At 44.5% G+C, this 123,302-nt stretch overlaps 1 protein-coding gene across 1 annotated transcript; it reads right to left on the bottom strand.

The window, feature by feature from the left end:
• Positions 1-1,894: 1,894 nt before the first annotated feature.
• Positions 1,895-61,297, bottom strand: vsx2 (visual system homeobox 2). The gene is made up of 5 exons (XM_059990747.1): positions 60,880-61,297; positions 29,551-29,635; positions 26,370-26,493; positions 8,601-8,781; positions 1,895-2,271 (listed from the first exon to the last, which is right to left on the bottom strand). Exons 1-5 carry the CDS (start codon positions 61,295-61,297, stop codon positions 1,895-1,897), a joined length of 1,185 nt encoding a protein of 394 aa, XP_059846730.1.
• Between the last annotated feature and the right edge of the window lie 62,005 nt (positions 61,298-123,302).

Raw genomic sequence — 123,302 nt, 5'->3', positions numbered from 1 at the left:
CAATGCAAAAAAGCATGCAGACATGGTCAAGAGGTTGTTGTTGTTCAGACCAAATATCAGAATGGGGTAGAAATGTGATCTAAGTAACTTTGACTGTGGAATAATGATTGCTGCCAGCAGTTAACTAATGAGAAAGGTTAGAGGATAATGGCCAGACTGGTTCAAGCTGACAGGAGGTGACAGTAACTCAAATAAGCCACGTTACAACAGTGCTGTGAAGAGTATTTCTGAACCCACAACACTTCGAACCTTTGAGCGGATGGGCCACAGAAGCAGAAGACCATGAACATACAGAAACACACTCAGCAGTCTCTTCATTTGGGTCCTCCTGCAAGTGTGTTTTAGAGACCAGCATCTAATTGTGGGATCTGGATAATTTATCAACAACGAATGCAGTGCGTCAGCCTCACAAGGAAGAGGAACCAGAGTGTTATAACAACCTGCAGAATTACTCCTTTCATCAGCTTGGGGGGGGGAGAAATGCCGCACCATGAATATTTCGTAGTTCATACCACAACCAGCTGTTGGGTTCCTTTCTCAAAACCTTTCCTTAAATAAAAAAAAAATTACAGGCTTCCAAATTCATTGCCATGCTGTCAAATGTTGCCTGTGCTGAGTCAGGCCATTCCATCAGATACTGTTACCTAGGCAACGGCATCTCTGGGTCACATCTAGGATAACTGCCCTAACACAAGTCCCTGCAGAACCCAAGCAGGCCGGAAGACACCCTGCCTAATGATAGCCACCTCACAGAATGCCTGGCCACTCTTGGAGCTGAACACTGATCCGTTAACAGGAACATTAAAAAGAGAAGTGAGCATAGAACGTAGAAGAGAACGGCACAGGAACGGGCTCGGTGAACTAACGATCCCTAATTACACTAATTTCTTCTGCCTGCACATGTCAGAAACCCTTCATCCTCTGCACCTTCATGTGCTTACCTCAGAGCCTCATAAACATCTCCACCACCCCCCCCCCCCCGCAGCACATTCCAAGCCCCCACCCCTCCCTGCATTACAGATTCGCCCTGCACATCTGCTTTGAGATTCTTCTCTGCATTGGCCATATTTCCCAAAGAACAAGTTTAAGGGAAAATTTGCGGGTGTGGAGGACTACGCCGATGATCCAGCATGGACTCCAAGGGGTGAAATAGCCTCTGCCTGAGTCATTAGGATACATGGAAGAAAGGGTAGAGTGGTGGTTAGCGAAACAGACATTATAGCGCCAGTGACCCAGGTGCAATTCCGCCATGGTCTGTAAGGAATTGGTACATTCTCTGTGCGACTGTGTGTGTTTCCTCCATGTGGTCAGTTTCCTCCCACATTTCAGAGACGTACGGGTTAGCAGGTTAATTGGTCACTTGGATGTAATTGGCTCATTGGGCCAGAAGGGCCTGTTATCTCTAAATAAAACTTAAGCCTACACAAGGACACTGAGTGGGATAAGCTGATTTGGCCTTTTGTGTTTATATTTTTATCGCAAGGTGACCTCTGTAAGATTGTTTGACAAAAAAAAAGTCATTGAGGACATGAGATCTGACTAGGAATCTGTAACTAAGCCAAAAATTTTGAAAAGCAGAATGATATTTTAAAACATATGAAAGTAAATGGAAGATTAAACCTACCAAACTCCACTGGGGTTTCAGGCTGGTGCTACTCCAAATGAGTAATTATAGATTACAGTTAGATACCAAGTCGATAGACGAACAACAAATTGTTCAAGAAAAAAAAACACATCTGCCAGTAATAACCTCAGTAAAAATAAAATGGAGGGAGACCTGCATGTTAAACCAAAATCCATCCTGTGTAGATTTTGCCACCTTTAAACAGTCCTGGGGTCACTGCATCATAAAGGACTGCGGAGATATAAAGAGCTAATAGTTTGTGCATAAAGTTTAGAATTGTTCAGTTGACATCTCGTCCTGAGTTGCTTTTGACTGCTCACTCTTCATCTCTTCAGGCCTCTCCTCATGGGCCATCTTGCCTTGTCCGTCACCGGACACCGTCCCCAATACTTTAGCACTGTGCTCCTGCGCTTTCGCCCTAAGGGCAGCTATGCTGCTCTCCCTCAGTTCCTCCTTAGAAATGGCCCCCTTGGAATCCTTGCCCTTGTCTTCACGCTGCTCGTCCTCTCGGCTGGGCTGACTGCTGTGTTCGGCCTCCACCTTCCTCACCACTTCAGATGCCTCGAGGGACTTTTTGTGCATTCCTAGAAAGAATTGTTGGTACTCGGTTTTAGAAAATCGTCTGGTCATTGGTAAGCCATCTTGAACTGAAAACGGTAAGCAAAGAAAGATGCCAAAGATTAAACTGCAGCAGGAATGTGGGAGCTAGGCTTCATTCAACATCGAGATGACAGGTCAAAGGTCAGCTCATTAACACAAATCTTTAGCTTGACATTAAAGCCATCCATAAACAGGGTCACCCCCAAACCTGGGAACAGAGGACACACAGATTCTGCTCTGATGCGTTGGCTTAAGGCAGCACAGTATCACAGTGAGTGGGGCCACTGCCTCAAGAGGCCTAGGTTCGATCCTGGCCTTGGGCTCTGACTGTGTGGAGTTTTCACAATGTTCTCCCTGTGACCCTCGGGGTTTCCTCCATTTGCTCCAATTCCCACCTACCTTGCAAAGACATGCTGGCTCATAGGCTAATTGGCTGTTGACCACTTATTTTATTTAGAGATACAGGGCGGAACCCAACAAGCCGAACTGCCCTGCTACCCACCTATTCAACACGAATCCAAGGACAATTTTACAGGAACCAATTAACCTACTAACAGGTACATCTTTGGACTGCGGGAGGAAAACCATGTGGTCACAGGGAGAACAAACAAACTCCTTACAGACTGTGCCAGAACTGAACTCTGAACTCTGAACTCCAACGTCCCGAGCTGTAACAACGTCACACTAACCACTGCATATTAACTGCCCCTGGTACGTTGGTGTGTGGTAAAATTGAAGGGAATGTGAATGAAAAGGCTACAGGGGAAGTTAGAGGGGCAAAGGGATGGCTCTACTAAATAAAATATAGTACACAGTGAATACGTCATTTCCGGGGACTGTTCCAATATGGCCTCAAATCACCAGCTGTATTAACCTCTTTTCTTTAATGGGCTTTATTCTGAACACTGACTGCCCACGACATTCAGTATATTTTAAATGCAGGTGACAGGGAGAAAGAGGAGAAACGGATTTGAGAGGGAATAATAAATCAAGTGGCAGAGCAGACTTGATAGGCAAATGGCCTAATTTGGTTCCCGTGTCCTACAGTCTTACACTCTTATCCACAGAGCACAGGAGCTGATTTCTGTCTGTAAACTGACGAACTCCTTCTGGAAAGGTCAAGTGGAAATGATGATTTGTGTTAGAGATATAAAAGGGCAAAAATTTTGAGCAACACACACACACACACACACACACACACACACACACACAAATGCTGACAGAATTCAACAAGTCAGGCGGCATGTATAGAGGGGAATAAACAGTCAACATTTCAGGCTGATACCCTTCATTGGGAACCATTGTACTTACCAGCTAAAACTCAATCTATCCTGACTGTGAACAGAATTATATGTAAAAACTGCTGCTACATCTCAATGGTAATAGGTTAAAAATACTTACTCTATCAAAGAATGAGGGACAGAAATTAGTTTCAAAAATTTGCAGATGCACACCTGATTTTTTTCTTGTGAACGCTCTCCATCTGACACACTGTGCCTGTGATGCTGATGCAAGCAAGTTTCTCATTGCACCTGTGCATACATGTATTTCTGCATATGACAATTAACACCACTTTGATAACAGTAAAAATCTGTCCCTAAAAAACAGGTTGTTGAAAGAAAGAATTGTTAATGGAAAGAACTGTCCGTGCACAGTTCCATCACGACCTCTTTTATTCATGTTCTTGCCATCTTTCTTGTGCACTTGACAACGAACTCAACTTTGACTTTGTCCTTCACCTGCAGATGTGGACAACTTTTTTTCACCCATCCTTTGAACATTTCACACCCAAACAAATTGTTATGGGTTTTAGGTTATATAAAAGTCAAGCTGGCTATTGACAGAAGATTCTTTCTCTGAAAGACTTCTGTGAACCAGGCTATTGCTTACACCACAACCCAGCTGTTTCATGTCACCTTTATTTTATTTCAGTTTTTTGTAACATTTCATCTTTAATTAAATTTAAATTCTCTATCTGCTGGTGTGGAATATGAACTTTAGTATTCTGACAATTACCTAGAGAACACACAAAATGCTGGAGGTACTCAGTAGGTCAGGCAGCATCTATGGAGAGGAATAAACAGTTGATATTTTGGGCTGAAACCCTTCATCAGGATTGGAAAGGAAGGGGGAAGGAAGAAGGTGGGGAGAGGAGAAGGTGTACAAGTTAGAAGGTGATAAGTGAAGCCAGGTGAGGGGGGAGTTCGATGGGTAGGGGCGAGGGAGGTGATAAGTGGAAAAGGTAAAGGGCTAAAGAAGTAAGTCACTGGGAATATGGGTTTGGACCATGGGAGAAAGAGGAGGAGGGACACCAGAATGAGATGGCAGGCAGGTGAGGAGAAGAAAAAGGGAAAAAAAGAGAAGGGGGTGGGAAGAAATTAGTGGTTCTAATGGCTCCAATTAATCCGAACACCTGAGTTCCCAGTCCAGAAGTTAACCACTGTGCTACCAGTGAAGGAAACAAAAATACCAATGTGTAGCCATTAGGGAAAGCAACCTTCATTAACTCCTAGAGTGAGCTGGACTTTACCATGAATTCTCTTGTAATAACTTCAGGCAGCACCCTGTGCTCCAACCTGTAAATAACATTAAATGCCCATCCTGAAAGTTAGAAGCTCTTATGATTCAAATCTCTAATAACTTCAACTTTGATAAAGTCAGATGGGTTTCTACAAGAGAGATCGTAGGTGATTATTTGGTATGAGTACAGATCCAGCCCAGACATTCTCTCTTCTCTCTCCTATTGGCCAGAAGATACAAAAGCCTGAAACCTAGTACCCCCAGGCTCCCACTGTTATCACAGTCTTGAACAGACCTCCTGCAAAATAAAATGGACCCAAAATCTATCTCATTACGAGCTTGCATTTTATCGTTTACCTGCACTGTATGTTTTTTAGGGAGAATTTACTCTTTATTCTGCATTGTTATTGTTTTACCTTACTCCACTTCAATGCACTGATCTGTATGAAAGGTGTGTAAGACAAGCTCTTCATTGTGTCTTAGTGCATGTGACAATAATAAACCACTCCCAATAATAATGGAATATGGGCTGTTTTGGGTCGTGTGCAACTCCAGAAGATTTATCTTTGGTAATGAGAAACAACAGTTAAAAAAACAGTGCACGGCAACCTATAGAATGGTGGAGTTGTTTGCAGGGAAGTGTTCTTGCTGTGGAAAACCAGAGTTGGCTCTGCATTTCTTTTCCACCCAAATCTGACAAATAAGGCCATAAGACCATAAAATATAGCAGGAGAATTAAGCCATTCGGCCCATTAAATCTGCTCCATCATTCTATCATGGATGATTTATTATCCCACTCAACCCTATTCTCCTGCCTTCCCCTCATAATCTCGAATGCCCTTAATAATCAAGAACCTATCAACCTGCACTTTAAATATACCCAATGACTTGGCCACCACAGTGTCTGTGGCAATAAATTCCTCAGTCACCATCCTCTGGCTAAAGAAATTCCTCCTCATCTCTGTTCTAATGAGACGTCCTTCTATTATGAGGCTGAGACATCTGGTCCTCCCCCACTATAGGATACACCCTCATGTCCACTCTATTTAGACTTTTCAATATTTGATAGATTTCAATGAGATTCCCCTCTCATTATTCTAAACTCCAGTGAGTACAGGCCCAGAGCAATCGAATGCTCCTCATACATTAACCCCTTCATTCCTGAGATCAATCTTGTGAACCCCCTCTGGACCCTCTCCAATGTCAACACAGCTTTTCTTAGATAAAGTATCTAAAACTGCCAGGTCAGTGTCAGCATAGCAAAACTCCCACAACTTTGCTCCTTCACCCACCAACATAATGTAAATGAGCAGAAAACCCTAACACTAACCCTAACCCAACCGAAGTCAGAATCACTTCAGTTTTTGAAGCACCTTGAGGCCAGTAGGGGAGAACTTACATTAGTTAGCACTGAACCACAGCTGTTCCAATGCAGCAGACTCTGTCCTCCTGGAATCAGGGCCCCAAACGGTCCTTCCCGGTAAGACAACACTTCACCAGGGAATCTGTTAGGGTCGCCTACTGTATCTGGTGCTCCCAATGCAGTCTTCTCTCCATTTGTGAGACCTGGCATATATTGGATTGCTTTGTTGAACATCTCTGTTCATCCTCAAAAAGTGGAATTTCGATTACTATCCCAATTCCCGTTCCGACATGTCGGTCCATGGCTTCCAATTCTGCCACAATGAGGCCACTCTCAGTATGAGGAGCAACACCTTATATTCAATCTAGGTAGCCTCCAACCTTATGGTATAAACATCAATTTCCTCTTCCGGTAATTTTCCCTCCTCCCCCTCCTTTTTCTATTCCTCATTTTGGCCTCTTACCTCTTCTCCTCACCTGCCTATCACCTCTTCCTTCCCTTTCTCCCATGATCCACTCTCCTCTCCTATCAGATTCCTTCTTTCTAGCCCTATGCCTTCTCCACCTATCACCTCCCAGCTTCTTATTTCATACCCCTCACCCACACATCTGCCTTTACCTATTATCTTCTAGCTTAAACTCATTCCCATCCCCCCACCACCTTATTTTGGCATCTTGACCCGTCCATTCCAGTCCTGATGAAGGGTCTCAGTCCGAAACATTGAGATGTTTTGTGAGTGTTGCTCTGGGTTTACGTTGGCTCAATGACTTTTTGATTTGGACCACACTTCTGCTGGGACAGGCAATATGCCATCCCTACCCTGTCTGGCTCCAGCCACAAAGATTAATTTTACCTGATATCTACAAAAAACATCCAACTCTGTCTGTCTTTCTGAAAGTCTTGATTGAGAAAATAAGCACAATTATTTCCTCCATCACCAAAGGACAAGGAGGGAAGAGCCGAGGGAGACACAGTGAGTTGCCTTAGTACAAAATTTACTGCCAGAAAGATTGAAGCAAGTAATAACGTTCAAAGGGAAATTGAATAGATATTTGAAAAAGTCTATGATTAAGAGCAAGGAAGAGTGACTAAATGGATAACAAGCAATCTACTGAAGAAACTCACACAAAATTCTGGAGGACCTCAGTAGATCAGGCAGCATCTATGGAGGGAAATGAACAGTTGACGTTTCAGGCTGAGACCCTTCATCAGGACTGGAAAGAAAGAGGGAAAAAGCCAATATAAAAGGACGAGAAGAGGAAGAGGGCAGGTGATAGACGAATCCAGGTGAGGAGAAGGCAGGAGAAAGGTTGAGGAGAGGGGGCAAAAAAGGAATGAGGTGACAAGCTGGATGGGTTTAGAGGAAGGTCTGTGAATCTACTGGAGAATCTCAGCAGATTGAGCACCATCCATGGGGGGGTAAGGAACTGTCGGTTTCACTTTGCCCTTCACAGAAGCTACTCAACCCATTGAGTACCTCCAACAAAACCTGTCACTTGATTCCAGCATCCACAGTCTCTTCTGTCCCTATCTGACTAAATTGGAAGCTGTTAGACAAAGCTGGAAGGGACATAATGGGCCAAATGGCCTCTCCCTGTATTGCACTCTTACCAGGCCTAAACAAGTCCCTCAGTCAGCAAGGACCCCTCATTACCCCCACACCTTTGTATTCCACTAGTATTTCCATAGCAACAGCACTGTTGTTGGCCACATCTCAGATGGCAACAAGGAGGCATACAGGAGTGAGAGAGATCGTTTGGTTGAGTGGCATTGTAACAACAAGCTTGCACTCAACGTCCACAAGACCAATTAATTGATTGTAGACTTCAGAAAGGTGAAGTCCTCATTGAGAGATCAGCAATGGAAAATCTGAGCAGATTCACATTCCTGGGCATCAACACCTTGTGCCCAACGCTTTGCTGCAATCATGAAGAAGGCATGCCAATGGCTCTTCATTTGGTATGTCACCAAAGACTCTAGCAAATTTCTACAGATGTACAGTGGAGAGCATTCTAACAGGTTGCATCACCACCTGGTACGGAAGGGCCACTGAACTGGGTCAAAAGAGGCTGTACAGGGTTGCAGACCCAACCAACTCTATCACAGGCACAGGCCTCCCTGCCTTTTGAGAACATCTTCAAAGAGCGGTGAATCAGGAGGGTAATATCCATCACTAAGGACCCTCATCACATGGGACATGCCCTCTTCTCATTACTACCATTAGGGAGGAGGTACAGGAGTCTGAAGACCCACAGTCAATGCTTTACGAGTAACTTCTTCCCATCTGTCATCAGATTTATGAATACTACCTCACTTTTGCTCTCTTTTGCATTATTCTTTGTTTGTTTTATTGGAACTTATAGTAATCTTTTACCTTGTACCGTAGTGCTGCTACAAAGAAACAACCGTCATGACATATACCAGTGATAGTAAACCTGATTCTGATTCTGACAGCAACACCCCTCCCGTGACCCAGAAAAGGTTTACAATTACCAAGAAGCCAGGGAGCGCAGGATTCCATGATCCCGTCCTTGGCGGATTTCAGGATGGATTCCGGCAGTGGGATGGAATGCCGCACCATTGCTCCGTACAGCCCGTACTCGGCCATGACGCTGCTGCGGCCCCAGCATTTCTCACGCTTCCTCCACTTGGCCCTGCGATTCTGGAACCACACCTGTTGGGGCGGGGAGCAGGGGTACGGGGAACAAGGGTTAATGCATTGACAACTTCAGCATTATTGGGAGAAAGAACATGAGAACATACAGGAGTAGGGCACACTGACAAGCCCCCCAACCCCACCACTATCGCAGATCCAGCTCATTCCTGGCCCCTGTTGTCCTTGAACTTAACACTTGGCATTGGGTCCATTCCTATTCATTTGAAAAGGTAAGTGAAGTGAAGGTCAAGTTCATAGTACCTTTTTATTTCACAAGTATGTTTTAATTAATTTTATGTATTTCAGCTAAAATAATTTCTTCTTTATTATTTTACTTCATTAAATATCTACAGTGGTTTCCAGATGTCTCCAATTATTCAACACCTACACTTAATGGCTGCTTGATCAGCTACACCTGTGCATCTGCTCATTAATGCAAAGATCCAATCAGCCAATCATGTGGCAGCAACTCAATGCGCAAAAGCATGCAGACATGGTCAAGAGGTTCAGTTGTTGTACAGACCAAACATCAGAATGGGGAAGAAATGCCATCTAAGTCATTTTGACTGCGGAATGATTGTTGGTGTCAGATGGGGTGATTTGAGTATCTCAGAACTTCTGATCTCTTGGTATTTTCACGCACAACAGTTTCTAGAGTTTACAAAGATTGGTGTGAGAAATGAAAGTAAAATGTCCAGAGAGCAGTGGTTCTGTGGGTGAAAACACCTTGTTAATGAGAGAGGTCAGAGGAGAATGGCCAGACTAGTTCAAGCTGACAGGAAGGCGACAGTAACTCAAGTTACCACATGTTACAACAATAGTGTGCAGAATAGCATCTCTGAACACACAACACATCAAACCTTGAACTGGATGGGCAGAAGATAGTGAACATACACTCAACGACCACTTTATTAGGTACAGGAGGTTCCTGCAGGGTAGTCTGAGGTAGGGCTTCAGTTGTACCACCTGATGCCTTGTTGCACCACTCTGCTTCACAAGAAGATCCTGATAATGAGCCTGACGGACTAAGGATTTTCACAAAACGTTATAGCAATCCATTCTGGAAACAACCACAAGCCAACACAAAATTACTGAAAGCATTGAGCAACCACAATCTGCCCTCTTTTCAATACTACCATTGGAGAGGAGGGACAGAAGCCTGAAGAACTTCACTAAATATTTTAGGAACAGCTTCTTCCCCTCCACCATTAGATTTCTGAACGGTCTATAAACCCATGAGCACTCTCTCACTGTTTATTTATTGTAACATAGTATTTTTTATGCCTTGCACCATACCTCTGCCACAAAACATGTCAGTGATAATAAAACCTTATTCTGATTTGGTAAAACAAGATTTCATTACATTACATGGCACAGTAGCTGCGTTAAAGGGAACAAAGCCTTTGGCACAAATGCCATTAACAATCTTACACGGTTTTGAAGCATTGTCACTGTTTTAAGGTATAAATATAGCAGTCAGCTTGCTCTTACCAAGCTCCCACACACCTCTATATGGTAACTTTTTTCAATCATGGGATATTGATGTCCCTGCCTTGTGTAGCGTTCATCACCTATCTTTCATTGCCCTTTAGAAAGCGGTGGTGAGGTGCCTTCCTCAACCACCACCCTCCTAATAGTGGAGCTGGCAAAGGGCAGAAGGATGTGAGGTAGTAGATGGATGACTACTGATTCGGTTGGTGTGTCGTTGGATGTTATGAAGCTGCACTTATTCAACAAGCAGAGAGATTTCCTTTGGACTCCTGACACATCAATGATGGAAACCACACTCTGACCAGCTCATAATGCAGTTGCTTTTGTTAAGTTCATGTTATTGAAACTGATGATAAGACTATCAAAACCTAGTGGTTGGACTCATTCTTGTTTGGAGATGGTACTTGCCCTGCAATTGTAGGACATGAATACATGTTGCCACTTTCCAGCCCAAGCCTGAACGTTACCCAGGCCTCGGTTATTTGCAGGGGTGGACTGTCTGGTCTGAGGAGTTACAAACGGAACGGAATGCTGTACAGCCTCCAGTGAGCATCCTACTCCTGACCAGTGAGTGAAGGGAAGGTCCCCAATGAAACAGCCGAACACGTCTGGGTCTCAGACTGCCTGAGGAACTGCATCCTGGGGCTGAGGTATCTGGCATCCTGTAGCTTCACGACATTCAGAAGTCATAGAGAGAGGTATATGCTGGCAATCAGGCACCTACTCCTGCCTCAAACCTGGGTCTTTAATAGATCAGCAGATGTTCAGTGCCCTGAGAAACTCCTGCAATGGAGATGATGGGCTTCCAACAATCCCGCCATCATTTCTTGAAGATACTTTTTCCAATTAGTGCAGCTGGGACAGCAGTTAAGGCAGTAGTATACGTCTCCTGCAGGATGCAAGGATCAGGAAAACTTCCAGAATCCCTGATAACTTCACTTGTGGGAAGTTCGCCCAGCTTCAGCTCCTGGCTGATCTCAGTTACCCCTTCCCCACCACCACCACCTCTGTGTGAAATACATCCATATTGGTCACACTGTACAATATGATAAAGTTTTCATTTGAATTATGCTTTCTTAAGCAATTTACACCCCAGAGATAGAGACAGGCCCTTCAGCCTACAATGTTGTGCTAACCACTTAACCTATCCTAAGATCAATCTAATCCTTCCCTTTCACATAGCCCTCTATCTTTTCTTTCATCTATCAGTCTTTCTAAGAGTTTCTTAAATGCCCCTAATATATCTGCCTCTACCACCACTTCTGGTGGGGTACCTCATGCACCCACCATTCTCTGCATACAAACTTGCCTCTGACACCCCTGCCCCCACTATACCTTCCTCCAATCACCTTAAAGTTATGCTCTCTCATATTAGCCATTTCTGCCCTGGAAAATGGCTGCGTGCTCTATCAATGCCTCTCTTCATCTTATACACCTCTCAACCCCCTGCACTCCAAAGAGCATGGTTATTCAGCTTGCGGGTGATACTAAAATATACGGTATCATAGATAGTGAAGACATATATCAAACATTGCAAGGAGATCTTGATCAGCTGGGTACGTGGGCCAAGGAATGGCGAATGGAGTTGAATTCAGGGAAGTGAGAGGTGTTGCAGTTTCAGACTTTTACCATAAACAGCTGAGTCTTGGGAAGAGTTGTAGAACAGGGGGACCCAGGAGAACAAGTACACAGTTCACTGAAAGGAGTGCCATAGGTGGACAAGATGATGATGAAGCAACTATAACACTGGGTATAGAAGTTGCAGTTGCACAAGATGTTCACGAGCTTACCCCTAGCTCATTGTATACAGATTTGGTCACCCTGTTATCGGAAAGATATATTTAAGTTGGACTAAAAGCAAAGAAGATTTACAAGAATGTTGCCAGGTTTCAGGGGCCTGAGGCAAAGGGCAAGGTCGGGTAGGCTTTACTACTTGGAGCATAGGACACGGAGTGTGACTTTATCAAGGTGTATGTGGCATGAGCTGGAGGAAGTGGTAGGGGCAGGGCAAATAAGATTTAAAAGTCACTGGGACAGGTACATGGATAGGAAAGGGGCAAGGCAATAAAACCTGGGCAAATGGGACTAAGCTTCAATGGGCACCTGCATCGATATGAATGAGTGGACCGAAAAAGGATTAGTTCCGATCTCTGTGGTCCCGAGTCCCTGTTCTCACTTGGTAACACTAACACAGCCTGGGATCCCATCAGAATTCAAAATGAAAGGAAATATAGTAATTAAGATTTTAAACAGAAGAAATTAATTTTCAGAGGACACATTCCCAGGGGTAGATTTAATAGCCTGGTGAGTTCATTCCTCTGGTCAGACGCTGTGAAGATTCAGGGCGGCCGGTTCAAATGCTTCCGCAGATGCGCCGGACAAGGCGGCGCTGTCCTGTTCAGCTGGAGCTGATGAGGAGTGGGCGGGGGAGAGAAGGTGGGGGGTAGGGAAAGGATGGGGATAAAAAATTGTCAAAACCATTCAAGGGCCCTTTGTAATTCATGATGGCTCGTCTCCCCATCAAAGACAGCCGCTGATGAAAAATCGCTTCTGCTGCAAAAGAGGAAGGCGAGAGGCGACCCAGGGGGCAGCCAGAGTCTGATTGAAAAATAAGTTAATTTCTGCATCAATCGATTGGACAGCTTAGCGACAGCCGCTCAAATATCACGGGAAATTAAACTAGCCTGACTCGGGGGAGAGAATGCATTGACCCGTCCTAATTACAGCCGTGTAGTTATCATTTTCATCCTAACTGATCCCACCTCGCACGCTCCCCGGGAGAGCTGCATCTTCTGATTTAACTAATTAAAATGGGAAAATTGGGTGTTAATTTTGTGGTGGAAATTTTCAGAATTACCCTGTAATGGAAATGAAATTAAATTGCTGGCAGATTGATGGCACAGGTCAAGACATAATCTTCTTCTCCTGATTGCCTGATTAAGGCTGTTATCATTTTAGAAATCACCTCGTGTCCGCGATTCCTTGATAAGTTGGTTGTGTGGAGTGCTTGGTATAATTTATCGTCGTTGCTTGCTCGCTCTCTTCTTCCAGATCTTCCCACGGGGAGGGGGTAATCAGGCGGCAGTGAGAAGGGACGGACGGTCTTGCCCCCCCGTTTTGAGGGTTGTGTGTGTGTGTGTGTGTGTGGGGGGGTGTCGGTAGTAGATCCGGGAAGTAAAACCTACCTGCGCTTTCAACAGAACAAGCGGTGGGGGGTGGCCGCGCATTACCAATGTTATTCTTTTACTTCAGATACATTATCGGCTTGGTCGATGCCGCCAAGATGAAGGGTGGATTGACTTTCAGGTGGGGAGGGGGGAATGTCCACGTCAGGATCTAAATGATAGCAAAGGAAAAGCGGGTAGGATTTGATGTTCATGAGTAACCTAAACCTTTGAAAGAATTATAGTCCCATTCTACAAGGCAAGGTTTCCTTCTGTCTCTGTTGTTCCAGGTAGTCCTTCCCCATCTATGAGAGTTAACAAGCCAGTGGCTCATCTGATTCTTCTCTCCATAATACAGGGACAGGGATATCTACAGCAACGCCCTGTTCAGAAAATCCTTACCTATCTCTCTCTCTTTTTGCTCTACTTGCTTAATTTAAATTTTTATATATATTGTATTTTCTTGTTGTAATTTGTTTATTATTATGTATTACACTGTTCTGCAGTAAAATTATATATTTCACAACATATGTCAGTGATATTAAACTGACTCTAATTCTGGTCCTCCAAAAGCAAAAAGGTCCCCTTATGGCCATGGTGATAGTTCTCCAAGATCAAGGGGCACTAGCCCTCCAATAGAAATAGGTGCTGGTCCTCCAAATGACAATGACAGTATGCTGGTTGCGTGATAGCAGTGTGGTTTCCTTCCAATGACAGTGCACTGGTCCCCCAGTGGTAATATTTTGGTCCTGCGGTGACAGTGTTTTAGACTTCTGGTGGAATGTTCTGGTGCTCAAACAGAGTACACTGGTATTCCACTGGCAGAGGAATGTCCTCCAGACTCGTGTGCAGAGTACCAATGGCCTTTTGCTGGTCTTCTGGTGGCAATGCATTAGTCCCATCCTAGGGTAGTCTGGGGGTCAATACCGAAGATGGAAGCCCACAGGTCGATTGAAAGTCAAAGCCCAATGGCCGGAGACTGGAGGCCCAGATGCCTGTCTGTGGGTTGGAGGACAATGCCTGTGTGTGGGTGGGCAGGAGTGAAGAAGGAGCTTGTTTTTGCTGTTGTTGCTTGTTGCGTTGTGTTCTGTGTTGTTCTACTTGAGGGCTGTCTCCAGTACAGCCCAAGATTGTGTTGGTTAATGCAAGTGATGTATCTCACCGAATGTTCTGAATGAGATAGATAAACTGAGTCTGAATGCTAACGTTGCATTTGCCTTCCTTACTGTGGACTCAACCTGCAAGTTAACCCTCAGGGAATCTTGCATGAGGACTCCCAAGTCCCTTCGCACCTCCGAAATCTGAACTCATGCCCTGCTTAGAAAAAAGTCTATGCCAGATGTGGTGGGTGTGCTGTGTAGATCGTGGAATGTGTGGAAACACCTGTTGTCTGCTTCCTCTTTAGGTCATGTTGGTTGCTAATGCAAATGACACATTTCACTGTATTTTTTGATGTACGTATGATGAATAATTAATCCAAATCTGTGGAATCCATTACCTCTCTCATTCACCACATCACAACAGAGTGGAGGCTGTTTGAGTTGCTTGAATCTCGGTCAATAACACTTCACAAGAAAACTGACAATCAATCTAAAAGACCTTGGGAATGGGAAGAAGATATATTGGTATTGTGTGGGTTTAGAGCAAACATATTTGGAGATAATTTCTTATCATGCTGGAGCAATCTGTGAGTTCTTGAGATCCCGATGATCATGTCAGGATTGGGAAAATTCCGTAATGGATGGGAGAAGTGTCTATTTTTATAGGCAACGCTACAAAGGAGAGATGTTGTGAACTTGAGAGGCCAGGTCATCCCGGTCACCCTAGGTTAACTTTCACCCCAGTAGCTTCCTATGGAATGGGCACAAGTAATGGTCTGTGAACATGGAGGTGACTTGATAAAGAATACAGAATAGAAACATAGAAAACCTACAGCACAATACAGGCCCTTCAGCCCACAAAGTTGTGCCAAACATGTCCCTACGTTAGAAATTACTAGGCTTACCCATAGCCCTCTATTTTTCTAAGCTCCATGTACTTATCCAAAAATCTCTTAAAAGACCCTATCATATCGACCTCTACCACCGTTGCCGGCAGCCCATTCCATGCATCCACCACTCTCTGTGTAAAAAAAAAACTTACCCCTGACATCTAATGATTAGAAGCATAGATCGAGCGACACACAGAGAATTTTTCCCAGGGTGGAAATGACTAATGAGGGGACATCATTTTAAGGTGATTGGAGGAGAGGATAGGAAGGATGTCAGAGATACATACAGTAAGTTTTACATAGAGTGGTGAGTTTGGGAACACACTGTCAGGGGATACATTACGGATATTTAAAAGAAAGGCAGATGACTGAATGAAAACTGGATATGTGGGAGTGAAGGGTTAGATCGGGTTAGATCGATCTTAGAGTAGGTTAAAAGGTCAGCATAACATCGTGAGCCAAAGGCTTTGTACAGTTCTGTAATGTTCTATGTTGTATATCCTGTGTAGGCAGTAAAAGATGATAATGTTTGGAATGAAATGTTGTCATCTGTGACTTGGCCAGCTGCTAACTCTGGACCACTCTACTAATTTCCTTCATCATGTCCCACACCAAAATTAGTGGCCCAGATTATGGAATGTCTCCTTAAACAAGGTCCACTTCAACAGAGATCCCCTTCTTACAAGGCTCTAACATGGCATGGTTCTTCCTTTTCCTCGCTCAGTGGACCACGTTCCAATTTAAGAGATTGAGATTATCACATCCTTACATTAAATATGACAACTGATCACAGGAAATGCTTCACAAAGCATCAAGATCCAAAATAAATCACCAAATAAATAAACTGCAATCTTTGCAAAGGCCGCTGGATGAGCTCTCGGTAGATGAGATTATTGCTTTATTACTTTGCAAGGACATTGATGAAGAAGAAATACTTGCATTTCTGTAGTGCCTTTTACATCACTTTCACAACGTCCTAAAGCATGTTACAGGCAAGTAATCACTTTTGCAATCTACTCACAATTTTCACACAGCCAATTCCCATTAACACAATGATAGATCGTCTGATTTCAGTATGGCTAGATGAGGGTTAAAGACACTGACCGGACAATATTGTGGTACGACCTACAATGCCCATCTGTGAGAGGAGACAGAAGCAGGCTGTCAAACCAGTGATTTGACTCCAACGATGACTCTGCAGTCGAGCTGAGGCTAATACGACGTAGCACATACAATATAGTATGTACAGAGCACAGTTCAGGCCCTTCGGCCCACAATGTTGTGCCAACCTTTTAAACTCTAAGTTCAATCTAATGTTTCTCTTCTGCATAGCTCTCCATTTTTCTTTCATTCTTCTGCCTATCTAAGAGTCTCTTAAATGTCTGTGATGTACCTGACTCTTTCACCACCCATCAGTGTATTGCATGCACTAATCACTGTGTAAAAAACTGACATCCCCCCCATACTTTCCTCCAATCATCTCAAAGCAGGGTTCCCAACCCTTTTTATTCCGTGAACCAGTACCATTAAGGAAGGGGTTTGTGGACCCCAGGCTGGGAACTTATACCTGATAGGTATGCCCTCGCTGCTTAGCCATGGCTGCCCCGGGAATAGGGCACTGGCTGTACATGTCATCTATGCCTCTTTATCATCTTATACAGCTCTATCAAAATACCCTCCCCCTCCTTTATTCGAAAGAGAAAAGCCCGAGCCCACTCAGCCTTTCCTCATAAGACATGCTCGCTAATCCAGGCAGCATCCTGGTGAATCTCCTCTGCACCCTCTCTAATCCAGGCAGCATCCTGGTGAATCTCCTCTGCACCCTCTCTAACCCAGGCAGCATCCTGGTGAATCTCCTCTGCACCCTCTCTAACCCAGGCAGCATCCTGGTGAATCTCCTCTGCACCCTCTCTAACCCAGGCAGCATCCTGGTGAATCTCCTCTGCACCCTCTCTAACCCAGGCAGCATCCTGGTGAATCTCCTCTGCACCCTCTCGAAAGCTTCCACATCCTTCCTATAATGAGGCTACCAGAACTGATCACAATACTCCAAGTGTGGTCTGACCAGGGTATTATGGGGCTGTAGTGTTAGCTTGTGGCTCTAGAACTCAGTCCCAACACTAATGAAGACCTACGCACCACACACCCTCGTAACCAACCTATCAACCTGGACAGCGACCTTAGATCTATAGATGTGGACCATAATGGTGGAAGCAAATTGCTTTGTCAATCAACTGTCTATCTGAAATTGGCTGTAAGTATAAAATTCCTTGGGGAAAGGAAAGAAGACACTGTTGCTCCTCTGGTGGTGTAGTCCTCCTTCAGTACTGCAAAGGGTCAGCAAACCAGATTTTTATGCTCAGATCTCCAGAACGGCTCCCTTAAACCTGTAACCTCCTGCCTCAGAGGTAACAACATTACAACAGGCAATTCCACTCAGTCACACCTCCCTAAATCAGGCTGCTTTCGCCTCATCTAAGGGAACTGTGAGGCTGAGAGAACAGAGAGGGGTGAGGGGAATGGTGAGGGCAGGGATCTGGCCTGGTAATTCAAATTTGTTGTTCATTTCCCCTGTTCCGAAGAAGCAGTGCTCCAGACCTCTGCGTACATGTCCTTCAATACCAGGCGGTATAGCAAAGGCTGGAGAAGGAAAAGCAGAACACAGAGTCTCACTGATCTTTGTTTTTCACAGTATCACAAACAAAATGCTGGAGGAAATCAGCAGGTCAGGGAACATCAATGAAGGGGAATAAATAGTCGACATTTTGGGTTGAGGTTCTTCATCAGGACTGGACATTAATCACAACGTGTTTTTCATTTTTTTATAATCATCCACACGAATGCAGTGAAGAGCAGAGTAGAAGGAAAGTGTTGGTGCAGATCAGAATCAGTGCCCTGATCAACAGTCAATTAGTGGGTAATAAAGTTGATGGTAATCTGACCCTCCTAATGGTTCAGTAAGTTTGAGTAAAGAAACCACTTGCTGTATTATTGATAAACACAGGCAGTAATATTCAACCACACACAAACATGCACAGATAGACAGATACACACATACAGTAAAGTCAGGGACAATTCCTTAGCTTGGCCAAGAGTAGTGGAGAAATATCAATGACTTCTGCACTGCAGGCATAGACAGTGGGAAGTGGGTGACTGTGGAGGCCAAGCCATGGGGTGCACTTAAGGCAGAGGTTGATAGATTCTTGATTAGTCAGGGTATGAAGGGTTACAGGGATACGGGGAAGATGCAGAAGATTGGGGCTGAGAGGGAAATGGATCAGCCATAACGAAATGGTGGAAAAGACTCAATGGGCCAAAATGACCTTATTGTACTCCTATATCTTATGGTACAATGGTCAGAGGAAACAGATCAATTTCTGAGATCGGACCCCAGGGCCTTGCTGAAGGAGCACCCTCCTTGAACGTGGGGAAAGGGGAACAGAAAATGCTCCCGAGTTTGAACAGATTGACAATACCCTATTATGTGCCAGTTTTTAAAGAAGGACACACCAGATTAGGGTAAGACAGCAGTAGAAATATAATCATAGTTTGTGGTATTTTGCTCTAATTGATTATCTAAGCAAAGTTGAATCCAGTCCAAGAGTTGAATTCATTCAGTGTACCTTGGGCCGCCCTTGATTGGCCAAGTTCTGAGGGTGATACAGTAAGACAATGCCTGTAAGATTGGGTTCAATTCCCACTGCTGTCTGTACGGAGTTTGTGTGTTCTCCCTGTGACTGCATGAGTTACCTCTGGGTGCTCAGGCTTCCTCCCACATTCCAAAGACGTATGAGTTAAGGGAAACTAAAGTTACTAAAACAACTTTTAGTAAGTTGTAGGCAACTTTTAGTAAGTTGTAGTTGTAGGTAGCTGCCGGAAATGTGGTGACACTTGTGGCTGCCACCAGCACATCTCAGATGCTGTAGACGCTGTGTGTATTGATGTACATGTGACAAATAAAGATTATCTTCTCCCTCTGGCTCTCCAAGCAGGTCAATGTGATTCCACCCTGTTCCCCAAATATTTAAATTCCACTTTACCACCCACACTGGTGCATTCCATTCCCTATGGACTTTCGGTTCTTTGAAGCTCTGCAGCCACTTTCATAACTCACACCGTGTCATGTCTACTGTTACCTCAAACCCACTCTGACTCCTGGTTAAGCAACAGCCCGGCATTATAATCCTCATCTTCATTTTCAAACCCTTTCACAGTCTTGCCCGCCTGTCTCACAGAGACCTGAAACACTGGTGTCGGGAGCATTCCCAGGTTGCATTAACTGCTGGGCCGGCAGAAAGATCTCAGGGTCACGGAGTTGTACTGCAGAGAAACAGGCCATTCGGCCCACAATAGCTGTGCTGCCCTTCCACTCCATGTACACCAAACCCACGTGCCCCCACATTATAACTATATCCTTACATGCCTTGCTTATTAAAGTGTCCAAATGCCTCTTAAACTTTGTAATTGTAACTGATTCCTACTGGCTCCTCTGGCAGTGTGTTTTAAAGGTGCAGAGTAAGTTATTGTTGTATTTCACAAGACCATAAGACATAGGAGCAGATTTAGGCCATTTGGCCCATTGAGGCTGTGCCACTATTCCATCATGGCTGACTTATTATCCCTCTCAGCTCCATTCTCCTGCCTTCTCTCTGTAATCTTTGACACTCTGGCTGATCAAGAAACAATCAACCTCTGTTTTAAATGTACCCAATGACTTGGCCTCCACTACTATCTGTGGCAATGAATTCCACAAGTTCACCACCCTCTGGCTAAAGAAATTCCTCCTCATCTCTGTTCTAAAGGGATGTCCCTCTGTTCTGATGTTGTGCCCTCTGGTGTTAGACTCCCCAACCACAGGAAACATCCCCTCCACATCAAATCTATCTAGGCTTTTCAATGTTTGATTCGCAGAGGACAATCTCAGATCCCTCCCTCATTCCTCTGAACTTCAGTGAGTGCATGCCCAGTGCAATCAAACACTGATTAACCCTTCTGTTCCTGGAATCATTCTCGTGAACTTCCTCTGGATCGGTTTTTAAAAGTATCAGTAATCTGCTTGCCTGAACTGAAAGGACAAAGTTTCAAAGTTCGTGTAACCTTAAAGGGAGAGTGTCCAAAGCTCTGACAACTAAAAAATTACCGTTACATGACAGAGCTGCAGCAACCAATCAACGCACAGCAGGAGCCCACAGACAGCATGTGGGTGGAAGCCAGATACTCCACCATTATTTGTGAAGTCGGATGAGGAATAACTATTAATCATACAGTACTCTTGCCTTCCACCACAAGATGTTACATCCACCTGAGATGGCTGTTGGGACTTCAAACCGACAGCCCACCTGATGATCTCCCCTTATTTGAGCCAGAGTTGTACAGAACATAGGCAAGGCTTTCAGTCCAACCAGAATGTCTATCCAAACCAGTGCCACTTGCCTGCATTTGGCCCGGAACCATTCACCGGTATTCCCTTGATGGCCATGATTGCATGTTGTGACAAGAACCATCTCAGATCTTTTATGAAATCTCTTTAAGGTTTTTGCCCTGCCATCCAAGCAGATAGTTTTTCCTCATATGTATCAGCATTTTAGACACGTAATCTTCCTCCTTGCTCCCTTCTTCCCCTGCCTCCCTCTTCCCAAACCCCCATTACCTTTAACGTCTAGGTATTCAGAAATTTTTTATTTTCTCTCAGGTTGCGTGAGACTAGAACTAGAGTGTTAGGCTTAGGGTGAAAGGTGAATATTTGAGGAGAATCTGAGAGGAATCTTCTTCACTCTGAGAGTGGTGTGAATGTGAAACAGGCTACCAGTGAAAGTGATGGATGCAGGTTCAATTGTAACATTAAAGAGAAATTTGGGTAAGTAGATGGATGAGAAAGTTGGAAGAATATGGTCCGGATACAGGTGGCAGGGACTTGGCAAAAAGCCAAGGCTGCATGGACTAGGTGGGCCAAGTGGCCTGTTTCTGTGCCCTAATGCTCTATGACTTGATGGCTCTAACGCTCTAAATTTTGTTCTTAACTGGATTCAATTCATCTGACCATTTTATAGTCAGCACTTCTGCCTCATCCCCACTCAGTCTTTAGGTTTAGATCAGATTTAGATTTATTTATTACAGGTACATGGAAACATACAGTAAAATATGTCATTTGTGTTAACCAACAACACACCCAAGGATGTGCTGGGGGCAGCCCACAAGTGTCACCACACATTCCGGTGCCAGCATAGTGTGCCCACAATGCTCAGAGAAAAAAAGCACAGAACACAACAAAAGAGAACATACCACAGAAACAACAGTGAAACGAGCCCTGCTTCTCTTTAACAGAGACTCACAGACCTCTAACCCCAGGACAGGCCCTCTTCCAGATCACCCTGGAATTTCCATCAAAGGAGGAAGTCTCCAGGATCGTTTCCATCCTTCGTTACTGTCTGAGACCTCCCAAATATTCAGTGCAGTACTACAAGAATTAAACTGGCCACTTAAACTTTCCATCAGACATGTCTTTCCATACAATCTCCCTGTAAATTCCTGTTTGGTGGAGACTCTGCACCCCCCCATCCTTTGTAACCAGTTTTCATTGAAGTATTGTTGAGAGTGTTCTGATCAGCTGCATCACCATCTGGTATGGGAATTCGCAAACACGAGGAAATCTGCAGATGCTAGTGCTGACGAAGGGTCTCGGCCCGAAACGTTGACTGTACTTCTCCCTATTGACGCTGCCTGGCCTGCTGCGTTCCACCAGCATTTTGTGTGTGTTGCTGGTATGGGAATTGCAAGGTATCTGACCACAAGTCCACACAAACAATTGCGGGCACAGCTGAGAGGATCATTAGTGTGTCTCTCCCACCCAGTGGAGATAATTATCAGGAGTACAACGTATGGAGAGCATTGTCAATGATCCCTCTCATCCGGCCAACTCTTTCACCCTCTACCACAGGCAGGAGGTACCATTGCATTAGGACAAGAACTGTCAGGGATGGAAACAATTTGCTCCGGGACTGTGAGGCTACTGAACTCTCTTCCACCACCCAGGTCTCATCATGTATGAAGCACCAGTAGCGTTATACTGTTTACTTTTTAGCGTGGGTCATAAAACCACTTTATTATTTGCTAATTTATTTGTGGTAATAATACTTTTTGCTTCTGGTAAGATGGCGGCGTGTTCAGACACAGCAGCTTCCCAGGGGCCAACCAAAGGTATTTTTCTCCTTGTTAAATATCTTTTTTACGATCACCAAGACAATGCTGGACTCCAAGAACTGGGTGCTGCAGGTCTACCCCATCAGTGAGCTGCTTAGTGGTGGAAGTGCTGGACTGGGTGAAGACAACGTTGCTGCCTGCTACAGGAAGGCATCGAAGGCTAGTGCGCGAAGGCAGTGTGCAGTGTGACTGCGGATGATTGTTGCTGACATTTCCCTTGTGATTACAAGACTCTGTTGAACATTGATAATGTAAGATGCTGCAGGTGTGCTTCCCTTGTTTGGTGGTGTGACTGACGGCGAGGGAGCTGCATTGCCTTGGTTGTGGTGAGGACTAGGCCTCAAGTCACGGCTTGCCTGCTGCTCTAAACCAGGAAAGGAGACACTGAGGCAGTGTCGTGTGGTGTCTATGCTTGGATTGGGACTGGCCTCCCCTGTCAGTGCTGCCCTCCAGTGTTTGATTGGTGAAATGACACACTGGATTGTGTGCATCTGCACACTGCCAGGAACTGAACTATCAATTTGCAGGGCATGTCGTTCAGGGACTTGGGATATATATGTGGTTATTTTGCATGACCATGTTTCCTTGCTCACAATTTTGAATGTGCTGTGTATGCTTTGCATCTTGTCCCCAGAGAAACACTGTTTCATTCAGCTGCAATCATGTATAGTTGAATGATAATTAAACTTGATTTTGATTTGATTTGATGTGTGTAAGTTATATGTACTGTGTTGTGCATCTTGGTTCGGAGGAACATTGGTTTGTTTGGCAGTATACGTGTGTACACTTGAATGAGAATAAGCTGTACTTGAGATTGAACTTATCGTGTACTCCAACAGTTGGCTTATAGCCTGGGAACAAAATCCTCTTGGTTCTATTCAGTGAAGACTCAATATCCCTTTTCTGTTTGCACACGGGTTTCCCCAAATCACAATTGCAGCATTCTTCAAAATTATTTTGTTGACTATAGAGTTTCTAGTACAGTCTGTGACTAGGTTCCTTAAGTAGTCATAGCCAGGGGAGGTACTAAGGATAAGCTCCCACCTCAAACAGCCTCTGACGACCATGTCCAGCTCCTGGCCTTCACGTGTGGCTTAGGAAATAAACCTGGTGGAATCGTTTCAACTGACAGGAGAAGGGGCAAAGGTGGGTTACCGGCACCTTAAAACTAGTCGCAGATGGGGCCTGTCAGCTGTGGTTGGCAGCTCATCTAGGAGAATGAAAACTCTGATCTGAAACCTCTGCTGCCTTGTGGCTACACCCACTCATGGGGAAGGTTTTGGGAGTAGAGCCTGAGGGAAAATTCCAGAGCTGGAGTCCCTATGACAGTCCTACGTTGAGTTCAATGTTCAGTATTGACTGGAAACTCCTGTGACACTGCTGGTACCAAACTGTATCGGTCTCTGCCATTCCTTTGGGTTCATCAGATGTGTGGAGAAGGGGAGCTTCTAGACAGTGAGGACACAATATCCATGGTCAACTCTGACTGACAAAGGCTTCACAATCTGACAGCGTGAAAGACATAACAATTTTTTTCATATATACAGTATCTATTTTATTCAACTGAACAGGAAGGATGCAGAGGCTTTAGAGAAGGTTCAGAAGCTGTTTAGCAAGATCCTGTATGGATTAGAGGGTGTGAGTATAAGGATCGTTTGGACAAAATGGTGTTGTTTTCTCTGAAGGACCGGAGGCTGGGGGGAGATCTGACTGAAATATAGAAAATTATGACAGGTGTAGATATGGTAGACAGTCAGAATATCTTTTCCCCAAGGGTAGAAATATTGAACATCATAGGGCATGATTTAAAGTGAGAGGGGGTAAGTTTAAAGGATGTGTGTAAGTCAGGTTTTTTTCTACACACAGAGGCACTGCAGAGTCGAGGCGGTGGGGCCTGGGCTTGGGTCCAAGAGTGAGGAAAGACCTGAAGTGCGATCAATTCAAGCACCGGCCGAATTGAAAAGGTCATGTGTGGGCCTGAGAGTGTTTTGATTGAAAAGGCCAGGGTGTCGTGGCTGGAGGCAAGGAATGGGCTGGAGTTCAGCTTGCTGATCCATGAGGTTTACTCGTCTCTGCACTGAACTGAGGCTGTGGCCTGCAACTAACGGGCTCCTGAATCAGCTGCGGTGATGACTGGCTTGGTGGCTTTGGACTCACATTCATTATCTTCAGATCTGAATGCTATTTGCTTACTTCTATTGTTACCATGATTTGTTTTTTTTTCCCCTGTACATTGGGTGCTTGATGGTCTTTTTTAAAGTGGGTTCTATTGGGTTTCTTTGTGTTTTGGCTGCCTGTAAGGAGCTGAATCGCAAGTTGTATTAAGTTGTGTTAATGGAAACAGCTGCATTAGTGGCATTCAAAAGGCTCTTAGACAAGCACATGAATGGAGTGATATGGATTATGTGCAGGCAGAGGGAGATTAATTTAATTTGGCATTGTGGTCAACCCAGAGTTGATGGGCTGAATGGCCTGTTCCTGTGCTGTACTTTTCTATGAACATATCATCCAACTCCTGCCCTGGAATCCACGTGTAAATATGTACACATGTGTGCTAATTTACCTCAATGCCTTCCTCTCTCTATCCTCCTGTCGGCAATTACCTCTGCCATGTACAGCATGCAGCTGATCAAGGTCTGTTCTGCTTCCATCCACATTTCTCTAAAGCACGGGTTCCCAACCAGGGTTCCATGGACCCCTCGATCAACGGTAAAGCTCAAAGGCACAAATAAGGTTGGGAAACTCTGCTCTAAACTTAGCTTGTAATAACGTAATTCCTTCAACATTCTGCTCACTTGTAATCTGAATCAGAATCAGAATCGGGTTTAATGTTACTGGCAGACAGTATGTCATGAAATTTGCTATTTTGCAGCAGCAGACAATACGTTTGTAGTTGGACCCAGGATAATGAAATGGACATACTCTTATCCGAATAGATTATGGTCTTGCCCTTTGAACATTTGACAGAGAAGGCCTGATACTGTATTGAAATCAGGCAGATAGTACATTTCCCCCCAGGTACAACCAAGAGAGAGCAAAATGTCTATTAGTTCCTACTGAAACTTCACAATCGGAAAAAGTGAATGGTGCCATTCCCACATGGACGTACTGAAAGGAAACCTTGTAAATGACATGAAATGTTTCAGAAAATCATCTTGGGGGCAAGTGTTACTACAAGTTATTGCACTCTGGAGACTTTATCTGAAAATTAAATTCCCACCATTAATTATTTAGTTATTGTTCTGTGTGTGATTTATATTCATTCCCCCATTAGTATCTCTCTGTCTCTTTCATTGGGTTTGTCTCTGTGTCTCTCTTTATATCTATTTTGCTTAGTCTCTCCTCAGATATCAGACTAACTGCACAAACACAGGCCTTTTGGCCCATCCAGTGCATGCTTTTCTCCCTAGTCCCATCTGCCCACACCCACACCATGACTTAACAAAACCCTCACATCCATGAACCTCTCCAACTTTTCTTAAAGGTTGCAGTCAAACCCACATCTACCACTTCCGTTAGCAGCTCATTCCACACTCACTCCACCCTCTGATGTCTTCCACTTCCATCAGTATCAGTCCCTCTCTATTTAGATTACGCCTCCTCCATCTCTCCTTCCTGTCTCCCCTCCCCATCTGTATCCTATCCCTCCCACAGTATCTCTCAGACACCTGTGCCCCTCAGTCTGTCTCTCTGTCTCACTCGCTCTCGTTTTGTCCCTCACAGTGTCACCGCCATTCCGCTCTGTCCCTCTCTGGATTTACCTGAATCCTGTCCTCCGGAAGTTCTGTTTTCATGGCCAGCATTTCCCGTGCGTACACATCTGGATAGTGAGCTTCGTTAAACGCTTTCTCCAGCTCCTCCAGCTGGTAGGAGGTGAAAATAGTCCTAGAAAGAAAAGGAAACGAGCAGTCGATTAGGCGGATACAACCAACATTGAACTCTTAAAGCAACACACACAAACTGCTGAAGGAACTCAGCACCTATGCTACAGCAATGAATATACAGCCAAGTCTCTTCATCAGAACTGGAAAGAAGACAGAATTAGAAGGTGGGGGAGGGGAAGAAGTAAAAGCTGGAAGGTGATAGGTGAAGCCAAGTGGCTGGAGAAGTGGGGAATGAAGTGAGAGGCTGGAGGGCGACAAGTGGAAAAACTAAAGGCTGATGAAGAAGGACTCCAATCGGAAAGGAGAGGAGAGTCGATCATGGGAGAAAGGAAAGGAGGGGCATCAGGGGGAGGTGTTATGCAGGTGAGGAGAAGGAAAGAAGGGGACCAAAGTGAAGAATTGAAGAAGATAGAAGAGGAAACATTGGAAGTTAGAGAAATTGATGTTCATGCCTTTGGAGCCTAACCAGATGGAATATGACATGCTTCTCCTCCAACCTGGCCTCATTGGAGCAGGTGGTGCTGAGATATGGTATCTGCAATGCACATGTTAACCTGGTTCATTTAACATGCAACCTTACTGCCCAAAGTGCTTCCATTTACCACACCAGAGTGGCTTGTGTTACCGCCACAAGGCAGAGGGCAACTCTGCCCCATGTAAACACCCACCCATACACCAAAATATAATGACATACCGTATGGGGTGGCCAATCAAATGCCCCTTGGACGGGCAAGTACAAGTGAGGAGTGCATCAGAACTACAATAGCCGGAGAATATCGATTGGAATCAGAATTAGAAATGAAATCAATTTCTTATGTTGCACATGTTACGTTAACCTGTACATCTACAGAACATTTTGTACCGTTAATATTATTTGATGTGCTGTATGCAGTACTGTACTTTGCACTTTGAAGAACATTGTTTCATTTAGCTGTATACATGTGTATGATTGAATGCCAATAAACTTGAACTTATTATTGTCACATAACCTGAGATATCATAGAAAGCTCTTGTTTTAAATGCCATCCAGAAATCTCACGTCAAACATCAATATATTGACATAGTAAAAAGAAACCAGAGTGTAGAGTTCCAGTTACAGGAAAAGTACAGTAGACTATATTTAGACAAATAAAGTGCAGGGCCTATACCAGGTAGACTCGGAGGTCAAGAGTTCAAACATTCAACAAGAGGTCCATTCAAGTGTCTGATAGGAGTGCTAACAGAAGCTGTCCCTGAGACCAGCGATTCATGCTCTCTGGCTTTTGTGAATTCTGCCCAATGGGAGAGAGGGGAAGAGCGAATGACCAGACTGGGAGGGATCTCTGACCATGCTGACTGCTTTCCCAAGGCAGTGGGAAGTGTAGACAGAGTCATTGCCGGGAAAACCAGCCAAATTAAGTTAGAATTCAACAGGGACAGGGAATACAGTGTAAAGCTTCCAATGGTATTCCTCAGTGTGGATGAGGAACAGCACTGGAAGACAGCATAGATGAAGAATACAGCTAGAATACAATTGGAATACAGTAGAGTCAAGGAATACAGGACTGAAAAGGGATACAAAGTGGACTGGGAATACAGCAGGAACAGGGAATGCAGGACAGACAGGAATACAGGATAGACAGGATACAGGATAAACAGGGATACAGGATGGACAGGGATACAGGGCAGGCAGGAATACAGGACAGACAGAGATACAGGATTGACAGGGATACAGGATTGACAGAGATACAGGATTGACAGGGATACAGGATAGACAGGGATACAGGATGAACAGGGATACAGGGTGGGCAGGAATACAGGATTGACAGGGATACAGGGTGGGCAGGGATACAGGATTGACAGGGATACAGGGCGGGCAGGAATACAGGATTGACAGGGATACAGGATTGACAGGGATACAGGGCGGGCAGGAATACAGGATTGACAGGGATACAGGGCGGGCAGGAATACAGAATAGACTGAGATACAGCAGGAATGGTTAATATTGGATGGAAAGGAATATAGGATGGACAAGAATTCAGGACAGACAATGAATACAGGACAGACAGGGATGCTGGTGGGACAGGTAAAACAGCAGAAATAGGGAATACAATCAGACAAGTATACGGAAATGACAAGGATACAGGATGGCCATGGTGGATGGACAGAAGTACAGGATTTATAAGGAATACAGGGTGGACAGGTTATACAGGATGGCCAGGAATAAAGGATGGACTGGGACGAAGATTGGAAGATTAAACACAGGGCGGGTAGCGAATACAACACGATCTAGGACATTCTTGCTATCGAGGGAGTGCAGCATAGGTTCACAAGGTTAATTCCCAGAATGGCGGGACTGTCATATGTTGAAAGATTGGAGCGACTGGGCTTGTATACACTGGAATTTAGAAGGATGAGAGGGGATCTGATTGAAACATATAAGATTATTAAGGGATTGGACACGCTAGAGGCAGGAAGCATGTTCCCACTGATGGGTGAGTCCAGAACTAGAGGCCACAGTTTAAGAATAAGGGGTAGGCCATTTAGAACAGATGCAGAAAAACTTTTTCACCCAGAGAGTGGCGGATATGTGGAATGCTCTGCCCCAGAAGGCAATGGTGGCCAAGTCTCTGGATGCATTCAAGAGAGAGTTAGATAGAGCTCTGATAGATAGCGGGGTCAAGGGATATGGGGAGAGGGCAGGAACGGGGTACTGATTGTGTATGATCATCCATGATCACAGAGAATGGCGGTGCTGGCTAGAAGGGGCGAATGGCCTACTCCTGCACCTACTGTCTATTGTCTATTGACCGTGCCAACCATAATTCCCACCTAAGCTAGTGTATATCCCTGTATTCGGCCCATATCCCTCTGGATCTTTCCTCTCCATTAAGTAGAAGACATTGTGAATATAGGGCGGATAGGGTATGTGAGTCGGACAAGCACATGAAATACAGCAGCGAGATGTGCCCCTGGCTACAATACAGAGGGGCGACCAGACGCAAAGATGTTGCAACGAGAGGACAGGTATCGATCATCAGATACAAGCCCAAGGACGCCTACGAACACACGCTCTTACCTGTGTCGCCTTTTCTTACGCTTCTTCGTCTGGCTCAGGCTGGATTTGGAAATTTTCCGGTCACTCGATGAAATGTCTTCAGAATCTGAGTTAAAACACAAGTGTTCCGACATTTATTCCCAAAAGCTAATGCTCACCGACTAGCAAGACAGGACTTGCACTGGGGGCGTATTGGAGAGGACTGGACACGAGGACGGCAAGGCACCTGACCGCAAGTCCTTCCAAAGGTCAACAGAGAGGGTCGTCGGGATCTCCCTTCTACCCCCACCATCGATATTTATCCGGAGCGTCGCGTACGCAGGGCCGTTAGCATTGTCAATGATCCCTCCCATCCATCCAACAATCTCCGTGACCCCCCCCCCATACAAACACACACAATTACCAACAGACTGAAGATAACATAGTAATGGGACAAGGACTGTTCGGATGAGAAACACCGTCTCCCCCCCGGGCCGTGGGATTACTGAACTACCCGCCACCACCCAGGTCTCATCACGCATGAAGCGCCGGTATCGTCATACTGTTTTTTTTAACTTGTGTCGTAGATGCACCTTATTATTTGTTAATGTATTTGTGGTCATATTACTTTATGTGTTACGTGTGTGAGTTATATGTGCCGTACTGCGCCTTTTCTCTTTACGGACAGATCAGCCATGATCATATTGAAGGGCGGGACAGGCTCGATGGGCCGGATGGCCTCCTCCTGCTCCTATTTCTTATGTTCTTATGTTACCATCAGGGAGGAGGTACAGAAGCCTGAAGGCACAACTCAGCGATTCAAGAACAGCTTCTTCCCCTCCGCCATCTGATTCCTAAATGGACATTGAACCCTTAGGCACTACCTCACCTTTTAAAATATACAGTATTTCTGTATTTTACACGATTTTTAATCTATTCAATTATGTATACTGTGATTGATTGATTGATTGATTGATTGATTTATCATTATTACTTTCCTCTTCTATAGTATGTATCGCATTGAACTGCTGTTAACAAGTTAACAAATTTCACGTCACATTGCCGGTGACAATAAACCTGATTCTGATTCTGATTGTGCAGCTTGCTCCGGAGGAAAGTTGTTTCATTTGCCGGTATACCTATGTGTTCTTGAATATGAATAAACTTCAGTTTGACAGTGGGGACATTGTAATAATCCCCAGGTGTGCAACCAATAGTTTTTCCACGGGTTGAACAGGTTCCTCGAATCACAACTTTTCACCGAGAAAGGATTTTCGGGCAGCGCCAGAATTTTTCGTTCCGTTTTCTCGAACACCCACAGGCGCTGAGCTTTAGACGGGAATCCGCCCCGCGCCGTTTCACGGACCTCCCGCCAGTCAGTAAGCGGGAAACGAGCTCCAGTACGAGAACGAAATCAGTTTCACGCTGCGAAAAGCAAGCTGCTGGGGGAACTGGGCGAGGCATAGCTGCACCTGCGAGGGCAGAGGGATCGTCGATACTTCGGGTCGAGCCCCCGCATGAATGCTCAGCTCGAACTGGAACGCCGACAACCCCCTCCCTCCACAGATGCTGCTCGATCCGCCCAGTTCCTCGTTTCGCTGTCGCCCCTGACACATGGGGGTCCACCCAGCGCTCGTACGAAACTGGTAAATGGCATCGCGTTTATGTTAATCTTGCTGTTCTCCGTATTGATCTAGATTTCGTTGCCTTGATATTAGGACCTTGAGACCAGAAAACATAGGTGCAGAGTCCAGCCCATCGAGTCTTTTCCGCCGCTCAATCACGGTTGATTTATTACCCCCCAACACCATTCTCCAGCCTAGAATACGTACACAACGCTGGAAGAACGCAGCAGGTCAGGCAGCATCCGGGAGAAAAGAGTAGCCAACGTTTCAGGCTGAGACCCTTCATTAGGAGCATCTGCAGTTGTATTTTTGTGTTTTGATTCTCCAGCCTTCTCCCCGTCAACTTTAATCAACCTATTAACCCCCGCTTTAAGTATGCGCAATGTATTTGCTGTGAATCTCTCCAGCCCTAACCTGTAAATATCTTGCTCAATTTCTTCCAGATAGATATCCACGCAATGAAAGCGGCAAGTTCGATTTTCTTTGTTTTAAACAACGAGCATTGGCTTAATTTCCCCAACAATTTTTTTATATAAATCTGGGAGCCATTGCTCGCCGTCCCGCGTTTTTATATTATGGAAATGATTTTAGAGAACGCACAAGATGTTTCTGCTAACGCTAACCAGAGCAGTTTATAGTTCCCTCTGCGCTTCTAGTTAACGAGGTCATTTTAGATTGCAATGGAGTAATACTGGCAATGAAAACTACCGGAACAGCGAGATTGAAGGCTTATGTTCTTTTTATATTAAAAAAAATAACGTAAAAAGATTACAAAGATTTTTGCTTTCGTCCTCTTTAAGCTGGCAGTCAGTTGCGTTAAATACTACAATGGAAATTTTCATTACTGGAGATCAACGACAAATCCAAATTTCGCGGCACATTTGCTGAGAAGTTTATTTCTATTGTTCTGTGGAACAAAACGGTCTCTGCAATGTTTAGTCGCTGAAATGGTAATTTCGCATTTGAAAGTAGGATCCATTTGCACTCCTTCCTCAAATAAATGTAAACTCTGTATGATATATTCAGGGAGCTTGTCAATATTTGCACTAGGTCCCTGGAAGTGAGAAAGTACTAGCAGAAATTCTTAAAATGTATATTCACACTGGTCCCGGGGTGTGTAAAGACTGGGAGAAGCCCCCCCCCCCCAATAATTGTGAATATTTGCTCTGGGCCCTGAGTGTGGAAACACTGCAAGAAGTCTCCAAAATGTGGGCTAGTATTTGCACTGAGTCCCTGACTGTGTGTCAGCAATAGCAGGCAAACTCCTAGAGCGTGTGCCAGTCTAATTCAGTTGTATTTTTATTCACAGAAATATGCAGTATGTACATACTTGCAAAAGTTCTGTGGGAATGCATCACACCCTTTAAGAGACATCATTTGGGGGCAGTTTTTAAATTTTATTAAAGGTAACCTGTTTGCTTCAAAGTTCAAAGTAAATTTGTTATCAAAGTACATACATGTCACCATATACTGTACAACGCGGAGATTCATTTTCTTGTGGGCATTCACAATAAATACAAAGAAACAGAATAGAATCAATGAAAAAGCAAACACAATAAGAAACAGCAATAAGACAACAGATTGAGCAACTACAAAAAATAATTCAAATTAACAATAATTATTGCAGTATTAATTAATGGGTTCCTTAAGGTTGTTATAGCCAGGGGAGGTAAGCTTCCACTACCTGTTAAATGCTCCCAGTGGTGTGTGTCTTAAATAGCCTCTGACAACCAAGTTCAGCTCTTGGCCTTCACATGTGGCTTAGCTACCAAACCCGATGGGACTATTTCTACTGACAGGAGAAGGGCCAAAGGCAGGTGACTGGCACCTTAAAACCAGTCGCTTCTGGCAGATGGGGCTCCTCAGCCGTGGTTGGCTGCTCATCTTGGAGAAGGAAAACTGATCTCAAACCTCCGCTGTCTTGCAGCTATACCCACTCATGGGGAAGGCTTCAGGAGTAAACTCTAAGGAAAAATCCAGAGTTGGAGTCCCTAAGACAGTCCAACGAGTTCAATGTTGACTGATTGACCCTTTCTGAACCCCTTTTCAGTAAATTTTTGCTCATGCATAGAGGAGCGGAGTTAATGACAAATTATAATTTTAACTGATGAAATATGGCAGCCCAATCTTTTTTTTTAGTTTAGCTTTTTTTTTAGTTTAGAGGTTTTTCATTTTTCTCTCTTTATAAAATATATTTTTCATGGTTAGTTACTAAGAGATTGAGAGGCTAAACTCCATTTGTTATTTGGAATCTGTGTTTGTACGTGCTAACTGTTATTAATGTAATCCCAATCTCTATGTATCATTATCATTATTGCTATGTTTATTAATTTGAAACTTAATGAAAAGATTGAAAAAGAAAGACGATGTTGAGTGGCAACTCCCGCGACATCACCGATGCCAGACTGTCTCGGTCTCTGTCCTTCCTTTGAGTTCATCAGATGCGTGGAGAGCGGGAGCCTGCGACAGGCTGCTCTCCGTATCGGACTCAGACAGAATGTCCATGGTCGACCCCGACCAATGGGGGCCTCTCAAATTATACATTTAAAATGCAATAGAGCACCCAATTGGTATCATACTGAAATATAATGCTCCTATCTCTAACTTGCACAACAGTGGCACAGGTGTACCACATGAGTTTTAGTTAAACCTCATTCACAGCAAAGGTTTTAACATTTGAACAAGTATTATGTTATCAATAATACAAGGATCCACAACGATGTTGATGACGTTGACTCGGGCCTGGGAGGCCAGCATCAGGCATTTTCACGTCTCACAAGGCGCAGGAACGAGAGACTGTGTGGCGCGCCACTCCTCACACTGACAAAACACACTGGGCCATTCCGCCCAACATGTCCATTCTAATCATCTATATTAATCCCATTTACCCGCATTTTGTGTCACAACCAGAGGTGGTTTTATTTTAAAGATTGTCTTTCAGTTAGTACGTGGATTGTATTTTCTCAGTGTGTCATCTCATGAACATTTTGATGCAGCTATTAAGAAGGCAAGACAGCAGCTATATTTCATTAGGAGTTTGAGGAAACTGGGCTTATCAACTAAAACACTTTTACAAATGTACCATACAGAACATCCTGACTGGCTGCATCACAGTCTAGTCTGCACAAGATTGAAGTAAGATGCAGAAACATATAAAATTAGTCAGCTCCATCATGGGTATGAGCCTCTGTCGTATCGAAGACACCTTCGAGAAGTGGTGCCTTAGAAGGACGGCATCCATTATTAAGGACCTCCACCACATGCTCTCTTCTAATAGTTACCATCAGGAAGGAAGTACAGAAGCCTGAAGGGACATACTCAGTGATTCAGGAACAGCATCTTCCCCTCTGCTACACAATTCCTAAATAGACATTGAACCCATGAATACTGCCTCACTATTTTTTTATTTCTGTTTTTTTTGCATAACTTATTTTAACTTAACTATTTAATAGACATATATATACTTGCTGTAATTCAGTTTTCCCCTCTATATTTATTTGTCATGTATTTCATTGTACTGCTGCCATAGAGTTAACAAATTTCATAACATACACCTGTCATAGTAAAACTGATTCTGATTCTGATCTGGATATGCAGTGTTCCTTGAATTGTTTATATTTTATGTCAATTGTTTGTCTTTGGACAAGCTCTGGGTTTTCACATCATGCTGCAGGAGTCTCATTTGGTATCGTGGAGATTGTTATGCTCTCTCGGTATTTACTACTTTTAATCAATTTGGGATAATTTAATTAGAACAGCATTTTCAATGTCTTGTAATGTAGTTGAGTTGTTGGTTTTGGGGATTGGTTTCGTCTGATTGGTCCTGATTTCCTACTGCTCCAGGGCATTTTTCAGGTGGACATGCCAACTCCTCTTTGTTGGGTTGTTGTGGCTCCTGGTCTGGTGAAACTCAGACCAAGTTCTTCTGTGTATCCTGAGTCTGTATTTATACATCCTCCAACCCCTATCAAAATTTAACAGCAGACCTACCTTCATAACCATATCATATTTGTCCAGAGATTCTGACATATCCACATATCCAAACATAAAATGTGACAATACATTGGTAAATCTACCGAAATAGCAGGTTCAACAAGATAGTCCAGAGAGCAAATTTTAGAATGCCTACCAATCTGACTTGGGTGGTGGGGAGAAGATATGTCTCTACCAAAGGAGGTGTGAGGTGCTCATTCCCTCTGCTGGTTTTCAGGTCACCCTCGGGCAAAGTGTACCATCTGCTTAGCCCCTCCCCCCCAATCAGGGTCACATAAAGCCATGAGAGCAGGTGGTGGAGATCACAAGTTCTGGTTATGTGTCCATTGATGTCAGGCAGACAATCTCTGAAGAGTATTGATAACGGTTGGAGTTACCCATCTTGTAATGACACTGCCCAAATGAAGGCAGTGGCAAACGACTTCTGTAGAATTTGCCATGAACAATCATGTTCATAAACCATGATCACCCACATCATATAACATGGCACATAATGATGATGATGACCAATCTGACTGAACAGAACACATAAATTATCTACAAGAAACACTAGAGATTCTTCAGATTCTGGAAGTCCACACACAAAATGCTTGGGGAACACAGATCAGGCAGCATCTATGCAGGGGAATAAAGACTCGATATTTTGGGCTGACACCTTTCATCAGGTCTGGAAGGGAAGGGGAGAAGTCAGATTAAAAGGTGGGAGGGAGAAGAAAGAGAGCAAGCTGTAAGGTGATAGGTAAATCTAGGTGAGGGGGTGGAGGAGCAGGCAATGAACTGAGGAGGTGGGAGGTCATAGTTGAAAAAAGTACAGGCCTGAAGTAGAGGGGATCTAATAGGAATAGAGAGTGGAGCATGGGAGAAACGAAGAAGGAAGGGCACCAGAAGGAGGTGATAGGAAGGGGAGGAGAAGAGAAGGGGTAAGAGAGGAGGCAGAATGGGGAATGGAAGAAGAGGGAAGGGGGGAGGGGCATTACAAGAAGTTAGAGAAATCAGTGTCTATGCTGTCAGATTGGAGACTACACACATGAAGTATGAAGGTTGGCCTCATGGTGACAGTAGGGGAGGCCATGGTCTGACACGTCAGAATGGGAATGGGGATTGGAAGTTAAATGGTTGGGCACCAGGAAATCCTGCTTGTTATCCACCAGAAGTCCATACATAAAACATGCAAATTCTTTCAAATACTAATAAAGTTAGTCTCCTTCTATGATCTTGCCCAGGAAATAGTTGCAGGGCTCTCAGTCAAGACTATAGAAGGATACTAACTTTATTAGTATTTAAAATAATTTTTCTTAATGGTCAGCTTTTGTGCTGTCTCAGTCTAGATTCCATGATCTTACCACCAAATGTATCAGAAAACAATTTTAACCTATGCATCCATTTTCAATAAGAATCAGACGGAATTGGGCAGCACAATGTTACAACATTTAGTTTTACTGCTTCACAGAGACACTCGAGACCGCTGTTCGATCCTGAACTCAAGAGTTGTCCATGTAGAGTTTGAACCGTCTCCCGCCAACTTCTGGGTTTCTGCAGAACATTGTTACTTTCTGCCTCATGCTAGGCACGCGTTGGTAGCTTGCCTGGCTGGTGTGAATTGCCCCTGGTGTAGGATAGTGACAGCCCCAGTAAGCCAATGACAAAAGAACCTGAGGTAATTGATGGGCATGTGTCGTAGGGCAACGGAGAACGAAGAAGAGCGAAAGAGGTTGATGAGGTTGCTCAACTGAGAGCTGGCAAGCACCTGATGGACCAAATGGCCTCCTTTTGTCAGAATAGTAAATCAAAGAAGTCCAGAATCTTTTTTTCAAATTTGCAAAACAACCAGCATCACCCAAGCATCCAAAATGTGCAAGCAAACTTCTCACGGCCTCCACATAGATTAACATCGATGCTACACCATCAAATCCCATTCATGTACCGTGAAACTCACACAAGTAGATTAAACATGATCAAAGCCACTAAATGTGTCGTCAATACCTTAAACCCAGCCGTGACAGAAAATAATGCAAGAAAATGCACCACATTTTGTGGAATAATTTCAATTACTACCCCATTGGAACTCATCAAGAACATATTCAGTAAATGATGCAACCACAGGAATTTTCATTTATATTGCAACCATTAATGTAGCGAAGATGTCCAGCAATCTACAGCAATAATTTCTAACAAAGTAACTTCACACCTAGGAATGTGATGAGATGTTGAAGCGGGTGACCAAAGTCTCAGTTTTAAGTGGCATTTTAAAAAAGGAAGAAGGATTGAGAAGTGGGGATGATTAGGAAGTGAATTTATTCAAGAGGCCCCCCCAGTTAAAGACAACACCGTCAAAAGATGCCTCATTTTACACTTGTGAAGCCAAGTTGAATAAATACATCCCAGGCTTTCATAAAGGGGAAATACAGATGCTTAGAATCAGAGTCAGCTTTACAATCATTGTTGTATGTCTTGAAACTGGTTTTGTTGTCGCAGTACTGTGCAAGACATAAAACTGACTACAAACTTCAACAAGAAATATATATGTTTGATAAGGAATATATACATTTAATAAGAAATATGTATGTCTTTCCACTGCCTTTACAGGGAATGGGGTTCCTCTTCCTCCACCATTGATGCTGCCCTCACCTGCATCTCTTCCATTTCCCGGACATCCACGCTTCCTCCATCTCCCCACCACCTTAACCTGGATAGAATTCCTCCTGTCCTGACCTCCCACCCCATGAGCCTCTGCATCCAACACATCATTATCCACAACTACCGGCATCTTCAGTGGGATTCTACCACTAAACACATCTTTACCTCCACACCCCCCTCCACCTCTGCTTTATGTAGGGATCACTCCATACATGATTCACTTGTCCATTCGTCTCTCGCCACTAATCTCCCTGCTTGCCACATAGCCCTACAAACAGACAAAGAGCTGCACCTGTTCATTCACCCCCTCCTTCACCTCTATTACGGGTCCCAAACAGTCCTTCCAGGCAAGGTATCACTTGACCTGTGAATCTGTTGTGATCTGCTACTGTATCGGGTGTTCCTGATAAGACCTCCTCTACATTGGTGACACTCAGTGTAAATTGGGGAACCGCTTTGTCAAGCATATCTGCTCTATCCACCAAAAGTGGAATTCCCTAGTAGCCAACCAGTTGAATTCCTATCGCCATTGGCATTCCAACATGTCAGTCCATGGCCTCCTTTTTTGCCACAATGAGGCCACGCTCAAGATAGAGGAGCAACACATCATGTTCCATCTAGATAGCCTCCAACTTCATGGCATGAACATCAATTTTTCCTTCTGGTAATTTATTTCCCTCACCCTTCACTCTTCTATCTTACTCTGGCATCTTACTTTTTCTCTTCACCTGCCTATCACCTTCCCCTGGTTCCCCTCCTTCTTTGTTTTCTCCCATAGTCCACTCTCTTCTCCTATCAGATTCCTTCTTCTCCAGAAATTTACCTATCCCACCCACCCAACACCTATCATCTTCTAGCTGGTCCTCCTTCCCCTACCCCCACATTTTTTTAATTCTGGCGCCTTCCCCCTTTCTTTCCAGTCCTGAAGAAGAGACTTAGTCCAAAACGATAACTGTCTATTCATTTCATTAGATGGTGCCTGACCTGCTGAGTTCCTCCAGCATTTTGTGTGTGCTGCTCTATATGTGCAATATGTATGTTACATTGTTCATTCATTATGTGCCGTGTCAAATGATGTAATGATCATGGTCTTTTTATGACCATGACTGGCAATTCTTTCTACAGAAGGGGTTTGCCATTGCCTTCTTCTGGGCAGGTGTGCATGTGTGTGTGAGAAAATAATAGTGCAAAAAGAGCAAAATAGTGAGGTAGTATTCATGGGTTGGTCCATTGTCCTTTCAGAAATCTGATGCGAAGGGGAAAAAGCTGTTCCTAAAATGTTGAATGTGTGAATGTGGGTCTTCAGTCTCCTGTACCACCTCCCTGTTAGTAGCAATGAGAAGAGGGCATGTCCTACCTGGTGGGGATCATTAATGATGGATGCCACCTTTTCTGATCCTGTGCAGGGGTCCCTCTGTACCAGATAATGATGCAACCAGTTAAGCAGTGATGTTTTGTACGATTTATAGGTACTTCCCAGATGTTATTATTTCACATTACCCATCCTAGACCAACTTTGAAATTAAAAACAAAATAAATGTTAAAAGTAGTGTTTGAAGAATCACCATTTCGGTCACTTAGAAACAGAGAAATCAGTAAAGTTACCGTGTGGTGGTGAGACTGTGAAATAGCCAGGTAACATTTCACAGGATGTAGGCACCAACACTGGGAGGTTCAGAACTACTTCCTGCCCAGAAAGGATGACCAGGGCTCTAATGGTGGGAGAAATGGAGCAACAATGAAGCCCATCATGGTGGCAGTGAAGAAGTAATAGCACGAGGGAATAAAGATCTAAACTACACCATGGACAGTCCCAAGCCCAGTTGTGAACGAGGGGAGCTAGGCATGACCTCATCCCTGGGAGAGGAAGGATCTTCGAAGATGGACTACACTTGGGGACAACTTGAAAGACTGGCCTAGGAAAGAAGCCTCTGTCGGTGGCCTATGCCCCATAGGCTTAAAAAGAAGCATAAAAAACAAGGCTTCATCAAAGGTTGGAGTGCAGGGAGTCTGTAACAGGCACAAAATGGATGCAATCAGTATTGTAAGGTGTCATAATAAAATGCCTGTAAAAATAAACCCAACAATATACAAAACATCTGCAACTAAAACAGTAGAAGTATGCTGGTACGGTTTATGGTCAGGGTGGTTATACATATATTTGTGATGGTTATACATAAGAACAGTAGATGAACCTGCTGGAAGTTTCATGGTTTAACCCAAATAGTTAGTTTGTTGGTTAAGGGAATCAAGGGTCTGGGGTGAAAGGTAAAAACTGGGACCAAGGGCAGGCCGTTATATGTTCATTCAAATAAATATGATTTTGGAAAGTGTTTTACAAGATTATCCAATTGTCCTCCACCCATTAAGGCGCACTTCATGGTAGCATGTTGATTTAAGAGTTCTGCGGATCTGAACATTAGCCTTGTTGATTAGAGCTGAATTAGTTTTATAAAGCCTAATCTCATTTACAAATGTCTAGTTGATTGATCTTTTCACCTAAGAGACACTCAGGCTCCAGAACTGAGCTGCATGTGTGGAGAATCCAGGTCCCATTTATCTTTCCGAGCTGAACCTGATTAGCCACTGCTGACATTTCAGTTTTTAAATTCTTACTTTTTAAGAACATACAACAGAGAACAGTACAGCACAATACAGGCCCTTCAGCCCACAATGTTATGCCAACCCTTTAAGCTACTCCAAGATCTATCTAACCCTTCCATCTCTGACCCCTCCATCTTTCTCCACCTATTTGGCAAATTCTCCTATTTCCAACTCCTGTGCAATCAGACTCAGATTTGTGTATTGTCATGTACACCATTCCCTGCTCACTTGAGGCTCACAGAGTAAACAGTATACTTGGTAATAATATATCGTTTGTTCCTTATGTTCCATGTTGTATGACATGGGTGATTATGGTCTTTCCATGACCATGGTTGTTTTTGGCAAATTTTTCTACCAAAGTGGTTTGCCATTGCCTTCTTCTGGGCAGTGTCTTTACAAGACGGGTGACACTAGCCGTTATCAATACTCTTCAGGGATTGACCGCCTGTCATCAGTGGTCACCAGGCAGACGTGATAAGCACCAGCTGCTCATATGACCATCCACCACCTGCTCCCATCGCTTCACGTGACCCTGATCGGGGGCTAAGCAGCTGCTGCACCTTGCCCACGGGTGACCTGCAGGCGAGCAGAGGGAAGGAGCACCTTACACCTCCTTTGGTAGAGACGTAGCTCCACCCCACCACCTATGCTATTATATACAAGAATAAATACATACCCATCAGGCTGCTGTTTATTGATTACAGCTCAGCTTTCAGCACCATCAGCCCCTCAGCTTCTAAACCTGGGCCTCTGTACCTCCCTCTGCAACTAGACCCTGGCTTCCTCACTGGGAGGCCACAGTCAGGGCAGATTGGAGATGACGTACCCTCCCTCCCAAAAGGGAATCTGCAAGGTGCAATATAAATGCGATTTGCTTTTCCTTTTCTTCCTGTCTATGTTTATTTAAGTCAATGTAACTTGAAAAACCGGGAATGTTGCCATGGTGGTGTAGTGGTTAGCGCAACGCTAATACAGCCCAGGGTATTCCGGATTTGGAGTTTCATTCCAACTTCACCTGCGAGCAGTTTGTACGTTCTCCCCGTAGGTTTCCTCCGGGTGATCTGGCTTCCTCCCACAGTCCAAAGATATGCAGGTAAGTAGGTTAACTGGTCATTGTAAATTATTCTGTGATTAGGCTGGGGTTAAATAGGTGGGTTGATGGAGATATGTCTCTACCAAAGGAGGTGTAAGGCGCACCTTCCCTCTGCTAGCCTGCAGGTTATTCCTGCTTACAACCTGCTTAGCCCCCCCCCCCACCCCACAAATCAGGGTCAGGTGAAGCCGTGGGAGCAGGGGGTGGATGGTCATATGAGCAGCCGGTGCAGATCACAAGTCCTGGTTATGCCATGAATAGACATGGTCGTGGAAAGACCATGGTCATCCATGTCATATGACACAGCACATAATGAACGAATAAAATAAGTGGGTTGCCTGCACCACACAGTATCCTTAAATAAATAAACAAACAAACAGATAGATAGATAGATAGATAAATAAAGCTGGTCAACACCATTTGCATTAGGGAACTTCAAAACAGGAAAATAACCAATTGTTTAGATGCTCCATAACTAACGTAATAGCTGTACAGGTACCCTGCAATGAGGTAAGGGTCACAGTCCAAAACAGGATTTAGCAAATAGTTATTAGACCCATATTACATGAATTGTTTGATTAGATTCTTGATTAACTTACTCCCGAGTACCGGCACTTAGTGACCACTTTACCAAGTACCTCCTGTACCTAATGCAATGGATACTGAGTATGTGCTCTTGGTCTTCTGCTGCTGTAGCCCATCCACTTCAAGGTTGGATGTGTGGTGTGTTCAGAGATGCTCTTTTGCACACCACTGTTGTAACGTGTGGTTACTTGAGTCACTGTCACCTTCGTATCAGCTTGAACCAGTCTGACCATTCTCATCTGACCTCCCTCATTCACAAGGCGTTTTCACCCACACAGCTGCCGCTCAGTGGATTTCTTTTGTTTTTCACACCACTCTCTGTAAACTCCAGAGACTGTTGTAAATCCCAGGAGGTCGGCAGTTTCTGAGATACTCCCACCACCTTGTCTGGCACCAATAATCATTCCACAGTCAAAATCACTTAAATCACATTTCCTCCCGATTCTGATGTTTGGTCCGAACAACAACTAAACCACTTGACCAGGTCTGCATGCTTTTATACATTGAGTTGCTGCTACATGATTGGCTGATTAGATATTTGCATTAATGAGCAGGTGTATACATTTACCTAATAAAGTTGACACTAAGTGTATTATTCCAATAAAGTCCCTGCACCTCTAAATTTTTATTTTATTTAGAGATAGAGCACAGTACAGGCCCTACCAGCCAACAAGCCACACCACCCAGCAACCCATCCGTTTGACCCTAGCCTAATCACAGAACAATTCACAACGACCAATTAATCTGCTATAGCAAATGGTCCCAAGTTCAAATCTGGCCGGCTCCTTGCCCACTTTCCATTTGTGCTGGGTTGAGCATTGGACTGTGGTCCGGAATCCAGATCACCCGGAAGAAACCTACAAATTCATGGGATGTACAAACTCTGCCGGCATTCAGACATCATCAGCATTGAACTCTGAGCTATAATGGCATCACGCTGACTGCTACACTACTGTATTCCTGTGTGATAATTCCCTATGGTATTTAGATTCCGTGCAAAGATCTGAACCCCTCAATTAGATTCCCAACAGCAGTGCCATGAACAGCACAGAAGCTCTGGAGTGAAAGGGAAGGAAAGGAATTTTCATCTGATTGATATTTGTGCAGTGATTTCATTATATTCCAGGACATCCTCTCTCTGGGGATACTACTTCTCCTCAAAGGTTATTGCTAAAGTCATCACCAGCTTCAAAACACTAATTCAGTAACACCTCAGAAATTGGTTAAATGATCACTTAATATATCTGGCAGGAAAAGCTAAGAAGCGCTCCTCAAGTAGCTCCTTTTAAAACATTTGACTGAGAAAGAAAAACTGTTTGCACTGACTAATGCATATCCTTGCCACAGAACCACAAGCAAACAATTTGTATCCTACTCAATAATTCTGGTCCCTCCTCCACATTCCTCCCCATCCAGTTGTCTGTCTGTATGTTTCCCGCCGTGATTAATGACTCCATTATATTTAGTGCTCCAGTTTAAAATGTGCGTCTTCTGCAGTGAGCATTCAGTTATAACTCAAGCTGGGGTAGAGGGTGAAGAATGGGCTGTGCACAAATGCTTAAGCATCTTGCATGGACGATGATTTACAAAACTCACTGCACTGCCAGTGAATTTCTATTGACCAAAATGAGCTGAAGCCAAGGACTGCTCTACACTCTGTCGAAAGCCACAGAGGAGAAGTATGAAACAGTAACCCCTAACGTGGCACGGACTGTTCAATCTACTGGTACTTTTCAGTACCAAGGTGCTTTTGCAAAGCCCCCTAATGCTGATTTAGAGAACCAGGCTTTGAGTGTTCACTAATGGTGCAGCTAGTATCCGAACTCACCACCTCCTTACGGGCATGTCAGAGGGGAGCAAACACTTTCTGGGATGTCACTTCCACCATCCCTGTTTCTTTCTGTGTCTTCTTCAATGTTTATAGACAAGCTCAGATCCAACCAAGTTCTTCTTCTCAAGTCCATCAAGTCAGAGATCTTTTCACTGACAGACACAATGTGAAGTGGACGAGTCAGTCCTCGCGATGCCCTAAACCATACCTGCCCAGTCCTTGAACAGTGGGCAGACCCGAGGCTCTGCTTCTGTGTTTGTGCCTGTCTGTGTGCTGCGGATGCACATAATTGTGTGTGTCTGCATGTGTGTAACTGTGTGTGTGTGTCTATGTGTCTGCATGTGTGTAACTGTGTGTGTGTGTCTATGTGTCTGCATGTGTGTAACTGTGTGTGTGTCTATGTAACTCTGTGTGTTTGTGTGTGTGTATAACTGTGTTGTGTGTGTGTGTGTGTCTGCATGTGTGTAACTGTGTGTGTGTCTATGTAACTCTGTGTGTGTGTGTATTTGTGTGTGTATAACTATGTTGTGTGTGTGTGTGTGTCTGCATGTGTGTAACTGTGTATGTGTCTATGTAACTCTGTGTGTGTTTGTGTCTGCATGTGTGTAACTGTGTGTGTGTCTATGTAACTCTCTGTGTGTGTGTGTGCATGTGTGTAACTGTGTGTGTGTCTATGTAACTCTGTGTGTTTGTGTGTGTGTATAACTGTGTTGTGTGTGTGTGTGTGTGTGTGTCTGCATGTGTGCAACTGTGTGTGTGTCTATGTAACTCTGTATGTGTGTGTATTTGTGTGTGTATAACTGTGTTGTGTGTGTGTGTGTAACTGTGTGTGTGTCTATGTAACTGTGCGTGTGTGTGTGTGTGTGTGTGTGTGTGTATTTGTGTGTGTATAACTGTGTGTTGCATGTGTGAGTGTGTGTGTGTGTGTAACTCTGTGTGTCTGTACATCTGTGCAGATCTGTTTATGTGTCTGTACCTGTACCTGTACGCATTTAGAGCCAGTACTGGTATGTTGTGTTGAATGCCTTCCCTTTATAAAATGGTTCTTGAACAGTAGCTTGCCATTACTGCATCATTTTCCATATCGCTGTTACCATCATTTTCTAAAATTATTTAATTTTAAATTCTCAGTAAATTTGCTTTTAGATTTAGAATGGAAAGTTTTTTAAAGGCAGGAATAAAACCCAACCTGTAATCTTCTGGTCACACAAGTAGAGAGAACTATTTTGAAACAACACAATTTCAATACTCTTATCTATTGATGATCTCGGGAGAAAGTGACCCTCGGCAGTAACAACTTGAGTTTATATCGCATCTTGTGATAAAACATTTCAAGGTGCTGCACAGGAGAGCTATCAGTGTAAATTTATTATCCAGCCATATACAATACAGGTGACCTAAAGCCTGGTCCAAGCAGGAGACTTTAGGAAATAGGAAACAGAATACAACAGAAGGTACAGGCCCCTTGGCCCACAATGCTGTGCTAACCATGTAACCTTCTCCAAGATTAATCTGAACTAAGCCATGGAGGATCCTCAGCCCGGTTACAAAAAGTTTGAGGTTTGGGCATGGGGCTAGCAGACCCATCCCATTAAAACCAAAGTTATAGAAATGCCAACAGAAGTTCTAAATATCTCATCCCTAAGAGGGGATGAATGTGTGAGGTTATCTGTGGAAAGCAGAAGCCGTGGTCCAGGACAGAGGGCTCGGGCAAGCTTCTGTCTGTAGCCTACGCACCAGTAGGGGTGATGTGCTTACAAAGATCAATCAGACCCACCCCTCCCACAATAGCTCTCCATTTCCCTTTCTTTAATGTTCCTATCTAAGAGTCTGCTAAACATCTCTAATGTATTTGCCTCTACCACCACCCTGGCAGCACCTATCACTTTCCGATAAAAAAAACTACCTCTGACTTTCTTCCAATCATCTTAAAATTATGCTGTCTCATATTAACCATTTCCATCCTGGGAAAAGCTGTGGTTGTCTACTCTATCTGTGGCTCTTATCAGCTTATATTTTTAAAGGTGGCTAAGAAGCGACTTAGAGAAAGAGTTAGTTCCAAAGTTCAGAGTGAAAGCAGCTGAAGATAGGACAGTCAATAGTGTGCTGATTAAAATCAGGGACACTCACAAAACTAGCAATGGATTATGTTCAAAATCAGTTTAGTTTACTGTCATCACACACAAAACGCTGGGGTAACTCTGCAGGTCAGGCAGCACCTGTGGAAATGAGAAAAACAGTCGACACCTTGGGCCGAGACCCTTGATCAGAACTGGAAAGGAAAGGGTAAGAAGCTGGGAGGTGTCAGGTAGAAAAGGTAAAGGACTGAAGAAAAATGAATCCGATCGGATAGGAGAGTGGACCGTGGGAGAAAGGGAAAGAGGAGCGGTGCCAGTGGAATGTGATGGCTAGGTGAGGAGTAGAGGGGAGCCAGAGTAAGGAGAATTAGATGGGGGGGAAGGAACAATTACCGGAAGTTGGAGAGATCAATATTCATGCCATTGGGTTGGAGGCTACCTAGACAGAAACTGAGGTGCTACTCCTCCAACCTGAGTTGTTACCTCATTGTGGCAGCAGTACTGTCTTATGCACCAGGATACAATGAAATTCCTTGCTGGCATGAGACTCGCAGAGTAAATAGTGCACATGGCTGTAATAAATACAACAATAATACAGCAAAAGTAATGCAATTGTGCAAATTATAGTAGAATTAAATTAATTTTATTTCTTACATTCTTCATATACGAGGAATAAAAATCTTCATGTTACGTCTCCATCTGAATGTGCAATGTGCAATCATAGTAATTTATAATAATTTATAATAAATAGAATAGTCAATGTAACATAGAAATACACTCAAATCAGCATGAGTTAATCATTCTGATGGCCTGGTGGAAGAAGCTGTCCTGGAGCCTGTTGGACCTGGCTCTTATGCTGCGGTACGGTTTCCCGGATGGTAACAGCTGGAATAGATTGTGATTGGGGTGACTCAGGTCCCCAATGATCCTTCGGGCCCTTTTTTCACACCTGTCTTTGCAAATGCCCTGAATCATGGGAAGTTCACAACTACAGATGTGCTGGGCTGTCTGTACAACTCTCTGCAGAGCCCTGCAATTAACAGAGGTACAGTTCCCACACCAGGCAGTGATGCAGCCACTCAGGATGCTCTCAATTGTGCCCCTGTAGAAAGTCGTTAGGACATGGGGGCCCATACCAAACTTCCTCAACCATCTGAGGTGAAAGAGGCACTGTTGTACCTTTTACACCACACAACCAGAGTGTATAGACCTAGTTTATGGTATAGTATAATTATAGTATAATATAGTGCAAATTATGGTAAAATAGTGCAAAGTACAGTGGTACAAACAGAGATAGTGCAAAAAGTTACAAGAATGGAAGAGGCATAATTAAGGGTCCAAGAACATGGTAGCACCACCTGGATGGAGATATGAAAGAGGAGATTGGTTCAGAAGTCTTTTCTTTCTCCCCTCTCAGAGATTCAATTTTAAATTTAATGTTGGGAAAAAATATATAGAATTAGCATTTTAAGTCAAAGTTTGTCAACTATAATGGTTCACTTGTGCATAACTTAAATATCATTTATTTTTACTAATTCATTTGTAGGATGTGAGCCTCACTTCCAAAACCAGCATTTATTGTCCAAGTCTATGTTGCCCTGAAATGAGCAGGGACAGTCAGTGATAGTCTGGTCTGGAGAGACATCTAGCTGAGCTAGATACTAGAGGAACTCTGCAGGTCAGGCAGCATCTGTGGAGGAAAATGCAGAGCTGACATGATGAGCTGCGATCCTTTATCTAGTAGATTTCCATCTGATGAAGATTAGTACACCAGAATGTCTTTCCCACAATCCAATGGTTTCATGCTCAGAATTATTGTTTTATTTGAAAAAGAATTCCAGATACTGTATATTTACTGTAATTACATGAATTTAAATTTTCCGGAGACTGTGGGTTGGTCTCTCATATCCAGATTTATTCATCATATGTACATCAAAACACACAGGGAAATACATTAACAACCAACATAACCAAGGATGTGCTGGGGGCAGCCCGCAAGGGTCACTACGCATTCCAGTGTGGCAGACACATTGACTTTGAGTCAATGGTCCAAAGTTTTGGTGGCCATCCCAGTACTTTGACCATGAAACCAGTTCAATTGCAACTAAAATGTAAAATCGCAGTGTCATTTTCTCCTGATGTCCCCACATCGAAATTAGATTAGTGGGTGAAAGATATCTATTTTCAACAATAAGCATTATTCTGACTACATCCATCACTAGTAATAGAACCATTACCAGTGCACTAGGAACCATTGAACTACTAGTAATGACTTTATTTCAATAAGATATATCTTCTAATTTAATATTTTGCCCTTCCAAAGCTGAGTAACTTTGTGGATGGTACACAGGGATGAAAATGGGGAGGACCTCGGACCTGAAGCACTAATTCTGCCCCTCTCCCCACAGGTGCAGCCTGGCCTGTTGAGCATTCCCAGCAATTTCTGATTTCCAGCATCTGCTGCTTTTTTAAAATTTTCACTGAACTGTTTAGAATGTAATAAAGCATCAGCTCACAGGCTCTTGATTGATATGGTCATCAAAGGTTACAGAGACAGTGGGGTTGAGAAGGAAAATGTATCAGCCATGATCAAATGGCAGAGCAGAGTCAAAAGGCTGAATGGCCTATTTCTGCTTCTATGTCTTAAAGCTTAATATTCAGAACCTTACACTTTATGGTTTTCTTTATTATAAAATGTGAATGTGACTAGCAAAGGCATCAGTTTTGGCCATTTCTAATTGCTCTTGGGATCTGTTCAGTCCTCCTGATGGAAATCCAGTCCCAAAGTTATTGGAATAAGTTCCAAGATTGAGACCAACCTGGATGAAGGAACAGTGGTATCCAAGACAGGATGTTGTGGAAGGACTGAAGCTGGTGGGCTTATTGAATATGAAAGCCTGTTCCTAAAACTGTTTCAGAAATTGACTTCTCCATGGAGGACAGGTAAAAAGCCCAGCCACACATTGCTGAGTATTTCCTCTGTCCAATGTTAGAACTGCAGACTGTCAGCAAGCAAATCTTTGGGGCAAGGAGTGAATTTGTTGCACTTGAATTATGGGATCAAGAAGTCAGGGTCTCTAACCGAGCTTGCTATGTTGTTGCCAGAGTGTGTAGTGACACTTGCTGGCTGCCTCCAACACATCACTTAGGTTGAATTGGTTGTTAATACAAACGTCTCATTTCAGTGTCGGTTTTGTTGTACGTGTGATAAATAAATCCAATTCTGAATCTGGTTCTGAATCTGACTGGTCTTTAATCCCACTGATACAATCACAGCAATCAATGCCACTCAATTGGTCCTCACCTCCCTCAGTATGAAGTGAGATAAGTCCCAAACTGCTAAATATTTGCAAAGAAGACACCAGAAGTTCTCGAAAGCCTGATCATATATGACTAAAAATCACATTCTAATTTGTAAATGGCCATTTCCAAAAACTCCCTCCTGGAAATCACTGTAAGGCTATTAAAACAAATACTTCAGGCCATCTTAAAAGTTTCTTCCCCGAAGTGGATAATAGAAAAGTCGTAGAGTCATTGAACACTGCAGAACAGAAAAAGGCCCTTCAACCCATCTAGTCTGTTCTGAACTATTAATCTGCAGAGACCCATTGACCTGTACCCAGACCATAGCCCTCCACACCTTCCCCATCCACGTACCTATCCAAAATACTCTTACATGTTTAAATTCAACCTGCATCCACCACTTCCACTGGCTGCTATCTGATCAATCATTCTAGTTACCCACCCCCATCTGTCCAATGCCTCAGTCACAGAATTCCACTGTAATCATTTTAAACCGCTTTTTAAAATGCTGTCTACATTGTAAATACATGTTGTATTTACGAATTTATGCATATTTTGTTCCATATCCATCCTTGAACTCTGGCTTTATTTTTAAGTAATTTTCTATTCTTTTTTAACACTTAACTTAAAAAATTATTCTTAAAGATACAGCATGGAACACTCCCTTCCGTCTCAATGAGCAGCACCACCCAGCAACACACCTATTTAACTCTAGCCTAATCACGGGACAATTTACAATGACCAGTTAACCTACTAACCAGTACATCTTTGGATTGTGGGAGGAAACCAGAGCACCCGGAGGAAATCACGCATTCACTTATACAAATTTTTTACAGACGGTGCCTGAATTGAACACTGAACTCTGATGCCCCGAGCTGTAGCTGTGTCATGTTAATCACTATGCTACCATGGTGCCCTTTGTTTTAATTTAACAATTTTAAGTGTTGAGCACTAACATTTTGCTGTATATGGCACCAACACACCACAGCAAATTCCTAATATATGTAAATATATACGGCCAATAAAGTTGATCCGTAATCCTTGATCCAAATAATTTACAATTCCCAGTCCCAAAATGTCCTAACTGCAGTATCTGACAGTCCCAAATGAAATCTAAATTAATCCCAATGATTCATACTCTCGCCAAAATTTGCATGATCCCATTCCAAATGTCCAAAATATTGTGCGTCCTAAATTTACTTTTACTACTCAAAATGCCACAAGTGATTTTCCCTACACTCCAATAAACTTTCCGAAGGACTCCGATGTTTGTCCAAATGCACTCTGTTCCAAAATGCCTCAAATACTGTATCCCAAAATGTTATTCTCTGAAGGGTTTTTAAAGAATAAATCCATCGTTCCACTTAATTCATCAGGACAGATGGAGCTGTTTAGAGAGCTCATCAGAGAAGATTAACTCCGGATGGAGTAAGCATTAAGGGTAAGGCGATTTATGTTTATCGTGGGGCGAAGGAGCCAAGAATGGGTCTTGATGGAATTATTAAGTGGAGAAATCGGATTGCACCGAGAGGTAGAAAAAAACACAACACACACATTATACGCGACCACGGACCAGTCAGACTTCAGCAGATCGCATTTAATGGGATGGAGAGCCTGTTTCTGTTTCAAACACCTTGATCCAATTACCAAGAAATCAAACCACGCCCGCGACACTTTCTCTGGAAGCTCACTCCCAGTTCAAGGGGGTGTGGCCAGAAATGTTCCATTGAATGTTTTGTTCTGGCGTTTTCCTGACGGACGGTAGTGCTGGGGGGGGGGGGGGGGGGCGGTCGGGACAGTACAGATTCAGGACTTCTCGCCGAGTTTCGTCCGTCCGTGAGGAGTTCCCCATAAGCAAGCCGCCCTCACCTTGACAGTCTGTGAGCAGAGTCACTGGTACCCTCGAGCGACCCAGAAGGCTGGCGTTCCCGCCACTTCTTCCTTGTACTTGTAATCCCAGCGCCGGTATTTCACTTGACACCTCGCCTAACCCTGTCCTGCCCTGGCAAACATCTGCCGGTTGGATGACTGAAATATGCCAAGATATATCCCAGGGATCGTCTCCAGGTAACTTCGAGGGTATAACTGAGACTTTAGATAAAGCTCATTGGGATATCACCTTGATCTGGGCAAATCCTAGTTTCCACCTGTCTTTGGAAAGAACATGGAGGATCGCAGAGACTGTTGAAGATGCTTTACGGTCAAGTTGTCTGTTTGGATTTAAACTGGGTTGTGCATAGAAGACAGAGGGTAGTGGTTAAAGAGATTTTTTGGAGCTGGAGGTCTGTAATTTGTGGAGTTTCAGAGTGATCTGTGCTGGGTCCTCTCTGTTTGTGATGTATATAAATGACCAGGATGAAAATGTAGATGGGTGGGATTTGTGGTTGATATCAAGATTGGTGGATAGTGTAGAAGACTGGCAAAGAATTCAGTGTGATATAGATCAGTTGCAGATGCGGGCTGGGAAATGGCAGATGGAGTTTAACCCAGATAAATGTGAGGTGTTGTACCTTGGTAGGGCAAATGCAAGGAGACAGTTCACGGTTAAGGGCAAGATCCTTAACAGTGTTGCTGAGCAGATAGATCTTGGGATCATAGCTCCTTGAAAGTGGCAACATGGGTCGATAAGGTGGTTGAGAAGGCTGATGGAATGCTTGATTTTATGAGTGGAGACATTGAGTTCAGAAGCCAAGAGGCCATGTTGCAACTTTATAAAACACTGGTTAGGCCACATCTGGAGTATTGCATAGTAGTCGGCCCACTACAGGAAGGCTGTTGAGGCTTTGCAGAGAGTGTAGAAGAGGGTTACCAGGATTTTGCCTGGTTTAGAGGTCATGTGCTATCAGGAGAGCTGAATAAGTGGGTTATTTTCTCTGGAGGGCTGGAGGTTGAGGGCAGACCTGATAGATTTACAAGATTATGAAGGGCATAGAAAGAACGGACAGAGAGTATCTGTTTCCCGGGTTGAGATGTCTATTACCAGATGGCATGCATTGAAGGTGAAAAGGGTAGGTTCAAGGGGGATGTGAAGGGTAATTTTTTTACTCAGAATAGTGGATGCCTGGAATGCGCTGCCTGATATGTTGGTAGTGGCAAATAAATTAGAGGTTTTGAAGAGACGTTTGGATAGACGTGAGGTAGATGGAGGGATAGGGACATGGTGTAGGTAGGAGGAATTAGTGCTTGGGTGTTTCTGATTTGCTTTTTAGCTGGTTCAGCACAACACAGTGGGCCGAATGGCCTGTCCTGTGCTGTACTGTTCTATATTCTAAGTTGTACATTTCCGCATTGGTTAAGCTGGAGCTACCAATCAGGTTTAGACGTCAGGTTTAAATTCATGATCTGCGCACACGAATGTAACCGAGGTTGTTACAGTGATGTGAAAAAAGATATCGTATTAGACTCCAACTGTCCCTAAACGCTCAGTCCTTTTTTGTTAATCCCACCGCTCCCTGGTGGGTCACTTATTCGTTTACACGGGCCACTGCACAGGATCGGAAAAAGCTGCAGAGGTCTGCAAACTCAGCCAGCTCCACCATGGCCGCTGGCCTTTCTATCTGGCTAACTATTTAACGCCATCTTGTTTTACCTCAGCACCAAGTCAAGGCGCTAACCTCAACTATCGGCAGATTTATCCTCCCTTCTTGAACATGTTTAGAGCACGCACGCATACACGCACGCACAAAAATTATGGCGAGAAAATTCCAAGGATACAAATCGCTGTGCGTGGAGTCACTTCCTCTCTCGGTTCTGTCCTGAACGGCCGACATCTAATCTTGAGACGGCCAGGGGTGATCACCTATTTCTTCCCATCTAGAACATAGGTCAATGGTGTGTTTGACTCATTACCTTGGGAATCGATCTGGGGTGATATCCCCACGTTCCTCGACGCCAGGCATGTCCCCCAATACACCGGTGCGATATCGTATTAGACTCCAACTGTCCCTAAACGCTCAGTCCTTTTTTGTTAATCCCACCGCTCCCTGGTGGGTCACTTATTCCTTTACACGGGCCACTGCACAGGATCGGGAAAAGCTGCAGAGGTCTGCTAACTCAGCCAGCTCCACCATGGCCGCTGGCCTCCCGAGCAGCGACGACGTCCCCAACCGGCGCTGCCTCGAAAAGGCGAGATCCTCATCACACAAGGCCGGGCCTTCTCTTTGCTGCCATCAAGGGAAACGTCGCCGCAGTCAATGTTTTAGCAACGGATTCGTTCCCCCTGCCATCAAATTTCAGAAAGGACAATGAACTAACCCATGAACACCATCTCACTCTTGTTGTTCTCCTTTTGCACTACTTATTTAATTTAATATATACAGTTTTGCAACGCACAGTATTTTTATTAATGCACTGTACTGCTGCCGCGAAACAACAAATTTCACAACATGATATTAAACTAGATTCTGATTCTGCTTGTTTCTGTATTGCTCTTATTTAAGTCAAAGACGCGTTGATTTTTATTAAGCTGTAAGGCACGTTACGGGAGTCTGTGTATCTTTGACCTTGCTGTTGAACGAGTTACACACGTCCATTCTCCTCATTCACACTGTCAACTTTATTCATGCCCAGTTTTACTAATCCTTTCCAGCCTAATCATGATAGAGGGTGCTGTTTCTCAGCTCAAGTGCAGCAACCGTTGGGGGATTTTTTAAGCAAACGTTAATTAAGTGTTCTTTTTAAGCCAATCACCTCTAATGGGGCATAGGCCGCCGGCAGCAGCTCGGCAGAATCTTCCGTTTTGGGCCATTCATACAAGTTGTCCACGGGTGTAGCCATTTTCAAGGTCGCGTGGCCAGATGTTCTCCGGCCGGCGGCTCTTCCGCTTTCCCTGGGGATTCCACGTTAGTGCTGTCCTGGTAATGTTTACTCAGCGTGTTCCAATGATAGTGTTGCTAGCCCCATGCCCAGCTCTCCTCCTTTCGCAGCAGAATCTCTTGTGTTTATGGTTGCATATGTGCCTGATTCCCGAAAGTGGCAAGGTATGTTGAGGGAATGGTCAGTAAAGCACGTGTGAGCCTAGTGGAAAAGTAGGGAGGTGGTGTTGACTGGCTGCATGGCGGCCTAGTTTGAAAACAGCAGTGCCGTTGAACGGAAAATAATACAAAAGGAAATAGATTTGGCCCGGTACATCACAGGGAGATCCCTCCCAACCATTGAGCACATCAACATGAAACGCTGTCGAAGGAAAGCAGCATCCACCGTCAGAGATCCTCACCACCCAGGCCATGCTCTTTTCACAAGAGCCCTCTGGACTCGCACCACCAGGTTCCAGAACAGTTACCATCAACCATCAGGCTCTTGAGCAAAGGGAATAATAATACTCACCTGCGCATCCATTGAGATAGTCCCACCACCAGTAATCTTATTTTAAGGACTCTTTATCTTGTTGGTTCATATTCTCGTTATTTATTGCAACTCACTCATGTTCGTGTTTGCGGGGCTGGTTGTCGCCTTCACTTTATGTGATCTCTCATCGATCCTGTTATAGTTACTATTCCATTGCTGAGTATGCCCACAGGAAAATGAATCTCGGGGTTTAAGTAGTGACATATGTGTACTTACATAATAAGATTTACTTTGAACTTTAAACATTGAATAGGGCACACTGGACAAACAATTCTGGTTACCTCTCTTCGAAAAGGGGTGAGTACATCCTTTAGAAGCCGCCGGGAAGACCTACTAGAACAGCTTCAGAGACGAATGTTTTCAGCAGTGAGATGGGACTGCAGAACCCGAGGCCATTCTCCTCGGAGCAAAAATTAGAGAGGAGATGACTGGGAGACATAAGAGACTGTAGATGCTAGAGTCTAGACTAACGGAACAACCTGTCGGATTAACTCCGTTTGGGTCGGGTAGCATCTGTGGGGGGGGGGGCGTGGGGAGGTGCGGGGAACTGTTAACGTTTCGGGCCGTCATGATCGGTGTACGGGAGTAGAGAGAGAGAGAGAGAGAGAGAGAGGGAAACTGGCATTCGGGTACCCAGGGGTGCAACGTTGAAGTCTTACAGAAACTGGGAGTTTGTTTCGCTTTGATGGCACGCTGCGTGGAAACGGAATCAAGCAGGGCTTGCAAGTGGCCGTTGGAAACGTCCTCAAGAAGATAATTGGCGAGGTGGTGGGGAGGCTGGGACAGAAGGGCTTGCTCCGTTCGGACCCGCTGTACACCAGGTTGGCAGCCTGGCCTGTGTGTGCCATTATGATCCTAATACCTTAATTCCCATTACTACATATAAATTTTGTACTTCCCTACTAATCCTTTGGTATCTCTGCTGACGTTTATCGCTTTAATACCGGTTACCGGGAGTAACGGATTTTGTGTGTGACCCTTTCATCGCCAGCTGTATCCCTTCTGTTTTTCCGCTGACGCGTTCGTTCCGGAAAAATTCTCCGATGCTTTTAATTAACGCCGATATGATTCTGCGTCCTTTGACGCCTTGAAGCCTGAAAACGCTGCCGATACGCACTTATTGCAGAGCAGCCAGTACTTTTGACCTTCACAGGTTATTGGGACAGGAGGGGAATAAACAGTCTACGTTTCTTTAGGACTATCCTTCATCCGCGCTACCGCTCCATTAACCTCCAATGCTGGATCTCGAAACGTCGACTCTTTATTCCTCTCCATAGCTGCTGCCTGGCTTGCTGAGTTTCTCTAGCATTTCGTGTGTGTTGCTCTGGATTTCCAGCATCCACAGTGTCTCCTGTGTTTATTACTTTCGACCTTCCTTCCAGCGCAAATCCTGAACTCCAGCGTTAAATAAGCCTGTATGTTGCTTCGTTCGGGACCTGCGCCCTCAGCTCCACCTTGAAGTGTAGTGGTCGATCTCGACCCCCCCCCCCGTGCCATTTCACTTTACATCCAGAGGCTGACCCATTCCTCCACCCCCATCCCAACGGCGCCAATACTTGAATACAAAGGCGAAATTCCGGAAACCAAAAGGAACGGAAACGAAATAAGTCAAGGCTTTCGTTTCATTTTTCACTGCTTGTGGTTATAAGCAAGGAAATAGAACAATATGAGACCATAAGGTATAGAATTATCCCATTTGGCCCATCGAGTCTGCTCCGCCATTTCAACATGGATGATCCATTTATCCTCTCAGCCCCCCGTATCCGTACATGCCCTGACCGATCAAGAGTAATACAGGAACAGGCCCTTGGGCCCACAGTGTTGTGTCGAACCAACTGAATTGGCAATCAAATGGCCATCTAAACTAATCTCTTCTGCCTACATCGTTAACAAACAAAGTGTTTGCTGAGTTTCTCCAGCTTTTTGCTCTGTATCCCGGCATCTGCAGTGTGGTGTGTCTATAAGACCATAGGACATAGGTGCAGCATTAGGCTATTCAATCCATCGAGTCTGCTCCGCCATTTCATCATGCTAATTTACTATCCCTCCCAACCCCATTCCGCTGCCTTCTCCCCGTAACTTTGACGCCCTTACTAATCAAGTACCTGTCACACTTCGCTTTAAATATATCAATGATTCTCCTTTTAGGATACAAATTAATCCAATAAACCCAGAATTATCCGCTGCTAAAAGCACTCAGCAAGCTGTATGAGAAGGTGCTACATCAATCTCTGTGCAGTATGACAGTGAACATGCGGGATACACTATATTTTAATCCCAGTACCCAAAAGCGCCTTTAGCGTCCACCATTTTCTACACTTCTACACACCTGGTATTTATAAAATTCAAATTCATGCAGCATCTTATATGAGTCCAAATTGACCCAGCGTGTTACCGCGACGATAACGCGTGTGCGTACTGTCTAAAACAGAAACAAGATAGCACGGAAACAATCAACGGGCCAAGTAGCATCTGTGGAAAGAGAGAAAGGGGATTACTCTAAATAAAAGTAAAAATACGCGGATACTGGGAATCTGAAATAAAAACACAAAACGCTGGAAACACTCAGCTGGTCAGACAGCATCTGCGGGGAGCAAAGAACAATAGGCCTCCTCTATTCTTTGAATCACTTCCCGCTCAAAATTCCTCTCATCAACAAGCCCGGACCATGCTCATGTATTTTTGTTTCTTATCTATTGAGGCATAGTGGGCAAAATCCTCGCATCCAGCTTCATGTCTCTCAATACCCCACTCAATCTAACTCTGCACTCGCTCCCAGCCAATACAGCTCTTCGCAGTCCGTCCTCTCGGATCGTCTCTATGTCCGGAATGTACTCGCTAGCAATCATCAGAGCCGATTAATACCCCGAGCCACAATGTACATTTTCAACAATCTCTTACAATACACCTCCTCCGCTGCACACACCGTGTTTGTTTTCAATTCAATTCCTGATTAGGTCTAACGCACAATTGCGCGGAGTCTCTGGGTATTTTGCAGCATTAATCTAGGTCTTCAGCTGCCACCGCGATACAATTTCTGAACGGCAACCAAATGGCACTCAATAGGCGCACATATATCTGTTCGAACAAAGGACATACAGCACAGTACAGGCCTTTCTGCCCGCCATGTTAAGCCGACCTTTAAGCCAATCTAATGCTACTGGAATTTGACCATGTTCTACAGAGACGCGCGTTCACTCTGTCAATACCCGTTCCTTCTGCCGGGGGTCCAGAGTGAGCCAAACTGCCATTCCGCATCTCTGCCCATTGGTAACGGCCTGGAATCCGCGGGGGCTCTGTGCCCTCGAGGAGGTACCCAGCACACGGCCACACTTGGCTTTCGCTGCTGCATGGTCAAAGAGCGATCCAACAGAAACCGTTTAAACCATGTGCTTTCATCAAGATGAACCCAAATTGTCGTCCAGTTATCTCTTCCTGTGAGATGCCCTGTGCAATCTTACGCAGTTCAATTTTAAATATAAAACATACATTATTGTATATGTAAATTACATATATTTACACAAAAATAATCTATTCCAGAAACAGTGCTGTCCATATAATTATCAATTTGTACGCTACGTGGAGTTATCCCATAAAATCTGAACGTCGCGCAGTCACTTGCAATTTTGCAATCAGTGCTATATAATCAACAGATGCAACCACTAGACGAAATGAGAGGGGGCTGTTTGTTTTTTGTTCGTATTCCCATTGCCCTGGCTTAAACTTGCCTAATTTTCCATTAATTTATTTTATTATTCTACCTTTGCCACACAGGGGTGACTAGTCCCTCAGAAATGTCAATAGCACTTAAACCCCGTACATGGCATATTCTCCGCAGGCCTCCTGTCATTGTTAAACGCAATGCCTGTGGTCCCATGGAATATTTTCTTCATGCCATTCTACACGTAGTCTCCGAACTTTATGTCTCTTTCCAACGCGCTTTTATACAGTGCGTGACCTATAGAATTTTACACGTAAGCTATATTAAGTATCATGTATTTATGAAGCAGCACACCCAAAATGCTGGAGGAATTCAACAGGTCAGATAGCATCTATGGAAATGAATAAATATTCGACGTTTGTTTTCTTCAAAACAATGTTTGTGGTGTGTGTGTATGTATATATATATTTACACACAATGCTCGTCCTAACATTACAAAGTTTATGAAATAAAATAAAAAATACGAAAATGCTGCAAGTACCATCTGCCTATATTTAATGATACATGCAGTTGTACAACTCGCTAAGCTGTACATAGCTACTCACTCACTTTGGCTGTTCAGTAGAGCCACGGATATCATTCATTTGATAGAACTCTCTGCGTTTGTATTATATACGTTAACAGTATCCAGAATCACACACAGCACGTTAAACCCAGTATCAAGCATAATCCTGTATCACATTAGGTAACCACATACAAGCTCACGTCCATGACTCGACGCATTATTTTGAAAATATATGCAATACTTTGATGTTCATTGTTGATCCATTACAATTACATAAACATGCTTTTACAAACATAATGTACAGCCCAATCCTACACAATCTGTATTCTGTATGATGTTATACACCCACAAATTCCCTATAACCTTGCCCAATCAGTAAACCTATATAAGCAACATTCTTCACGTATCTAACACGCTGTACCTCTATAATCTCGTTGATATGTGTGTGTCCACGTGAACGTTATAACAGCCAGTGAATATTATAATTTATGTTCACTGAATGGTTCAGTTTCGAGAATCACAATGAGACCATAACGTCCCAAAGTGCAATCACCAATTACCGGCACTGACTGTTCATAACTATTCACTGGCAAATTTTGAGGAATTTATAGCTACATGAAAGAGGCAGAATTCAGAAGTAGATTCTGAACTATCAGCTTCAGAAAGTGGCCTCAGTAGCAGAACCCGCGAACCTCTCATCCCCTCACAGAAGAACGTCAACAACTAGATTTAACAGGCTCCCATGTAGTCCATATTAATATAAACAAATTGTTATTCTACAAATTGCGCAATATTGTGCGTAAGGCCGAATTCTGTTATCACCAATAATTATTTTCGCAGACCTAACCTTTATAAGTTGTGGAATGATTACTTTATGTTTACAATTTATAAAAGTACTTCAGTATTCCAACAGCAACCGTCTGTTACTCGCCAAGGTTTATGAGGCAGAATCGTGGTTCTACTTGATGTACCAATTCTCTTGAATAAATTGATTATCCTTTTAACATTGTTTTGCCTCGAAATCAAAACGAAACGTAAATATATATTGATTTTCCTGTGTATTCTGATAAAAATCAGACACTGGTGGACGCGGGACGATATTGTGTTATTATGCTTATATTTAAAAGGAAGCAGAATACTTGAGCGTGTCAGTCGGATTTTACAATGCTCTCTACATACCGGAACGAGCCAAGTCAGTAGGACCCGAGTCGCGCTACAGCAGAACAATGCAACATGTCGACGTTACAGGAGGAAGACAGCAAGATTAGACTCAAGGGTAATGCGCTAGTTTGGAATTCCAACGCATTAAACATTATTTAAATGAAAATAATAGCCCAGTTTCCCTCGGATCATAAAGCGATATCGGCAAACTCTAATACAGCTGCAGTTATAACGAAGCCTCTCTCGCCGTTTGAAACAGAATTGTAAATTTGTTCATTGGCTGTATTCGAAATTACAAAATGCTCGTTACAAGAACTCTAACGATATTCTCGTTTATCCAAAACAAATTTTCAAGATATCACAATCATCGCCATTCCTTGTGCAATGACTCCGGCTCGCCTCTCAGCTCATGTCATGTAACTAAGACAATATCTCCAGTTAAGTAGTTACACAAGACAAAATGCCAACGAATACTTGTTTGTGTCTCCGATTCCAGACTCAGTCCAGTGTGTACATCTTGCGATTTTAATACCCGGCACAATCACCTCAACGTGATGTCTTTATACTAAATCTGCTAAAAATCGAATTACTCTACAAAGTGACTCTTCAAAAGAAAATATCGTTGTTGCCTATTATAAAACTAAATCTAAGTAACATTTCGACGTTTTCAGTATGTAATTAAATTGAAACATAGAGAAGCATAAATTGCTTAGAATCTCTGTGTTTGATGCATTTAAAGGCAAATATTTATTTAAAATAACAAGTGATTAAACGGCATTGCATTGAAATTCTTCCTCTGATCTGTGTTAGTTGTAGTGAGTTGGACAGTGTCAGGTTGTCTTGGATGTGCGTGTGTGTATCATGCTGTAAAAAGCGGGTACTTTCTCACCTGAACTGAGATCCTGACTGGTGTCCAGGTGGATCGCTCCTCGGTGCAGGGGTTGCAGGTGACTGGGGAGAGCTGCGTGGACCCCCGGGTGCTCCGACAACACATCCAGGAAGGTCGATTGCCCGTAAAAAGCCGGGAGTCCCGCCGCCCCGACCAGTCCCATACCTGCGGGCGTCAGGACGGTCCTGGCCGACACGAGCTGAGCAGTGGCCGGCAGAGAATCAGCGATCACCCCCGTCGACGCAGGCGGGTCTTTATTCAGTCCAAGAATCTCCTGAATTCCAAAACCCGTGCATCTCGACGAATTCCCCGAAGAAGGAATAGTTTTCGACCGCTCATTATTTAACAGGCTTTGAGAAATCGCCGTACTTTTGGACTTGCTAAAATTGTCTGAAACCAGTTCCTTTTTGCCGGTCATTTTAAAAAGTGTTCTGGGTTGGATTTAATTATTTCCTCCCTCTCTCTCTCTCTCTCTCTCTCTCTCTCTCTCTCTCTCTCTCTCTCTCTCTCTCTCTCTCTCTCTCTCTCTCTCTCTCTCTCTCTCGTTTCCCCCTCCCCTCTCCCCTGGTCCCAAGTGCACTCTCCAATGTGGTCTGCTCTGATCCCTTTAGAAATTCCCTATTTATTTAACGGCGCGAGCCTACTGGGGCCGACAGTCCCGACGACCAATCAGCAGCACGGAAACAATTAGGAAATCAGGGAATCTCTCCCTATCTCCTTCCTGGAGAGAGACCCGCTCTCATTTAATCCGTCACACATCGGAAATATTTCCAACCATTCTCCCTGTTCGCATCGTTAACCTCTTTATATAAATTTATGTTTCAGTTTAGACAGTTTGCAACAAGTTCCCATCTCCTCCCTACGCCCAGGGTGCGAGGATGCTGAACTTCTGCCCGACAAGGTGCCGGGTCGCCCTAGTGAATATTTCAACCACTTGTTTGTATTTTGGTTGACTAAGAGGGTCGGGACTGCAAACAAACATCTCAGATTGGGCTGGATGTTGCGACGGTGGGGTCAGTGGAATACGTTGAACTCACAAAATCATTTCATCGATTTGGTGAATTCGGGAGCGGAAGCACCTCGTCGCTGACGATCTGTATTGCACTCAGAGCGGGGGAATTGCGTTTACATCTATCACTGCTGGTTACCGACAAATCATTGACACAGTTTATCAACAACTTGACAATAAATCTAACGCAACTTTCCTGGAAAGTCGTTACAGATGCATCTGCAGAATCTCTTGTGTGTACCGTTTTCCTCTCTGCCGCTCTTTCCTAGTTATTTGTTTACATATTTGTAATACCCCCTTCCCCCACCACCGCCTCTATTCATTTCTGTCACCGTTCCGCTTCCAACCTCTCTCTTCGCCAGGAATTTATCCACGCCGCTTCTCCTCCTCCCCCATCGGTCCGTATTATAGAACCCTCCGAAAATAATTCTTAATTTGCACCCCCCCTCCAAAAAGCCACATATTCACAGTAAGGGGAAAATTCAACGAGGGATGGAGGCAATCCTTCAGCTGAATTGGAAACGATTTTGTGAAGTTTGGTTAATGGGTGAGAGGCGCAATGGGAACGGGTCGGTGTTAATGTTCTCCAACCGCATTCGGGGACCAGGAGACAACGAGCGTGTCTTTACAGACAGACACAATCCTGCTGGAACACCTCTCTTCCTTCTGCCTCCGGAGATTTTCCATCGAATCTCGTTTATTCGTTTTATCACTCTCAGGGCCCATATGTGCAAAGTATAATATACACGCTTTAGCCCGAATTTTGCAGCTGGGAGACCGATTTGCTAAATGCTTCGCGATTTGCCTCTTCCGATTTGTTTTTGTTTTAAATAGAGCCGGGGTGTTTCTGAGCTTCCGTCTTGTTAATCCGTCCAAATTGATCACCAGTCCCCTCATATTTATTTGTCTGACTGGGTTGCAAAGATGTATCTTCACGATGCTCTCTGCCGCATCTGTTTAACTGGCATTTCCCCGCGTAAATCGGTCGCAACAATTACATGCGCCCGGGAGTTATTACGGATTGGTGGTGTTTGGTGATTCGAGTAAAAAGCGGCGCGATTGGATTTGATTTTTAAGCATATTTTTTTAACAATCTCAAAGAATTATTCGTTAAGCAATGTAGTGTGGAGCATGCTCGGTGTATGAGCTGAAGCTCATCGGATTTATTGGCATGTTTGGCGATATTAGCGAATCCGTGCGGAATGATTATTCTCATGAGCACTGTAAACTGGGAAAACACAGAGGAGCAAACCAAATAACAATTCTCAACGCGGTTAATCTTACATATCTGCATTCGTACGTATCATAATCAGTACTATTATTACTGACTATACTGAGGTTAATACAGTAGTATCATTAATAAATCTACACTAAATAATGATATGAACATATTTAGATAACAGTTATTGTGAATTAGTTTATCAATTCCTGGCAATTTATCAACTAAAATGCAACAAAATACATATGATTTTATAAATACATTTGGTGTTCTCCGTTTTGTGTCAAAAACTGCGGTTGATATAATGATGACATTCACTTATATTTTAACAAATAAATACATATTGAAATTTATTTAATGTATCTGAAAGTGATTGAATTCGAAGTGAGAAAGAACCCAACATGGCCTGGCTTCCCCCGAGTTGTTCCGTTACACGACCGTCTAATTTGTGACTCTTTCAACGCGCAAGTATACAATCAGAAATCTATAGGAATTATAACATTCGTACTTTCACTGGATCATGTTTTTTTCTTGTGTGTGCCTGCAGAGAATCGTTCCCTCCCCGCCCTTCTGTCTCTAGTAATCAAAGAACTTTAATCCTGACATCAGTTCCACGGGGGAATCATTCTATATCCGATAAACTTTTCATTCTAAATGTTTTGAGCAAATCAGCTTACGCTGTAGTAATTTGCTGCAGTTTAGAGAAGGGGGAGAGGGCTTTCTGGTGGATTTGAATATCAAATTATCTGCCTGATATTACATTTGCTTCGTTGGCTGCAGTATACGAACTGCATTCACTCTGAAGGATTGTCTCAGAAAGAACAAATAATCACGGGCTAAAGCCTGTATTAAGCGAGTAATTTCCTATTTGAATGAATTAAACGGGGTCCTAATCGACACCGGGAAGAGAGCGATGGTTCGCGTAGGCATCAGCGGCAGGGAAGGAAATACTGCTTCGTTATTTTTGAAGGGATCTGTCAATTTATACACAATAATGCGACTGTGAAAACAAATCAGAGGAAGACAGAGAGAAGATTGGGAAAGGTTAGCAAAAAATGGCGGGAAATTGGTGGAAGGAAGGTGGAAACGGAAGGAGACAGGGAAGCAGATGATAAAACGAATAGAAATAGGGAAAAAAACGAAATAGATAAATAAAAATGAATCATTGAGTTTAAAGAAATGAATGAGACGGAGAGAGATGAGAGACAAAATATCTGTACACACATGGGGTGGGTGTGTTGGTGGGGTGGGGGATGATTCTCCTCTTTATGCGATTAGGCGGATTGAGTGAGATTAAATCCACCATGGTCCCCAGTTTTTTCTAACAGTAATTCTTACTAATCAGCAATTATTACATTATCTCCCATTTTCCTCTCCTACCGTCGGCGGTGGTCAGTTGGTGGCAGGGCGCCTCTTGGATGGATTTTATTAAAAGGACCGTTAGTTAATTCCGCGGTGAGGGAAGAATGTTGGAGATGCAAATCGGGGGAAAGGGCGGTAAACAAGAGTCGTACAGAAAAGGATATCAAAATGCGGAGGAAGTCATCAATGGGCAGATGAACAAACAGGAAATAAGAGCAGGGCGAGAGAGGGAAAGTATGTAATCAGGCAATTATTTTCAACGAGGAAGGAATTAAAAAGGTACCAAACATAAATATCAACGATACTTTAACAGAAAACAGACGTAAATAAAATAATAAGCATATGTAAATGTAAAAAATACAGAGAAAGACCGCAAAAATAAAATAGAATGAGCTGTTAATGCACGAAAGAATGAGGAAAATGATGGGAAATGGGAACAGGAGAAGAGATTGAAGGAATAGGTATATTTTAAATTGATAACTTCTTGATTAATCGGGACGTTAAAGGTTTCTGGGATACAGCAGGAAAATGGGATTGAGAGGGAAAATAAATGAGCTATGATGGATGGCGGTGCAGAATCGATGGGCCGAATGGCTTAATTCTGCCCCTGTGTCTTATGGTCTTGTGGAGTAGGGGTGACAAGCTTTTCAGAATCCGAATCGAATCAGACTTAATATCGCAGACCCACGTCGTGAAATTCGTTGCTTTGCAGTAGCAGGACAGTGCAATGTATGAAAAACTATAGATTAAAATCCTATATATGTATATAATTAAATTAAATAAAAAGTGCAAAAAGAGAGCAGGAATATTGAGGTAACGTTCATAGGCTGGGGTTGGTCTCGGTAGATGTGACAATAATAAACCAGTTCTAATTGCAGTAAAGCCGGTTGGGGAGCGAGGAGTTGGTGTGGGGGCGCCGCTTGAGGTATAAACAGCAACGACACCGCAAACAGGTGGGCGGCCGGGCGCCACATGCGGCGGTCAGTAAATGAATAGAGAACCTCATGACACGGTGGCGGGGGAGGAGCTCGTTCAGTGTAGCGGATGTCTACACTGCGGTTATCCAAACAACGCCATCGGCAACCTCTTCCACCTGCTATAGAACACCCATGTACGTACAGGCTCAGAAACGTATATATATATATATGAGAACATCTATAGACGTATATGCATACACGTTAAAATATATGTATAAATACCCGCAGGCACATTTGCTCGTACAAATTTATGCCGAGCACAAATTTCATGCTAGAAATTTCATTTCACACGAGTACGTATGACAATGCACTAATCTGAATTTAAATTACGCATGATATCTGGGCACACATATGTTTATACATATAGACGCAGATGCACTGTTACACAAATACGTATAAATACACAAAACACAGACACACACACAGACACACACACACACACACACACACACACACACAAGATACAGACAGACAGAAGCGCACTCTCTCTCTCTCACACACACACACACACGGTGCAGCAAGGGATGAAAGGGAAATATGATAAAAGAAACACCAGTGAAATTCCAATGAAGAGACTGCGCCGACCGTTTACTCGGAGACTCAACGGACTGCAGGGATTCTGGAATTTACGTATAATTTCCAAGGTGCGAGGGTCAGTAGACCAACGCCCCCCCCCCCACCACGAAGCACCAACCCCCCCCCCCTCACGAAGTGAGTTATTGGTGGTAATCACAGGGTTAACGGCAGAGGGCTTGTAGATAAATCCCAGCCTAATCTGATCTGTAAGTTTATGGCTGATTTTAAACACTCCGCCCACATATTAAAATTCTTCGCTGCTGATTTACATGCATAAAGAGGATGCCGTAATAACATGGTAGATTATGCTGAGATTTAGACCGCGCTTTGCACGGGGTTCTGTCCTATTCCGGGGCAGATCCAATGATTAGAGATTGAAAAGCAAACAGCTGTTGCTCGATTTTTAAAAAACTTTTATATTTTATGAGTTTCATTAACATATAATTCTGCTGCATCCGTCCGTTCTTAAATCGGGTTTCTATTTTTGTTTCGGGAAAGTTGTGCGGTGTAAATCATTGACCGATGAGGCTGGACTTGAATTTCTGATTTAAGCAATTGGGTCTGAGTTTGGGGTCTCCATTTGAGCAAAGACTGGGCCCATCCAAGTGGCTGCGGGTCCCACCCGCCCACAAAGAAAAGGTTCAAAGTTCAAAGTAAATTTATTATCAAAGTGGAACGCAGCATGACTTTCAGTTAGTCCTGACGAAGGATCTCGGCCCGAAACGTCGACAGTGCTTCTCACTATAGATGCTGCCTGGCCTGCTGTGTTCCACCAGCATTTTGTGTGTGTTGTTTGAATTTCCAGCATCTGCAGATTTCCTCGTGTTTGCTTTGTTATCAAAGTATCTGTCACCATATACTGCCACGATTGAAACAGAAAATGCTAGATACACTCAGCAGGTCAGGCAGCATCTGTGGAGAATGAAACTGTAAGCATTTCCATATCATAAGAGAAAACCACTTGGTTATAAATTGCAGAGGGGGTGAGTGGAGGGAGGAAGTTGGACGGGACAGGGAGAGTATCTCTGTTACGTGAGATACGTGGTTGTTATGAGCGATGAGATGTTGTCTGGTTAATGGCGGCAGTCAGAGAAGGAGAATCTTAACGGACATAAAAGGCTGTGAATGCGGCATGCAAGACTGTGCTGGTGGAAATCGAAAAATATCATCTGACAGTTTCACTCCTTGCTAAATACAAGCAGGGAACTCGTAGAGGAGTGGTGGCTCCTGAAATGAAGAACAATCTAGTTGGGTTTCTGTTGCAACCATCCCGACATTAAAATGTCCTCCTGCACCGTTTGAACTGTGTTAGCAGGGGAAACATAGGAGCCAATGTCGTTCTGTACCGTTTGAACTGTTTTAGCAGGGGAAACACGGGAGCCAACGTCATTCTGTACCGTTTGAACTGTTTCAGCAGGAGAAACACAGGAGCGAATGTCGTTGTGTACCGTTTGAACTGTGTTAGCATGGGAAACACAGGAGCCAACGTCGTTCTGTACCGTTTGAACTGTTTTAGCATGGGAAACACAGGAGCCAATGTCGTGCTGTACCGTTTGAACTGTTTTAGCATGGGAAACACAGGAGCCAATGTCCTGCACCGTTTGAACTGTGTTAGCCTGGGAAACACAGTACCAATGTCGTTCTATACCGTTTGAACTGTTTTAGCATGGGAAACACAGGGGCCAATGTCATTCTGTACCGTTTGAACTGTGTTAGCAGGGGAAACACGGGAGCCAACGTCGTTCTGTACCGTTTGAACTGTGTTAGCATGGGAAACATAGGAGCCAATGTCGTTCTATACCGTTTGAACTGTTTTAGCATGGGATACACAGGAGCCAATGTCGTTCTGTACCGTTTGAACTGTGATAGCATGGGAAACACGGGAGCCAATGGACTGCACCGTTTGAACTGTGTTAGCATGGGAAACACAGGAGCCAAGGTCGTTCTGTACCGTTTGAACTGTGTTAGCCGGGGAAACACGGGAGCCAATGTCGGTCTGTACCGTTTCAACTGTTTTAGCATGGGAAACACAGGAGCAAATGTCGTTCTGTACCGTTTGAACTCTCATAGCATGGGAAACAGGGGAGCCAAAGTCGTTCTGCACCGTTTGAACTGTTTTAGCAGGGGACACACAGGAGCCAGTGTCGTTCTGTACCGTTTGAACTGTTTTAGCAGGGGAAACAGGGGAGCCAATGTCCTTCTGTACCATTTCAACTGTTTTAGCATGAGAAACACGGGAGCCAATGTCGTTCTGTACCGTTTGAACTGTTTTAGCAGGGGAAACACGGGAGCCAATGTCCTGCACCGTTTGAACTGTGTTAGCAGGGGAAACACAGGAGCCAACGTCGTTCTTCACCGTTTGAACTGTTTTAGCATGGGAAACACAGGAGCCAATGTCGTGCTGTACCGTTTCAACTGTTTTAGTATGGGAAACACAGGAGACAATGTCCTGCACCGTTTGAACTGTGATAGCATGGGAAACACGGGATCCAATGTCCTGCACCGTTTGAACTCTGTTACCATGGGAAACACAGGAGCAAATGTTGTTCTATACCGGTTGAACTGTTTTAGCATGGGAAACACAGGAGCAAATGTCGTTCTGTACCGTTTGAACTGTTTTAGCATGGAAACACGGGAGCCAATGTCGTTCTGTAGCGTTGGAACTGTTTTAGAAGGGGAAACGGGGAGCCAATGTCGTTCTGTACCGTTTGAACTGCTTTAGCATGGGAAACACAGGAGCCAATATCGTGCTGTACCGTTTGAACTGTTGTAGCATGGGAAACACAGGAGCCAATGTCCTGCACCGTTTGAACTGTGTTAGCATGGAAAACACAGGAGCCAATGTCGTTCTGTACCGTTTGAACTGTGTTAGCATGGGAAACACAGGAGCCAATGTCGTTCTGTACTGTTTGAACTGTGTTAGCATGGGAAACACGGGAGCCAATGTCGTTCTCTATCGTTTGAACTGTCTTAGCATGGGTAACACGGGAGCCAATGTCCTGCACCATTTGAACTGTTTTAGTATGGGAAACAGGGGAGCCAATGTCGTTCTGCACCGTTTGAACTGTTGTAGCATGGGAAACACAGGAGCCAATATCATGCACCGTTTGAGCTGTGTTAGCATGGGAAACACAGGAGCCAATGTCGTTCTCTATCGTTTGAACTATCTTAGCATGGGTAATACTGGTGCCAATCTCCTGCAACATTTGAACTGTTTTAGTATGTGAAACAGGGTAGCCAATGTCGTTCTGCACCGTTTGAACTGTTTTAGCATGGGAATCACAGAAGCCAACGTCGTTCTGTACTGTTTGAACTGTTTTAGCAGGGGAAACACTGGAGCCAACGTCATTCTGTACCGTTTGAACTGTTTTAGCATGGGAAAAACAGGAGCCAATGACGGTCTGTACCGTTTGAACTGTTTTACCTTGGGAAAACTGGAGCCAACGTCGTTCTGTACGGTTTGAACTGTGTTAGCAGCGGAAACACGGGAGCCAACGTCGTTCTGTATCGTTTGAACTGTCTTAGCATGGGTAATACTGGAGCCAATCTCCTGCACCATTTGAACTGTTTTAGTATGTGAAACAGGGGAGCCAAAGTCGTTCTGCACCGTTTGAACTGTTTTAGCATGGGAATCACAGAAGCCAACGTCGTTCTGTACCGTTTGAACTGTTTTAGCATGGGAAACACTGGAGCCAACGTCGTTCTGACCTGTTTGAACTGTTTTAGCTTGGGAAACACGGGAGCCAATGTCGTTCTGTACCGTTTGAACTGTGTTAGCATGGGAAACACGGGAGCCAATGTCGTTCTGTACCGTTTGAACTGTGTTAGCATGGGTAACACAGGAGCCAACATCGTTCTGTACCATTTGAAATTTGTTAGCAGGGGAAACATGGGAACCAATGTCGTTCTGTACCGTTTGAACTGTTTTAGCAGGGGAAACACGGGTGCCAATGTCCTGCACCGTTTGAACTGTGTTAGCATGGGAAACATAGGAGCCAATGTCGTTCTATACCGTTTGAACTGTTTTAGCATGGGATACACAGGAGCCAATGTCGTTCTGTACCGTTTGAACTGTGATAGCATGGGAAACACGGGAGCCAATGGACTGCACCGTTTGAACTGTGTTAGCATGGGAAACACAGGAGCCAAGGTCGTTCTGTACCGTTTGAACTGTGTTAGCCGGGGAAACACGGGAGCCAATGTCGGTCTGTACCGTTTCAACTGTTTTAGCATGGGAAACACAGGAGCAAATGTCGTTCTGTACCGTTTGAACTCTCATAGCATGGGAAACAGGGGAGCCAAAGTCGTTCTGCACCGTTTGAACTCTCATAGCATGGGAAACAGGGGAGCCAATGTCGTTCTGCACCGTTTGAACTGTTTTAGCAGGGGACACACAGGAGCCAGTGTCGTTCTGTACCGTTTGAACTGTTTTAGCAGGGGAAACAGGGGAGCCAATGTCCTTCTGTACCATTTCAACTGTTTTAGCATGAGAAACACGGGAGCCAATGTCGTTCTGTACCGTTTGAACTGTTTTAGCAGGGGAAACACGGGAGCCAATGTCCTGCACCGTTTGAACTGTGTTAGCAGGGGAAACACAGGAGCCAACGTCGTTCTTCACCGTTTGAACTGTTTTAGCATGGGAAACACAGGAGCCAATGTCGTGCTGTACCGTTTCAACTGTTTTAGTATGGGAAACACAGGAGACAATGTCCTGCACCGTTTGAACTGTGATAGCATGGGAAACACGGGATCCAATGTCCTGCACCGTTTGAACTCTGTTACCATGGGAAACACAGGAGCAAATGTTGTTCTATACCGGTTGAACTGTTTTAGCATGGGAAACACAGGAGCAAATGTCGTTCTGTACCGTTTGAACTGTTTTAGCATGGAAACACGGGAGCCAATGTCGTTCTGTAGCGTTGGAACTGTTTTAGAAGGGGAAACGGGGGGGGGTGGAGTTTCAAGATGGCGACGTAAACATCTGCCTTTTAGGCGCTCTTCACTTTTCTAACTATAATCACCCTTTAATCTAATCTTTTCGAATTTAATCAAATGAGTTGATATTTTCGATTGACTTTTTTTTCTTTTAAAACTATATTTGATCTAACTTTGTTTCTTCTTCCCATAAGTCTTTGCTCTTGAAACGTCATCTTGTATTTGAATATGGGATTTTTTTTTAAAGGTATACTACACTTTTAAATTTTGACGTTTATACCTTTTTTTTATTAATGATTGTTGTATTATATTAGTTTTTTTTTTATTATTCTGATTGATATATATATTTTTTTTTTGCAACTCTATATTTTAATTTGGGTGATATATAGTTTTCTTCTAATCTTTTTTTTATAGAGCTGCCATCTTGAAATGGGGGTAATATTAGTATTAGATTATGCGCCTGCCGCTTGGCTTTCTTTCGAAGGGTGGGGGGAGGGGGTAGGGATCTTTTTTCACGCTTTTGCTTTTTATTTTTTTGCTTTTAGTTTATGGGCCGACTTTAAATTACTAATATTGTTGAGGTGTCATGTTCTCCGGCTGCTCCTGAATCAATTTTCCTCCTTCCTGAATTGTGGGTTATGTGTCTTTTTAACCTTTTATGATACACACAATTAATATTGGTATGATGGATAGATCTGTTAACTTTATCTCCTGGAATACTAATGGTTTAAATCATCCGATTAAACGCAAAAAAATATTTAAAGTATTCCATAGACTGAATGCTAATATTATCTTTGCACAGGAGACCCATATCAGGAGGGAGGATAATCAACGTTTTTTTAGGTTCTGGAAGGGTCAACAATTTCATTCGAATTGTACCGCCAAAATTAGGGGTGTGTCTATTTTTATAGATCCCTCAATATCGTTTACACATCATGAAATTATCTCTGACCCACAGGGTAGATTTTTGTTGATAACTGGTTTACTTTTCCATCGGAAAGTTGTTCTAGTTAATATTTATGCTCCAAACTTTGATTGCCCTGAATTTTTTAGACGTTTATTTACCTCTCTTCCTAATCTAAATGAATATATGTTGATAATGGGTGGAGATTTTAATTGTTGTTTGAATCCTTCGATGGATAGATCTAAACCTATTCGCACTCTTCCGAATAGATCAGCCCTACTTATTAATTCTTTTTTGGTTGACTCGGGAATTACAGAAATATGGCGGTTTTTGAACCCTAAAGATAAAGAATTTTCTTTTTTTTCACATGTATATCATAGCTACTCTAGAATTGACTATTTTCTTATTGATCATCGGTTATTAACGGATGTTATTGATTGTAAATATGATTCTATTACTATTTCGGATCATGCACCTTTGAAGTTATCTATTAAGATTTCGGACTATTCCAATAACACCAGATCTTGGAGACTTAACGCTACTTTGCTTCAAGACCCAGAATTTATTACTTATATAAAACAGCAAATTGACTTGTTCTTTTCTACAAACTGTACTGAAGAAATCGACAGAGGAATACTTTGGGACTCTTTTAAGGCTTTTATTCGTGGTCAAATTATCTCATATTCTGTTGGTAAAAGAAAACAAAGATATTTAGATATTGCTTTATTGGTGGATAAAATTAAGGAAATTGATAAGATTTATTCCGTGACTCCTACCAAAGAACTTTATAAGAAGAGAGTTGAGCTTCAAATGGAACATAGTTTACTATTATCTTCTTCAATTGAAAATCAATTAATTAGGACCAGGGCTCAATTTTATATTCATAGTGACCGTACTGGTAAACTGTTAGCTAATCAATTAAAGGCTATCTCGACTAAGCGACAAATTATTAAAATTCGCAAATTAGACGGTAATTTAACTACTGATCATAAAGAAATTAATAATACCTTTCAAGATTTTTATAAATCTTTATATCATTCAGAATTTGATGGTGACCAGTCCATGATAGATAATTTTTTTAACAATTTGAATATTCCTAAACTGACTGATGAAGATCATAGTCTGTTAGATGCTCCTATTTCTATAGTGGAAATAGGAGAGGCTATTTCATCAATGAACTCAGGGAAGGCTCCTGGTCCTGATGGTTATATAGTAGAATTTTTTAAAACTTTTTCTTCTTTGCTTTCTCCTTGGTTATGTGAAATTTTTAATGATGCGTTTGCTAAGAAGAGATTACCTCAATCTTTTTATGAAGCTAATATTTCTCTAATTCTTAAAAAAGATAAAGATCCTACTTTATGTACATCTTATCGCCCTATATCATTATTAAATGTAGATTCTAAGATTCTTACAAAAATTTTAGCTATTAGATTAGAAAAAGTACTGTCTCAGATTATTTCAGAAGATCAAACTGGTTTTATGAGGAATCGGTATTCCTTTTTTAATGTAAGAAAATTGATTAATATAATTCATACTTCACCACCCACAATCCCAGAATGTGTTATTTCATTAGATGCTGAAAAAGCTTTTGATAGAGTTGAATGGATATATTTATTTAATACATTGAGAAATTTTAATTTTAGTCCTAATTTTATATCATGGATTAAATTAATATATCATAAACCTGTTGCTTCTGTTTTTACGAATAACCACAGATCCTCTTTTTTTCAATTATCTCGTGGTACGAGACAGGGTTGTCCCTTAAGTCCTTTATTATTCAATATTGCATTAGAACCTTTAGCTATTGCTATTCGTGAATCTCCTAATATTTTTGGTATTACCCGTAATGAGAAGTTATATAAATTATCTCTTTATGCTGATGATTTGCTGTTATATATTTCTGACCCTGATAGGTCTATTCCTGCTGTTTTATCCTTGTTGGTTCAATTTGGTACTTTTTCTGGTTATAAACTAAATTTAGATAAGAGTGAATTATTTCCTTTAAATGCACAAACTTTATTGACTGATAGGACACCATTTAAAGTTGTTACTGATAACTTCACTTATCTAGGTATAAAAATTACCAAGAAATATAAAGATTTATTTAGAATGAATTTTTTACCTATGCTTCATCAAATTCATCAACTTACTACAAGATGGTCTCCCTTGTTTTTATCATTAATTGGTCGGATTAATGCTGTCAAAATGATGATTTTACCGAAATTTTTATATTTATTTCAAGCCCTACCAGTTTTTATTCCTAAGTCTTTTTTTGATAGCATTGATTCAAAAATTTCTTCATTTGTGTGGCAAAATAAAAACCCTAGGTTAAGTAAAAAGCAATTACAAAAATCAAAAAAAGATGGTGGTTTAGCTTTACCTAATTTTAGATTTTATTATTGGGCAAATAATATTCGTAATTTATTGTATTGGAAATTAGATTTGGATTCACCACTGTGCCCACAGTGGGTAAATTTGGAATGTAATGAGGTAAAGGGATATTCTCTATTCTCTGTTCTTGGTTCTTGTCTTCCTGCGGATTTAGTTAAATTTAATAAACAAATATTTAATCCTGTTATTAAACATACATTACGAATTTGGTTTCAATTTCGTAAGTTCTTTATTTTGAAAAACTTTGTTCTTGATAGCCCTATCTTATTTAATTTCTTTTTCAAACCTTCCTGGACAGATCAAGCTTTTAACATATGGAAAAGGAAAGGTATAAAATGTTTTCGTGATCTCTTTTTTGAAGATACTTTGATGTCATTTGATCAACTTTCTAATAAATTTGAATTACCTAAATCTAATTTTTTCAGATATTTACAAATTAGAAATTTTTTACATAAAGTTTTACCATCTTTTCCTAATTCAACTTTGATGGACACTACAGATTTGATCTTTACCTTAAATCCTTGTCAGAAGGGATTAGTAGCTTTTATTTATAATATGATTATGAAGATACAACCAGAAATATCAGTTAGAATTAAACAAGAATGGGAAAAAGAACTTCAATATAACATATCAACAGATAAATGGGAAAAAATTTTGCAAATGGTTAATTCTTCTTCTATATGTGCTAAACATGCTTTAATACAATTTAAAATTGTACATAGAGCTCATATGTCTAAAGATAAACTTGCTCGATTCTATTCTCATATTAACCCTCTATGTGACAGATGTCATTTAGCAGTGGCCTCATTGACCCATATGTTTTGGTCATGTCCCACTTTACATAATTATTGGAAGGATATATTTACTACTATTTCCTCAATTTGGAATATAGATTTACAACCTCATTTTATTACTGCAATATTTGGTATACCAAATGAAGATGGCAATCAGTTTTCCCCCTCAATCAGACGAATGATTGCTTTTGTAACATTAATGGCCAGAAGGTCTATACTACAAAATTGGAAAGAAGTAAATCCTCCTACTACATTTCAGTGGCTTTCTCAAACTATTTCTTATCTGAGTTTGGAAAAAATTAGAAGCACTATTTTTGACTCATCAATTAAATTTGAAGAAACTTGGAGACCGTTTATTCGACATTTTCATATGAATTAATTTGGCCTTCTCCGGACCTTTCTGCTTATTCATGTTCAGGTATGGAGTTCCGGAGTTCTTTGACACTATCTTATACTTGTAAACTGTTATTATTGCCTATGTTAGTTTAGTTTAGTGTTTTATTTTTTTTTTTAATATATATTTTTTCTCACATATTTTTTAATATTTTTTTTTTCTTTTTTAATGGTTATTTGTTTTTTTTCATATAATCATGTGGACTTGATTAAGGTATTTTCTTTTGTTGATGTTTAGTAGGATATTATTATCTTATCAATGTGATTTCAAGTCTATTGTATTTATAATTTACTTATTACTATGTTATTTTTTTTTGTGTATATGTAAAAATCAATAAAAAGATTGAAAAAGAAAGAAAGAAGGGGAAACGGGGAGCCAATGTCGTTCTGTACCGTTTGAACTGCTTTAGCATGGGAAACACAGGAGCCAATATCGTGCTGTACCGTTTGAACTGTTGTAGCATGGGAAACACAGGAGCCAATGTCCTGCACCGTTTGAACTGTGTTAGCATGGAAAACACAGGAGCCAATGTCGTTCTGTACCGTTTGAACTGTGTTAGCATGGGAAACACAGGAGCCAATGTCGTTCTGTACTGTTTGAACTGTGTTAGCATGGGAAACACGGGAGCCAATGTCGTTCTCTATCGTTTGAACTGTCTTAGCATGGGTAACACGGGAGCCAATGTCCTGCACCATTTGAACTGTTTTAGTATGGGAAACAGGGGAGCCAATGTCGTTCTGCACCGTTTGAACTGTTGTAGCATGGGAAACACAGGAGCCAATATCATGCACCGTTTGAGCTGTGTTAGCATGGGAAACACAGGAGCCAATGTCGTTCTCTATCGTTTGAACTATCTTAGCATGGGTAATACTGGTGCCAATCTCCTGCACCATTTGAACTGTTTTAGTATGTGAAACAGGGTAGCCAATGTCGTTCTGCACCGTTTGAACTGTTTTAGCATGGGAATCACAGAAGCCAACGTCGTTCTGTACTGTTTGAACTGTTTTAGCAGGGGAAACACTGGAGCCAACGTCATTCTGTACCGTTTGAACTGTTTTAGCATGGGAAAAACAGGAGCCAATGACGGTCTGTACCGTTTGAACTGTTTTACCTTGGGAAAACTGGAGCCAACGTCGTTCTGTACGGTTTGAACTGTGTTAGCAGCGGAAACACGGGAGCCAACGTCGTTCTGTGCCGTTTGAACTGTTTTAGCATGGGAAACACAGGAGCAAATGTCGTTCTGTACCGTTTGAACTGTTTTAGCATGGGAAACACTGGAGCCAACGTCGTTCTGTATCGTTTGAACTGTCTTAGCATGGGTAATACTGGAGCCAATCTCCTGCACCATTTGAACTGTTTTAGTATGTGAAACAGGGGAGCCAAAGTCGTTCTGCACCGTTTGAACTGTTTTAGCATGGGAATCACAGAAGCCAACGTCGTTCTGTACCGTTTGAACTGTTTTAGCATGGGAAACACTGGAGCCAACGTCGTTCTGACCTGTTTGAACTGTTTTAGCTTGGGAAACACGGGAGCCAATGTCGTTCTGTACCGTTTGAACTGTGTTAGCATGGGAAACACGGGAGCCAACATCGTTCTGTACCATTTGAAATTTGTTAGCAGGGGAAACATGGGAACCAATGTCGTTCTGTACCGTTTGAACTGTTTTAGCAGGGGAAACACGGGTGCCAATGTCCTGCACCGTTTGAACTGTGTTAGCATGGGAAACACAGGAGCCAAGGTCGTTCTGTACCGTTTGAACTGTGTTAGCCGGGGAAACACGGGAGCCAATGTCGGTCTGTACCGTTTCAACTGTTTTAGCATGGGAAACACAGGAGCAAATGTCGTTCTGTACCGTTTGAACTGTGTTAGCATGGGAAACACGGGAGCCAACATCGTTCTGTACCATTTGAAATTTGTTAGCAGGGGAAACATGGGAACCAATGTCGTTCTGTACCGTTTGAACTGTTTTAGCAGGGGAAACACGGGTGCCAATGTCCTGCACCGTTTGAACTGTGTTAGCATGGGAAACATAGGAGCCAATGTCGTTCTATACCGTTTGAACTGTTTTAGCATGGGATACACAGGAGCCAATGTCGTTCTGTACCGTTTGAACTGTGATAGCATGGGAAACACGGGAGCCAATGGACTGCACCGTTTGAACTGTGTTAGCATGGGAAACACAGGAGCCAAGGTCGTTCTGTACCGTTTGAACTGTGTTAGCCGGGGAAACACGGGAGCCAATGTCGGTCTGTACCGTTTCAACCGTTTTAGCATGGGAAACACAGGAGCAAATGTCGTTCTGTACCGTTTGAACTCTCATAGCATGGGAAACAGGGGAGCCAAAGTCGTTCTGCACCGTTTGAACTCTCATAGCATGGGAAACAGGGGAGCCAATGTCGTTCTGCACCGTTTGAACTGTTTTAGCAGGGGACACACAGGAGCCAGTGTCGTTCTGTACCGTTTGAACTGTTTTAGCAGGGGAAACAGGGGAGCCAATGTCCTTCTGTACCATTTCAACTGTTTTAGCATGAGAAACACGGGAGCCAATGTCGTTCTGTACCGTTTGAACTGTTTTAGCAGGGGAAACACGGGAGCCAATGTCCTGCACCGTTTGAACTGTGTTAGCAGGGGAAACACAGGAGCCAACGTCGTTCTTCACCGTTTGAACTGTTTTAGCATGGGAAACACAGGAGCCAATGTCGTGCTGTACCGTTTCAACTGTTTTAGTATGGGAAACACAGGAGACAATGTCCTGCACCGTTTGAACTGTGATAGCATGGGAAACACGGGATCCAATGTCCTGCACCGTTTGAACTCTGTTACCATGGGAAACACAGGAGCAAATGTTGTTCTATACCGGTTGAACTGTTTTAGCATGGGAAACACAGGAGCAAATGTCGTTCTGTACCGTTTGAACTGTTTTAGCATGGAAACACGGGAGCCAATGTCGTTCTGTAGCGTTGGAACTGTTTTAGAAGGGGAAACGGGGAGCCAATGTCGTTCTGTACCGTTTGAACTGCTTTAGCATGGGAAACACAGGAGCCAATATCGTGCTGTACCGTTTGAACTGTTGTAGCATGGGAAACACAGGAGCCAATGTCCTGCACCGTTTGAACTGTGTTAGCATGGAAAACACAGGAGCCAATGTCGTTCTGTACCGTTTGAACTGTGTTAGCATGGGAAACACAGGAGCCAATGTCGTTCTGTACTGTTTGAACTGTGTTAGCATGGGAAACACGGGAGCCAATGTCGTTCTCTATCGTTTGAACTGTCTTAGCATGGGTAACACGGGAGCCAATGTCCTGCACCATTTGAACTGTTTTAGTATGGGAAACAGGGGAGCCAATGTCGTTCTGCACCGTTTGAACTGTTGTAGCATGGGAAACACAGGAGCCAATATCATGCACCGTTTGAGCTGTGTTAGCATGGGAAACACAGGAACCAATGTCGTTCTCTATCGTTTGAACTATCTTAGCATGGGTAATACTGGTGCCAATCTCCTGCACCATTTGAACTGTTTTAGTATGTGAAACAGGGTAGCCAATGTCGTTCTGCACCGTTTGAACTGTTTTAGCATGGGAATCACAGAAGCCAACGTCGTTCTGTACTGTTTGAACTGTTTTAGCAGGGGAAACACTGGAGCCAACGTCATTCTGTACCGTTTGAACTGTTTTAGCATGGGAAAAACAGGAGCCAATGACGGTCTGTACCGTTTGAACTGTTTTACCTTGGGAAAACTGGAGCCAACGTCGTTCTGTACGGTTTGAACTGTGTTAGCAGCGGAAACACGGGAGCCAACGTCGTTCTGTGCCGTTTGAACTGTTTTAGCATGGGAAACACAGGAGCAAATGTCGTTCTGTACCGTTTGAACTGTTTTAGCATGGGAAACACTGGAGCCAACGTCGTTCTGTATCGTTTGAACTGTCTTAGCATGGGTAATACTGGAGCCAATCTCCTGCACCATTTGAACTGTTTTAGTATGTGAAACAGGGGAGCCAAAGTCGTTCTGCACCGTTTGAACTGTTTTAGCATGGGAATCACAGAAGCCAACGTCGTTCTGTACCGTTTGAACTGTTTTAGCATGGGAAACACTGGAGCCAACGTCGTTCTGACCTGTTTGAACTGTTTTAGCTTGGGAAACACGGGAGCCAATGTCGTTCTGTACCGTTTGAACTGTGTTAGCATGGGAAACACGGGAGCCAATGTCGTTCTGTACCGTTTGAACTGTGTTAGCATGGGTAACACAGGAGCCAACATCGTTCTGTACCATTTGAAATTTGTTAGCAGGGGAAACATGGGAACCAATGTCGTTCTGTACCGTTTGAACTGTTTTAGCAGGGGAAACACGGGTGCCAATGTCCTGCACCGTTTGAACTGTGTTAGCAGGGGAAACACAGGAGCCAACGTCGTTCTTCACCGTTTGAACTGTGTTAGCATGGGAAACACAGGAGCAAATGTCGTCCTGTACCGTTTGAACTGTTTTAGCATGGAAACACGGGAGCCAATGTCGTTCTGTAGCGTTGGAACTGTTTTAGAAGGGGAAACGGGGAGCCAATGTCGTTCTGTACCGTTTGAACTGCTTTAGCATGGGAAACACAGGAGCCAATATCGTGCTGTACCGTTTGAACTGTTGTAGCATGGGAAACACAGGAGCCAATGTCCTGCACCGTTTGAACTGTGTTAGCATGGAAAACACAGGAGCCAATGTCGTTCTGTACCGTTTGAACTGTGTTAGCATGGGAAACACAGGAGCCAATGTCGTTCTGTACTGTTTGAACTGTGTTAGCATGGGAAACACGGGAGCCAATGTCGTTCTCTATCGTTTGAACTGTCTTAGCATGGGTAACACGGGAGCCAATGTCCTGCACCATTTGAACTGTTTTAGTATGGGAAACAGGGGAGCCAATGTCGTTCTGCACCGTTTGAACTGTTGTAGCATGGGAAACACAGGAGCCAATATCCTGCACCGTTTGAGCTGTGTTAGCATGGGAAACACAGGAGCCAATGTCGTTCTCTATCGTTTGAACTATCTGAGCATGGGTAATACTGGAGCCAATCTCCTGCACCATTTGAACTGTTTTAGTATGTGAAACAGGGTAGCCAATGCCGTTCTGCACCGTTTGAACTGTTTTAGCATGGGAATCACAGAAGCCAACGTCGTTCTGTACCGTTTGAACTGTTTTAGCAGGGGAAACACTGGAGCCAACGTCATTCTGTACCGTTTGAACTGTTTTAGCATGGGAAAAACAGGAGCCAATGACGTTCTGTACCGTTTGAACTGTTTTACCTTGGGAAAACTGGAGCCAACGTCGTTCTGTACGGTTTGAACTGTGTTAGCAGCGGAAACACGGGAGCCAACGTCGTTCTGTGCCGTTTGAACTGTTTTAGCATGGGAAACACAGGAGCAAATGTCGTTCTGTACCGTTTGAACTGTTTTAGCATGGGAAACACTGGAGCCAACGTCGTTCTGTATCGTTTGAACTGTCTTAGCATGGGTAATACTGGAGCCAATCTCCTGCACCATTTGAACTGTTTTAGTATGTGAAACAGGGGAGCCAAAGTCGTTCTGCACCGTTTGAACTGTTTTAGCATGGGAAACACTGGAGCCAACGTCGTTCTGACCTGTTTGAACTGTTTTAGCTTGGGAAACACGGGAGCCAATGTCGTTCTGTACCGTTTGAACTGTGTTAGTATGGGAAACACGGGAGCCAATGTCGTTCTGTACCGTTTGAACTGTGTTAGCATGGGTAACACAGGAGCCAACATCGTTCTGTACCATTTGAAATTTGTTAGCAGGGGAAACATGGGAACCAATGTCGTTCTGTACCGTTTGAACTGTTTTAGCAGGGGAAACACGGGAGCCAATGTCCTGCACCGTTTGAACTGTGTTAGCAGGGGAAACACAGGAGCCAACGTCGTTCTTCACCGTTTGAACTGTTTTAGCATGGGAAACACAGGAGCCAATGTCGTGCTGTACCGTTTCAACAGTTTTAGTTTGGGAAACACAGGAGACAATGTCCTGCCCCGTTTGAACTGTGATAGCATGGGAAACACGGGATCCAATGTCCTGCACCGTTTGAACTCTGTTACCATGGGAAACACAGGAGCAAATGTTGTTCTATACCGGTTGAACTGTTTTAGCATGGGAAACACAGGAGCAAATGTCGTTCTGTACCGTTTGAACTGTTTTAGCATGGAAACACGGGAGCCAATGTCGTTCTGTAGCGTTGGAACTGTTTTAGAAGGGGAAACGGGGAGCCAATGTCGTTCTGTACCGTTTGAACTGCTTTAGCATGGGAAACACAGGAGCGAATATCGTGCTGTACCGTTTGAACTGTTGTAGCATGGGAAACACAGGAGCCAATGTCCTGCACCGTTTGAACTGTGTTAGCAGGGGAAACACAGGAGCCAACGTCGTTCTTCACCGTTTGAACTGTTTTAGCATGGGAAACACAGGAGCCAATGTCGTGCTGTACCGTTTGAACTGTGTTAGCATGGGTAACACAGGAGCCAACATCGTTCTGTACCATTTGAAATTTGTTAGCAGGGGAAACATGGGAACCAATGTCGTTCTGTACCGTTTGAACTGTTTTAGCAGGGGAAACAGGGGAGCCAATGTCGTTCTGTACCGTTTGAACTGTTTTCGTATGGGAAACACAGGAGCCAATGTCGTTCTCTATCGTTTGAACTATCTTAGCATGGGTAATACTGGAGCCAATCTCCTGCACCATTTGAACTGTTTTAGTATGTGAAACAGGGTAGCCAATGTCGTTCTGCACCGTTTGAACTGTTTTAGCATGGGAATCACAGAAGCCAACGTCGTTCTGTACCGTTTGAACTGTTTTAGCAGGGGAAACACTGGAGCCAACGTCATTCTGTACCGTTTGAACTGTTTTAGCATGGGAAAAACAGGAGCCAATGACGTTCTGTACAGTTTGAACTGTTTTACCTTGGGAAAACTGGAGCCAACGTCGTTCTGTACGGTTTGAACTGTGTTAGCAGCGGAAACACGGGAGCCAACGTCGTTCTGTGCCGTTTGAACTGTTTTAGCATGGGAAACACAGGAGCAAATGTCGTTCTGTACCGTTTGAACTGTTTTAGCATGGGAAACACTGGAGCCAACGTCGTTCTGCACCGTTTGAACTGTTTTAGCATGGGAATCACAGAAGCCAACGTCGTTCTGTACCGTTTGAACTGTTTTAGCATGGGAAACACTGGAGCCTACGTCGTTCTGACCTGTTTGAACTGTTTTAGCTTGGGAAACACGGGAGCCAATGTCGTTCTGTACCGTTTGCACTGTGTTAGCATGGGTAACACAGGAGCCAACATCGTTCTGTACCATTTGAAATTTGTTAGCAGGGGAAACATGGGAACCAATGTCGTTCTGTACCGTTTGAACTGTTTTAGCAGGGGAAACAGGGGAGCCAATGTCGTTCTGTACCGTTTGAACTGTTTTCGTATGGGAAACACAGGAGCCAATGTCCTGCCCCGTTTGAACTGTGATAGCATGGGAAACACGGGATCCAATGTCCTGCACCGTTTGAACTCTGTTACCATGGGAAACACAGGAGCAAATGTTGTTCTATACCGGTTGAACTGTTTTAGCATGGGAAACACAGGAGCAAATGTCGTTCTGTACCGTTTGAACTGTTTTAGCATGGAAACACGCGAGCCAATGTCGTTCTGTAGCGTTGGAACTGTTTTAGAAGGGGAAACGGGGAGCCAATGTCGTTCTGTACCGTTTGAACTGCTTTAGCATGGGAAACACAGGAGCGAATATCGTGCTGTACCGTTTGAACTGTTGTAGCATGGGAAACACAGGAGCCAATGTCCTGCACCGTTTGAACTGTGTTAGCAGGGGAAACACAGGAGCCAACGTCGTTCTTCACCGTTTGAACTGTTTTAGCATGGGAAACACAGGAGCCAATGTCGTGCTGTACCGTTTGAACTGTGTTAGCATGGGTAACACAGGAGCCAACATCGTTCTGTACCATTTGAAATTTGTTAGCAGGGGAAACATGGGAACCAATGTCGTTCTGTACCGTTTGAACTGTTTTAGCAGGGGAAACAGGGGAGCCAATGTCGTTCTGTACCGTTTGAACTGTTTTCGTATGGGAAACACAGGAGCCAATGTCGTTCTCTATCGTTTGAACTATCTTAGCATGGGTAATACTGGAGCCAATCTCCTGCACCATTTGAACTGTTTTAGTATGTGAAACAGGGTAGCCAATGTCGTTCTGCACCGTTTGAACTGTTTTAGCATGGGAATCACAGAAGCCAACGTCGTTCTGTACCGTTTGAACTGTTTTAGCAGGGGAAACACTGGAGCCAACGTCATTCTGTACCGTTTGAACTGTTTTAGCATGGGAAAAACAGGAGCCAATGACGTTCTGTACCGTTTGAACTGTTTTACCTTGGGAAAACTGGAGCCAACGTCGTTCTGTACGGTTTGAACTGTGTTAGCAGCGGAAACACGGGAGCCAACGTCGTTCTGTGCCGTTTGAACTGTTTTAGCATGGGAAACACAGGAGCAAATGTCGTTCTGTACCGTTTGAACTGTTTTAGCATGGGAAACACTGGAGCCAACGTCGTTCTGCACCGTTTGAACTGTTTTAGCATGGGAATCACAGAAGCCAACGTCGTTCTGTACCGTTTGAACTGTTTTAGCATGGGAAACACTGGAGCCTACGTCGTTCTGACCTGTTTGAACTGTTTTAGCTTGGGAAACACGGGAGCCAATGTCGTTCTGTACCGTTTGAACTGTGTTAGCATGGGTAACACAGGAGCCAACATCGTTCTGTACCATTTGAAATTTGTTAGCAGGGGAAACATGGGAACCAATGTCGTTCTGTACCGTTTGAACTGTTTTAGCAGGGGAAACAGGGGAGCCAATGTCCTTCTGTACCATTTCAACTGTTTTAGCATGAGAAACACGGGAGCCAATGTCGTTCTGCACCGTTTGAACTGTTGTAGCATGGGAAACACAGGAGCCAATATCCTGCACCGTTTGAGCTGTGTTAGCATGGGAAACACAGGAGCCAATGTCGTTCTCTATCGTTTGAACTATCTTAGCATGGGTAATACTGGAGCCAATCTCCTGCACCATTTGAACTGTTTTAGTATGTGAAACAGGGTAGCCAATGTCGTTCTGCACCGTTTGAACTGTTTTAGCATGGGAATCACAGAAGCCAACGTCGTTCTGTACCGTTTGAACTGTTTTAGCAGGGGAAACACTGGAGCCAACGTCATTCTGTACCGTTTGAACTGTTTTAGCATGGGAAAAACAGGAGCCAATGACGTTCTGTACCGTTTGAACTGTTTTACCTTGGGAAAACTGGAGCCAACGTCGTTCTGTACGGTTTGAACTGTGTTAGCAGCGGAAACACGGGAGCCAACGTCGTTCTGTGCCGTTTGAACTGTTTTAGCATGGGAAACACAGGAGCAAATGTCGTTCTGTACCGTTTGAACTGTTTTAGCATGGGAAACACTGGAGCCAACGTCGTTCTGTATCGTTTGAACTGTCTTAGCATGGGTAATACTGGAGCCAATCTCCTGCACCATTTGAACTGTTTTAGTATGTGAAACAGGGGAGCCAAAGTCGTTCTGCACCGTTTGAACTGTTTTAGCATGGGAATCACAGAAGCCAACGTCGTTCTGTACCGTTTGAACTGTTTTAGCAGGGGAAACAGAGGAGCCAATGTCCTTCTGTACCATTTCAACTGTTTTAGCATGAGAAACACGGGAGCCAATGTCGTTCTGTACCGTTTGAACTGTTTTAGCAGGGGAAACACGGGAGCCAATGTCCTGCACCGTTTGAACTGTGTTAGCAGGGGAAACACAGGAGCCAACGTCGTTCTTCACCGTTTGAACTGTTTTAGCATGGGAAACACAGGAGCCAATGTCGTGCTGTACCGTTTGAACTGTGTTAGCATGGGTAACACAGGAGCCAACATCGTTCTGTACCATTTGAAATTTGTTAGCGGGGAAAACATGGGAACCAATGTCGTTCTGTACCGTTTGAACTGTTTTAGCAGGGGAAACAGGGGAGCCAATGTCGTTCTGTACCGTTTGAACTGTTTTCGTATGGGAAACACAGGAGCTAATGTCGTGCTGTACCGTTTGAATTGTTGTAGCATGGGAAACACAGGAGCCAATGTTCTGCACCGTTTGAACTGTGTTAGCATGGGAAACACAGGAGCCAATGTCGTTCTGTACTGTTTGAACTGTGTTAGCATGGGAAACACGGGAGCCAATATCCTGCACCGTTTGAACTGTGTTAGCATGGGAAACACAGGAGCCAATGTCGTTCTCTATCGTTTGAACTGTCTTAGCATGGGTAATACTGGAGCCAATCTCCTGCACCATTTGAACTGTTTTAGTATGTGAAACAGGGGAGCCAAAGTCGTTCTGCACCGTTTGAACTGTTTTAGCATGGGAATCACAGAAGCCAACGTCGTTCTGTACCGTTTGAACTGTTTTAGCATGGGAAACCCAGGTGCAATTGTCGTTCTGTACTGTTTGAACTGTTTTAGCATGGGAAACACTGGAGCCAACGTCATTCTGTACCGTTTGAACTGTTTTAGCATGGGAAAAACAGGAGCCAATGTCGTTCTGTACCGTTTGAACTGTTTTACCTTGGGAAACACTGGAGCCAACGTCGTTCTGTACGGTTTGAACTGTTTTAGCATGGGAAACACAGGAGCAAATGTCGTTCTGTACCGTTTGAACTGTTTTAGCATGGGAAACACTGGAGCCAACGTCGTTCTGTACTGTTTGAACTGTTTTAGCATGGGAAACACGGAAGCCAATGTCGTTCTGTAGCGTTGGAACTGTTTTAGAAGGTGAAACGGCGGAGCCAATGTCGTTCTGTACCGTTTGAACTGTGTTAGCATGGGAAACACAGGAGCCAATTTCGTTCTGTACTGCTTGAACTGTGTTAGCATGGGAAACACGGGAGCCAATATCCTGCACCGTTTGAACTATGTTAACATGGGAAACACAGGAGCCAATGTCGTTCTCTATCGTTTGAACGGTGTGAGCAGCGGAAACACGGGAGCCAACGTCGTTCTGTACCGTTTGAACTGTGTGAGCAGCGGAAACACGGGAGCCAACGTCGTTCTGTGCCGTTTGAACTGTTTTAGCAGGGGAAACACAGGAGCCAACGTCGTTCTGTACCGCTTCAACTGTTTTAGCATGGGAAAGACAGGAGCCAATGTCGTTCTGTACCGTTTGAACTGTGTTAGCAGGGGAAACAAAGGAGCAAAATCGGTCTGTACCGTTTGAACTGTTTTAGCATGGGAAACACAGGAGCCAATGTCGTACTGTACCGTTTGAATTGTTGTAGCATGGGAAACACAGGAGCCAATGTTCTGCACCGTTTCAACTGTGTTAGCATGGGAAACACAGGAGCCAAGGTTGTTCTGTACCGTTTGAAATGTGTTAGCATGGGAAACACAGGAACCAATGTCGTTCTGTACCGTTTGAACTGTTTTCGTATGGGAACAACAGGAGCCAATGTCGTTCTGTACTGTTTGAACTGTGTTAGCATGGGAAACACGGGAGCCAATGTCCTGCACCGTTTGTACTGTTTTAGTACGGGAAACAGGGGAGCCAATGTCGTTCTGCACCGTTTGAACTGTTATAGCATTGTAAACACGGGACCAATATCCTGCACCGTTTGAACTGTGTTAGCAGGGGAAACACGGAAGTAACCGTCGTTCTGTACCGTTTGAACTGTTTTAGCAGGGGAAACAGAGGGGCCAATGTCGTTCTGTACCGTTTGAATAGTTTTCGTATGGGAGACACAGGAGCCTATGTCGTTCTGTACTGTTTGAACTGTGTTAGCATTGGGAAACACGTGAGCCAATATCCTGCACCGTTTGAACTGTGTTAGCATGGGAAACACAGGAGCCAATGTCGTTCTGCACCGTTTGAACTGTTTTAGCATGGGAAACACAGGTGCCAATGTCGTTCTGTACTGTTTGAACTGTGTTAGCATGGGAAACACGGGAGCCAATATCCTGCACCGTTTGAACTGTGTTAGCATGGGAAACACAGGAGCCAATGTCGTTCTGCACCGTTTGAACTGTTTTAGCATGGGAAACACAGGTGCCAATGTCGTTCTGCACCGTTTGAACTGTTATAGCATTGTAAACACGGGACCAATATCCTGCACCGTTTGAACTGTGTTAGCAGGGGAAACACGGAAGTAACCGTCGTTCTGTACCGTTTGAACTGTTTTAGCAGTGGAAACGCAGGGGCCAATGTCGTTCTGTACCATTTGAACTGTCTTAGCAGGGGAAACAAAGGAGCAAAATCGTTCTGTACCGTTTGAACTGCGTTAGCAGGGGAAACACGGGAGCCAATGTCGTTCTGTACCATTTGAACTGTTTTAGCAGGGGAATCAGGGGAGCCAATGTCGTTCTGTACCGTTTGAACTGTTTTAGCATGGGAAACACAGCTGCCAATGTCGTTCTGTACTGTTTGAACTGTGTTAGCATGGGAAACACGGGAGCCAATATCCTGCACCGTTTGAACTGTGTTAGCATGGGAAACACAGGAGCCAATGTCGTTCTCTATCGTTTGAACTGTCTTAGCATGGGTAACACGGGAGCCAATGTCCTGCACCATTTGAACTGTTTTAGCATGGGAAACACAGGAGCAAATGTCGTTCTGTACTGTTTGAAATGTGTTAGCATGGGAAACATGGGACCCAATGTCCTACACCGTTTGAACTGTGTTAGCATGGGAATCACAGGAGCCAACGTCGTTCTGTACCGTTTGAACTGTTTTAGCTTGGGAAACACTGGAGCCAACGTCGTTCTCTACCGTTTGAACTGTTTTAGCATGAGAAACACTGGAGCCAATGTCGTTCTGTACCGTTTGAACAGTTTCAGCATGAGAAACACTGGAGCCAATGTCGTTCTGTACCGTTTGAACAGTTTCAGCATGAGAAACACGGGAGCCAATCTCGTTCTGTACCGTTTGAACTGTTTTAGCAAGGTAAACCCGTGAGCCAATGTCCTGCACCATTTGAACTGTTTTAGCTTGGGAAACACTGGAGCCAAAGTCGGTCTGCACCTTTTGAACTGTGTTAGTAGTGTAAACAAGGCAGCCAACGTCATTCTGTACCGTTTGAACTGTTTTAGCATGGGAAAAACAGGAGCCAATGTCGTTCTGTACCGTTTGAACTGTTTTACCTTGGGAAACACTGGAGCCAACGTCGTTCTGTACGGTTTGAACTGTTTTAGCATGGGAAACACGGAAGCCAATGTCGTTCTGTAGCGTTGGAACTGTTTTAGAAGGTGAAACGGCGGAGCCAATGTCGTTCTGTACCGTTTGAACTGTGTTAGCATGGGAAACACAGGAGCCAATTTCGTTCTGTACTGCTTGAACTGTGTTAGCATGGGAAACACGGGAGCCAATATCCTGCACCGTTTGAACTATGTTAACATGGGAAACACAGGAGCCAATGTCGTTCTCTATCGTTTGAACGGTGTGAGCAGCGGAAACACGGGAGCCAACGTCGTTCTGTACCGTTTGAACTGTGTGAGCAGCGGAAACACGGGAGCCAACGTCGTTCTGTGCCGTTTGAACTGTTTTAGCAGGGGAAACACAGGAGCCAACGTCGTTCTGTACCGCTTCAACTGTTTTAGCATGGGAAAGACAGGAGCCAATGTCGTTCTGTACCGTTTGAACTGTGTTAGCAGGGGAAACAAAGGAGCAAAATCGGTCTGTACCGTTTGAACTGTTTTAGCATGGGAAACACAGGAGCCAATGTCGTACTGTACCGTTTGAATTGTTGTAGCATGGGAAACACAGGAGCCAATGTTCTGCACCGTTTCAACTGTGTTAGCATGGGAAACACAGGAGCCAAGGTTGTTCTGTACCGTTTGAAATGTGTTAGCATGGGAAACACAGGAACCAATGTCGTTCTGTACCGTTTGAACTGTTTTCGTATGGGAACAACAGGAGCCAATGTCGTTCTGTACTGTTTGAACTGTGTTAGCATGGGAAACACGGGAGCCAATGTCCTGCACCGTTTGTACTGTTTTAGTACGGGAAACAGGGGAGCCAATGTCGTTCTGCACCGTTTGAACTGTTATAGCATTGTAAACACGGGACCAATATCCTGCACCGTTTGAACTGTGTTAGCAGGGGAAACACGGAAGTAACCGTCGTTCTGTACCGTTTGAACTGTTTTAGCAGGGGAAACAGAGGGGCCAATGTCGTTCTGTACCGTTTGAATAGTTTTCGTATGGGAGACACAGGAGCCTATGTCGTTCTGTACTGTTTGAACTGTGTTAGCATTGGGAAACACGTGAGCCAATATCCTGCACCGTTTGAACTGTGTTAGCATGGGAAACACAGGAGCCAATGTCGTTCTGCACCGTTTGAACTGTTTTAGCATGGGAAACACAGGTGCCAATGTCGTTCTGTACTGTTTGAACTGTGTTAGCATGGGAAACACGGGAGCCAATATCCTGCACCGTTTGAACTGTGTTAGCATGGGAAACACAGGAGCCAATGTCGTTCTGCACCGTTTGAACTGTTTTAGCATGGGAAACGCAGGGGCCAATGTCGTTCTGTACCATTTGAACTGTCTTAGCAGGGGAAACAAAGGAGCAAAATCGTTCTGTACCGTTTGAACTGCGTTAGCAGGGGAAACACGGGAGCCAATGTCGTTCTGTACCATTTGAACTGTTTTAGCATGGGAAACACAGGTGCCAATGTCGTTCTGTACTGTTTGAACTGTGTTAGCATGGGAAACACGGGAGCCAATATCCTGCACCGTTTGAACTGTGTTAGCATGGGAAACACAGGAGCCAATGTCGTTCTCTATCGTTTGAACTGTCTTAGCATGGGTAACACGGGAGCCAATGTCCTGCACCATTTGAACTGTTTTAGCATGGGAAACACAGGAGCAAATGTCGTTCTGTACTGTTTGAAATGTGTTAGCATGGGAAACATGGGACCCAATGTCCTACACCGTTTGAACTGTGTTAGCATGGGAATCACAGGAGCCAACGTCGTTCTGTACCGTTTGAACTGTTTTAGCTTGGGAAACACTGGAGCCAACGTCGTTCTCTACCGTTTGAACTGTTTTAGCATGAGAAACACTGGAGCCAATGTCGTTCTGTACCGTTTGAACAGTTTCAGCATGAGAAACACTGGAGCCAATGTCGTTCTGTACCGTTTGAACAGTTTCAGCATGAGAAACACGGGAGCCAATCTCGTTCTGTACCGTTTGAACTGTTTTAGCAAGGTAAACCCGTGAGCCAATGTCCTGCACCATTTGAACTGTTTTAGCTTGGGAAACACTGGAGCCAAAGTCGGTCTGCACCTTTTGAACTGTGTTAGTAGTGTAAACAAGGCAGCCAATGTTTTTCTGTACCGTTTGAACTGTTTTAGCAAGGGAAACAGAGCAGCCAATGTCGTTCTCTATCGTTTGAACTGTCTTAGCATGGAAAAACGCGAGCCAAAGTCCTGCACTATTTGAACTGTTTTAGTATAGGAAACAGGGGAGCCAATGTAGTTCTGCACCGTTTGAACTGTTATAGCATTGGAAACACGGGAGCCAATGTCCTGCACCGTTTGAACTGTGTTAGCCTGGGAAACACAGGAGCCAGTGTCGTTCTGTACCGTTTGACCTGTTTTAGCATGGGAAACACAGGAGCAAATGTCGTTCTGTACCGTTTGAACTGTTTTAGCATGAGAAACACGGTAGCCAACGTCGTTCTGTACCGTTTAAACTGTTTTAGCAGGGGAAACATAGGTGCCAACTTCGTTCTGCACCGTTTGAACTGTTTTAGCATGGGAAACACAGGAGCAAATGTCGTGCTGCACCGTTTGAACTGTTTTAGCAGGGTAAACACGGGACCCAACGTCGTTCTGTACCGTTTGAACTGTTTTAGCAGGGGAAACACAGGAGCCAATGTTGTTCTGTACCGTTTGAAATGTGTTAGCATGGGAAACACAGGAACCAATGTCGTTCTGTGCCGTTTGAACTGTGTTAGCATGGGAAACACAGGAGCCAATGTTGTTCTGTACCGTTTGAAATGTGTTAGCATGGGAAACACAGGAACCAATGTCGTTCTGTGCCGTTTGAACTGTGTTAGCATGGGAAACACAGGAGCCAATGTCGTTCTCTATCGTTTGAACTGTCTTAGCATGGGTAACACGGAGCCAATGCCCTGCACCATTTGAACTATTTTAGTATGGGAAACAGGGGAGCCAATGTCGTTCTGCACCGTTTGTACTGTTATAGCTTTGGAAACACGGGAGCCAATGCCCTGCACCGTTTGAACTCTGTTAGCATGGGAATCACAGGAGCCAACGTCGTACTGTACCGTTTGAACTGTGTTAGCAGGGGAAACACGGGAGCCAACGTAGTTCTGTATCGTTTGAACTGTTTTAGCATGGGAAACATAGGAGCCAATGTCGTTCTATACCGTTTGAACTATTTTAGCATGGGATACACAGGAGCCAATGTCGTTCTGTGCCGTTTGAACTGTGTTAGCAGGGGAAACACGGGAGCCAATGTCGGTCTGTACCGTTTGAACTCTCATAGCATCGGAAACAGGGGAGCCAATGTCGTTCTGCACCGTTTGAACTCTCATAGCATGGGAAACAGGGGAACCAATGTCGTTCTGCACCGTTTGAACTGTTTTAGCATGGGAAACACAGGAGCCTGTGTCGTTCTGTACCGTTTGAACTGTTTTAGCAGGGGAAACAGGGGAGCCAATGTCCTTCTGTACCATTTCAATTGTTTTAGCATGAGAAACACGGGAGCCAATGTCGTTCTGTACCGTTTGAACTGTTTTAGCAGGGGAAACACGGGAGCCAATGTCCTGCACCGTTTGAACTGTGTTAGCAGGGGAAACACAGGAGCCAACGTCGTTCTTCACCGTTTGAACTGTTTTAGCATGGGAAACACAGGAGACAATGTCGTGCTGTACCGTTTGAACTGTTTTAGTATGGGAAACACAGGAGACAATGTCCTGAACCGTTTGAACTGTGATAGCATGGGAAACACGGGATCCAATGTCCTGCACCATTTGAACTCTGTTACCATGGGAAACACAGGAGCAAATGTTGTTCTATACCGGTTGAACTGTTTTAGGATGGGAAACACAGGAGCCAATGTCGTTCTGTAGCGTTGGAACTGTTTTAGAAGGGGAAACGGGGAGCCAATGTTGTTCTGTACCGTTTGAACTGTTTTAGCATGGGAAACACAGGAGCCAATGTCGTGCTGTACCGTTTGAACTGTTGTAGCATGGGAAACACAGGAGCCAATGTCCTGCACCGTTTCAACTGTGTTAGCATGGGAAACACAGGAGCCAATATCGTTCTGTACCGTTTGAACTGTTTTAGCATGGGAAACACAGGAGCCAATGTCGTTCTGTACCGTTTGAACTGTGTTAGCATGGGAAACACAGGAGCCAACGTCGTTCTGTACCATTTGAACTTTGTTAGCAGGGGAAACATGCGAGCTAACGTCGTTCTGTACAGTTTGAACTGTGTTAGCAGGGGAAACAAAGGAGCAGAATCGTTCTGTACCGTTTGAACTGTGTTAGCAGGGGAAACAGGGGAGCCAATGTCGTTCTGTACCGTTTGAATTGTTGTAGCATGGGAAACACAGGAGCCAATGTTCTGCACCGTTTGAACTGTGTTAGCATGGGAAACACAGGAGCCAATGTTGTTCTGTACCCTTTGAACTGTTTTCGTATGGGAACCACAGGAGCCAATGTCGTTCTGTACTGTTTGAACTGTGTTAGCATGGGAAACACAGGAGCCAATGTTGTTCTGTACCGTTTGAAATGTTTTCGTATGGGAAACACAGGTGCCAATGTCGTTCTGTACTGTTTGAACTGTGTTAGCATTGGAAACACGGGACCAATGTCCTGCACCGTTTGAACTGTGTTAGCATGGGAAACACAGCAGCAAATGTCGTTCTGTACCGCTTCAACTGTTTTAGCATGGGAAAGACTGGAGCCAATGTCGTTCTGTACCGTTTGAACTGTGTTAGCAGGGGAAACACGGGAGCCTATGTCGTTCTGTACCGTTTGAACTGTTTTAGCATGGGAAACACAGGAGCTAATGTCGTGCTGTACCGTTTGAATTGTTGGAGCATGGGAAACACAGGAGCCAATGTTCTGCACCGTTTGAACTGTGTTAGCATGGGAAACACAGGAGCCAATGTCGTTCTGTACTGTTTGAACTGTGTTAGCATGGGAAATACGGGAGCCAATATCCTGCACCGTTTGAACTGTGTTAGTATGGAAACACAGGAGCCAATGTCGTTCTCTATCGTTTGAACTGTCTAAGCATGGGTAACACTGGAGCCAATCTCCTGCACCATTTGAACTGTTTTAGTATGTGAAACAGGGGAGCCAATGTCGTTCTGTACCGTTTGAACTGTTATAGCATTGGAAACACGGGACCAATGTCCTGCACCGTTTGAACTGTGTTAGCATGGGAATCACAGGAGCCAACGTCGTTCTGTACCGTTTGAACTGTTTTACCTTGGGAAACACGGTAGCCAACGTCGTTCTGTACCGTTTGAACTGTGTTAGCAGGGGAAACAAAGGAGCAAAATCGGTCTGTACCGTTTGAACTGTGTTAGCAGGGGAAACACGGGAGCCAATATCGTTCTGTACCGTTTGAATTGTTGTAGCATGGGAAACACAGGAGCCAATGTTCTGCACCGTTTGAACTGTGTTAGCATGGGAAACACAGGAACCAATGTCGTTCTGTACCCTTTGAACTGTTTTCGTATGGGAACCACAGGAGCCAATGTCGTTCTGTACTGTTTGAACTGTGTTAACATGGGAAACACGGGAGCCAACGTCGTTCTGTACCGTTTGAACTGTTTTAGCAGGGGAAACACAGGGGCCAATGTCGTTCTGTACCGTTTGAACTGTGTTAGCAGGGGAAACACGGAAGTAACCGTCGTTCTGTACCGTTTGAACTGTTTTAGCAGGGGAAACACGGGTGCCAATGTCCTGCACCGTTTGAACTGTGTTAGCAGGGGAAACACAGGAGCCAACGTCGTTCTTCACCGTTTGAACTGTGTTAGCATGGGAAACACAGGAGCTAATGTCGTGCTGTACCGTTTGAATTGTTGTAGCATGGGAAACACAGGAGCCAATGTTCTGCACCGTTTGAACTGTGTTAGCATGGGAAACACAGGAGCCAATGTCGTTCTGTACTGTTTGAACTGTGTTAGCATGGGAAACACGGGAGCCAATATCCTGAACCGTTTGAACTGTGTTAGCATGGGAAACACAGGAGCCAATGTCGTTCTCTATCGTTTGAACTGTCTTAGCATGGGTAATACTGGAGCCAACGTCATTCTGTACCGTTTGAACTGTTTTAGCATGGGAAAAACAGGAGCCAATGTCGTTCTGTACCGTTTGAACTGTTTTACCTTGGGAAACACTGGAGCCAACGTCGTTCTCTACGGTTTGAACTGTTTTAGCATGGGAAACAGGGGAGCCAAAGTCGTTCTGCACCGTTTGAACTGTTTTAGCATGGGAAACCCAGGAGCAATTGTCGTTCTGTACTGTTTGAACTGTTTTAGCATGGGAAACACTGGAGCCAACGTCATTCTGTACCGTTTGAACTGTTTTAGCATGGGAAAAACAGGAGCCAATGTCGTTCTGTACCGTTTGAACTGTTTTACCTTGGGAAACACTGGAGCCAACGTCGTTCTGTACGGTTTGAACTGTTTTAGCATGGGAAACACAGGAGCAAATGTCGTTCTGTACCGTTTGAACTGTTTTAGCATGGGAAACACTGGAGCCAACGTCGTTCTGTACTGTTTGAACTGTTTTAGCATGGGAAACACGGAAGCCAATGTCGTTCTGTAGCGTTGGAACTGTTTTAGAAGGTGAAACGGCGGAGCCAATGTCGTTCTGTACCGTTTGAACTGTGTTAGCATGGGAAACACAGGAGCCAATTTCGTTCTGTACTGCTTGAACTGTGTTAGCATGGGAAACACGGGAGCCAATATCCTGCACCGTTTGAACTATGTTAACATGGGAAACACAGGAGCCAATGTCGTTCTCTATCGTTTGAACGGTGTGAGCAGCGGAAACACGGGAGCCAACGTCGTTCTGTACCGTTTGAACTGTGTGAGCAGCGGAAACACGGGAGCCAACGTCGTTCTGTGCCGTTTGAACTGTTTTAGCAGGGGAAACACAGGAGCCAACGTCGTTCTGTACCGCTTCAACTGTTTTAGCATGGGAAAGACAGGAGCCAATGTCGTTCTGTACCGTTTGAACTGTGTTAGCAGGGGAAACAAAGGAGCAAAATCGGTCTGTACCGTTTGAACTGTTTTAGCATGGGAAACACAGGAGCCAATGTCGTACTGTACCGTTTGAATTGTTGTAGCATGGGAAACACAGGAGCCAATGTTCTGCACCGTTTCAACTGTGTTAGCATGGGAAACACAGGAGCCAAGGTTGTTCTGTACCGTTTGAAATGTGTTAGCATGGGAAACACAGGAACCAATGTCGTTCTGTACCGTTTGAACTGTTTTCGTATGGGAACAACAGGAGCCAATGACGTTCTGTACTGTTTGAACTGTGTTAGCATTGGGAAACACGTGAGCCAATATCCTGCACCGTTTGAACTGTGTTAGCATGGGAAACACAGGAGCCAATGTCGTTCTGCACCGTTTGAACTGTTATAGCATTGGAAACACGGGACCAATGTCCTGCACCGTTTGAACTGTGTTAGCAGGGGAAACACGGAAGTAGCCGTCGTTCTGTACCGTTTGAACTGTTTTAGCAGTGGAAACGCAGGGGCCAATGTCGTTCTGTACCATTTGAACTGTCTTAGCAGGGGAAACAAAGGAGCAAAATCGTTCTGTACCGTTTGAACTGCGTTAGCAGGGGAAACACGGGAGCCAATGTCGTTCTGTACGATTTGAACTGTTTTAGCAGGGGAATCAGGGGAGCCAATGTCGTTCTGTACCGTTTGAACTGTTTTAGCATGGGAAACACAGGTGCCAATGTCGTTCTGTACTGTTTGAACTGTGTTAGCATGGGAAACACGGGAGCCAATATCCTGCACCGTTTGAACTGTGTTAGCATGGGAAACACAGGAGCCAATGTCGTTCTCTATCGTTTGAACTGTCTTAGCATGGGTAACACGGGAGCCAATGTCCTGCACCATTTGAACTGTTTTAGCATGGGAAACACAGGAGCAAATGTCGTTCTGTACTGTTTGAAATGTGTTAGCATGGGAAACATGGGACCCAATGTCCTACACCGTTTGAACTGTGTTAGCATGGGAATCACAGGAGCCAACGTCGTTCTGTACCGTTTGAACTGCGTTAGCAGGGGAAACACGGGAGCCAACGTCGTTCGGTACGTTTGAACTGTTTTAGCATGGGAAACACAGGACCAAATGTCGTTCTGTACCGTTTGAACAGTTTCAGCATGAGAAACACTGGAGCCAATGTCGTTCTGTACCGTTTGAACATTTTCAGCATGAGAAACACGGGAGCCAATCTCGTTCTGTACCGTTTGAACTGTTTTAGCAAGGTAAACCCGTGAGCCAATGTCCTGCACCATTTGAACTGTTTTAGCTTGGGAAACACTGGAGCCAAAGTCGGTCTGCACCTTTTGAACTGTGTTAGTAGTGTAAACAAGGCAGCCAATGTTTTTCTGTACCGTTTGAACTGTTTTAGCAAGGGAAACAGAGCAGCCAATGTCGTTCTCTATCGTTTGAACTGTCTTAGCATGGAAAAACGCGAGCCAAAGTCCTGCACTATTTGAACTGTTTTAGTATAGGAAACAGGGGAGCCAATGTAGTTCTGCACCGTTTGAACTGTTATAGCATTGGAAACACGGGAGCCAATGTCCTGCACCGTTTGAACTGTGTTAGCCTGGGAAACACAGGAGCCAGTGTCGTTCTGTACCGTTTGACCTGTTTTAGCATGGGAAACACAGGAGCAAATGTCGTTCTGTACCGTTTGAACTGTTTTAGCATGAGAAACACGGTAGCCAACGTCGTTCTGTACCGTTTAAACTGTTTTAGCAGGGGAAACATAGGTGCCAACTTCGTTCTGCACCGTTTGAACTGTTTTAGCATGGGAAACACAGGAGCAAATGTCGTGCTGCACCGTTTGAACTGTTTTAGCAGGGTAAACACGGGACCCAACGTCGTTCTGTACCGTTTGAACTGTTTTAGCAGGGGAAACACAGGAGCCAATGTTGTTCTGTACCGTTTGAAATGTGTTAGCATGGGAAACACAGGAACCAATGTCGTTCTGTGCCGTTTGAACTGTGTTAGCATGGGAAACACAGGAGCCAATGTTGTTCTGTACCGTTTGAAATGTGTTAGCATGGGAAACACAGGAACCAATGTCGTTCTGTGCCGTTTGAACTGTGTTAGCATGGGAAACACGGAGCCAATGCCCTGCACCATTTGAACTGTTTTAGTATGGGAAACAGGGGAGCCAATGTCGTTCTGCACCGTTTGTACTGTTATAGCTTTGGAAACACGGGAGCCAATGCCCTGCACCGTTTGAACTCTGTTAGCATGGGAATCACAGGAGCCAACGTCGTACTGTACCGTTTGAACTGTGTTAGCAGGGGAAACACGGGAGCCAACGTAGTTCTGTATCGTTTGAACTGTTTTAGCATGGGAAACATAGGAGCCAATGTCGTTCTATACCGTTTGAACTATTTTAGCATGGGATACACAGGAGCCAATGTCGTTCTGTGCCGTTTGAACTGTGTTAGCAGGGGAAACACGGGAGCCAATGTCGGTCTGTACCGTTTGAACTCTCATAGCATCGGAAACAGGGGAGCCAATGTCGTTCTGCACCGTTTGAACTCTCATAGCATGGGAAACAGGGGAACCAATGTCGTTCTGCACCGTTTGAACTGTTTTAGCAGGGGAGACACAGGAGCCTGTGTCGTTCTGTACCGTTTGAACTGTTTTAGCAGGGGAAACAGGGGAGCCAATGTCCTTCTGTACCATTTCAACTGTTTTAGCATGAGAAACACGGGAGCCAATGTCGTTCTGTACCGTTTGAACTGTTTTAGCAGGGGAAACACGGGAGCCAATGTCCTGCACCGTTTGAACTGTGTTAGCAGGGGAAACACAGGAGCCAACGTCGTTCTTCACCGTTTGAACTGTTTTAGCATGGGAAACACAGGAGACAATGTCGTGCTGTACCGTTTGAACTGTTTTAGTATGGGAAACACAGGAGACAATGTCCTGAACCGTTTGAACTGTGATAGCATGGGAAACACGGGATCCAATGTCCTGCACCGTTTGAACTCTGTTACCATGGGAAACACAGGAGCAAATGTTGTTCTATACCGGTTGAACTGTTTTAGGATGGGAAACACAGGAGCCAATGTCGTTCTGTACCGTTTGAACTGTTTTAGCATGGGAAACACGGGAGCCAATGTCGTTCTGTAGCGTTGGAACTGTTTTAGAAGGGGAAACGGGGAGCCAATGTTGTTCTGTACCGTTTGAACTGTTTTAGCATGGGAAACACAGGAGCCAATGTCGTGCTGTACCGTTTGAACTGTTGTAGCATGGGAAACACAGGAGCCAATGTCCTGCACCGTTTCAACTGTGTTAGCATGGGAAACACAGGAGCCAATATCGTTCTGTACCGTTTGAACTGTTTTAGCATGGGAAACACAGGAGCCAATGTCGTTCTGTACCGTTTGAACTGTGTTAGCATGGGAAACACAGGAGCCAACGTCGTTCTGTACCATTTGAACTTTGTTAGCAGGGGAAACATGCGAGCTAACGTCGTTCTGTACCGTTTGAACTGTGTTAGCAGGGGAAACAAAGGAGCAGAATCGTTCTGTACCGTTTGAACTGTGTTAGCAGGGGAAACAGGGGAGCCAATGTCGTTCTGTACCGTTTGAATTGTTGTAGCATGGGAAACACAGGAGCCAATGTTCTGCACCGTTTGAACTGTGTTAGCATGGGAAACACAGGAGCCAATGTTGTTCTGTACCGTTTGAAATGTGTTAGCATGGGAAACACAGGAACCAATGTCGTTCTGTACCCTTTGAACTGTTTTCGTATGGGAACCACAGGAGCCAATGTCGTTCTGTACTGTTTGAACTGTGTTAGCATGGGAAACACAGGAGCCAATGTTGTTCTGTACCGTTTGAAATGTTTTCGTATGGGAAACACAGGTGCCAATGTCGTTCTGTACTGTTTGAACTGTGTTAGCATTGGAAACACGGGACCAATGTCCTGCACCGTTTGAACTGTGTTAGCATGGGAAACACAGCAGCAAATGTCGTTCTGTACCGCTTCAACTGTTTTAGCATGGGAAAGACTGGAGCCAATGTCGTTCTGTACCGTTTGAACTGTGTTAGCAGGGGAAACACGGGAGCCTATGTCGTTCTGTACCGTTTGAACTGTTTTAGCATGGGAAACACAGGAGCTAATGTCGTGCTGTACCGTTTGAATTGTTGGAGCATGGGAAACACAGGAGCCAATGTTCTGCACCGTTTGAACTGTGTTAGCATGGGAAACACAGGAGCCAATGTCGTTCTGTACTGTTTGAACTGTGTTAGCAGGGGAAACACGGGAGCCTATGTCGTTCTGTACCGTTTGAACTGTTTTAGCATGGGAAACACAGGAGCTAATGTCGTGCTGTACCGTTTGAATTGTTGGAGCATGGGAAACACAGGAGCCAATGTTCTGCACCGTTTGAACTGTGTTAGCATGGGAAACACAGGAGCCAATGTCGTTCTGTACTGTTTGAACTGTGTTAGCATGGGTAATACGGGAGCCAATATCCTGCACCGTTTGAACTGTGTTAGTATGGAAACACAGGAGCCAATGTCGTTCTCTATCGTTTGAACTGTCTAAGCATGGGTAACACTGGAGCCAATCTCCTGCACCATTTGAACTGTTTTAGTATGTGAAACAGGGGAGCCAATGTCGTTCTGTACCGTTTGAACTGTTATAGCATTGGAAACACGGGACCAATGTCCTGCACCGTTTGAACTGTGTTAGCATGGGAATCACAGGAGCCAACGTCGTTCTGTACCGTTTGAACTGTTTTACCTTGGGAAACACGGGAGCCAACGTCGTTCTGTACCGTTTGAACTGTGTTAGCAGGGGAAACAAAGGAGCAAAATCGGTCTGTACCGTTTGAACTCTGTTAGCAGGGGAAACACGGGAGCCAATGTCGTTCTGTACCGTTTGAATTGTTGTAGCATGGGAAACACAGGAGCCAATGTTCTGCACCGTTTGAACTGTGTTAGCATGGGAAACACAGGAACCAATGTCGTTCTGTACCCTTTGAACTGTTTTCGTATGGGAACCACAGGAGCCAATGTCATTCTGTACTGTTTGAACTGTGTTAGCATGGGAAACACGGGAGCCAACGTCGTTCTGTACCGTTTGAACTGTTTTAGCAGGGGAAATACAGGGGCCAATGTCGTTCTGTACCGTTTGAACTGTGTTAGCAGGGGAAACACGGAAGTAACCGTCGTTCTGTACCGTTTGAACTGTTTTAGCAGGGGAAACACGGGAGCCAATGTCGTTCTGTACCGTTTGAACTGTTTTAGCATGGGAAACACAGGAGCTAATGTCGTACTGTACCGTTTGAATTGTTGTAGCATGGGAAACACAGGAGCCAATGTTCTGCACCGTTTGAACTGTGTTAGCATGGGAAACACAGGAGCCAATGTTGTTCTGTACCGTTTGAAATGTGTTAGCATGGGAAACACAGGAACCAATGTCGTTCTGTACCCTTTGAACTGTTTTCGTATGGGAACCACAGGAGCCAATGTCGTTCTGTACTGTTTGAACTGTGTTAGCATGGGAAACACGGGAGCCAACGTCGTTCTGAACCGTTTGAACTGTTTTAGCAGGGGAAACACAGGGGCCAATGTCGTTCTGTACCGTTTGAACTGTGTTAGCAGAGGAAACACGGGAGCCAATGTCGTTCTGTACCGTTTGAACTGTTTTAGCAGGGGAAACACGGGAGCCAATGTCGTTCTGTACCGTTTGAACTGTTTTAGCATGGGAAACACAGGAGCTAATGTCGTACTGTACCGTTTGAATTGTTGTAGCATGGGAAACACAGGAGCCAATGTTCTGCACCGTTTGAACTGTGTTAGCATGGGAAACACAGGAACCAATGTCGTTCTGTACCGTTTCAACTGTTTTCGTATGGGAACCACAGGAGCCAATGTCGTTCTGTACTGTTTGAACTGTGTTAGCATGGGAAACACGGGAGCCAATGTCCTGCACCGTTTGAACTCTTTTAGTATGGGAAACAGGGGAGCCAATGTCGTTCTGCACCGTTTGAACTGTTATAGCATTGTAAACACGGGACAAATATCCTGCACCGTTTGAACTGTGTTAGCAGGGGAAACACGGAAGTAACCGTCGTTCTGTACCGTTTGAACTGTTTTAGCAGGGGAAACACAGGGGCCAATGTCGTTCTCTACCGTTTGAACTGTGTTAGCAGGGGAAACACGGAAGTAACCGTCGTTCTGTACCGTTTGAACTGTTTTAGCAGGGGAAACAGAGGGGCCAATGTCGTTCTGTACCGTTTGAATAGTTTTCGTATGGGAGACACAGGAGCCAATGTCGTTCTGTACTGTTTGAACTGTGTTAGCATTGGGAAACACGTGAGCCAATATCCTGCACCGTTTGAACTGTGTTAGCATGGGAAACACAGGATTCAATGTCGTTCTGCACCGTTTGAACTGTTATAGCATTGGAAACACGGGACCAATGTCCTGCACCGTTTGAACTGTGTTAGCAGGGGAAACACGGAAGTAACCGTCGTTCTGTACCGTTTGAACTGTTTTAGCAGTGGAAACACAGGGGCCAATGTCGTTCTGTACCATTTGAACTGTCTTAGCAGGGGAAACAAAGGAGCAAAATCGTTCTGTACCGTTTGAACTGCGTTAGCAGGGGAAACACGGGAGCCAATGTCGTTCTGTACCATTTGAACTGTTTTAGCAGGGGAATCAGGGGAGCCAATGTCGTTCTGTACCGTTTGAACTGTTTTAGCATGGGAAACACGGGAGCCAATGTCGTTCTGTACCGTTTGAATTGTTGTAGCATGGGAAACACAGGAGCCAATGTCCTGCACCGTTTGAACTGTGTTAGCATGGGAAACACAGGAGCCAATGTTGTTCTGTACCGTTTGAAATGTTTTCGTATGGGAAACACAGGTGCCAATGTCGTTCTGTACTGTTTGAACTGTGTTAGCATTGGAAACACGGGACCAATGTCCTGCACCGTTTGAACTGTGTTAGCATGGGAAACACAGGAGCCAGCGTCGTTCTGTACTGTTTGAACTGTTTTACCTTGGGAAACACGGGAGCCAACGTCGTTCTGTGCCGTATGAACTGTTTTAGCATGGGAAACACAGCAGCAAATGTCGTTCTGTACCGCTTCAACTGTTTTAGCATGGGAAACACAGGAGCCAATGTCGTGCTGTACCGTTTGAACTGTTGTAGCATGGGAAACACAGGAGCCAATGTCCTGCACCGTTTGAACTGTGTTAGCATGGGAAACACAGGAGCCAATATCGTTCTGTACCGTTTGAACTGTTTTAGCATGGGAAACACAGGAGCCAATGTCGTTCTGTACCGTTTGAACTGTGTTAGCTTGGGAAACACAGGAGCCAACGTCGTTCTGTACCATTTCAACTTTGTTAGCAGGGGAAACATGCGAGCTAACGTCGTTCTGTACCGTTTGAACTGTGTTAGCAGGGGAAACAAAGGAGCAGAATCGTTCTGTACCGTTTGAACTGTGTTAGCAGGGGAAACAGGGGAGCCAATGTCGTTCTGTACCGTTTGAATTGTTGTAGCATGGGAAACACAGGAGCCAATGTTCTGCACCGTTTGAACTGTGTTAGCATGGGAAACACAGGAGCCAATGTTGTTCTGTACCGTTTGAAATGTGTTAGCATGGGAAACACAGGAACCAATGTCGTTCTGTACCCTTTGAACTGTTTTCGTATGGGAACCACAGGAGCCAATGTCGTTCTGTACTGTTTGAACTGTGTTAGCATGGGAAACACAGGAGCCAATGTTGTTCTGTACCGTTTGAAATGTTATCGTATGGGAAACACAGGTGCCAATGTCGTTCTGTACTGTTTGAACTGTGTTAGCATTGGAAACACGGGACCAATGTCCTGCACCGTTTGAACTGTGTTAGCATGGGAAACACAGCAGCAAATGTCGTTCTGTACCGCTTCAACTGTTTTAGCATGGGAAAGACTGGAGCCAATGTCGTTCTGTACCGTTTGAACTGTGTTAGCAGGGGAAACACGGGAGCCTATGTCGTTCTGTACCGTTTGAAATGTTTTAGCATGGGAAACACAGGAGCTAATGTCGTGCTGTACCGTTTGAATTGTTGGAGCATGGGAAACACAGGAGCCAATGTTCTGCACCGTTTGAACTGTGTTAGCATGGGAAACACAGGAGCCAATGTCGTTCTGTACTGTTTGAACTGTGTTAGCATGGGTAATACGGGAGCCAATATCCTGCACCGTTTGAACTGTGTTAGTATGGAAACACAGGAGCCAATGTCGTTCTCTATCGTTTGAACTGTCTAAGCATGGGTAACACTGGAGCCAATCTCCTGCACCATTTGAACTGTTTTAGTATGTGAAACAGGGGAGCCAATGTCGTTCTGTACCGTTTGAACTGTTATAGCATTGGAAACACGGGACCAATGTCCTGCACCGTTTGAACTGTGTTAGCATGGGAATCACAGGAGCCAACGTCGTTCTGTACCGTTTGAACTGTTTTACCTTGGGAAACACGGGAGCCAACGTCGTTCTGTACCGTTTGAACTGTGTTAGCAGGGGAAACAAAAGGAGCAAAATCGGTCTGTACCGTTTGAACTGTGTTAGCAGGGGAAACACGGGAGCCAATGTCGTTCTGTACCGTTTGAACTGATTTAGCATGGGAAACACAGGAGCTAATGTCGTACTGTACCGTTTGAATTGTTGTAGCATGGGAAACACAGGAGCCAATGTTCTGCACCGTTTGAACTGTGTTAGCATGGAAAACACAGGAACCAATGTCGTTCTGTACCCTTTGAACTGTTTTCGTATGGGAACCACAGGAGCCAATGTCGTTCTGTCCTGTTTGAACTGTGTTAGCATGGGAAACACGGGAGCCAACGTCGTTCTGTACCGTTTGAACTGTTTTAGCAGGGGAAACACAGGGGCCAATGTCGTTCTGTACCGTTTGAACTGTGTTATCAGGGGAAACACGGAAGTAACCGTCGTTCTGTACCGTTTGAACTGTTTTAGGAGGGGAAACACGGGAGCCAATGTCGTTCTGTACCGTTTGAACTGTTTTAGCAGGGGAAACACGGGAGCCAATGTCGTTCTGTACCGTTTGAACTGTTTTAGCATGGGAAACACAGGAGCTAATGTCGTACTGTACCGTTTGAATTGTTGTAGCATGGGAAACACAGGAGCCAATGTTCTGCACCGTTTGAAATGTGTTAGCATGGAAAACACAGGAACCAATGTCGTTCTGTACCCTTTGAACTGTTTTCGTATGGGAACCACAGGAGCCAATGTCGTTCTGTACTGTTTGAACTGTGTTAGCATGGGAAACACGGGAGCCAACGTCGTTCTGTACCGTTTGAACTGTTGTAGCATGGGAAACACAGGAGCCAATGTTCTGCACCGTTTGAACTGTGTTAGCATGGGAAACACAGGAGCCAATGTTGTTCTGTACCGTTTGAAATGTGTTAGCATGGGAAACACAGGAACCAATGTCGTTCTGTACCCTTTGAACTGTTTTCGTATGGGAACCACAGGAGCCAATGTCGTTCTGTACTGTTTGAACTGTGTTAGCATGGGAAACACGTGAGCCAACGTCGTTCTGTACCGTTTGAACTGTTTTAGCAGGGGAAACACAGGGGCCAATGTCGTTCTGTACCGTTTGAACTGTGTTAGCAGAGGAAACACGGGAGCCAATGTCGTTCTGTACCGTTTGAACTGTTTTAGCAGGGGAAACACGGGAGCCAATGTCGTTCTGTACCGTTTGAACTGTTTTAGCATGGGAAACACAGGAGCTAATGTCGTACTGTACCGTTTGAACTGTGTTAGCATGGGAAACACAGGAACCAATGTCGTTCTGTACCGTTTCAACTGTTTTCGTATGGGAACCACAGGAGCCAATGTCGTTCTGTACTGTTTGAACTGTGTTAGCATGGGAAACACGGGAGCCAATGTCCTGCACCGTTTGAACTCTTTTAGTATGGGAAACAGGGGAGCCAATGTCGTTCTGCACCGTTTGAACTGTTATAGCATTGTAAACACGGGACAAATATCCTGCACCGTTTGAACTGTGTTAGCAGGGGAAACACGGAAGTAACCGTCGTTCTGTACCGTTTGAACTGTTTTAGCAGGGGAAACACAGGGGCCAATGTCGTTCTCTACCGTTTGAACTGTGTTAGCAGGGGAAACACGGAAGTAACCGTCGTTCTGTACCGTTTGAACTGTTTTAGCAGGGGAAACAGAGGGGCCAATGTCGTTCTGTACCGTTTGAATAGTTTTCGTATGGGAGACACAGGAGCCAATGTCGTTCTGTACTGTTTGAAGTGTGTTAGCATTGGGAAACACGTGAGCCAATATCCTGCACCGTTTGAACAGTGTTAGCATGGGAAAAACAGGAGCCAATGTCGTTCTGCACCGTTTGAACTGTTATAGCATTGGAAACACGGGACCAATGTCCTGCACCGTTTGAACTGTGTTAGCAGGGCAAACACGGAAGTAACCGTCGTTCTGTACCGTTTGAACTGTTTTAGCAGTGGAAACACAGGGGCCAATGTCGTTCTGTACCATTTGAACTGTCTTAGCAGGGGAAACAAAGGAGCAAAATCGTTCTGTACCGTTTGAACTGCGTTAGCAGGGGAAACACGGGAGCCAATGTCGTTCTGTACCATTTGAACTGTTTTAGCAGGGGAATCAGGTGAGCCAATGTCGTTCTGTACCGTTTGAACTGTTTTAGCATGGGAAACACGGGAGCCAATGTCGTTCTGTACCGTTTGAATTGTTGTAGCATGGGAAACACAGGAGCCAATGTCCTGCACCGTTTGAACTGTGTTAGCATGGGAAACACAGGAGCCAATGTTGTTCTGTACCGTTTGAAATGTTTTCGTATGGGAAACACAGGTGCCAATGTCGTTCTGTACTGTTTGAACTGTGTTAGCATTGGAAACACGGGACCAATGTCCTGCACCGTTTGAACTGTGTTAGCATGGGAAACACAGGAGCCAACGTCGTTCTGTACTGTTTGAACTGTTTTACCTTGGGAAACACGGGAGCCAACGTCGTTCTGTGCCGTATGAACTGTTTTAGCATGGGAAACACAGCAGCAAATGTCGTTCTGTACCGCTTCAACTGTTTTAGCATGGGAAAGACTGGAGCCAATGTCGTTCTGTACCGTTTGAACTGTGTTAGCAGGGGAAACACGGGAGCCTATGTCGTTCTGTACCGTTTGAACTGTTTTAGCATGGGAAACACAGGAGCTAATGTCGTGCTGTACCGTTTGAATTGTTGGAGCATGGGAAACACAGGAGCCAATGTTCTGCACAGTTTGAACTGTGTTAGCATGGGAAACACAGGAGCCAATGTCGTTCTGTACTGTTTGAACTGTGTTAGCATGGGAAATACGGGAGCCAATATCCTGCACCGTTTGAACTGTGTTAGTATGGAAACACAGGAGCCAATGTCGTTCTCTATCGTTTGAACTGTCTAAGCATGGGTAACACTGGAGCCAATCTCCTGCACCATTTGAACTGTTTTAGTATGTGAAACAGGGGAGCCAATGTCGTTCTGTACCGTTTGAACTGTTATAGCATTGTACACACGGGACCAATGTCCTGCACCGTTTGAACTGTGTTAGCATGGGAATCACAGGAGCCAACGTCGTTCTGTACCGTTTGAACTGTTTTACCTTGGGAAACACGGGAGCCAACGTCGTTCTGTACCGTTTGAACTGTGTTAGCAGGGGAAACAAAGGAGCAAAATCGGTCTGTACCGTTTGAACTGTGTTAGCAGGGGAAACACGGGAGCCAATGTCGTTCTGTACCGTTTGAACTGTTTTAGCATGGGAAACACAGGAGCTAATGTCGTACTGTACCGTTTGAATTGTTGTAGCATGGGAAACACAGGAGCCAATGTTCTGCACCGTTTGAACTGTGTTAGCATGGGAAACACAGGAGCCAATGTTGTTCTGTACCGTTTGAAATGTGTTAGCATGGGAAACACAGGAACCAATGTCGTTCTGTACCCTTTGAACTGTTTTCGTATGGGAACCACAGGAGCCAATGTCGTTCTGTACTGTTTGAACTGTGTTAGCATGGGAAACACGGAAGCCAACGTCGTTCTGTACCGTTTGAACTGTTTTAGCAGGGGAAACACAGGGGCCAATGTCGTTCTGTACCGTTTGAACTGTGTTAGCAGGGGAAACACGGAAGTAACCGTCGTTCTGTACCGTTTGAACTGTTTTAGCAGGGGAAACACGGGAGCCAATGTCGTTCTGTACCGTTTGAACTGTTTTAGCATGGGAAACACAGGAGCTAATGTCGTACTGTACCGTTTGAATTGTTGTAGCATGGGAAACACAGGAGACAATGTTCTGCACCGTTTGAACTGTGTTAGCATGGGAAACACAGGAGCCAATGTTGTTCTGTACCGTTTGAAATGTGCTAGCATGGGAAACACAGGAACCAATGTCGTTCTGTACCCTTTGAACTGTTTTCGTATGGGAACCACAGGAGCCAATGTCGTTCTGTACTGTTTGAACTGTGTTAGCATGGGAAACACGGAAGCCAACGTCGTTCTGTACCGTTTGAACTGTTTTAGCAGGGGAAACACAGGGGCCAATGTCGTTCTGTACCGTTTGAACTGTGTTAGCAGGGGAAACACGGAAGTAACCGTCGTTCTGTACCGTTTGAACTGTTTTAGCAGGTGAAACACGGGAGCCAATGTCGTTCTGTACCGTTTGAACTGTTTTAGCATGGGAAACACAGGAGCTAATGTCGTACTGTACCGTTTGAATTGTTGTAGCATGGGAAACACAGGAGACAATGTTCTGCACCTTTTGAACTGTGTTAGCATGGGAAACACAGGAGCCAATGTTGTTCTGTACCGTTTGAAATGTGTTAGCATGGGAAACACAGGAACCAATGTCGTTCTGTACCCGTTGAACTGTTTTCGTATGGGAACCACAGGAGCCAATGTCGTTCTGTACTGTTTGAACTATGTTAGCATGGGAAACACGGGAGCCAACGTCGTTCTGTACCGTTTGAACTGTTTTAGCAGGGGAAACACAGGGGCCAATGTCGTTCTCTACCGTTTGAACTGTGTTAGCAGAGGAAACACGGGAGCCAATGTCGTTCTGTACCGTTTGAACTGTTTTAGCAGGGGAAACACGGGAGCCAATGTCGTTCTGTACCGTTTGAACTGTTTTAGCATGGGAAACACAGGAGCTAATGTCGTACTGTACCGTTTGAATTGTTGTAGCATGGGAAACACAGGAGCCAATGTTCTGCACCGTTTGAACTGTGTTAGCATGGGAAACACAGGAGCCAATGTTGTTCTGTACCGTTTGAAATGTGTTAGCATTGGAAACACAGGAACCAATGTCGTTCTGTACCGTTTCAACTGTTTTCGTATGGGAACCACAGGAGCCAATGTCGTTCTGTACTGTTTGAACTGTGTTAGCATGGGAAACACGGGAGCCAATGTCCTGCACCGTTTGAACTCTTTTAGTATGGGAAACAGGGGAGCCAATGTCGTTCTGCACCGTTTGAACTGTTGTAGCATTGTAAACACGGGACAAATATCCTGCACCGTTTGAACTGTGTTAGCAGGGGAAACACGGAAGTAACCGTCGTTCTGTACCGTTTGAACTGTTTTAGCAGGGGAAACACAGGGGCCAATGTCGTTCTGTACCGTTTGAACTGTGTTAGCAGGGGAAACACGGAAGTAACCGTCGTTCTGTACCGTTTGAACTGTTTTAGCAGGGGAAACAGAGGGGCCAATGTCGTTCTGTACCGTTTGAATAGTTTTCGTATGGGAGACACAGTAGCCAATGTCGTTCTGTACTGTTTGAACTGTGTTAGCATTGGGAAACACGTGAGCCAATATCCTGCACCGTTTGAACTGTGTTAGCATGGGAAACACAGGAGCCAATGTCGTTCTGCACCGTTTGAACTGTTATAGCATTGGAAACACGGGACCAATGTCCTGCACCGTTTGAACTGTGTTAGCAGGGGAAACACGGAAGTAACCGTAGTTCTGTACCGTTTGAACTGTTTTAGCAGTGGAAACACAGGGGCCAATGTCGTTCTGTACCATTTCAACTGTCTTAGCAGGGGAAACAAAGGAGCAAAATCGTTCTGTACCGTTTGAACTGCGTTAGCAGGGGAAACACGGGAGCCAATGTCGTTCTGTACCATTTGAACTGTTTTAGCAGGGGAATCAGGGGAGCCAATGTCGTTCTGTACCGTTTGAACTGTTTTAGCAGGGGAAACACGGGAGCCAATGTCGTTCTGTACCGTTTGAATTGTTGTAGCATGGGAAACACAGGAGCCAATGTCCTGCACCGTTTGAACTGTGTTAGCATGGGAAACACAGGAGCCAATGTTGTTCTGTACCGTTTGAAATGTTTTCGTATGGGAAACACAGGTGCCAATGTCGTTCTGTACTGTTTGAGCTGTGTTAGCATGGGAAACACGGGAGCCAATATCCTGCACCGTTTGAACTGTGTTAGCATGGGAAACACAGGAGCCAATGTCGTTCTCTATCGTTTGAACTGTCTTAGCATGGGTAACACGGGAGCCAATGTCCTGCACCATTTGAACTGTTTTAGTATGGGAAACAGGGGAGCCAATGTCGTTCTGCACCGTTTGAACTGTTATAGCTTTGGAAACACGGGACCAATGTCCTGCACCGTTTGAACAGTGTTAACATGTGAATCACAGGAGACAATGTCGTTCTGTACTGTTTGAAATGTGTTAGCATGGGAAACATGGGACCCAATGTCCTACACCGTTTGAACTGTGTTAGCATGGGAATCACAGGAGCCATCGTCGTTCTGTACCGTTTGAACTGTGTTAGCAGGGGAAACACCGGAGCCAACGTCGTTCGGTACGTTTGAACTGTTTTAGCATGGGAAACACAGGACCAAATGTCGTTCTGTACCGTTTGAACTGTTTTAGCTTGGGAAACACTGGAGCCAACGTCGTTCTCTACCGTTTGAACTCTTTTAGCATGAGAAACACTGGAGCCAATGTCGTTCTGTACCGTTTGAACAGTTTCAGCATGAGAAACACGGGAGCCAATCTCGTGCTGTACCGTTTGAACTGTTTTAGCAGGGTATACCCGTGAGCCAATGTCCTGCACCATTTGAACTGTTTTAGCTTGGGAAACACTGGAGCCAAAGTCGGTCTGCACCTTTTGAACTGTGTTAGTAGTGTAAACAAGGCAGCCAATGTTTTTCTGTACCGTTTGAACTGTTTTAGCAGGGGAAACACAGGAGCCAATGTCGTTCTCTATCGTTTGAACTGTCTTAGCATGGAAAAACGCGAGCCAAAGTCCTGCACTATTTGAACTGTTTTAGTATAGGAAACAGGGGAGCCAATGTAGTTCTGCACCGTTTGAACTGTTATAGCATTGGAAACACGGGAGCCAATGTCCTGCACCGTTTGAACTGTGTTAGCCTGGGAAACACAGGAGCCAGTGTCGTTCTGTACCGTTTGAACTGTTTCAGCAGGGGAAACAGGGGAGCCAATGTCGTTCTGTACCGTTTGAACAGTTTTAGCATGAGAAACACGGTAGCCAATGTCGTTCTGTACCGTTTGAACTGTGTTAGCAGCGGAAACACGGGAGCCAACGTCGTTCTGTACCGTTTGACCTGTTTTAGCATGGGAAACACAGGAGCAAATGTCGTTCTGTACCGTTTGAACTGTTTTAGCATGGGAAATACTGGAGCCAACGTCGTTCTGTACCGTTTAAACTGTTTTAGCAGGGGAAACATAGGTGCCAACTTCGTTCTGCACCGTTTGAACTGTTTTAGCATGGGAAACACAGGAGCAAATGTCGTGCTGCACCGTTTGAACTGTTTTAGCAGGGTAAACACGGGACCCAACGTCGTTCTGTACCGTTTGAACTGTTTTAGCAGGGGAAACACAGGAGCCAATGTTGTTCTGTACCGTTTGAAATGTGTTAGCATGGGAAACACAGGAACCAATGTCGTTCTGTGCCGTTTGAACTGTGTTAGCATGGGAAACACAGGAGCCAATGTCGTTCTGTATCGTTTGAACTGTCTTAGCATGGGTAACACGGTGCCAATGCCCTGCACCATTTGAACTGTTTTAGTATGGGAAACAGGGGAGCTAATGTCGTTCTGCACCGTTTGTACTGTTATAGCTTTGGAAACACGGGAACCAATGCCCTGCACCGTTTGAACTCTGTTAGCATGGGAATCACAGGAGCCAACGTCGTTCTGTACCGTTTGAACTGTGTTAGCTGGGGAAACACGGGAGCCAACGTAGTTCTGTATCGTTTGAACTGTTTTAGCATGGGAAACATAGGAGCCAATGTCGTTCTATACCGTTTGAACTATTTTAGCATGGGATACACAGGAGCCAATGTCATTCTGTACCGTTTGAACTGTGATAGCATGGGAAACACGGGACCAATGTCCTGCACCGTTTGAACTGTGTTAGCATGGGAATCACAGGAGCCAACGTCGTTCTGTACCGTTTGAACTGTTTTACCTTGGGAAACACGGGAGCCAACGTCGTTCTGTACCGTTTGAACTGTGTTAGCAGGGGAAACAAAGGAGCAAAATCGGTCTGTACCGTTTGAACTGTGTTAGCAGGGGAAACACGGGAGCCAATGTCGTTCTGTACCGTTTGAACTGTTTTAGCATGGGAAACACAGGAGCTAATGTCGTACTGTACCGTTTGAATTGTTGTAGCATGGGAAACACAGGAGCCAATGTTCTGCACCGTTTGAACTGTGTTAGCATGGGAACCACAGGAGCCAATGTCGTTCTGTACTGTTTGAACTGTGTTAGCATGGGAAACACGGAAGCCAACGTCGTTCTGTACCGTTTGAACTGTTTTTGCAGGGGAAACACAGGGGCCAATGTCGTTCTGTACCGTTTGAACTGTGTTAGCAGGGGAAACACGGAAATAACCGTCGTTCTGTACCGTTTGAACTGTTTTAGCAGGGGAAACACGGGAGCCAATGTCGTTCTGTACCGTTTGAACTGTTTTAGCATGGGAAACACAGGAGCTAATGTCGTACTGTACCGTTTGAATTGTTGTAGCATGGGAAACACAGGAGACAATGTTCTGCACCGTTTGAACTGTGTTAGCATGGGAAACACAGGAGCCAATGTTGTTCTGTACCGTTTGAAATGTGTTAGCATGGGAAACACAGGAACCAATGTCGTTCTGTACCCTTTGAACTGTTTTCGTATGGGAACTACAGGAGCCAATGTCGTTCTGTACTGTTTGAACTGTGTTAGCATGGGAAACACGGGAGCCAACGTCGTTCTGTACCGTTTGAACTGTTTTAGCAGGGGAAACACAGGGGCCAATGTCGTTCTGTACCGTTTGAACTGTGTTAGCAGAGGAAACACGGGAGCCAATGTCGTTCTGTACCGTTTGAACTGTTTTAGCAGGGGAAACACGGGAGCCAATGTCGTTCTGTACCGTTTGAACTGTTTTAGCATGGGAAACACAGGAGCTAATGTCGTGCTGTACCGTTTGAATTGTTGTAGCATGGGAAACACAGGAGCCAATGTTCTGCACCGTTTGAACTGTGTTAGCATGGGAAACACAGGAGCCAATGTCGTTCTCTATCGTTTGAACTGTCTTAGCATGGGTAACACGGGAGCCAATGTCGTTCTGCACCGTTTGAACTGTTATAGCTTTGGAAACCCTGGACCAATGTCCTGCACCGTTTGAACAGTGTTAACATGTGAATCACAGGAGACAATGTCGTTCTGTACTGTTTGAAATGTGTTAGCATGGGAAACATGGGACCCAATGTCCTACACCGTTTGAACTGTGTTAGCATGGGAATCACAGGAGCCAATCTCGTTCTGTACCGTTTGAACAGTTTTAGCAGGGTATACCCGTGAGCCAATGTCCTGCACCATTTGAACTGTTTTAGCTTGGGAAACACTGGAGCCAAAGTCGGTCTGCACCTTTTGAACTGTGTTAGTAGTGTAAACAAGGCAGCCAATGTTTTTCTGTACCGTTTGAACTGTTTTAGCATGGGAAACACAGGAGCTAATGTCGTACTGTACCGTTTGAATTGTTGTAGCATGGGAAACACAGGAGACAATGTTCTGCACCGTTTGAACTGTGTTAGCATGGGAAACACAGGAGCCAATGTTGTTCTGTACCGTTTGAAATGTGTTAGCATGGGAAACACAGGAACCAATGTCGTTCTGTACCCTTTGAACTGTTTTCGTATGGGAACTACAGGAGCCAATGTCGTTCTGTACTGTTTGAACTGTGTTAGCATGGGAAACACGGGAGCCAACGTCGTTCTGTACCGTTTGAACTGTTTTAGCAGGGGAAACACAGGGGCCAATGTCGTTCTGTACCGTTTGAACTGTGTTAGCAGAGGAAACACGGGAGCCAATGTCGTTCTGTACCGTTTGAACTGTTTTAGCATGGGAAACACATAGCTAATGTCGTACTGTACCGTTTGAATTGTTGTAGCATGGGAAACACAGGAGACAATGTTCTGCACCGTTTGAACTGTGTTAGCATGGGAAACACAGGAGCCAATGTTGTTCTGTACCGTTTGAAATGTGTTAGCATGGGAAACACAGGAACCAATGTCGTTCTGTACCCTTTGAACTGTTTTCGTATGGGAACTACAGGAGCCAATGTCGTTCTGTACTGTTTGAACTGTGTTAGCATGGGAAACACGGGAGCCAACGTCGTTCTGTACCGTTTGAACTGTTTTAGCAGGGGAAACACAGGGGCCAATGTCGTTCTGTACCGTTTGAACTGTGTTAGCAGAGGAAACACGGGAGCCAATGTCGTTCTGTACCGTTTGAACTGTTTTAGCAGGGGAAACACGGGAGCCAATGTCGTTCTGTACCGTTTGAACTGTTTTAGCATGGGAAACACAGGAGCTAATGTCGTGCTGTACCGTTTGAATTGTTGTAGCATGGGAAACACAGGAGCCAATGTTCTGCACCGTTTGAACTGTGTTAGCATGGGAAACACAGGAGCCAATGTCGTTCTCTATCGTTTGAACTGTCTTAGCATGGGTAACACGGGAGCCAATGTCGTTCTGCACCGTTTGAACTGTTATAGCTTTGGAAACCCTGGACCAATGTCCTGCACCGTTTGAACAGTGTTAACATGTGAATCACAGGAGCCAACGTCGTTCTGTACCGTTTGAACTGTTTTAGCAGGGGAAACACAGGGGCCAATGTCGTTCTGTACCGTTTGAACTGTGTTAGCAGAGGAAACACGGGAGCCAATGTCGTTCTGTACCGTTTGAACTGTTTTAGCAGGGGAAACACGGGAGCCAATGTCGTTCTGTACCGTTTGAACTATTTTAGCATGGGAAACACAGGAGCTAATGTCGTGCTGTACCGTTTGAATTGTTGTAGCATGGGAAACACAGGAGCCAATGTTCTGCACCGTTTGAACTGTGTTAGCATGGGAAACACAGGAGCCAATGTCGTTCTCTATCGTTTGAACTGTCTTAGCATGGGTAACACGGGAGCCAATGTCCTGCACCATTTGAACTGTTTTAGTATGGGAAACAGGGGAGCCAATGTCGTTCTGCACCGTTTGAACTGTTATAGCTTTGGAAACACGGGACCAATGTCCTGCACCGTTTGAACAGTGTTAACATGTGAATCACAGGAGACAACGTCGTTCTGTACTGTTTGAACTGTTTTAGCATGGGAAACACAGGAGCAAATGTCGTTCTGTACTGTTTGAAATGTGTTAGCATGGGAAACATGGGACCCAATGTCCTACACCGTTTGAAATGTGTTAGCATGGGAATCACAGGAGCCAACGTCGTTCTGTACCGTTTGAACTGTTTTAGCAGGGGAATCAGCGGAGCCAATGTCGTTCTATACCGTTTGAACTGTTTTAGCATGGGAAACACGGGAGCCAATGTCGTTCTGTACCGTTTGAATTGTTGTAGCATGGGAAACACAGGAGCCAATGTCCTGCACCGTTTGAACTGCGTTAGCATGGGAAACACAGGAGCCAATGTTGTTCTGTACCGTTTGAAATGTTTTCGTATGGGAAACACAGGTGCCAATGTCGTTCTGTACTGTTTGAACTGTGTTAGCATTGGAAACACGGGACCAATGTCCTGCACCGTTTGAACTGTGTTAGCATGGGAAACACAGCAGCAAATGTCGTTCTGTACCGCTTCAACTGTTTTAGCATGGGAAAGACTGGAGCCAATGTCGTTCTGTACCGTTTGAACTGTGTTAGCAGGGGAAACACGGGAGCCTATGTCGTTCTGTACCGTTTGAACTGTTTTAGCATGGGAAACACAGGAGCTAATGTCGTGCTGTACCGTTTGAATTGTTGGAGCATGGGAAACACAGGAGCCAATGTTCTGCACCGTTTGAACTGTGTTAGCATGGGAAACACAGGAGCCAATGTCGTTCTGTACTGTTTGAACTGTGTTAGCATGGGAAATACGGGAGCCAATATCCTGCACCGTTTGAACTGTGTTAGTATGGAAACACAGGAGCCAATGTCGTTCTCTATCGTTTGAACTGTCTAAGCATGGGTAACACTGGAGCCAATCTCCTGCACCATTTGAACTGTTTTAGTATGTGAAACAGGGGAGCCAATGTCGTTCTGTACCGTTTGAACTGTTATAGCATTGGAAACACGGGACCAATGTCCTGCACCGTTTGAACTGTGTTAGCATGGGAATCACAGGAGCCAACGTCGTTCTGTACCGTTTGAACTGTTTTACCTTGGGAAACACGGGAGCCAACGTCGTTCTGTACCGTTTGAACTGTGTTAGCAGGGGAAACAAAGGAGCAAAATCGGTCTGTACCGTTTGAACTGTGTTAGCAGGGGAAACACGGGAGCCAATGTCGTTCTGTACCGTTTGAACTGTTTTAGCATGGGAAACACAGGAGCTAATGTCGTACTGTACCGTTTGAATTGTTGTAGCATGGGAAACACAGGAGCCAATGTTCTGCACCGTTTGAACTGTGTTAGCATGGGAAACACAGGAGCCAATGTTGTTCTGTACCGTTTGAAATGTGTTAGCATGGGAAACACAGGAACCAATGTCGTTCTGTACCCTTTGAACTGTTTTCGTATGGGAACCACAGGAGCCAATGTCGTTCTGTACTGTTTGAACTGTGTTAGCATGGGAAACACGGAAGCCAACGTCGTTCTGTACCGTTTGAACTGTTTTAGCAGGGGAAACACAGGGGCCAATGTCGTTCTGTACCGTTTGAACTGTGTTAGCAGGGGAAACACGGAAGTAACCGTCGTTCTGTACCGTTTGAACTGTTTTAGCAGGGGAAACACGGGAGCCAATGTCGTTCTGTACCGTTTGAACTGTTTTAGCATGGGAAACACAGGAGCTAATGTCGTACTGTACCGTTTGAATTGTTGTAGCATGGGAAACACAGGAGACAATGTTCTGCACCGTTTGAACTGTCTTAGCATGGGAAACACAGGAGCCAATGTTGTTCTGTACCGTTTGAAATGTGCTAGCATGGGAAACACAGGAACCAATGTCGTTCTGTACCCTTTGAACTGTTTTCGTATGGGAACCACAGGAGCCAATGTCGTTCTGTACTGTTTGAACTGTGTTAGCATGGGAAACACGGGAGCCAACGTCGTTCTGTACCGTTTGAACTGTTTTAGCATGGGAAACACGGGAGCCAATGTCGTTCTGTACCGTTTGAATTGTTGTAGCATGGGAAACACAGGAGCCAATGTCCTGCACCGTTTGAACTGTGTTAGCATGGGAAACACAGGAGCCTATGTCGTTCTGTACCGTTTGAACTGTTTTAGCATGGGAAACACAGGAGCTAATGTCGTGCTGTACCGTTTGAATTGTTGGAGCATGGGAAACACAGGAGCCAATGTCGTTCTGTACCCTTTGAACTGTTTTCGTATGGGAACCACAGGAGCCAATGTCGTTCTGTACTGTTTGAACTGTGTTAGCATGGGAAACACGGAAGCCAACGTCGTTCTGTACCGTTTGAACTGTTTTAGCAGGGGAAACACAGGGGCCAATGTCGTTCTGTACCGTTTGAACTGTGTTAGCAGGGGAAACACGGAAGTAACCGTCGTTCTGTACCGTTTGAACTGTTTTAGCAGGGGAAACACGGGAGCCAATGTCGTTCTGTACCGTTTGAACTGTTTTAGCATGGGAAACACAGGAGCTAATGTCGTACTGTACCGTTTGAATTGTTGTAGCATGGGAAACACTGGAGACAATGTTCTGCACCGTTTGAACTGTGTTAGCATGGGAAACACAGGAGCCAATGTTGTTCTGTACCGTTTGAAATGTGTTAGCATGGGAAACACAGGAACCAATGTCGTTCTGTACCCTTTGAACTGTTTTCGTATGGGAACCACAGGAGCCAATGTCGTTCTGTACTGTTTGAACTGTGTTAGCATGGGAAACACGGGAGCCAACGTCGTTCTGTACCGTCTGAACTGTTTTAGCAGGGGAAACACAGGGGCCAATGTCGTTCTGTACCGTTTGAACTGTGTTAGCAGAGGAAACACGGGAGCCAATGTCGTTCTGTACCGTTTCAACTGTTTTCGTATGGGAACCACAGGAGCCAATGTCGTTCTGTACTGTTTGAACTGTGTTAGCATGGGAAACACGGGAGCCAACGTCGTTCTGTACCGTTTGAACTGTTTTAGCAGGGGAAACACAGGAGCCTATGTCGTTCTGTACCGTTTGAATTGTTGTAGCATGGGAAACACAGGAGCCAATGTTCTGCACCGTTTGAACTGTGTTAGCATGGGAAACACAGGAGCCAATGTTGTTCTGTACCGTTTGAAATGTGTTAGCATTGGAAACACAGGAACCAATGTCGTTCTGTACCGTTTCAACTGTTTTCGTATGGGAACCACAGGAGCCAATGTCGTTCTGTACTGTTTGAACTGTGTTAGCATGGGAAACACGGGAGCCAACGTCGTTCTGTACCGTTTGAACTGTTTTAGCAGGGGAAACACAGGAGCCTATGTCGTTCTGTACCGTTTGAACTGTTTTAGCATGGGAAACACAGGAGCTAATGTCGTGCTGTACCGTTTGAATTGTTGGAGCATGGGAAACACAGGAGCCAATGTCGTTCTGTACCCTTTGAACTGTTTTCGTATGGGAACCACAGGAGCCAATGTCGTTCTGTACTGTTTGAACTGTGTTAGCATGGGAAACACGGAAGCCAACGTCGTTCTGTACCGTTTGAACTGTTTTAGCAGGGGAAACACAGGGGCCAATGTCGTTCTGTACCGTTTGAACTGTGTTAGCAGGGGAAACACGGAAGTAACCGTCGTTCTGTACCGTTTGAACTGTTTTAGCAGGGGAAACACGGGAGCCAATGTCGTTCTGTACCGTTTGAACTGTTTTAGCAGTGGAAACACAGGGGCCAATGTCGTTCTGTACCATTTGAACTGTCTTAGCAGGGGAAACAAAGGAGCAAAATCGTTCTGTACCGTTTGAACTGCGTTAGCAGGGGAAACACGGGAGCCAATGTCGTTCTGTACCATTTGAACTGTTTTAGCAGGGGAATCAGGGGAGCCAATGTCGTTCTGTACCGTTTGAACTGTTTTAGCAGGGGAAACACGGGAGCCAATGTCGTTCTGTACCGTTTGAATTGTTGTAGCATGGGAAACACAGGAGCCAATGTCCTGCACCGTTTGAACTGTGTTAGCATGGGAAACACAGGAGCCAATGTTGTTCTGTACCGTTTGAAATGTTTTCGTATGGGAAACACAGGTGCCAATGTCGTTCTGTACCGTTTGAACTGTGTTAGCAGGGGAAACACGGGAGCCAATGTCGTTCTGTACCGTTTGAACTGTTTTAGCATGGGAAACACAGGAGCTAATGTCGTACTGTACCGTTTGAAATGTGTTAGCATGGGAAACACAGGAACCAATGTCGTTCTGTACCCTTTGAACTGTTTTCGTATGGGAACCACAGGAGCCAATGTCGTTCTGTACTGTTTGAACTGTGTTAGCATGGGAAACACGGGAGCCAACGTCGTTCTGTACCGTTTGAACTGTTTTAGCAGGGGAAACACAGGGGCCAATGTCGTTCTGTACCGTTTGAACTGTGTTAGCAGAGGAAACACGGGAGCCAATGTCGTTCTGTACCGTTTGAACTGTTTTAGCAGGGGAAACACGGGAGCCAATGTCGTACTGTACCGTTTGAATTGTTGTAGCATGGGAAACACAGGAGCCAATGTTCTGCACCGTTTGAACTGTGTTAGCATGGGAAACACAGGAGCCAATGTTGTTCTGTACCGTTTGAAATGTGTTAGCATTGGAAACACAGGAACCAATGTCGTTCTGTACCGTTTCAACTGTTTTCGTATGGGAACCACAGGAGCCAATGTCGTTCTGTACTGTTTGAACTGTGTTAGCATGGGAAACACGGGAGCCAATGTCCTGCACCGTTTGAACTCTTTTAGTATGGGAAACAGGGGAGCCAATGTCGTTCTGCACCGTTTGAACTGTTATAGCATTGTAAACACGGGACAAATATCCTGCACCGTTTGAACTGTGTTAGCAGGGGAAACACGGAAGTAACCGTCGTTCTGTACCGTTTGAACTGTTTTAGCAGGGGAAACACAGGGGCCAATGTCGTTCTGTACCGTTTGAACTGTGTTAGCAGGGGAAACACGGAAGTAACCGTCGTTCTGTACCGTTTGAACTGTTTTAGCAGGGGAAACAGAGGGGCCAATGTCGTTCTGTACCGTTTGAATAGTTTTCGTATGGGAGACACAGGAGCCAATGTCCTGCACCGTTTGAACTGTGTTAGCAGGGGAAACACGGAAGTAACCGTCGTTCTGTACCGTTTGAACTGTTTTAGCAGTGGAAACACAGGGGCCAATGTCGTTCTGTACCATTTGAACTGTCTTAGCAGGGGAAACAAAGGAGCAAAATCGTTCTGTACCGTTTGAACTGCGTTAGCAGGGGAAACACGGGAGCCAATGTCGTTCTGTACCATTTGAACTGTTTTAGCAGGGGAATCAGGGGAGCCAATGTCGTTCTGTACCGTTTGAACTGTTTTAGCAGGGGAAACACGGGAGCCAATGTCGTTCTGTACCGTTTGAATTGTTGTAGCATGGGAAACACAGGAGCCAATGTCCTGCACCGTTTGAACTGTGTTAGCATGGGAAACACAGGAGCCAATGTTGTTCTGTACCGTTTGAAATGTTTTCGTATGGGAAACACAGGTGCCAATGTCGTTCTGTACTGTTTGAGCTGTGTTAGCATGGGAAACACGGGAGCCAATATCCTGCACCGTTTAAACTGTGTTAGCATGGGAAACACAGGAGCCAATGTTGTTCTGTACCGTTTGAAATGTTTTCGTATGGGAAACACAGGTGCCAATGTCGTTCTGTACTGTTTGAACTGTGTTAGCATTGGAAACACGGGACCAATGTCCTGCACCGTTTGAACTGTGTTAGCATGGGAAACACAGCAGCAAATGTCGTTCTGTACCGCTTCAACTGTTTTAGCATGGGAAAGACTGGAGCCAATGTCGTTCTGTACCGTTTGAACTGTGTTAGCAGGGGAAACACGGGAGCCTATGTCGTTCTGTACCGTTTGAACTGTTTTAGCATGGGAAACACAGGAGCTAATGTCGTGCTGTACCGTTTGAATTGTTGGAGCATGGGAAACACAGGAGCCAATGTTCTGCACCGTTTGAACTGTGTTAGCATGGGAAACACAGGAGCCAATGTCGTTCTGTACTGTTTGAACTGTGTTAGCATGGGAAATACGGGAGCCAATATCCTGCACCGTTTGAACTGTGTTAGTATGGAAACACAGGAGCCAATGTCGTTCTCTATCGTTTGAACTGTCTAAGCATGGGTAACACTGGAGCTAATCTCCTGCACCATTTGAACTGTTTTAGTATGTGAAACAGGGGAGCCAATGTCGTTCTGTACCGTTTGAACTGTTATAGCATTGGAAACACGGGACCAATGTCCTGCACCGTTTGAACTGTGTTAGCATGGGAATCACAGGAGCCAACGTCGTTCTGTACCGTTTGAACTGTTTTACCTTGGGAAACACGGGAGCCAACGTCGTTCTGTACCGTTTGAACTGTGTTAGCAGGGGAAACAAAGGAGCAAAATCGGTCTGTACCGTTTGAACTGTGTTAGCAGGGGAAACACGGGAGCCAATGTCGTTCTGTACCGTTTGAACTGTTTTAGCATGGGAAACACAGGAGCTAATGTCGTACTGTACCGTTTGAATTGTTGTAGCATGGGAAACACAGGAGCCAATGTTCTGCACCGTTTGAACTGTGTTAGCATGGGAAACACAGGAGCCAATGTTGTTCTGTACCGTTTGAAATGTGTTAGCATGGGAAACACAGGAACCAATGTCGTTCTGTACCCTTTGAACTGTTTTCGTATGGGAACCACAGGAGCCAATGTCGTTCTGTACTGTTTGAACTGTGTTAGCATGGGAAACACGGAAGCCAACGTCGTTCTGTACCGTTTGAACTGTTTTAGCAGGGGAAACACAGGGGCCAATGTCGTTCTGTACCGTTTGAACTGTGTTAGCAGAGGAAACACGGGAGCCAATGTCGTTCTGTACCGTTTGAACTGTTTTAGCAGGGGAAACACGGGAGCCAATGTCGTTCTGTACCGTTTGAACTGTTTTAGCATGGGAAACACAGGAGCTAATGTCGTACTGTACCGTTTGAATTGTTGTAGCATGGGAAACACAGGAGCCAATGTTCTGCACCGTTTGAACTGTGTTAGCATGGGAAACACAGGAGCCAATGTTGTTCTGTACCGTTTGAAATGTGTTAGCATTGGAAACACAGGAACCAATGTCGTTCTGTACCGTTTCAACTGTTTTCGTATGGGAACCACAGGAGCCAATGTCGTTCTGTACTGTTTGAACTGTGTTAGCATGGGAAACACGGGAGCCAATGTCCTGCACCGTTTGAACTCTTTTAGTATGGGAAACAGGGGAGCCAATGTCGTTCTGCACCGTTTGAACTGTTATAGCATTGTAAACACGGGACAAATATCCTGCACCGTTTGAACTGTGTTAGCAGGGGAAACACGGAAGTAACCGTCGTTCTGTACCGTTTGAACTGTTTTAGCAGGGGAAACACAGGGGCCAATGTCGTTCTGTACCGTTTGAACTGTGTTAGCAGGGGAAACACGGAAGTAACCGTCGTTCTGTACCGTTTGAACTGTTTTAGCAGGGGAAACAGAGGGGCCAATGTCGTTCTGTACCGTTTGAATAGTTTTCGTATGGGAGACACAGGAGCCAATGTCCTGCACCGTTTGAACTGTGTTAGCAGGGGAAACACGGAAGTAACCGTCGTTCTGTACCGTTTGAACTGTTTTAGCAGTGGAAACACAGGGGCCAATGTCGTTCTGTACCATTTGAACTGTCTTAGCAGGGGAAACAAAGGAGCAAAATCGTTCTGTACCGTTTGAACTGCGTTAGCAGGGGAAACACGGGAGCCAATGTCGTTCTGTACCATTTGAACTGTTTTAGCAGGGGAATCAGGGGAGCCAATGTCGTTCTGTACCGTTTGAACTGTTTTAGCAGGGGAAACACGGGAGCCAATGTCGTTCTGTACCGTTTGAATTGTTGTAGCATGGG

The sequence above is a fragment of the Hypanus sabinus genome, chromosome 2 (assembly GCF_030144855.1).
Source record: "Hypanus sabinus isolate sHypSab1 chromosome 2, sHypSab1.hap1, whole genome shotgun sequence".
Lineage (NCBI taxonomy): Eukaryota > Metazoa > Chordata > Chondrichthyes > Myliobatiformes > Dasyatidae > Hypanus > Hypanus sabinus.
The sequence above is the reverse complement of the archived record's forward strand: the minus strand, read 5'-3'. Positions and strand labels throughout refer to the sequence as shown.

Excerpts from the sequence above, each read along its gene's own strand:
- vsx2 (XM_059990747.1), bottom strand. The coding sequence starts at position 61,297 with ATGACCGGCAAAAAGGAACTGGTTTCAGACAATTTTAGCAAGTCCAAA. Across the intron at positions 26,494-29,550 it reads CGTAAGAAAAGGCGACACAG|GACTATTTTCACCTCCTACC; the intron begins GTAAGAGCGTGT and ends TTTTCTTTCTAG. Across the intron at positions 8,782-26,369 it reads TTCCGGAGGACAGGATTCAG|GTGTGGTTCCAGAATCGCAG; the intron begins GTAAATCCAGAG and ends CCGCCCCAACAG.